Source organism: Pseudochaenichthys georgianus, chromosome 9, assembly GCF_902827115.2.
Source record: "Pseudochaenichthys georgianus chromosome 9, fPseGeo1.2, whole genome shotgun sequence".
Classification (NCBI taxonomy): domain Eukaryota; kingdom Metazoa; phylum Chordata; class Actinopteri; order Perciformes; family Channichthyidae; genus Pseudochaenichthys; species Pseudochaenichthys georgianus.
Window position 1 is genome coordinate 45,076,642 of NC_047511.1, and position 118,123 is coordinate 45,194,764.

The following is a 118,123-nucleotide window of genomic DNA, read 5'->3' on the forward strand; positions in this document are numbered from 1 at the left end:
GTACGGAAACATGTTGTTGTTGTTCCACTGACTGAATGATGAGGTACTGAAACATGTTGTTGTTCCACTGACTGAATGATGAGGGACTGAAACATGTTGTTGTTGTTCCACTGACTGAATGATGAGGTACTGAAACATGTTGTTGTTCCACTGACTGAATGATGAGGTACTGAAACATGTTGTTGTTCCACTGACTGAATGATGAGGTACTGAAACATGTTGTTGTTCCACTGACTGAATGATGAGGTACTGAAACATGTTGTTGTTCCACTGAAACATATTGTTGTTGTTCCACTGACGGAATGATGAGGTACTGAAACATGTTGTTGTTCCACTGACTGAATGATGAGGTACTGAAACATGTTGTTGTTCCACTGACTGAATGATGAGGTACTGAAACATGTTGTTGTTCCACTGACTGAATGATGAGGTACTGAAACATGTTGTTGTTCCACTGACTGAATGATGAGGGACTGAAACATGTTGTTGTTCCACTGACTGAATGATGAGGTACTGAAACATGTTGTTGTTCTACTGACTGAATGATGAGGTATGGAAACATGTTGTTAATCCACTGACTGAATGATGAGGGACTGAAACATGTTTTTGTTCCACTGACTGAATGATGAGGTACTGAAACATGTTGTTGTTCCACTGACTGAATGATCAGGTACTGAAACATGTTGTTGTTCCACTGACTGAATGATGAGGGACTGAAACATGTTGTTGTTCCACTGACTGAATGATGAGGCACTGAAACATGTTGTTGTTGTTGTTGTTGTTCCACTGACTGAATGATGAAGGACTGAAACATGTTGTTGTTCCACTGACTGAATGATGAGGTACTGAAACATGTTGTTGTTCCACTGACTGAATGATGAAGTACGGAAACATGTTGTTGTTCCACTGACTGAATGATGAGGTACGGAAACATGTTGTTGTTCCACTGACTGAATAATGAGGTACGGAAACATGTTGTTGTTCCACTGACTGAATAATGAGGTACGGAAACATGTTGTTGTTCCATCGACTGAATGATGGGGTACTGAAACATGTTGTTGTTCCACTGACTGAATGATGAGGTACGGAAACATGTTGTTGTTCCACTGACTGAATGATGAGGTACGGACACATGTTGTTGTTGTTCCACTGACTGAAGGATGAGGTACGGAAACATGTTGTTGTTGTTCCACTGACTGAATAATGACGTACGGAAACATGTTGTTGTTCCATCGACTGAATGATGGGGTACTGAAACATGTTGTTGTTCCACTGACTGAATGATGAGGTACGGAAACATGTTGTTGTTCCACTGACTGAATGATGAGGTACGGACACATGTTGTTGTTGTTCCACTGACTGAAGGATGAGGTACGGAAACATGTTGTTGTTGTTCCACTGACTGAATGATGAGGTACTGAAACATGTTGTTGTTCCACTGACCGAATGATGAGGGACTGAAACATGTTGTTGTTGTTCCACTGACTGAATGATGAGGTACTGAAACATGTTGTTGTTCCACTGACTGAATGATGAGGTACTGAAACATGTTGTTGTTCCACTGACTGAATGATGAGGTACTGAAACATGTTGTTGTTCCACTGACTGAATGATGAGGTACTGAAACATGTTGTTGTTCCACTGAAACATATTGTTGTTGTTCCACTGACGGAATGATGAGGTACTGAAACATGTTGTTGTTCCACTGACTGAATGATGAGGTACTGAAACATGTTGTTGTTCCACTGACTGAATGATGAGGTACTGAAACATGTTGTTGTTCCACTGACTGAATGATGAGGTACTGAAACATGTTGTTGTTCCACTGACTGAATGATGAGGGACTGAAACATGTTGTTGTTCCACTGACTGAATGATGAGGTACTGAAACATGTTGTTGTTCTACTGACTGAATGATGAGGTATGGAAACATGTTGTTAATCCACTGACTGAATGATGAGGGACTGAAACATGTTTTTGTTCCACTGACTGAATGATGAGGTACTGAAACATGTTGTTGTTCCACTGACTGAATGATCAGGTACTGAAACATGTTGTTGTTCCACTGACTGAATGATGAGGGACTGAAACATGTTGTTGTTCCACTGACTGAATGATGAGGCACTGAAACATGTTGTTGTTGTTGTTGTTGTTCCACTGACTGAATGATGAAGGACTGAAACATGTTGTTGTTCCACTGACTGAATGATGAGGTACTGAAACATGTTGTTGTTCCACTGACTGAATGATGAAGTACGGAAACATGTTGTTGTTCCACTGACTGAATGATGAGGTACGGAAACATGTTGTTGTTCCACTGACTGAATAATGAGGTACGGAAACATGTTGTTGTTCCACTGACTGAATAATGAGGTACGGAAACATGTTGTTGTTCCATCGACTGAATGATGGGGTACTGAAACATGTTGTTGTTCCACTGACTGAATGATGAGGTACGGAAACATGTTGTTGTTCCACTGACTGAATGATGAGGTACGGACACATGTTGTTGTTGTTCCACTGACTGAAGGATGAGGTACGGAAACATGTTGTTGTTGTTCCACTGACTGAATAATGACGTACGGAAACATGTTGTTGTTCCACTGACTGAATGATGAGGGACTGAAACATGTTGTTGTTGTTCCACTGACTGAATGATGAGGTACTGAAACATGTTGTTGTTCCACTGACCGAATGATGAGGTACTGAAACATATTGTTGTTGTTCCACTGACTGAATGATGAGGTACTGAAACATGTTGTTGTTCCACTGACTGAATGATGAGGTACTGAAACATGTTGTTGTTCCACTGACTGAATGATGAGGTACTGAAACATGTTGTTGTTCCACTGACTGAATGATGAGGTACTGAAACATGTTGTTGTTCCACTGACTGAATGATGAGGTACTGAAACATGTTGTTGTTCCACTGAAACATATTGTTGTTGTTCCACTGACGGAATGATGAGGTACTGAAACATGTTGTTGTTCCACTGACTGAATGATGAGGTACTGAAACATGTTGTTGTTCCACTGACTGAATTATGAGGTACTGAAACATGTTGTTGTTCCACTGACTGAATGATGAGGTACTGAAACATGTTGTTGTTCCACTGACTGAATGATGAGGGACTGAAACATGTTGTTGTTCCACTGACTGAATGATGAGGTACTGAAACATGTTGTTGTTCCACTGACTGAATGATGAGGTATGGAAACATGTTGTTAATCCACTGACTGAATGATGAGGGACTGAAACATGTTTTTGTTCCACTGACTGAATGATGAGGTACTGAAACATGTTGTTGTTCCACTGACTGAATGATCAGGTACTGAAACATGTTGTTGTTCCACTGACTGAATGATGAGGGACTGAAACATGTTGTTGTTCCACTGACTGAATGATGAGGCACTGAAACATGTTGTTGTTGTTGTTCCACTGACTGAATGATGAAGGACTGAAACATGTTGTTGTTCCACTGACTGAATGATGAGGTACTGAAACATGTTGTTGTTCCACTGACTGAATGATGAGGGACTGAAACATGTTGTTGTTCCACTGACTGAATGATGAGGTACTGAAACATGTTGTTGTTCCACTGACTGAATGATGAGGCACTGAAACATGTTGTTGTTGTTGTTGTTCCACTGACTGAATGATGAGGTACTGAAACATGTTGTTGTTGTTGTTGTTGTTCCACTGACTGAATGATGAGGTACTGAAACAATTGTTGTTCCACTGACTGAATGATGAGGTACTGAAACATGTTGTTGTTCCACTGACTGAATGATGAGGCACTGAAGCATGTTGTTGTTGTTGTTGTTGTTGTTGTTCCACTGACTGAATGATGAGGCACTGAAACATGTTGTTGTTCCACTGACTGAATGATGAGGTACTGAAACATGTTGTTGTTCCACTGACTGAATGATGAGGTACTGAAACATGTTGTTGTTCCACTGACTGAATGATGAGGGACTGAAACATGTTGTTGTTCCACTGACTGAATGATGAGGCACTGAAACATGTTGTTGTTGTTGTTCCACTGACTGAATGATGAAGGACTGAAACATGTTGTTGTTCCACTGACTGAATGATGAGGTACTGAAACATGTTGTTGTTCCACTGACTGAATGATGAGGTACGGAAACATGTTGTTGTTCCACTGACTGAATGATGAGGTACGGAAACATGTTGTTGTTCCACTGACTGAATAATGAGGTACGGAAACATGTTGTTGTTCCACCGACTGAATGATGGGGTACTGAAACATGTTGTTGTTCCACTGACTGAATGATGAGGTACGGAAACATGTTGTTGTTCCACTGACTGAATGATGAGGTACGGAAACATGTTGTTGTTGTTCCACTGACTGAAGGATGAGGTACGGAAACATGTTGTTGTTGTTCCACTGACTGAATAATGACGTACGGAAACATGTTGTTGTTCCACTGACTGAATGATGAGGGACTGAAACATGTTGTTGTTGTTCCACTGACTGAATGATGAGGTACTGAAACATGTTGTTGTTCCACTGACCGAATGATGAGGTACTGAAACATATTGTTGTTGTTCCACTGACCGAATGATGAGGGACTGAAACATATTGTTGTTGTTCCACTGACTGAATGATGAGGTACTGAAACAATTGTTGTTCCACTGACTGAATGATGAGGTACTTAAACATGTTGTTGTTCCACTGACTGAATGATGAGGTACTGAAACATGTTGTTGTTCCACTGACTGAATGATGAGGCACTGAAACATGTTGTTGTTCCACTGACTGAATGATGAGGTACTGAAACATGTTGTTGTTCCACTGACTGAATGATCAGGTACTGAAACATGTTGTTGTTCCACTGACTGAATGATGAGGGACTGAAACATGTTGTTGTTCCACTGACTGAATGATGAGGCACTGAAACATGTTGTTGTTGTTGTTGTTGTTCCACTGACTGAATGATGAAGGACTGAAACATGTTGTTGTTCCACTGACTGAATGATGAGGTACTGAAACATGTTGTTGTTCCACTGACTGAATGATGAGGTACGGAAACATGTTGTTGTTCCACTGACTGAATGATGAGGTACGGAAACATGTTTTTGTTCCACTGACTGAATGATGAGGTACTGAAACATGTTGTTGTTCCACTGACTGAATGATCAGGTACTGAAACATGTTGTTGTTCCACTGACTGAATGATGAGGGACTGAAACATGTTGTTGTTCCACTGACTGAATGATGAGGCACTGAAACATGTTGTTAATGTTGTTGTTGTTGTTGTTGTTCCACTGACTGAATGATGAAGGACTGAAACATGTTGTTGTTCCACTGACTGAATGATGAGGTACTGAAACATGTTGTTGTTCCACTGACTGAATGATGAGGTACGGAAACATGTTGTTGTTGTTCCACTGACTGAAGGATGAGGTACGGAAACATGTTGTTGTTGTTCCACTGACTGAATGATGACGTACGGAAACATGTTGTTGTTCCACTGACTGAATGATGAGGGACTGAAACATGTTGTTGTTGTTCCACTGACTGAATGATGAGGTACTGAAACATGTTGTTGTTCCACTGACCGAATGATGAGGTACTGAAACATATTGTTGTTGTTCCACTGACCGAATGATGAGGTACTGAAACATATTGTTGTTGTTCCACTGACTGAATGATGAGGTACTGAAACAATTGTTGTTCCACTGACTGAATGATGAGGTACTTAAACATGTTGTTGTTCCACTGACTGAATGATGAGGCACTGAAACATGTTGTTGTTCCACTGACTGAATGATGAGGCACTGAAACATGTTGTTGTTCCACTGACTGAATGATGAGGTACTGAAACATGTTGTTGTTCCACTGACTGAATGATCAGGTACTGAAACATGTTGTTGTTCCACTGACTGAATGATGAGGGACTGAAACATGTTGTTGTTCCACTGACTGAATGATGAGGCACTGAAACATGTTGTTGTTGTTGTTGTTGTTCCACTGACTGAATGATGAAGGACTGAAACATGTTGTTGTTCCACTGACTGAATGATGAGGTACTGAAACATGTTGTTTTTCCACTGACTGAATGATGAGGTACGGAAACATGTTGTTGTTCCACTGACTGAATGATGAGGTACGGAAACATGTTGTTGTTCCACTGACTGAATAATGAGGTACGGAAACATGTTGTTGTTCCACCGACTGAATGATGGGGTACTGAAACATGTTGTTGTTCCACTGACTGAATGATGAGGTACGGAAACATGTTGTTGTTGTTCCACTGACTGAATGATGAGGTACGGAAACATGTTGTTGTTGTTCCACTGACTGAATGATGAGGGACTGAAACATGTTGTTGTTGTTGTTCCACTGACTGAATGATCAGGTACTGAAACATGTTTTTGTTCCACTGACCGAATGATGAGGTACTGAAACATATTGTTGTTGTTCCACTGACCGAATGATGAGGTACTGAAACATATTGTTGTTGTTCCACTGACCGAATGATGAGGTACTGAAACATATTGTTGTTGTTCCACTGACTGAATGATGAGGTACTGAAACATGTTGTTGTTCCACTGACTGAATGATGAGGTACTGAAACATGTTGTTGTTCCACTGACTGAATGATGAGGTACTGAAACATGTTGTTGTTCCACTGACTGAATGATGAGGTACTGAATCATGTTGTTGTTCCACTGACTGAATGATGAGGTACTGAAACATATTGTTGTTGTTCCACTGACTGAATGATGAGGTACTGAAACATGTTGTTGTTGTTCCACTGACTGAATGATGAGGTACTGAAACATGTTGTTGTTACACTGACTGAATGATGAGGTACTGAAACATGTTGTTGTTGTTCCACTGACTGAATGATGAGGTACTGAAACATGTTGTTGTTGTTCCACTGACTGAATGATGAGGTACTGAAACATGTTGTTGTTACACTGACTGAATGATGAGGTACTAAAACATGTTGTTGTTGTTGTTGTTCCACTGACTGAATGATGAGGTACTGAAACATGTTGTTGTTCCACTGACTGAATGAAGAGGTACTGAAACATGTTGTTGTTCCACTGACTGAATGATGAGGGACTGAAACATGTTGTTGTTCCACTGACTGAATGATGAGGGACTGAAACATGTTGTTGTTCCACTGACTGAATGATGAGGGACTGAAACATGTTGTTGTTCCACTGACTGAATGATGAGGTACTGAAACATGTTGTTGTTCCACTGACTGAATGAAACAGTGTCTGTTATTGAACAGGAGTGATGCAGGAAGTCTCACTGTGTGCTGTCATGTCTCTCCAGGCCACCAGGGGGCGGAGGCCGAGCCGACAGGAGGACATTGAGCTGGATTATGATGACCTGGGTGTTCCTGCTGAAGAGGAAGGAGCTCAGGGAGCAGAGTAGCAGCTCCAAGGAGCTCCTCTCACACACAGGGGTTTATCAGCTCTTATAGCTATTAACCAACGTTAGAAAATATAGCTTTTACTCTGAACGTCACCAGCAATGTGTTAATGCCTCATGTTTCCTGACTTCCTGTCAGCTCCAAGCCCATTGGTTCCCACTGAAGATGAAGATCTTTAAAAACATCACAAGTTAGTTTTATTTAGAAAAGTCAATGCAGTCGGTGCAGTTTGAAACCAGACACACCAACCCAGGCCGCTCAGGAACAAAGTTGGCCAATTAATGCCATATATTAATGTTCAAATATCCTCTAGAAACAGTGTTACAAAACCCAGTGTTGAATCTAATGTAGTGATTCCTGAGATAACAGGAGGAACGCGTTACAGCGCCACCTAGTGTTGCATTTGTAGACCTCGAGCACAACAAGGTTTTTTTTTATATTCAATCAACAAATGAGACAAAGTACAGTTTTTAAAATGTTACGTTTTTCACAACAATTCATCTGATCAGCGAGATAGGATATTTGATCCCCTTGTGGGTCACATGGGTCATTTCAGCAGCAGGACCAGATTTAGCTGAACAATATCCAGATAGGAATTGAACAAAAGTAAATAGTCCACACACTTCTTATTTCACAACAATGCTGATGTTTTTTATTGACAGAAGAATGTTGCTTGATTTGGTCTGAAGAGATTGTTTGTATAAAAATAGCTTTTTTAGAGAAATCCGATTATATTTGTATTTTGCCAACATGTACAAGATTTTAACTTTTCTTTAATGTTCTTATTTCACATGTTCTGAGCTCAGTTTGTAATCATTTTCAATCATTCAGGATTTTTCTTACGCTATATCATGTTTTATTGTATTTTCTGTATTTTGTAGTAATTGAGCTGTTTTTAAGAACTCCACCTATTGGAGAGCATTCCCAAATTCATAAGATATTAAATACGAACATGTCGTAATTAAAAATGTACATCATTTTGTAGAAGTTTCCTTTTTAAAAGGTAATGTGCTTTGTTATGTGATCAAGATGTGCTTGTTTTTGTATTATTGAGGATTGAACTCATTTCACAAGATGATCAATAATATGTAATCATTACTTTTTGGACTTTTATGAAACATTTTAATTTCTTTTGAATTTCACTTTTTTCAAAGAATTCTGATTATTTTTGTGATTTAGGATTTTCCCAAATTCAGGAGACTAATTATTTCGCACTTAAAATGTTAACATTGTCCGTAAACAAGTGTTGTGATTTTGGAACCGAGAAATGTTTTTGCTTCATAAGAATTTTGATTGATTTTGTTGTTTTTTGCATTTCTGAAGAATTTAGCTTTGGCCTATTAAGGTTTTTTGATGTTGCTTTTTTTAACAAATGTTGTATTCGAAGATTTTTCATGATTTTGCTTAAATCTTGCATCACGAATTCTACTTGATTTTATAATGAAGAGTTTTGACCAATTTGGTTTCCATGAGATTACGATGAAGCAAATCGTCTTAAATTCTGAAAACAGCAGAATCCTCCAGAAATCATGACGATGTTCAACATCACTGTAATAAATGCTGTCATTTGCTATGTACCAAAAAAATAATAAAACTTCTTTAATAATCCATGAAACTCTGAGAGTGAGCTGATTTCAAAAGTGTTTCTCCTGATTGAAGCTCCATAGAGAGTGTGCTGGCATATTGCCTTACCACGTGGTGTGCCAGCTGCTCAGAAAAGGACAGGAAAGCCCTTCGGAGGGTCATCAACACAGCCCAGAAGGTCATCGGCCAACGTTGCCTCAACAGAGCAGGCAAAATATTTGCAGACTCTTCGCACCCTGGACACTTCCTGTTTGCTCTTCTGCCCTCCGGTAGACGCTACAGGTCAATTCAATCAAGGACAATCCGACTGAAAAACAGTTTCTGCCCCAGAGCCATACTAGAACTGAACACCGTCAAACGCTGAACTAGCACACACATAGTAACAATTTGCAACTGCACTACTTTTTAATAGTTTTATTAATTTATGAATTGATCGACATCAGAGACGCCACATATCATCCCTGTGTGTTTTATATTGTAAACTGTATTTCAATTATGTGCGGAGTGGCGGCGCTAGGGGGTGGCTACTTGGGCTCAAGCCCCGGATGTTTTCTGAAAAGCCCCGGATGTTTCACTAAAAAAAAAAAAAATGTAATGTCTCGGGAGTAATGTGCAGTACCGGAGTCCACCAGAGAGGCAGCCGCTGTGGGACAGTAGCCTGCGTACTGCGTAGCCTTCCCTGCCCTGAAGAAGAAGTGATCCTTCCTAGTGCCTGACGAGTTTTAAGCTAATAGCCTATAAAGTTATGGATATTAGAAAGTTATTGTCATCGAAGCAGGCGCCACAAGCTGCAGTAGCAGCAGCAGTATCAGCAGCTGACAACAATGTCATCACCAGCAGTGAAGAAATGATGTTTCAGGTTTGTGAATCTAATGGTGATATCTGCACTCTGGCTGACTGAGTAAGAAGTGAAAAAGAGTGATGTAACGTTATAGCTAGTAAACATGGAGTAACCACACTAAGTATACCCTTATATGTTAGTATGTATACAGAACATGACTAAAAATTATCCTAAGATGTAACGTTAACCCTTCATACCTCAGTCTACTTTTAAGACACTAAAATAACGTATTCCAATTTTTATTTTGTTTTCGCACGTGGAATTATACCAGCTCTCGTTTCAGTACCATAGGTTCAGTACACATAACAACGGAACCATAGCAACGAAACTGACAGGCAACGGAACAGAGAACCGCAGTGACGCGTCCTAAAACCCGGAAGTAAGTTAGCATTTTTACCACGTCCGGTTCCTTCGACAAAAAGCAATGCAATTTCTCCATAGGATTTTGGAAAATAGCTCCAAATAAGGTCTGTGTTTGACACAGATTGAAGAGACAGATCACGTTTTGTTCTACGACATTAAATACATCAGCAGTGACCCCGCTGGTGATTTTTGAAGAGTTTACGTGTCTGAGAAACGATGGTTGTTACCAAGTGGCTGAATAGGACTACAGAAGTTGTCCAGGCCGTTTTACGTCATTACACCGAACACGTAAACACTCCCGCTAAGTTTGCCCTGTTCTGCTTGAAAGCAATACCTGCCTCCTGCAGACTGTTCAAACAAACACTTCAACTTGTACAATTTAGAATCTGTATGTTTGAATATGGATCTTAAGTTGGGGTGACGTTGAAGCAGCGACCCTGCTGTAGTTCCTTTATAGCATAACGTTAGCATTTTGCTTCTTGCGACTAGATTTATGCTTCGAAAATTATAAAAGGATATTATCCGGCTGAACAAAACGTGATCCGTCTCTTAAATGTGTGTCAACCACAGACCTTATTTCGAGCTATTTTCCAAAATCCTATGGAGAAATTGCATTGGTTTTTGACGAAGGAACCGGAAGGAGTTTACATCCGGATTTTAGGACGCGTCACTGCGGTTCTCTATTGACAGGCAACCCTCTGAATCCGATTGGCTGTGACTGCATCCACTCAGAGTGTCCGATTCAGAAACGAGACTCTTAGGCCCATTCCCAAACCGCCCCTGACACCCTACCCCTCCGTTTGCGCGTTCACGCGGAGGGTCCGCCATATTGAGGGCTGTTCCAAAGCAACAAGTGTGGAGCGGTGTGGAGGGGAAGTGGGCTATCAAGCCCTCAAACAGCGAGTCTGCAGCGGTGCTGACTTGAGACCATAGCTTGAGACCGGTCTCTACCTGACCTGACTCAACGCTGTGTGTGTCCGTCAGGAAACACGCTGTTTACCAGTACAGTTGCAAGAAAAAGTATGTGAACCCTTTGGAATTACCTGGATTTCTGCATAAGTTGGTCATAAAATGTGTTCTGATCTTCGTCTAAGTCACAACAATAGACAAACACAGTCTACTTAAACTAATACCACACAAACAATTATATGTTTTCATGTTTTTATTGAACACACCATGGAAACATTCACAGTGCAGGGTGGAACAAGTATGTGAACCCCGAGGCTAAAGACTTCTTCAAGAGCTAATTGGAATCAGGAGTCAGCCAACCTGGAGTCCAATCAATGAGACGAGATTGGAGGTGTGGTTAAAGCTGCCCTGCCCTATAAAAAATACACACCAGTTTGAATTTGCTATTCTTAAGAAGCATTGGCAGATGTGAACCATGCCTCGCACAAAAGAGCTCTCAGAAGACCTACCATTAAGAATTGTTGACTTGCATAAAGCTGGAAAGGGTTCCAAAGTATCTCTGAAAGCCTTGATGTTAATCAGTCCACGGTAAGACAAATTGTCTATATATGGAGAAAGTTCAGCACTGTTGCTACTCTCCCTAGGAGTGGCCGTCCTGTAAAGATGACTGCAAGAGCACAGCGCAGAATGCTCAATGAGGTGAAGAAGAATCCTAGAGTGTCAGCGAGAGACTTAAAGAAATCTCTGGCACATGCTAACATCTCTGTTGACGAATCTACGATACGTAAAACACTGAACAAGAATGGAGTTCATGGCAGGACACCACGGAGGAAGCCACTGCTGTGCAGAAAAAACATTGCTGCACGTTTGAAGTTTGCAAAAGAGCAACATAGGATCATACCTGTGTTTAGTCTAGAAAAAGGTAAATGTGTGCATTTTATTATAAAGTTGTGTATATTTACCGACCGTTGCAAAAGCTAAGAAGCTTATAAACATCAGGTTTAAAACTAAAAGAGCTTTGAAACACAATGAAAAATGTTTGGAGTTTTATTGAGTTATTCATTTAAACTTTTTGTCTAAGAGATGCTGATTTGAAACCGTTGTTACATACAGTTACGGCACTTCCTGTTTCTGCCGGAGAGAGGGGAGGCCGTCCCGAAGCTTGCTGCTGTATTTACTCCCTCCATCTGACAGGAGGGAGCCTCGTTGAGCTGCGAGTGTGGCTACAGACGGAGTTCACTCCGTCACGGAGGGGTAGGGTCGAGGGAGTGGTTTGGGATTGGGCATTACACTCTTTACGTCACAAACAAAGATGGTGGATGAGAATAGATCTATAAAAGGATAAGCAATGCGCCAGAATCAAGGTGAGACTATCCTTTAAAACTCTACGCACATTCGTTTCACCGAAATAAGTAAACAACTGTATTTGAGTGAGTTAAGCAGTGGCAAACCGTCAGGGCCTTCAAGGTATTCAGAGAATACCCTGGAACACTCGATTTAATTATATAAATAAAATGTATTTTTTTTTGGGGTTTTTGTGTGTGTCTACAGAAGGTCCAGTTGTGATTAACTGGAGTTAATGTTTTAAAATATTATTTTTTAGAATATCTTAGGCCCTCACAGGGCCCTGACGGCTCGCCACTGTACTGTATATATAAATGGACGTAGGGTCCGTGACGTCACCCATAGGATTCTGCAGAGTTGCAGAGAAGCCCTTAGTAGGCGGAGTCGGCCACTAACGGCTCGACAGTGACGTCAGAGTTCAACTCCCGCCTGTTCCAGCCTGCTCCAAATAAGCATAGATATATGCAAATAAGGCCAAAGAGGCGGAGCCGAGGCGGGACCTGCTGGCACCGAGCTGGAAGTTCCAGAGCTAGCTGAAGCTACCAAGCTAAGCTAACATGCTCCCCATCTGCACGCTGCCGTGGCATTTTACGTTTCTAAGGTAAGCGGACATGAAACTATTCAGCAAAACTATAAATAATAATCTACGTTATTGAGTTTTTAGCATAATACTTCAGAATCTTAAAATCCCTTAACGTTTGTATGCAATTGTGCTAAATTCAACACTGGAATCAAGCAAATATTAATATGTTTGCATGACATTAGTTATTTATATTTGGATATCACTTAACTATACGTTTAATACATTTAAGTCAAGCTAAGGGGTAGCTAGTTAGTGCTCTTACCTGTGAGGCCTCCTCCAAACAGCATAATAACCAGACTGTATCATTAAAACTAAGTACCAGTTCTAGATCCTTGACTTTAGACAAACAATTCAAAAGACAACATGTATTTAAAGACCGATCTTTATTTGAATGTGCCTCTTAACCTGAGATATTAGTTATACAGTAATAGTATGGACAATCTAAAAAAACTGAGCAACTCAACTTTATGTTTCTTATTGTCTAAAGCATTTATTATTTTCATTTTCCCCCTCTCATATTCAGTGTGGACGGATTGAGACAGCCTGGTGTCCAGAGGGCTGCAGAGACTTCAGGGAGAAACCTCTGTGTGATGGACGTCCTGTCTGTTGGTTTGGAGAGGACTGAGGGTCTTTCCTCTGCGAGGAGGACCAGGTCTGATGGAGGAGGACCAGGCCTGATGGAGGAGCCCATGCTGGGCATAGCTGATACCAACTGCACAGGCCTAGTCTGTCACTTTATTTGACTAAATGTGTTTACTTATACATTTAATAGGTTTAAACCTTCTGTCCATTTGTGCTTTTTATTCAAAACATGTTTGATTAACTTTTGGTTCACATTTCAATAAATTGTATTTGTATCCTTTCGTCCATTATTCTTACTGAAAATGTTAGATTACACATTCACATCTGACTGACGATTGGCCCCATTTATTTGTGACTTTGCAAACTCTGCGGCACATGGCACAGGCAATGTGAAGCTCATAAAGTGAGGCGAATAGAAATAATCAGCTGATGGAGTGTAGATGTGGAAATAGCTGCATTCGATCAGCTGACTATGTTTTTACAATAAAAGTAGTTTCTTAGTGAATGTCCTGTACTGGTCTTAAAATCTCATAACATCAGCTTTTAATGTTCCTCTTGGATGTTCTTCTTGACCCTCAGAGAAGGAGAACATGTCGTGTCTTTCCGGCATGTCCTTTCCTAACAAAAATGACAGGAAACATAAAATTGCAGAACAAGTGTGTTATTTATGAAAGCGGTGTGTTTGTGTGTTTAGCGGCTGTAGATATCATTATTTTGTAATTGTAATGTTTTTTTTTATTTCAACAGAGCTACAAAGACAATCAGATTATGAATGAACAGTATGAAGTTCATCAACATTGAAATATATGTTATTATCGAAATAATATTTAACTGTTATCAAAACGTAGTGCAACTGTAGAAGCTGTTGTCTCACTGAAAGAATAACTTTTACCACGTTTTTACAGACAATATTGAGAGATAAATAGTAGCAGTTCTCACTATGTGTTAAATATCTTTGCCTTCAATACATTAAATTAGAAAGCTGACAAAATGATATTGCTTGTTAACATCTAAAAGTAACTTTTTGCATGGAAAGAACCCTCAACTTAACTGATGTGTAGGTGATCTAGTATTTAGTATTGTTTAATGCAGTGTTTCTCAAACTTTTTCATACCAAGGACCACTTAACCATTAAAAAAACACTCGCGGACCACCTAACTCCACAAATATCTCAAAACACATCGTTTTCCTAGAACAGATCATAAATCGCCTGGAAATGGTACGAACAGGTGGCAACATGTGTGACGAAGGTGTTTCCCTGGGCTATATCATGCAATAGAAAGTGAAACTTAAGCTCACTCCATTGCGGAGATATTCCCGCGAGAGTGCGGAAAACTTAAATGTATTTATTTATTTCAAATGTGAAATGTTACCAATATACTCACGGACCACTAGGGGGCGCTCATGGACCACCAGTGGTCCGCGGACCACACTTTGAGAAGCACTGGTTTAATTGAATGTATATCAGTGTATTCAAGTCAATACTTCATTCATTTAAACCAATATCTTTCTTGATTCTTTGTACAGTATGATAAAAGAGTATTTATACCAAGTTCACTGCTGTGAGGAGTCCAGTTCTGTCTCTCACTCTCTGGTCCAGCCTGTCTGCATCACCTGGACACCTTAAAGAGCCTGTGACAGCATCCCAACAACTGTTGTGCAATGAAATATTGGGCTACTAGTAATCTAGAACCGTCAGTTTAAAAAAGAAAAAGCGATACCGTTCCGTTAAATATCAATAATTTCGAACATCGCGGGGAAATTCCTTCGACTCATTTTGAAGTTTTGGGGGAAGCCGGAAGTGACGTCAATGCGGGAACGCTTCGAGAGCCAAACACGGACAAAGTGTGTTGTCATGCGTAGAAATTGTGAATTACTGAGATTAGGCACGTTAATAACGTTTTAATGAAGTTGACTACAGTATATTCATATTTGTCAGTGCTTTCATGTCAATTCGGCGACATAAACATAAATGATCGTGGTGAAGATGATGATTACATTAGGATTAAAAATCGGGAGTGAGAGCTGCTGAATTTCCTCCCGTCGGATGTGATATAAAAACAAATCGATTATTTTTGTGGTTGTAAACTCAAGTGGATGAAACTACATTTATTAGTGCTTTCATGTCAATTCGGCAAACATATGATGGTAAATGATCGTGAGGATGATGAATAAAAATCGTTTGTTTGAGCCGGTCTGCATTTCCTGATGAGAAAACAAACCGATGCTTTTTGTAGTTGTAGTACACCAACAACATGGATTAAACGTGTGGTTTTTTTACCACAATGTTGGGGAAATTAATGGATAAAATGCACGGATTATTATTATTATTATTCCCACTCCGATCGGGACACTAGGTCCACCGTTTCCCCGCAGCGAGGCTCTCCCCGTTGACAATTTATATGGGCTGGGTGCAGTGGCGGACTGGCCATCGGGACGAATCCCGATGGGCCGGTACCGAAGTGGGCCGGTCGGATAAGTCACTAGCACATCCCCCATAGGCGGCGCGTGAGGCTCAGGTTTGAGAAGGCTAAATAACTTATTTTACCTGACGCTGCCCGCCTCCGGCGTCTATAGAAAAGAGATCAACTCAGTGTGCGGAGTTTAAATCTCTCAAGTCATATTACAGGATAAAGGAAATACAGTTTAAACTGCCGTATGCAGAGAAGACGCCGACGTGTCGCACTTATCATTCATATTACATCATCAATCAGATCATCGATCATATAATATCATAATATATCATATATTTCCTTATCTGAGTCAGCTTCTCCAGCCTCATCTGGCCGTGCAACACTCACAGTGTCACAGACTGTATGCAGAAGTATTATTTAACACATTATGTTGACGAAACACTCGAGACAAATGTAATTAAAGTCAGATCCACTCGTGTCTTAAACGTGAACGCGCTCTCAGCTGGAGAGAGAAACCCATTGATTTACCGAGTTGATAACCAGCGTCGTAGGACCGCTTAGCGAGATCTCGTTTGTTAGTTTGTTGTTGTTAGTTTGTTTGTTACTCAAACATATCCAGGGTCTGTTGAACTGGCTTCGTAGTACAGGGCACAGGTGGCTAGCAGCGCTAATGTCAAAGACACAGACATTATACATTATATTTGTATTTTACCAGGATGCAGTGACACAAATATTTACATATTTACATTTACTATCTACAGCACCCGCCGCCCCTGACATCCCCCACCCCCCCGTTGACAATTTACTAGCGGTACCGAAGTGGGCCGGTCGAGAGTCCCGGGATGATTTGTAGTCCCATTCCACCACTGGCTACATGACCGTATGATCGCCCATATTGACGCACCTCATTCCTAAACTTCTAACAGATACAACATAAACCGATCCTTCAGCCTCATATGAGCTCTCAGACACGTTCAACATTAACCTGTCATCGCTGTCTGAGCTTGCTGCTGTGTGCGCCGTCGTGCGTTTACATCTGACTGTATATATATAAAGGTTTACATGCAGATGCTGGGATCCTGGACGGTGCAGCTGGAGCGCTGTGCCCGCAATGACGTCACCCATCATTTGGCGGGACTTGAAGAATCCGCGAGAAGATCCAGAAAATGGTCAACATTGAAGGCAGATTAATGGTTATCAAAGTACAAATATCCAAAATCAGTTCAGTAACGGTTTTCAAGGGGACAATATGTACTCAAATTGATGGGTTTGGATGATGGGGGAAAACCGTGTCACAGGCTCTTTAAACAAACAGATATATGTAAAGTACCATGTGTACAAACAATATAACTGATTCTCTTCTGTTGAACATGTTGGATTGTGTATTGTCCGAGTCAGGGTCCTTTTTATTTTACTGTAACTTTGGAAATTGTGTTACCAATGCTTACTGTTTATTTGATACCCATTTGGTAATGCAATTAATAAAAACAACAAGGTTTGGGTTCGTTCTTCAGATGACTGTGATGTTAACGTGTAAGCTCGATAATGAACTCCAGCTCAACCAACCATATTGTAATATCCAAGTAATCATCTTGAAATATGACATTAATAATTGTAATATACACATCATATTGTGAGGTTGATTTCACATACACTACTTTGACGTTAGCTTGTCTACATACTTGAGCATAGCCAATTTAAATTAACCTTAGTGATGCATACAGTTCCTAACTACATAATAGAATATCTCTAAGTTACAAGGATGACCTTATTTTATCAACCTCAAACAGAAGCCGTTTGTTCAACAGTATTATCCCACTTAACACTTGTCTATTTCGTTTTAACCTTTATATATACAGTCTATGATTTTAACTTGGAGGCTACGATTAGCATCGTTAGCACCGATGTAGCTACCACTAGCTTACATGCTAACCCAAGCCTTACCATTCATTAAGTAGCCGATTAAAATCATTAACACATAAATAAAGCACTCGAATTTCACTTACCGCAAAACCGCATTCATGCACCGTCTGTTTTAACCACAGAGCGGGGGACGGGTGGCGCAGTGGTCTGTGCGTTTGATCATCAGATCAAGGGGGCGTTGGGGAACTCCAGTTCTAAACCCTGCTCCCGCCCCACTGCGTCAGGCCGTTGTGTCCTTGGGCAAGACACTTCACCCGAATTTGCTCCTGTGGGTATTGTCCACAGTATATTACAATTACATGTATGATCTGTATATGTAATGTGTATTTGTAAAGCTCTTTGATAAAGCGCTATAATAAATATAAGGATTATTATTATTATTAGAGCGAGTCACAATAGTCCAATATATAAGCATGAAGAACAAACAGCCACGGCCGGCTTCAAGTTGTGTTCCCTGGATGAACTGAGCAGGCAAGTCCCTGTAGCTAGCTTCACGGAGCAGCTAGCAGAGAGACAAGAAGCTAGCAGCAGCAGTCACTTGACAGAGCTGTCACTCAATGTGACCACGCCCTAATGTATGCACACACTTTAAGACCTAATATAAATAAAAGGGTTGCGTTAGAAAACAATTCACTCTCAGATCCATAATCATGAATGTGGAATCTAACTATATCGATAATAAAATGTATGGAGCCAGGGGTAGAAACATGTTTTTTTCTGCTGTAAAATTGGGCATTTTAACATGGGGGTCTATGGAAATTGCTCCTTTCTGCAGCCATCGCCTATCGGCCAATATATGAACTGCAGTGTGTGGCACTTCCGTATTGGCGTCCCGGCTCTACCCCAGTTTGCCGCTTGGTCTAACCCTATCGTCTATTCCTTGACCTCTGAGTGAAATGTCATGGGGTTAAGGGATAGTGGATATGAGATTTCCAAAGGACTTAGGAGAAGAGACTGCGGTGCTTTGAGAATCCGACTGCACTTTCAATAGACGTGTTTATGATGCGCCAGCAGACGTCATTTGTGCGTCTGCTGCTGTGGGGAAACTATGGAAACTACAGTTTTCTATACAGCGGAGTCCACCCCCACTCACCTTCCCGCGCCTCTGCATGCCTAGAACAGCTGAATGCGCCGATTACCATCTATTTCAGCAAAACGCCTCACAAACTTATTAAGTTCCAAAGCTTTAGTGCATTTCGATTCAATGCTGAGTACAGACACACTGGACAGTCTCTTCTCTGTCATTGTAGACCGCAAATATCTCATTCCTTCCGTCTACTTGGATCCGAATGCTTCTCGTTTTGCGCCGTCCCGTTCAAATGAAATCGCCACCTATCATATTTCCAAGCTCGCGCCAGGCCCTTCGGAGGGGTTACAAGGCTCGCGTCTTGTGCTGCATTCACTTGCACTCGGACATTAGAGATTTTCTCTCATAAATGTCCGATGAGCCACAACTTTTCTTTCAAAACAAAGATGCCAACTGGGGTGGCAACTGGGGCAAGGCCACCCCATGCCACCCCGGTAGATCTGCCCCTGGTTAGGTGGTTGAGTGTTTTTTTATTGGTTAAGAGGTCCTTGGTATGAAAAAGTTTGAGAAACACTGCGCTAGTGGATTGTCAAAGAAGCCTCGCTGCGGGGGATTATACAGGTGGCTAGTCCGCCCCTGAAAAAGGTCTGTGCACACGTTATTAATAATAATAAATAAAAAAATTGGTAACGAATATTAATAAAAATGTTTTAATTTTCAATTTGTATTTAGTAATCATCTTGCGACCCCCACTTTGGGAACCCATGGTGTAGATGACCTCGAGACATAAGTGACAACAAATGTGATTCAGTGTCCTCAGCTGTTTAGTCTATTGAAGAATGTTGATTATTACACTCTGAACGAGTTAAAACCTGGAGCTACAGGAGGGGTCTTCAGGATTGATGGTGGCATCTCTACCGTGTGGTCAGACCGTGGCCCGTGACATGTCTTGTGAATTCTCCGGCCGAAGCTCCAAATAAACCGTCAGTGTTTGCCATCAAAGCTCCAGCTCTCCTCGTGTCTCTCCGAGTCCTGACTCCAATTGCTTCAGAAGTTTCCCCCACAGTTACATCATTATATTTAAGCTTATATTGAATTATATCCTTAGTTAATTAGTGCATTTATACCTTTAGTGGCATCATCCAGATCAAATTCATTTGAATGAATGTGCAAAAGCTTTGCCCATGACTTGGAGAATTGCAACCAAGAAGCATTTAAATCGGTAAATAGACCTAAAATACATTTTCCACAGCGTCAGATTGATGTCACAGTAGTACAATATATAATAGTCCTCCTAAGTGGATATAAATGCATTTTCTATGTTCCTCTAATAAAAGAAAATGGTTTCCCTGCGTTGGATAAACGTTGGTGAATCCAAGAATCAATGGGGTTTTAAACAATAAGAGGTATTTGTGGATTAAAACAGAAATAAGGACTTTCTTTTTGTTCATATATTGCTTTCCGCATGAGAAACTGGATCACTCTGTTCGTGTCAAGTGAGAGTGTTTAATTATTTTATTATACACTTTAAAAATATGTACAAAATACTATAAACATTTTAAGTAACACTTGAGTCAATTGTAGGGTTATTTTCACACACAAAGGCCGACTCAGAAAAAGACACAGAATAATAATAAACATGTACATTTTAACACAAATTAGGATATTCGTTAAAGAGCTTAAAGATACAGTCTCTTTTTCACTGACGCCGTTTCAATGTCAGAGTTGTGGCTCAAATAAAACACTCATTTCATTCCTCCTGTGACTCGTGACGGAAACGCATACTTGGCCTCAAAGACATCTCCCATCACACCGTCGCCGAACAACTCGACCCCAGAGAAACATCCAAAGAAGCTCTTTTTAAGTATATTTGAACAAACTGACACTTAGCTTTGAGTGAATGTAACTTTAAGATGCACGACCTGGCACGCTATTCCAATTAGAGCTGCAGGACACAGAAGAATAACTGGAAAATGTTTTGATAACGCACACATCTTCACGGGGGAAAAAACACAGAAATTGTCATTTTCTGCATTTAATACGTGAAAGAAATCCAGTTATTTATCAAGTCAATATGTTTGGGGTTCACGCTCTCAAAACATAGCGCTAATCGTGTGTGGCATGATTTTTATATTCCACACGCATCTACAAGTCATGAGGTGGTAAAAATAAGTTGAGTTAATCATTACAACATGCTGGTTCTTCAACATGTAGTCAGTAGTGGATTGACCTAAAGAGAGAAAAATAGAGAGAAGCTGCCTCTGGAAGGGAACAAGGATTTGAGCCTCTGCAGACCATTGACATACAGCATAGGACCTCTTTAATATGTAAATCAAATTAAAGTGGGAAAATGTCCGAAATGCTGTTTCTTTCAGCCTCTCAAATGTGTAGATTTCCTGCTGCTTTAATTGGTTTGTATCGGATTAAAGCGACAATAGTTTGGTTTTCAACGGACAAAATAAGACGCTAACTGACTGAAGGTATTGCGGAGCCTTATGAGCATGATCGCTTGTATTAAAAACACATTAGGTTCCCGATGACTTGCACAGAAAAGTCACTTGTTGGTTAAAAAAAGCATAAAATAAATCAACATTTAGTCTAAAAAAATGCTGTTTTTCAGTCCGTCAAATGTGGACGTTTTACCGCTTCCCTCCGTTACATATCAAGTTGTGAATAAATTGCTTTTTGAAACCGACAAATTAAGACGTCTAGAAACTAAAATAGACATTTTCTGGATCAAACGGTGAAGTAATGTAGCTGCAGCTCTAATGCACGTAGAGGTCCAGAAATAAAGTCAAATATTTATCTTACTTTTCACAATTACTGACCATTTCATTCATTCCCCGGTCGCTGAAATGTGGAGATGTAATGCTTTGCTCCGTCACATATCAAGTTGTGAATTAATGGTTTCTTGAACTGACAAATAAAGACTTCTAGAAACTAAAATCGACATTTTCTGGACCAGTGAACCGATAATGAAGATAATTTAGTTGCAGCTCTAATCACGTAGAATCCCATTAGATGTATCTTCACAATTACTGACCACTGACTTCCCCTGGGGCTGAGCGTGTACTGCAAGGACTTTCCGCTCCTCACCGATGTGTTTATCTGGATTTTGGGAAACGAATGAGGCCTGTAGTCCTGTCTCCCCCCTGGAGGATGAGAGGGGGCTGTTTCTCCCTCAGTTTGGGGGGGTCACTGCATCCCGAACCACTGCTCCTGGTCGGCCCACTGCGCCGCCTCGCTGTCGCTGCCCTCCAGGTCTCCGTCCTCTCCGCTGCCCTCCATGTCGTCTCCGTCCAGCTCCACCGTGGCGTCCGTGGGGCTCTCCTCCTTCTCCATCTTCTGCATCCCCTCCAGGGACTTCTGGTCGTTAGGGTCCAGGCTGAGGACAGAGGATATTTATTTATATAATTATGCATTCACATTATCATTGGTGTTATTTAAATGTGTCTGTGCTGTAATTGTGGTCCTAGAACTCGAATTGAAAACATTTTTTATAAATTCTTCTATAAAAAGGAAACGTTGACATTTGAAGAAAGACTAAGGGTGCGTTCACACCGGCCGCGATGTTTGGGGGCGGCGCGATTACAGTAAAGTCAAAGCAGAGACGGGGACAGGCGCGAATTCATGCTCTCCGACGGCGAGCATGAAGCGGTTCATGCAAATGCCGCGGCGCGATTGAGGCGATTGGAGGGGGCCGCGACAAACGCTCGAGTTACATTTTTTCAACTCGACCGTCAAATTCCCGTGACGCGATCTCGCGGTAGCCAATCAGCTGTGAGGATCTCAGCCTGCCGTTAGCCGTTAGCCCTCAGAGCTCACAGCTCCTCATATCTGTTCAGTACAAACCACAGACTGCCTGTGTCATGGAGAATACAGTCGCTGCTTTATTTATGTCTGTAGGCCGTTGTTGTGAGTGTGGACGGCTGGAGCATATACTGCGTTAGCTTAACCGATCTCCATTCAGAAAACACGCATTTTAAAAAGGTTGTTCGCCTGCCGTCTGTCTGCAGACTTGTCAAAGCGTTAATTCATGGTTTTTACTAACCGGTATCAGTATGTTGTTACATCGGCATTCATGCGAATATTTGCATCGCGTCCGGTGTGAACGCAGCATAAGACTAAATCAAAAAGTGACAAAATAAGTAGTGACTTAAAGATGGGGGATAACAATTATTTAAAATGTGACTAAATGGTGGGGATACTTCTCGTTAGCATCCTTTTTAAATGCTAAATTGTTTCTTCAAAATGCTTATATTTTATTATCCGTATAAGCGTCTTTGAGCATTAGGAAAAGCGCTTTAAATATCACATGTATTATTATTATAATTACTTTGTAATTCATTTGTTTAGATTGTTTATGTTCGCAGCACCAGATACCAAAGCTAGTTCCTTGTATGTGTAAACGCACCTGGCACTAAGCTTGATTCTGAAAACTGACAATCGTTTTAAAGACTGAAAGACACTACTGTGACGACCCCTGCTTTACTCTCTCCTGATGTGTGTGCATGGCCCTTTAACGATCTCCCTTCCTCCCCATCAGCGCTGATTGAGGGCACCTGGCCGCCGGTACCGGAGGAGTGAAAGGCCCGAGCCAGAGGGTGTTTCTCAATGTCGAGGAAGGCTGCTCCAGAGCCACTATTTCAAGGATGCTACGTCATCGAGTACCGTCAAAGGACTGGCATTCAACACCACGTTCACGCACCCACACTACTGATCTTACTGATTAACACATCCCATCGCTCTTTTGTTGAGTGGTTATAAACAATATCTTTCCTTATATCGTGTCCTTACCACGTTGTTGTTGGTTAAGAGCCATGACACCACACAAAATGATTATAACCAAATCCTTCTCATTCTGCTCAGGAGTGTTCCTCCCTGGTCACCTGAGTGCTATGCTGTATTGATCCATGGCTTCCTGGTAATCGTTGACGGCCACCAGGAAATCTCCCAGCATCCTGTGCAGCACGCAGTCGCTCTGATTGGCCAGAGCGTTCCTGAGGAGAGCGATGCCTTCGTCGTATTTCTGCTCCCGACCTAAGGACGTCACAATATACACACCTTTAGCACAAGATCATTTTTAACTTCCTAAATTAATCTGTAAGTGATAATAAAGGAGTGTTTTTACTTTTCACGTGGTATGATATTGGTCCAATTTTCAATCTCACTGGTATACCACTAGAAAATGCTCCGATCCCACATCCATTTCATGATGTAACCGGACAAATTGTAATTTCTGTGAATTCTTGTGCTATGGTAATAATAATAATAATGCATTTTATTTATATAGCGCTTTTCACAACTCAAATGCGCTTTACAGTATGAGGGAGGGTAGACAAACAAGGACAGGAAAACAAGTAAGTATGGTCTAGTAGTGGCCTTGTGACATTTTAGAGAACATAACATAACTAAAAACGCAATAAAATAATATTTATATAAACCAAAAAAGTTAATAATATACAATACACAACGTGGAGTATAACTTTCAATACAAATAGTAAATCTAAGAAATATTTGTTACTATTTTCTGACATGTTATAGACCAAACACATAATACAACATTTAAATAGATTGCATTCGTTGCTCTAATTCATGTAGGACGCTCTGAGGAGATCAAGTCTTTGAGCTGCCTTAAAAATACAAATGAAACCCTGTGTTGTACGTACTCTGTTTCATATCAAACTAAAGTTCATATCTTTGGGTTTTCTACTGATAAAACAAGATATTTAAAGACTTTTTTACTACATGTTATAGACCAAACACATAATAAAAAGTGAAAATAAATGGTCTTAGTGAGGAAATGAAGTCTTTGAGCCCGCCTTAATCATTAGTAAAAAGCAGAATGAAACCCTGAATGGTACGTACTGAGCAGCTCCGCCTTCTTCACCACGGCCTTGGTGTAGTCTGGCCTCTGAGCGAGGGCTTTGTCCAGCAGAGTTTTAGCTTTCTCCTGCGTCACGGGGTCCTCCAGGCACACGGTGGCCAGGATGGTGAGCGTCTGAGCGTTAGCGCCCAGAGTCTTATAGATGTTGTTCGCCATGCCCATCGCCTCTCGAATCCCATTGGACGCCAGGTAACAGTCGATCAGACCTGAGAGGGGACAGTTAGAGTCAGAATCAATTTCATCTACAAGCGACAACAACAAAAATATAATAAAGTAAACAACAGAATAAAAACAGTGACGTTTAGGCTGGCATGGCAACAAGTGGGGGTTTCACAGATCTCGTAAAAGGCTATTCTAAAAAGATGCGTTTTCAGGCCTTTTTAGTTAGTAATAATTAAAGGGATGGTTTGGGTGTTTTGAAGCTGGGTTGTAGGATGGATGGTAGTAGGTAGCATATTTTAGCCACCTTGATTGTAAAAGTTTACGCTTATACTTATATATTATTTGGTATTTAACAACAAGGGGTGTTAGAGCATAGTCTGTGTTGTTGGGTGTGTGTGTGTGTGTGTGTGTGTGTGTGTGTGTGTGTGTGTGTGTGTGTGTGTGTGTGTGTGTGTGTGTGTGTGTGTGTGTGTGTGTGTGTGTGTGTGTGTGGGTGGGTGGGGGGGGGTAATTATTATCTATGCTCTTTTAGATCCAGTTATTTCTCCACATGACTCGCTGGTCTACCGCTGCAACAACCGGTACGTTTTTGGGGCGTAATTGTGTGACTTTGGTTTTAAGTAACTTCCACATCGAATGCAAAAAAAATACTGAGTGTCCTCTTCCAACATGAGAGCAACATGATAACAAAGGTCTCCCAACTGTAGCTGTGAACATGACAGGATGTGTGATGACCTGGAAGAGCATCAGGACTGTTTGAGGCAGATGATAGCTATGTGATTAACATGATGATTCAGCCTCTATGGAGACAGACATCAAGCATGCTCATTTCTGACGTGGAGCTAATCTGAAGTAAAACATTGAATACTGCTTTCTATTCCTCCATCTTGTGACTGTGTGACTCCCTCTCTTGGATATCAGCCAGTGAAGGACACTGCTCAGGAACTAGTCTCTGTATGTGATGACTGCTTCCATTCTGGAGAGGATCAGACACATGGATCCTGAGGTTGAAGCTCAAGCCGGTGACGAGGGATTATTAACATTTTAAAGTGGACCTATCAGGCTATATTTGAATAATATAGTGTAGGACCATACCTATATAAACGGCATATTTATACTTTTTATTTTTCAAACAGATCATGCATTTTAGCCATTCCTCATTTCGCTCAATTTAACACTGTCTTTGCACGGGCTGATTCTGTGAGAACAGCACCACCTACAGGCCTGGCATATGTACTACAGCGTCTCCAGCGCTTTCGAACGGCAATGTCCGTGGCCGTCTCCTCCTAATTGGTGGTTGGCCCAATAGCCGTAGCGCCACTTCTGTGACGTCACAGAAGTGTTCAAATCTGGATCAGTCTGTATCAGATCCGTTGCAGCCCCTTTTTAAGAGATTTGGGTATGGAGGAAAATAGAGAGGGTTGTGTTTCCTGACACTTTGTGAGTTTCCTGGAACACCGGGGACACATATTCATGTATAAAAGATGTACAAAAGTGCATTTTGAATGATAGGTCCCCTTTAAAGTATTCAGAAAAAGTAATAATTTTGAGTTTTTAAGGAAAAAGTAATCATTTTGAGAAATTCAGGAGAGGACCACAGACACATGGATCCTGAGGTTGAAGCTCAAGCCGGGGAACAGGGAGAACACTAACGTACCCTCGTAGCAGTCCAGCCTGCAGGGGGCCAGGCGCATGGCCTCTCTGAAGTGGATGATGGCCTCCTGAACTCTCCCCATGTTCCTGAGCGCGGCTCCTTTGAGCAGCAGCGCCTGCACGCTGTTGCTGTTCAGCTGGATGGCCTTCGCCCCTAGGTACAGAGCTCTGGAGTAACGCTTACTGTAGAAGCTGTGACAACTGGAGCACAGGGAACACATGGAAAAGGGTTACAGGAACTATAATAATAAGATAAGTGTAGTGACTTTTTAACCTATACTCAAGCCACTGAGGGATGTGAACGGGAGAACGTTGTGTGTTCCAGACTATAAAACAATGAGTCGTATATCCTTTATTTTGTGTTCCGTATATTCATCATATTGATTGTATCCACGTTGCTTCTTCCGTTACCATTCAGTGATTACCTATATGCCCTCACAAGTTGAATGCTCCATCCTGTGTTCACTGTTGGAACTGCATGATACATTCAACTTGCGCAGACAAAATAAAAACAAAATACATTATGGCGCCAACAATAAGATACGATGGATCGTTATTAATCCTGTGGGGAAATTCAGATGTTCAACCGGCAACAGGGCGAGATGGAAAAACAGGCCAGCACAGATTCACACCAGATTAATACAATTAAAGATCACATTGAAATGATACAGTTAGTAACTTTTAAAATAAGAAATTAATTAAATGAACATATATACATATTAAAGTGCACCTATTATGCTATTTTAAGGCGTATATTATAGGTGTCAGATAAATACAAATATATAAAAACATGTCTGTGAAGTGTTTTGCTCAAAATACAAACAATATCCCTCTATTCCAGCCCTGTTAGAGAAACGCGGATTTTGGGTCCTTAGCTTGAAAAAAGGAGGAGGCGGAGCTAATGCCTGATCAGAATTCTACCGGAGATAAAGTAAAATTCTGCTGTGATAAAACGCCATCCTGTTCTAAACCACGTCAAGGATTATTTCTGAAACAGTGTGGAGCTGAAATGCTTTTTCTCTCGCGGGTTTATCACAAGGTGAGTTCCTTTTTTCATTTCCTGCTTTTTAAACACGTGTACAGGTTAGCTCTGAGTGTTAGCGATGCTAGCTAATGTAAACAAAGACGAGATTACGTCCAAAACACGTCAGGCATTGTTTCTGATAGCAACTTTCTTTCGGTCCACCAACCGAAATTACGTCATATCGGCAGCAAATCTGTATCCGCTCGTTGTACCCCCGTTTTTAAAAGATTTGGGTACGGAGGAAAAGAGAGAGGGTTTTATTTTCTGACGCTGAGTTCCCCGACGCACCGGGGACACATGTTTATGTATAAAAGACATCACAAAGTGCATTTTGCATGATAGCTGTCCTTTAAATGAATTGAACTATTCATATCTTAGACTGCACGGTAACTTTTATCCATGTATTTTTTCTTTTAATGTTTTTTTCCTTAGCTTTTCTTTTTAATTACTGATTTTAAATGCCTTTGTCTGAATGTCTTTCATTTTTTGTAAAGCACTTTGAATTGCCTTGTGTTGAAAAGTGCTATATAAATAAACTTGCCTTGCCTAGAAATATGTATGCGTGCCGGTAAAAAGTTATTTTGTAAACAGGGTATATTTGATGTACAGTACTTTATGGGTTACATTGTTGACCCTTGTTGTGCAGCCTGATAGCAGATATTGTAAAAATAAATATATAAACTCACCCAGAGATGACCCAGGGTTCTGCGTGCTGGTCTGAGATATTAAATAATCTTCCTCCCAGGACTTCGACATCCTCCAGGTGTCCCTCTCTGGCCATCAGGTAGCCGTACACATCCATTCCTGCACGAGCAAAACACATAACTGACATGCTTCTAGGACTGTACCTAAATGTCTTTTGTTTTTTTACATTCAATGCGTCTCCTGAGGTTTTAAAATGAAGCTTTAAATGTCCTATTTTACAACATAATCACCCTTTAAAAGTCAATTATATCCTCGAGTATAGTCCAGAATTTTAATAAAGCGATTCCTCCAGTAAATTGTCTTTTTTTGTATCAATTCCACTTTCTAAAATCTAACTTATTCACAACATTAACAAGCTGTAAAAAAGATGTATATATAGTATACTAGTTGCAGACTAAGGACAGAGGACTGCCCTTTAAGTTATTAATAATTTGCAAAAACCCTCAGGGGAATATCATGAAACAAAAAGTATAATTACTGTAGCCTAATCTTTAAATGCAGCAGTGGCTATAGCAAGTGTTCATTTAGACTCAATATGTCAACATTAAAGCTATCAAGAATTCGGTACAGCCCTAAATACGTTAACATGGAGGGTGAATCTGGTGCTAAAGTATTGAGCGCGTAGCATGTGTTAGTATTTTAAAGATGAAACATTTGAACAGTTTGGGCCAGATGCTTGGTGAATGAATAAATACCAGCTGACCTTTGATGAGGTACGGGTCGAGCATCTGAGCTTGTTCAAACTTGAGGATGGCGTTCTTGGTGTCTCCGGCTCTGAAGTAAACGTCGGCCAGACTCACCAGCAGGTCCACGTTGTCCCGCAGCAGAGACTTCTTCTCCAGAGAGCTGAGGCCCGGCAGAGAAACAAGGATGTTCAGTCATATTCAGTCACGTTTAGCCATCACTAGGCATTGGGGTAAGGAAGCACCGCCAACGAAAAACCAATGGGTAACAACAGAAAGTGGGAAGAATGGAGACTCAAAACAAAGACATTCGACTGGAACAATAGCTAATAGAATCATGTGTCTTTAGAATATAATAACACGAAGACATATCCCTAGCCTTTTATTTTGTAATGCCTTGCTGGCCTTTTGTTACAGGATTGTAAGGCTGTTGTAACCAGCATGTTATCGCCATGTGACAATAAAGATTTCAATTACAAAGAAAAATGCAGTCACTTTTAGGACAGTTTGTCTACATTCAAAGCTTGTTTCGAGGTTTACAAATATCAGTTTGTAACTTTTTGTGATGTATTTACACTTAAAGGAATGGTATGCTCATGACACTCATTTTTTAATAATTATCATCCGATAAAACAGACCAGTCTCTGCCAGTCTTTCTTTTTTTTTTTTTAATCCGATGACATTATCAGTGATTTTAAACTGATTATATACCGAAATAACATCAACACTGTGGGCGCCGCCATTTTCCGGACGTGACGTAAACCAGTGTTGTAGTCAAGTCACCAATTCACGAGTCCAAGTCACCCTCGAGTCACCACTCTTCGAGTCCGAGTCCAAGTCTGAGTCACCAAGGGAGAGTCGTAGTCGAGTCCGAGTCCGAGTCACCTAAGGAGTGTCCAAGTCGAGTCCGAGTCCGAGTCATCATTACCTGTGTTCGAGTCAGAGTCCAATTCCGAGTCACTTAAGAAGAGTCCAAGTCAAGTCCGAGTCACAAGTCTTCATGTATTAATCTTCGTGGATATATGTGTTGAAATGTAGCTGCTCCTCTACATTGCTGTTATCCTGTCTATTGAACTGCTGTGAAGCGAGTTTGGCTACAATTCTTGTAATAGGTGCTATACAAATATAAAGCTTATTTCTAATATTCATATTATTATTATTATATATAAATAAACTATATTTAAAATGAGTTACCTTTTAGAGAAGTGATTATATTTGTATGCCAATATTTTCCTATGGTAAAGTTTTCGTTTTGCACTTTTATTTTGATAGTAATAAGATCGGGACTCTTATTTTGAAGGAACTTTTACGGGTTAAATCAGTTTACTGATAAAGATTTAGCCCCAGAAAGCACATGGCTACTTAGCATGCAAAATGATGTCATTATGCATGTTAAGTAGCCATGTGCTTTCGTGTTATCGGCTGAATCTTTATTTATTGATTAGATCACGTTACTCTGATGATAGTGTTCAAGACAGCCTATATGTCTGAACTCGATCCTTAGAGTAATGTGTTACGGAGCCTTCTCTTCTATATTGTTTCCACATAACGAGCATTTTGCTCTTTTCCAATGTGGAAGCAGAATGTGTGAAAGCATACAGCACGATGCGGGGTGTGTCTGTAGACATCTCGAGACTGGAACAGCGGGGCCCAGTACGTGAACTCGCCATACAGGATAGAGGACATCAGACTCCAGAGAAAATGTGCTCGAGTCCGAGTCCAAGTCGGAGCGTCAATGTACGAGTCGAGTCCGAGTCATCGTGGGGGGGGGGAACACGAGTCCGAGTCCGAGTCCAAGTCATCCTGTGCGAGAATTCACCAGTCCAAGTCGCGTCAATCAGTGCGCGAGTCCGAGTCGAGTCACGAAAATCGGCACTCAAGTCCGACTCGAGTCCGAGTCCAGGACTCGAGTACTCCATCTCTGACGTAAACCATGCGTTTGGTTTTCAAATACACGTTGATCTCCATGTTATTTACTGTAGTTTCTCTATTCAAATATGCCTCACTGTATCGCGAAATATTGCCACAATTCTGATAGGAACAATCCACGGAATGCTCGGTTCCATCTGTTGCCAAAAGGTAAGCGTAAGAAGTACATTCGGAGGCAGTGGCTAGCGAAATGTGGCCGGCCCGAACCGAGAGATTCACAGGCTCGTGTATGCAGCGAACATTTCAAATTTCCGGACGACTACTCTGAGAGTAACTTCTCGGTTCAGCTCGAGTTCATTCAAGGTTAGTTTATTTGTAAAGCACATTTTAAGAAACAGAGGCAATTCAAAGTGCTTCACTGAACACGTAATAATTCAAAACAAACACATTTGTATATAACATGATATAACCTACCTACCTTTATATTGATTGATTTATTTTATAGGTCTTAATCTTTTTATTTGTATTTCTGTTGTTCCTATATGTTCACTTTGTTTTATAGGGTTATATATATTATTTGATATTGTTGAATTAGCTCCGTTGTCTTGTTTCTTATCCGTCAGAGAGAAACCATTATTTATTTTATTTGTATTATCATACATCTGACCTCCTTGTGTCTCTTAACCTGATCATGTTATCTGTTGCTGCGCCTTTTAAAGTTCTTAACAAATAATCTGAGGGGAAATTCTTGTTGTTTATTTTTAACTTGTGATGTGTCCTTTTGTAAAGCACTTTGAGCGGCATGAGTTGTATGAAAAGTGCTATATATATATATATATATAAAGCTTTATGATTACTATAATGTGATAGGTTTGATATGCTGTGCTCACCATATGGTGTTGATGGCTCTCTGGTTGTCTCCAGCGTGGATGAATGCGTACGCTTTGATCCAAACGGACAGCCACTCCAGGTTGGGGATGCTCTGAATCACATCCATCGTCATGGAGGCCACCTCGGCTCCTTTCACCGAGAGAGAGAGGAGGCCTGCAGGAGGAGAGAGAAAGGTCTTTAATGAGGCTCTAACAAGTACATTAGAGCAAGGCCTAAAATCCTTTCTTTAAAGAAAAGCCTTTGATTAAACTTGTGTTTCTTTCCATTACGCCTCCTGTAGTACTTTGGGATGACTTTTAGCAATGAAAGATGCTTTACAAATACATTTTATTAGTATTATTTAGGGATGCACGATAATTATCGGGCCGATAATTATCGGATAGTTCGCTTGCTATTTGTAACAAATGCAATGCAGAAGTTCCACGAGGAGGGAAAAAGGCAACGAGCTATAATACTTCCAACCTGATTAGTCGCCTGAAACATCGCCATCACTACGATGGTGTGTTAACAGCGTACGAAGACGCCTGCGCTGCTAAACTAGCGGCAAATCCAAAGCCAGCTGCAAAGGCACCGGGCTTTTACCTATCGACGAGGCTTTTGAAAAAGGAAAGAAGTTTGCCAGTTTTGCAACTCAAGGCATATGCTCGAACGGGAGCTGCCTGGACGCTGCGATCATGTTGCACTATCCGTGCTGAGTGTGCTGACTTCTCCTACAATGTCCCGCTGTCTGCTTCCTGCATAAAGTCAAGTGCTCGGCGCAGTTGTGGCGAAATGTCGCTCCTCTGTTTTCATTTAAACAGCTCCTTATATCCGTTAGCGCAGCTAGCTAGCACCAGATGCTAACAACAACAATGCACGTAAGGTCTCTCTCTCGCTCGCTCGGGCCACACACACACACACCCTCCCGGTCCTCCAGATGGCCAGTCGGTGCCTGCCGGTGAGCGTGGAAGTGTGGTCTGCCACAAGCGGGCTGCATCAGCTTGTAGATAGTATTTTAAACTAGATGCGCTCTGAAACTACGGGGCGGCCAAGGACAACAAATACACATGCGTTAATCGCGTTAAAATAATTAGTGGCGTAAACATTTTTTTATTATCGGTATCGGTCTTGAGAAGCAGGAAGTTATCGGTATCGGTTTCAAAAAACCAATATCGTGCATCCCTAGTATTATTACATTAGAGCAAGGGATTCACTGTCCGAGCAGATAGTGAACGTGTGTCTCGTATAACAAAAGCTTTCACATGTGAAGAGCGAAGGTGGCCACAGTAGCCATTTCTCCAACGGTACGATAACTATTCAAAATATCACGGTTTCACACAATTATCCTTAATATCAGATACAATGGCTGTTAAAGGAATGAGAACATAATTACAGTAAATCGTTCACACACACCCACACACACACACTGAGAGTTCATACCGATGATGGCGTCCAGCGCGAGGGGGCACTGTCTGAGCACCTCTTTGTAGCTCGTCACCGCAGAACGCTCCTGACCTGCTTTCCTGTACAGGTTAGCTAGCATCATGTTGATCTGAGGGAAGAACGAACAACAACATCCATTAAACACAAGTCTATAGATACGATAAACGTCTCTAATGCAAAATGATAAGTCGTAGACGTTTCCCCTTGTGATCGCGACAGTATTTCAGATCAGTTCAGAAAATGAAACATTAAAAACAGTATTTCTGAAGTAAAACCATCTGCAGTCATTTTACCTTTACAGTTAAACCCCAGCTGGGTATTTACTTGTGAGATAAGTTAAGATGTACTTTATTGATCCTAAAAAGGGGATTTTGTTTCCGTTGCAGCAGCATTAAAAACAAGGCATTGCACATAACTAGAAATTAAAAGAGTAGAAATAAACAATTCTAAAATAGACGCATCTCAAAATAGAAATATACCGGCATTATAGAGTAGGAAATATGAAAAAAAATGTGCAAACTATCTGGCAAATAAAACACTATTTAAGAGCCAATTTTCCATAACAGTAACACAATATAAAGCCGGATATCATTACATTAAGTGAGGAATGGAATATTAAAATAAATATACAGTGTGAATTGGACATTCCAATAGATCCGTCACAATATCAGATTTCCACCTCCCAAGGCTAAATCCTGATAACGATACTATCTCAATAATAATAATAACAGTTAAATTCTAAAATTAATATTGCTATGAGTTAGATCAATCTTAAACTCTGATATTATATGCAGGGAGGAGGAATGAGTCTGTGACCAGATATGGTGGCTGTATTATAACAGAAAGCATGAACAATATGTTTAGCTTATATGTGTTCTGTATTCCAACCCAGTCTCACGGCATTTCGGGTTATAGTCACGAAAATAATCTATTGATTAATGTCACCCACACGATTTCCCCATTTTTAAAAGCAATATAAATAATAACAAATTATATTTAAAAAATACAGATTTCAGTATCCTGAGGCTCTGAGACATTTATTTTCCTCGCGGACGGCAAAAAAAGTCCGACATTATACGATTTTAAATTAAAATAATAATCGTGGCTTGATATTGAGTAAAACATGTTTTTATGAACCCCACAGCTTCCGGTGTTCCGAGACCCGACCGGACAAAAAGACGCGGGCACGAAACACACTACTAATAGAAATACATTGCTTTTAAAATCGTTCTGTGTGACACGGAAAAAAGGGGGAAATCGTGTTGGTGAACACGAATCAAGAGATTACATTTATTTCGTGACTATAACCCGAAATGCCGTGAGACTGGGTTGTGTATTCTGCATTTTGTATATTTTGTCTAATTTGTCTTTTTCTTAAGTACTTTTACTTTTTTTTTTTTAAAGAAAGATTGTTGTGCTTTTGGTTGTACATGTTGTGTATTAATCTAAAAAAAAATGTGATCACAAAAAAGAAAGCATGAAAAATATCGGTTTATCACAATAGCTATGGGAGGGTAACCTGCCTTTGGGGTCCTCTGTCTGGATGCGATCCCATCGAGAACTGCAATAGCATCTTTATCCAGTTTCAATATGGTGTAGCACTCGGCGATCTTATACTTTACTTCAATCTCTGAGGGCAAACTCTGAAAGACAACATAATGAGTAACTTTAATAATCCTTCATGCAAACTGAACTAGTCGATGGTATGGGTATTTGTCTTTCAAGGTACAAAACATTGAGCGATATGAACATGCCATTGATGTGTGGGAATTCTGGTTAAAACCACATTGAATGATGTTATGGCTTCATTCAAAACATTGAACAGTGCTATCCGACATACCTGTGCCTGTAAATTAGAAGCAGCTCCACCAGTAGAAGTACGAACTTTAGACGTTTTGCTGATCACCTTCTTCTGCTGTAGAGCCATACTGTATTTGCAGGCAGCATTACGATACTCCTTATCATGGAAGATGCTGTCAGCGTGGTAAACCAACAACTGGTACTTCTGGGCCGGTGAGAGCAGCTCTCTTTGATAAAAAGACACAAATGGTAAAGTAATTAGAATCAGAACCACTTTTGATTGCATGGGTGAAGTGGGTTATGTTAGCTGCTCCATCTTAGAGTCAAATATACGGAAAACAGAGAAGTTAGTTATAAGACGATTTAAATAATGTCATCGATTTAAAGCAACAAATAAATGGGTGCATTTACTACAATGAAGCAGCAATCAATCACAACAATACATATGGAACAAATGAATGTTTGATACTGTGTATACTAAGATATAACAATAGTGTAAATAATATAAATGTATGTACGTTTAAAATGTAGGAAAAGCATCACAATATTTCTTAAGAATCAGAGAATTAACATTAAAACATGTGTTCGTAGAAATGCTTAGAGAAAAAGACTGTCATTGAGTGAGATAAATATAGAAGAGACCGTAACAAAAAGTGGACAGTGAGATGATACATTAGTCTAAAGCACAGGAGTGTAGAAAGTAAACAAACAATAGTGTTAGTTTGTGTTTTTATAGAAGCATCCTTCATCAGCTGTTGGGCTTCATCACAACAAAAACATGGCTCTGTGACTTTGATAGCCCCTGATTTTAAATCAACCCCACTGCATTGTTAACATTGTGAAAGGGGGGAAGGCTATTTAACAACAATATATATGTAAAAAGTCATACAATACTCGTTAAACAGCTGACTGTCAACTCCTTCCAGCTAACTGTTAATAGCACGTACCTTCATATGACTACTTCCTGGATATACAAACGTACACTATATTACACCCAATAATACACATTTCACTGTTAAATATGTGGGTACTTGAGAAGCATTTCTAGCAGGGGTCGGAGTGCATTATTCAAAAACCCTGATCTGATCAACTACTAAAGAAATAAATGATATCAATAGTTGTCAGTTAGCTTTTCGCTATCACTGTCTCCAGGAACTAGACGGATCCTCACGCTGGCTTTTACTTACGGGTTGTTATTACTCATCGTCAACAGCAAACTGCTCAATATCCGGACGTTAGAGTGAAGGCCAGCTGCGGCCATTTCCCGGATATTATCTATAACATTCATCTTTAATGTAGTTTAAGGCTTGCTTTGTGTTTCCGTCTCTCAGGTGAAAGTTTGTAAACAGCTAATGCTAACAGCTAGCGTCTGGTGTATCAAATATGGCGCCGTGACAACGTTCCTTCCGCATAATGCTGCCTTTAAGTGCTCTTTGCAAGCTTGTGATTTCAACCACTATAGTATTAAATGTGATACACCTCATGACATATCTTGGTAAACACATTACGTTTTAAATGACCTTGTTTTAAATTTAGAAAGAAAAAGCGACAAATGTATGCAACTTTTTTATTCGCCTCCTAAATCTATAAAGGGACGCTTGTGTTTTTACGCCATCATGTATCCGATAGTTTTGAACGCCTCTTGTGAAAGCGCCAGCTAAATGTAATGATTTAGTAAATGACTATATAATTAGTTGTTGTTTACCCTTTCTGAGTTTTTGAATATTATTTATGAATATAGAAATTCCCTCCTAGCAACACTCTCCATCGTTTCATAATGAAATAAATATCCTTTGGCCGATTCATAATGTAATAAAAATGCATTGCAGTCGCTTTTCTTGATTATAATTGTATTTTATAATTTTAATAATTTTTTCATTTAATTGTAATATTTTGACTTATGTTATTTTAGTATTTAAGTATAATTAAAAAAAATTATTATACTATTTTAATTATTTTTTTAGTAATACTTTATTCTGCATGCAATGTATAATGTGTGTGGTTATGTTAATGTAAGTGATTGAATGCTTGTCCTTTTTTTTTTTCAAATAGGAAAACACATTTAAAAAAGTATATTTAAAGAAATCAGTTGGCCTATGCATTCCTAAGAACCACCATTTTCCCACAATGCATTGTACAAAGGAAATTAAGGCTTCTCGGAGCTGGTGGGAAACACAGATAATTGTTTGAGAGCTAACTTGTATTAAAGTTGAGAGCTAACTTGAGAGCTAACTTGAGAGCTAACTTGTATTAAAGTTGACATAGTTGAGTATTGATTCGATTAGTATGACTTGATTATAAAAATGCAGAAGTAAAAAATAAATCCACAGAGTGTACAAATACTATTTCCATTTTATTTGAAATAAAAAATGTCACACAAGATAAAAGTAGATAATTCAATCTGCCTTAACATTGTTTGTATATAACCCAAATAAAGGCATTAAAATCCATCCTTGATATATGATGCACCGACATGACAAGATCTTAACAGATTACAAAAGAAAAACGGGTGTTTTTAAAAGGGCATGAACACAAACTGTGAAGATTTGACTAAACAGGAGCTACAACGAACAGGTTTGTAATCTACACATGGAAATGCTTTTTAACTGTAGAAAGAACAACCACCGTAAAAGATACCTTCTGAAATACACATACTGACTTGGAAAAGGCCATCTATGATACGTCAAACTATAGTCCAATTGATATTTCCGTGATAATAACCGTGGATAAAGGGGACTTTCACTTAGACTCTAAGTTTCCTCTAAGTCTTAGAGGAATTGTAAACTTGATCAACACTGATCAACCCTTCTTAACTGCAGCAGTTCCCACTATGACCATTGTCCAAAAACTCATCTCTTTCGACTCCACTTCGAGCGATAGAACTATTAACAAAGCACTTATATACTAATAAAGGACTGGCTTACCTAAAGCCAGTTGAGTAGCACTTGAAATGTTTTGCTCTATGAAACCTGATGTACTTTATGATTCTGTTTTCTTCAAGTTTGTATGTTGTTGGTCGAACACACTTATTGTAAGTCGCTTTGGATAAAAGCGTCAGCTAAATGCAATGTAATGTAATGTCCACCTTTAGGTTCTAATTTGTGAGCCAAAGAGCTACCAACATAAAAATCATTCATCACAACATTCGTGTTTGTGCTGAATGCTCTAAAGCTCAGCAGACAGAGGAGTAACGCTAATCTATTTTGAGATTTCATTTCAGTTTAATGATGCTTCACAACTTAAAGGTGGGGTAGGTAAGTTTCAGAAACCGGCTCGAGATACACTTGTTGTTATATTCCATGGAATGCTCTTAACATCCCGATAGCAATGAATATCTGTGAAGTGAAGTGAAGTGCTTTGACAACAAATCCATAAAAAAAAGTCATCTGTAGAAGCCGTGGTGCTGTAAAAAGTACAACCAATGGCCTACCTGCCTGTCAGCCTTCCATCGGGGCACAAACTTACCTCGTGCCCTCATTGGTCATGTGCACGTGTGTGTGTGTTGGAGGAGGGGCTCTGTAAGGAAGTGGCAGATTTTCTACGGTTGTGTATTTTCAAATTCTAGCGATCTCGAGCCGGTTTCTCAAACTTACCTACCCCACCTTTAAAAAAAGAGTTTTATGAGGTATGAAAGGGGAAATCATAATAACGTTTAAAGAATCAATCATACATTGGGCATTTCATAATGTGTGTCAGCATTGGACAACAGAAAAAGAAGAAAATCAATCTACCAACTCTAAAAACCAATGAAATGGGTGGCCACCCAAACACCTGCATGCAAACACCTCACATATCAGCAGTATCCGGAAAAGTTTCACCAGTTTTCCTGTTTGTCTGGGATACTCTGTAGGACAGAGAGACAGCATTCTGATAAGAAGAGACATCTGGTCAGTATCAAGGTATACATCAGAGAGACGCTGAGGGGGGGGGACTCGTAGGACTGGGTGTGAGTCTAGGTGGGCACAGTGATGCTGCGGGCTAGTAGCTCCAGCAGAGCGAACTCCACGATCCACTGGGCTGCGCCTCTGCGGCCGCCCGGGCAGAACACCCTGCTGCCTGGATCCTCTGGATGTGTTCAGATGGAAATTGTTCTCTTAAAAGGATGTGGAGACAGGGACAGGAGGGGCCGGAGATGTCAGCTGCGGGGCAAGAGGCCTCTCTCCTCAACTGCCTGGCGGAGCACCTGTGGCATCAGGACTGTGCATCAGCCAGACGCATCCACAGCAGGAGACAGGGACTGTACTTTAATCCTGACTTAGATGTTTTAGTAGGCAGTAGGTGACCTGCACTCGAGGTGAGGTCACTGTGTACTATTGACAGCTGATCTGGGAGAGCTTCAGATCCCCTGGGATGAGATGAAGGAAACTTATTTGGGGCCGATTTAATTATTTTATATAATTCTATTATCACTGCAATACATTTTATTTGTACTCACCCTTATGTCAGCAGGGAGTTGTATGAATATCGTGAGACCAGATTAGGTTTATCTAATTTCTCTATTATGTGCCTCGTTGTCTCGTCTGTTCAGGAGTTCAACACTTTTAATGTCAATCAGATCCGATCCCATTTTTTGTGATCCAGGATCAGACAAGTCCGCCAAATGTTGTCCCTGGAGTTCAAAGAAATTCAGGATAGCATCACCCTGATCCAGATTACGACTTTTCAAGATAACTAGATCCTGAATATCAGTGCTTTAATCCTACCGAGCGCTATCTAGTGGACATGACAAATAATACAAGGAAGACAAGAGACCACATTGCAGACATCTATTGTTTCAAATTACTTTTGAAAGGTGATGACAGATGGACTTTTTTTTTGTTGAAGATATTTTTTCTTTAATCTAAATTACATTTGTGATTGACAATCTTTGTTGTGATACTTTCATGAGCATAAACATGTATGTCATCAACATTTGCTTGAAAACAATAGGCCACCACAAATGTGAGCAAAAAATGGAAAAATAAAATTGATTTCCCATGAAGGCTAAAAATTGTGTATTATTTCAGTTAAACTTTGCCATTTTATTTATATTGAAACATTTTTAAATAAATGGTACAGTACATTTTGCTCTGGAAATCCACCCCTCTGGTGGGATCAGGATAATCCAGTTTTTTGGGATCAAACTGATCCCAATCCCGTGTTGTAGGTTTGAACCCGTTTTGAAGATTTGATCCAGATTAAAGCTTGGATTGGATTTCCTGATCTGAAATCAAAGTGATCCTAATCCTGTTTGGTTTTGAACTCCCCAAAATCCAAATCTGATCCGATCCGATCGGGATTAAAAGTGTTGAACTCCTGGGCCCTGGACATTGCACGCCATGTTAAAGGATGATTACATTCCTAAAATGCTCAGTGGAGGAGCGAGGATGCACAGGCATGCCAATGTACGGATACAGCGTTTCAATTTGTTTTAATATGACAACGGCCTCTCTGAAGAACCAGCACCTTACCGTGGTAGAGAGGTTTGTGTGCCCTGATGAACCTGGGGGCTGTGTTGTCTGGAACCTTGTGTTCCTGGTAGGGTCTCCCATGGCAAATTGGTCTCAGGCAAGGGGCCAGACTAAGATTGGTTCAAAAGACCTCATGAAAGGAAAAACAAGAAGTGAGGATACCCGGCCCGGAGGAAGCCCGGGGTCCTCTTCTGGAGCCAGGCCCAGAAGGAGGACTCGTCGGCGAGCGTCTGGTGGCCGGGCTTGCCACGGAGCCCGGCCGGGCCCAGCCCGAAAAGGCAACGTGGGCAACACCTCCGCTTCTCTGTCCCGCGGGCCCACCACCTACGGGAAACATCGATGGGGTCGGGTGCGCTGCCAGACGGGTGGCAGTGAAAGCGGAGGGTCTCGACGGACCAGACCCGGGCGGCAGAAGCTGGCTTTGGGGACGTGGAACGTCACCTCTCTGGGGGGGAAGGAGCCGGAGCTTGTGCGGGAGGTGGAGCGGTACCAGTTGGATCTGGTTGGGCTCACCTCTACGCACAGCGTCGGCTCTGGAACCTTACTTCTGGATAGGGGTTGGACTCTATTCTTCTCCGGAGTTGCTCAAGGTGTGAGGCGCCGGGCGGGTGTGGGGATACTCACAAGTCCCCGGTTAGGTGCTTCGTTGTTGGAGTTTACCCCAGTGGACGAGAGGGTCGCCTCCCTACGCCTGCGGGTTATGGGGGGGAAAACTCTGACTGTTGTGTGTGCTTATGCACCCAACAGCAGTTCAGAGTATTCGGCCTTCTTGGAGACCCTGGAAAGAGTCCTGTATGGGGCTCCTGAAGGGGACTCCTTAGTCTTGCTGGGAGACTTCAACGCACATGTGGGCAATGATGGAGACACTTGGAGGGGCGTGATTGGGAGGAACGGCCCCCCTGATCTGAACCGGAGTGGTGGTTTGTTACTGGACTTCTGTGCTAGTCATGGATTGGCCATAACAAACACCATGTTCGAACATAAGGATGCTCATAAGTGTACGTGGTACCAGAGCACCCTAGGCAGAAGGTCCATGATCGATTTCGTTATCGTATCATCGGACCTGAGGCCGTATGTTTTGGACACTCGGGTAAAGAGAGGGGCGGAGTTGTCAACTGATCACCATCTGGTGGTGAGTTGGGTCGAGTGGCGGGGGAAGCCTCTGGATAGACCTGGTAAGCCCAAACGTGTAGTTCGGGTGAACTGGGAACGTCTGGAGGAGGCCCAAGTTCAGGAGGCCTTCAACTCACACCTCCGGCGGAGCTTTTCGGGCATTCCTGTGGAGGTTGGGGACATTGAACCAGAGTGGTCGGTGTTCAAAGCCTCTATTGCCGAAGCCGCGGTGGGGAGCTGTGGTCTCAAGGTCTTAGGTGCCTCAAGGGGCGGTAACCCTCGATCCTCCTGGTGGACACCGGTGGTCAGGGAAGCCGTCCGACTGAAGAAGGAGGCCTTCAGGGATTTGTTATCCCGGGGGACTCCCGAGGCAGTTGCAAGGTACCGACAGGCCCGAAGGGCAGCAGCCTCATCCGTGGCCGAGGCAAAGCAGCGGGTGTGGGAGAAGTTTGGAGAAGACATGGAGAAGGACTTTCGGGCGGCACCAAAGTTGTTCTGGAAAACTGTCCGACACCTCAGGAGGGGGAAGCAGGGAACCATCCAAGCTGTGTACAGTAAGGATGGGACGTTGTTGACCTCAACTGATGGAGTGTTGGGACGTTGGAAGGAACACTTTGAGGAACTCCTGAACCCGACAACTCCACCCTCTATGTTAGAGGCAGAGCTGGAGTATGACGGGGGATCAACGCCAATCTCCCGGGGGGAGGTCACTGAGGTCGTCAAACAACTCCACAGTGGCAAAGCCCCGGGGGTGGATGAGATCCGCCCGGAAATGCTGAAGGCTCTGGGTGTTGAGGGACTGTCATGGTTGACACGTCTCAACGTTGCGTGGAAGTCGGAAACGGTACCGAAGGAGTGGCAGACCGGGGTGGTGGTCCCCCTTTTCAAAAAGGGGGATCAGAGGGTGTGTGCCAATTACAGAGGCATCACACTACTCAGCCTCCCCGGGAAAGTTTACTCCAAGGTACTCGAAAGGAGGGTCAGGCCGATTGTCGAACCTCAGATTGAGGAGGAACAATGCGGATTCCGTCCTGGTCGTGGAACGACGGATCAGCTTTTTACTCTCGCAAGGATCCTGGAGGGGGCCTGGGAGTACGCTTATCCGGTCTACATGTGTTTTGTAGACTTGGAGAAGGCGTATGACCGGGTTCCCAGGGAGTTACTGTGGGAGGTGCTGCGGGAGTATGGGGTGAGGGGGTCTCTACTCAGGGCCATCCAATCTCTGTACTCCCAAAGCGAGAGCTGTAAGTCGGACCCATTTCCGGTGAGGGTTGGCCTCCGCCAGGGCTGCGCTTTGTCACCAATCCTGTTTGTAATATACATGGATCGGATTTCGAGGCGTAGTCGTGGGGGGGGTGGACTAAGGATTGCACCACTGCTTTTTGCAGATGATGTGGTTCTGATGGCTTCAGCACTCACTGGATCGGTTCGCAACCGAGTGTGAAGCGGCTGGGATGAGGATCAGCACCTCCAAATCTGAGGCCATGGTTCTCAGCAGGAAACCGATGGACTGTCCACTCCAAGTAGGGAATGAGTCCTTACCCCAAGTGAAGGAGTTCAAGTATCTCGGGGTCTTGTTCTCGAGTGAGGGATCAATGGAGCGTGAGATGGGCCGGAGAGTCGGAGCAGCGGGAGCGGTATTGCAGTCGCTTTACCGCACCGTTGTGACGAAAAGGGAGCTGAGCCGGAAGGCAAAGCTCTCTGTCTACCGGGCCATTTTCATTCCTACCCTCACCTACGGTCATGAAGGATGGGTCATGACCGAAAGAACGAGATCGCGGATACAAGCGGCCGAGATGGGTTTCCTCCGCCGGGTGGCTGGTGTCTCCCTTAGAGATAAGGTGAGAAGTTCGGTCATCAGGGAGGGACTCGGAGTTGAGCCGCTCCTCCTTCGCGTCGAAAGAAGCCAGTTGAGGTGGTTCGGGCACCTAGTTAGGATGCCACCTGGGCGCCTCCCTAGGGAGGTGTTCCAGGCACGTCCAGCTGGGAAGAGACCAAGGGGTAGACCTAGGACCAGGTGGAGGGATTATATCTCTTCGCTGGCCTGGGAGCGCCTTGGGATCCCCCAGTCAGAGCTGGTTGATGTCGCCAGGGAAAAGAAAGTTTGGGGCTCTCTGCTGGAACTGCTACCCCCGCGACCCGACCACGGATAAGCGGGAGAAGATGGATGGATGGAACTTGAATCACGTCTCATTATGTTTTATGCCCGTTGCCTCTACTCCTCGCACCTTCCACCTCCACCGCTCACGTTTCAGGTCGGAGGAACAGAAGGAGGTTTAAACTGAGAATAGATTGTCTGATATGGTTATATTAACCCGCAGACGGGTCCATTATGTTGTGTTCTTCGTGTCACTGGATGCCTGTTTGAGCACAGTTCTCAATTTTAAGTATTACAGCTCGTTTTTCTTTGCTACTGATGATATTACAGATTTCCTCTATACATGTACTAAAACACCGAGTCAAAATAATGTCTGCTTGGTATTGGGTTAAATGTTTTATCAATATTTCACAGTGAGAACATCAGCGGCCATTCTTACCTTCTTTATTCATTTGAAGTGTTTCAGAATATGGATAAACTTGTTTATAATGAAGTGAAAGACAGATTGATTAAAAGTTTCCAGCATTTTAATACACGTGAATAAATACATTCTCAAGAAGTAATTCAACAAGTTTCCTTTACTGCCTCGTGTCAAATTGTAAAAAACAAGTGCATGTTTAAATCCTTGTGCCATATGGTGCCCTTAAGATTATAAAAAGGTGCAGTTAAGTGGAAGATGCATCTAAACAGTCATACAGTAATTGTTATTATCAAATGTTTATATATTAGAAATGTGCAATTTTAAAAACAACCACAAATCGAAGTTTAAAATGAGTCCGCAGAGTCATGAATCCTCTACCGTTTACACTGCAGCAACTTCATCCACACCTCGGTATCCGACCTGCAATACAATCAGAAAAAGCCAATAAATTAAACCGGATATTTATTAGTATTAAAAGACATATACAAAATGTCCACGTGGACCTTGTTTCTGCAGCAAGTTTCATGGTGGTGGGTGGTCCGGAGTGACTTTTATAGAGATGCAACAGGAAGGAGTCTGGGGGCGGACCCAGGAGCTCAGTCTGAGCATGCTTCACTTTCACATGGCTGGGGAACTCCGCATGATCCACAACGGTGAACCCCGCGGGTTGGAACCAATACTTCTTTGACGAGATGACCAAAAGGTCATTGAAGAGGTGGAGGTATACACTTGAGAAGCAGCTGTGTCTCATGGGACCCTGGTGCAGCAGCACACGGCCGCTTACAACCAGAGGGACCGACTGCAACGAGGAAGAGACATTCAGATTTGATAAAAGACGTGAACCTGTTTTTTGTAACCTGTGTTAAGAAACTCGACACCTTCATTTTGCCAAAATCCAGCAGCCTGTCCAGACAAACCAGCTCCTCAATGCGTTCCATTTTGCGGACCCCCTTATCACACCTTGTTACAATCTGTGGGTCAGAGAAGATGCATAACATGTTTGGAGTCCATTTGCTAATCGCACCTCCGGGGGCGCACAGACCCTGCCCAACTCTTACCTCGTGGAAAGGCTGCCATTGCTTTTTCCAGATTGGATTTAGAGTCAGCGTCTGGTTTGGTCTGTTTCAGGATGCTCTGAAATGAAAGACAACCCAACACAAACCTTAGAAGAGGTCTGAAACACATTGTGCTGGTTAAATATATGCATGCAAACAATTAAAATATCACGAGGCTAACCTGAAGGAGGAGTTTAATACGTGTAATTCTTTGGAAAGGAAGTGCAAGGAATGACCTCAGGTTCTGCCTTTGACAGTCTGTGTGACTCGATGTTCTCGATTAAATGCAGAACATCTCCGTTTTGCTGCCTTGGAAATGGAAGAGATTGAATGTGAAGTTATTGGCGTTGTGGAGCGCCAGCAGTAATGTCACGTGCAGAGACTTACAGCAGCTGGTTGACCATGGTCTCCTGGTACCTCATGTTGATCACATACGGCACGTAGACCCTGTGAAACTCAGGGCAGTGCTGCAGCACAATGTCCCCCACCTGAGAAATCAACACACTCCTCCAGTTGGCCTTCCAGATCCATTAGGAACCTATAAGGGACAAACTCAAATTTAGCAGACGTAAACACTTAAAGGTGGGGTAGGTAAGTTTGAGAAACCGGCTCGAGATCGCGAGAATTTGAAAATACACAACCGGAGAAAATCTACCACTTCCTTACAGAGCCCCTCCTCCAACACACACGAACGCGCACATGACCAATGAGGGCACGAGATCAGTGTGTGCCCCGATGGCAGGCTGACAGGCAGGTAGGCCGCTGGTTGTACTTTTTACAGTATTCCGGCTTCTACAGATGAATTTTTTTATGGATTTTTGTCAAAGCACTTCAGATATTAATTGCTATCGGGATGTTAAGAGCATTCCATGGAATATAACAAAAAGTGTATCTCGAGCCGGTTTCTGAAACTTACCTACCCCACCTTTAAGAAATAAGATGTAGTGATATGTGGAGTTCTCACGTTTTACTGGCTGCCATTATTTGACAAATGTTGGAAAACAAATGGTGATGCTCCATTGGAGTCAGGAACTGTTTCAGTTCCTTCGAAGCATAGAAGTGTTTGACAGCAACAGTAAGGCTGTTTAGGTAAGACACTTCAGAGCCGATCAACTCAAACATCGACTTCAGAGGGAGAAAAATAATTCATTATGTATACATTTCTGTGACAATTCATTTCTCTGCGAAAGTAGGATGATATTTTGGTTTCTTATTGTCAGCAAAACTAATAAACCGCACATAGTGCATAGTTTCACAGCTAAAATAATTCCCTGGAAAATAGTATATTTAATCCCGTTTTGGGAACATTTCCAATAAACTAAAGTGTCCAGCTTTTAATGAAGTTACTGAGCATTTAACAATAATCTGTGAGCTGCTTCTGAGGAGGATTGGATGCAGAAGGTTCCACTCACCTCCTGAAGTTTGAGCTCTTCTTCTGGCAACCTTGTGAGCAGGCCAGACGCCTTCACCTCCTCTAGATCTTGCCAAAGGGTCGAAAGCCTGACTGGGAGAGCCTCAGCCAAGCATTTATCCCCAGCATTGGATAGTTGTTGAAAGCTTGTATAATTAACGCTGCTGCTGTAGACAATAATAGGAGTCTCTAGCTCCTGGGGGATCGTCAGTGTGCTCAAAAAACCTGTGTTCCGTTGGTTCAAATCATCGCTCTCCGCCTGCACACAGTATTCCTGGTAGTCCTGGTACAGAGGGTCTTCAGAGCAAACAAGGAGATGAAGGAAAGTCACATGACATGGCTGTAGGTTACACTATTCAACCACTCAATAGCGCAGAGAAATATACACTTACATAAATTGAAGTACTTGGACTGGAAGGACACGCACAGCTCTTCCACCTCAGCTGTATCTGCTGCCCTGCGTTTAAAAAGCAGTTCACAGTTAGTTAAAAGTGGACGTTTAAAATGTTATTAATACAGACAATTCTGGATTGTCCTCCTCTAGCTAGTTTGCTGAGTAAAAGGTTGGGCTACTAGGTTTCAAATCCCAAGTTAAAGATACGTCTATGGGAGGGATCTAAAAGGACAAAGATATTTCATCGTCACAATCCTACAAATAAAGTTAACTTAGTTTTCGAAGTGCACCATGCGGTCCTTACCTTGAATCCTGAAGGTCTTCCAGGGAGTCACTGCTCCCATCATGACCTCCAATGTCTTCATTTGTGCAGTCACATGGATCCATAGCGCCTCAGTCTCTCACACAGACTCTTTATTTTTAAAACTCTGACAACGGTGCAAATGTGGATGTGTTTGTCTACTGAGGGATCCTTTATTTGACCCAGAGACACTCAGGTTGAGTGAGCGCAGGCTGATGCAGTCTGAACTGAGCAGCAATCACAATAACTGGAACCAGCTGTGTGTTTCTTTTCAAGCCTCTGGTGATCAACAGTGAACTGCCGCCGCGCATGCGCAGGGCTACATCCAGCAGCTTGTGTCAAAACACAGAGAAACCAGCAGCGCTAAATCCACAGCTTTACCTCTATTATTTGGAAAGTATTTGTCAACACAAAGTCATTTACATCTAAGTCAGCGTACCATGACCGAACAATCAGCATTACTTCTCCGAAAACAACTGGCAGGTATGTGAATATGAGTTAAATATTGTAAGGAAATACAGCCGTTATAAAGGCTAACCATCTAGTAGCTAACGTTAGCTTCTGTTTTTAGCTGTGTTTACGCCATAGGAGTTGGCTCAGGAAGCTACTATAACGGGTCTCTTTATCACCGCAGATCAATACGTGGCTAGGCTGCTTTTATTAGCTAACATTATAAGACAGATTCACTAGTTAATGTGGCTTAATTAAACCCATATCTGAAAAGATGCCGGCCATGCTAGCTGGTTAGCAAGTTGGACATTAGTTAGCGGACGGAACAAAGGAATAATCAATCCCAAGACTCATCTGCTCTGATGACGTCAGAACTGCTAATGATGGATGTTTATATTCTGAGATTTACATAAAACTACAAGCTACTGTATTAGTAGAGGTGGAGAAGTACTCAGACCTGGTACTTGAGTAGAAGTACCAGTGTAGGAATACTCTGTTACAAGTACAAGTCCTGCAATCAAGTACACAACTATTATCATCAAAATATAGTAGCGACAGTAAAAGTAGTCGTTGTGCAGATTGGTCCATTTCAGAATAATATATATGATATGTTTTATAATGATTGATCATGAAAGTGTTCTCAAAGCTGGTGGAGGTGCAGCTAGTCTGAAGTACTTTGTAGACTGCAGGGTAGCTTGTGGATTTACTCCAGGTGGAACTACAGTCTGATTTAACACTTGATTATATTTCACATCATTCATCCAGATCTGTGAAGTAACTAAAGGTATTAAACACATGTAGTGGAGTAGAAGTACGAAGTAGCATACAATGGAAATACTCAAGTAAAGTACAAGTATCTCAAGTAAATGTACTTTACACCACTGTTATTAGTAATGGTTGAAGAAGTACTCAGATCCTTTACTAAAGTAAAATACACATGTTTATGCTCTTAAAATACTCTGCTACAAGTAAACGTCCTGAAAAAGCAAGATGTTACATGAGTAAAAGTAGAAAAGTATTGGCATCAAAATATACTTGTAGTACATAAAGTAAAGGTACTTATTCTGCACAAAAGCACATTTCAGAAATATATAAAGTTCGGAAGAAGTATTATTCATTCCAGTTCATTTTCATCCCAAAATCCTGTTTTTAGATTCTCAAATATAGAGATTTCATGCTTTTATCTTTCTTTTAATAAAAAAACAATACATGATGAATCTAGAACATAATCAGCAGATTTGTAATGTATAATAAGTGTAATCTGTAGTTGAGCTGCATTCCTAATTATCAACATCCCAGACGTTGTATCAAGACTTATCATTATTTCCCTTTATACACTGAAGTCAAAGCGACCTACAGATGAAGTTACACTGACAACAGGAGTCCAGTCCAAAGGTGTGACTCTGGATGACGACAGAACATCTTCCTTTTCTCTGACGGAGTTATTTTGGGTTCTGTGTGGGTTTGTGAATCACTGGCTGTAGTGTTTGACTCAATTCAGTTTTTCAAGTTGATGAGTCGCTGTTGATTATGATTGGAAACCACGATTTGATTCAGTCAGCCTTAGTCAAACTTTATTGAACTTTCAATAATGTGAGACAGCGTTTCCGCCAGGAGGCGTCCAAAAAAAGTAATAATTCGAGAGAAGATTGAGAGTGTTTATTGCTTGAAATTACGAAAAGGACAAGGACAGGCGATGAGCGGGGGGCGGGGGGGGGGCATATCTCCTGGACAGGCTACTTTGTGCAGACAAAGTTAATAATAATTGTAATATTCCAGTTATAAACGACATGAATCAAAGATGTGTTGCTGTATTTTAGTTAGTGGTGCACGATAATTATCGGTCCGATATTAGGAATTATGACGTCATCCCGATAAACCCGATAAAAGTATTAATAGCCCCGATAATATACAATATATTTTTTGGGTACAAAAAAATACTGCGGTGTGGGTGGATTGGGATGAGGGGCGCTTGTTTTTCTCTCGGCTCCTCCCGTTTTGCCAGTACTGTGGTGTTAGTGGTTTAGGAAGAGGGGAGTTCTTCACAAATCCAGCGCTCCCTAACTCACGCCTGGCTGTGACGTAAATGGTGAGCGGCCGTGAAGCCAGGACAGTAAACAAACATGTCGTCAGTAGTATGGGACTCAGAGGTCGCGTTAACCGAATATTTTCCGCCTATGACGAATTTTTTTTAACAATGACGGACAAATCTGAAAGCAGTCCATCATTTTGACAGATTAGAACGAACTCGGAACAGCGCCAAAGTGTCCCCGCAGCGAGGCTCCGGTGTTATGCATGCCCTCCAAAAAGGAAATCATACCGTTTCCAAACCTAACTGTGTGCCGTACAAATCATTGAAATGTCTGAGTTTTGGCTTTACGCTGTGCACGCTCCCGCGAGGTGCAGCAGCCATGCATAACACCCCCCCCCCCCCTGTTGACAGTTCACGAGCATGCTTCCCCCCCCCCCCCCTCAGAGTTGTGTGAAGGCCGACGGGTAATTCTGGATTTTGACAGAAGTTTTACGATCCTGTCCGTCAAAATGACGGACAGCGAAAAAGTCTAGCGCAACCTCTGATGGGACTATTTCAAAGTTTCAGAGTTAGATAGTTCGCTTGCTATTTGTATTAACAAATGCAGAAGTTCCACGAGGAGGGAAGAAGGCAACAAGCTATAATACTTCCAACCTGATCAGTCACCTGAAACATCGCCATGACTACGATGGTGTGTTAACAGCGTACGAAGACGCCTGCGCTGCTAAACTAGCGGCGAATCCAAAGCCAGCTGCAAAGGCACCGGGGCTTTGACCTATCGACGAGGCTTTTGAAAAAGGAAAGAAGTTTATTTGGGAAAATAAATATGGTCACTTTGAAGTCGAAACTGTTCTTGGCTTTGTTTTGTTCATAGTAGTAAATGTTGCTCATGTCATTTGCTCACTACTAGTCTCTTTTTTACCACCAGGTGTGCAAAAACTACAGGTACATTTAATATATATATTATATTATTATCGGTTATCGGTATCGGTCTTGAGAAGCAGGAAGTTATCGGTTTCAAAAAACCAATATCGTGCATCCCTAATTTTAGTGGTAAAAAAAAAATGCATTCATCATCATAATTATTCTATATATATAATGTACACAGTGCCTGTAAACCGGAGGGGAACGCTGGCATTTCTCCTCCTACTTGAAAGACTACGGAGGGATAGGGTCTGCACAATTAGTTTATTGTGGGGATGGGCCGAATGCTCTGACCGGTCCACTTCCCGCCCGGCGCCTCTGCAACGCCTCGCGTTGAAAAATAGACTTGAATCCTATTTTGAGCGGAGCCCAGCGCCGAGACGCTTCTGGGACACTTCTGAGCCGTAATGCGACGCAGACAGACCCGGTGGAATCTAGGGGTGAGGCTCCGTGGTAAACTGTGGTAACATGAAGAGCCGTTTGGGAGGCGAAACAGCCGGCACTTTAAGAGAGCCAAGTCAAATGATCCGGCTCACTAACGTAAAGAGATGGTATCTATAAGGGACGGCTCAATTCAACATTCAAAGCAGAAAGTCTACATGTTTGAGAGGCTGAAACGGGCATTTTTAAAAAACCTTTTTGAATACAAAATGACACCAGAACCTTTAGCGTACTGGGCTAAATCAATGCAGCTCTACTTTGTTAGAAACGTAAGGCTCTAACCAGGAGCCTATGTCTGGGACAAATCATGGAAACAAGGGCTCAGAGGGCAAATCAACTCCATTGGATCTTTGCTTTTTCAAAATACTTGTCAATTCAAACTCAACATGTCCTGCAGCTGCTTCACAGTAGAACTTGTATGAAAACACATGTGACCCACCTTCAACGTCAGTGTTATTGTCGCAGATTTATCGTTTAAACGTTTATTTAAACATTTTTACTTTTGTCTTCTAGCAGCTGGGTTTTTACCTCTTGTGTTGTTGCTTTTTACACATTTTTAAAATCATTGTTTTGTTTGTTAGTGTTGGGGAATAATTTGCCCTGCATGTCCTCCTCCGCCCTCTGACGCAGATGACCAGCCTTGAGCAGCCGTTATCTCGGAGGGCTGCCCTAGCAAGTTGTTGTTGTTACCAGTTTGTGACCGGGCAACTCTCGGTCAGAGATACTCATTGTTGTGGGACACCTGGAAGACATCCTTCTCGGGGTGTAGATGACCCCGAGCCATAAGCGACAACAAATGTGATTCAGTGTCCTCAGCTGTTTAGTCTAACTAATGAAGAATGTTAATCATTACACTCTGACTTAGTTAAAACCTCGAGCGACAGGAGGGTTCTTCAGAATTGATGGTGGCATCTCAACCGTGTGGTCAGACCGTGGCCCATGTCTTGTGAATTCTCCGGCCGAAGCTCCAAATAAACCGTCGGTGTTTGCCATCAAAGCTCCAGCTCTCCTCGTCCTTGCTTCAGAAGTTTCCCCCAGTTAGAAATATTATTTATTGCTTGAAGGTGTTCTGTCGAGGTCTGGTTTCAAAGCATTGGTCTAATAACATTCACCAAATCCTGGATAACTTTTAAATCGTTTTTAACACCGTATTTAAACCTAATGGAATATAGTGTGTGCTTCTTTGTCAAATCAAACCAATCGGCTACATGATATGTTTATTATCATTCTCCGCACAATTGCCTTTTTATTTCTGTCTTTTGCAAGAGATTTGTCAAACATCTTCAAAATATACCCTTTAATATTTACCCATTACCCGCTCATGAATGTTATAGACCTGTCCCTTTTGTTAAAGTTGCTTTTTATCTCCAGTTTATTTTTGTTAAATGATGTCTTTTCTTTTCAGAGCTCAACAAGAACCCGGTGGAGGGCTTTTCAGCTGGTCTGATAGACGACGATGACATTTATAAATGGGAAGTCGTGATCATCGGTCCACAAGATACCCTTTTGTAAGAGAGAACATATTGTCAAACAAGATACAATGAACAGAAATATATATAAATGACTATTTGAAGTCATAATTTGTCCTTTCTCTGTTTTTTTTTATTGCAGTGAAGGCGGGTTTTTCAAAGCATACCTCACCTTTCCCTATGATTATCCTCTACGGCCTCCAAAGATGAAGTTCATCACTGAGATCTGGCACCCAAACGGTAAAGATGCCATCACTTGTGAATTAAGTTAATTTCTGCTTCTTTATTTGATGATTTTAAAGGGTTTTGTGATAAAGCATGCTCTGAGTTTGCTCGTGAAATAAAGTCTGTCGTCACGTTGTTTTGTCTGCAGTTAAATTCCCTCACTTCAGTGCAGTACTTGAGTAAATGTACTTAATTACTTTACACCACTGTTATTAGTAACGGTTGAATAAGTACTCAGATCCTTTACTAAAGTAAAATACAAATTGTTATGGTCTTAAAATACTCTGCTACAAGTAAAAGTCCTGAGAGCAAGATGTTACTTAAAGTGGACCTATTATGCTATATTGGAAAAATATATTGTAGGGCCATACCTATACCAAATATCTATAAGTTTTTTGCTTAAAATACCAAACAGATCACCCATTGTAGCCATGCCTCAGACTGCTCATACCCCTCTATTCCAGCCCTGTTGCAAACAGGCTGATTCTGTGACCGTAGCTTTAAATTGAATGTCTGCTGCTAGCCACGCCCCTTTGTAGTGTCACGCAGCTTTCCCCTGCTAGAGAGATTTCTACGGGGTGAAGCTCAGCTAAACGCTGCGGTGCGGTGATTAAATGCCATGTTATGCTCCTAACTACGTGTCACGTGTGCTGGAGAATATAGGCTGGGACGTGTCACGTGTGCTGGAGAATATTGGTTGGGACGTGTTACGTGTGCTGGAGAATATAGGCTGGGACGTGTCACGTGTGCTGGAGAATATTGGTTGGGACGTGTTACGTGTGCTGGAGAATATAGGCTGGGACGTGTCACGTGTGCTGGAGAATATAGGTTGGGACATGTCACGTGTGCTGGAGAATATAGGCTGGGACGTGTCACGTGTGCTGGAGAATATAGGCTGGGACGTGTCACGTGTGCTGGAGAATATAGGCTGGGACGTGTCACGTGTGCTGGAGAATATAGGCTGGGACGTGTCACGTGTGCTGGAGAATATAGGTTGGGATGTGTCACGTGTGCTGGAGACAATAGGCTGGGACGTGTCACGTGTGCTGGAGAATATAGGCTGGGACGTGTCACGTGTGCTGGAGAATATTGGCTGGGACGTGTCACGTGTGCTGGAGAATATAGGTTGGGACATGTCACGTGTGCTGGTGAATATAGGTTGGGACATGTCACGTGTGCTGGAGAATATAGGTTGGGACGTGTCACGTGTGCTGGAGAATATAGGTTGGGACGTGTCACGTGTGCTGGAGAATATAGGTTGGGACGTGTCACGTGTGCTGGAGAATATAGGTTGGGACGTGTCACGTGTGCTGGAGAATATTGGTTGGGACGTGTCACGTGTGCTGGAGAATATTGGTTGGGACGTGTCACGTGTGCTGGAGAATATAGGTTGGGACGTGTCACGTGTGCTGGAGAATATAGGTTGGGACGTGTCACGTGTGCTGGAGAATATAGGTTGGGATGTGTCACGTGTGCTGGATGTCGCCAATGACGTTATAGGAGCGAAAATTCTGGATCTTTTTCTTACAATAATTGTAAGTGATTATCTTTAGGCTTTGGACTGACACAACAATACATGATGAATCTAGAAAACAATCAGCAGATATATATGATATAACAAATGTAATCTGCAGTTGAGTTGCACGTCTAATTATCAACATCCCAGACCATGAACATCTTATCTAGAAATATTATTATATCATTATTTTCCTTTATTAAATGTAGACAACGTTCCTTCCCTTTTCCTCCCCAGTTGCAAAGAACGGGGATGTTTGCATCTCGATTCTTCACGAGCCCGGCGAGGATAAGTTTGGGTACGAGAAGCCGGAGGAGCGCTGGTTACCGATCCATACCGTCGAGACAATCATGATCAGTGTGATCTCCATGCTGGCAGACCCCAACAGCGACTCGCCGGCCAACGTGGACGCAGCGGTGAGTTACACCTCTTATACCCTATACCCACCCTATGGAACTCACTACCTCAACCCAATCACTCAAAACCCACCTGTTCAACACGGCATTCAATCCCTGACCCCTCCCCTCTTTTCTGTTTTTGTAGTATTTTTCTTCGTTTTTTGTTTTATTCTCTGTCAAAACGTCTTTCAGTTTTTAGAAAAGCGCTATATAAGTCATTTATTATTATTATTATTATTATTACCCTGCACATGACACTAGAAATCTAAATCTAAAAATCAATTTTTTAATAACGTTTTTTCCTAAAAGCATTTATTGATGACGATAGAAATTAGGGGTGGGAAACATTTGATTAATGTAATGATGGATTAAAAAAAAAATCCCAAATTGAGATCAATAAAGCGCGCGTCACACTGTCCCGAAATTGACACCAGATGGACACACGATAAAGGAAATGTTCAAATTCGGCTCTGTTCGTTACAACATCGGGCCATTCGTGAGGGCATCTTAAGCCATCGTATGACCGCCGGTGGAGTTTCTCAGGCTCCGGCAGCAACTTCGTGAGCGGTGGCAAAATCTTTGGCATGCCAAAGGACCTTGCGAAGGTTCATTTTCATGTTGAATTTGTGTGTCCATTTTGCCCTTTATGAGGCCATCGTGAGGGCATCGTGTCATCTTGCATTTTTCGCCTCACGAAGACAATACGAAGGAAACAAGAAGCTGCCCGATTGTCTTAGGAAGGCAACACGACTACGTGAAGCCCTCGCAATGCCGTCGTGTAGCCATCGTATTATAGTACGATGACATCGAGATTACATTTATTTCACAACTAAATCATGTAAACATATTATGTAAATAACCCAATTTGTGTTCTGTGAAACTGAAAAGGATATTTAATTGTTTTTGTTACTTTCGTTGCAGTTGTATGTCTTAAATGTAATTTAGGTTAACTTCCTGTTTTATTTAGATGCTTTTATTTTGAAGGCGAGTTTACGCTGTTGACAGGAAGTTGTTGTTGCTATGGAAACAACACGATGGAGTGTGTGGTTCGGGTGCCATCGTGTGGCCTTCTGTAGGCATCGTACTTGCTTCGGCTGTTGACCAACTTCGGGGCCATCTTCGTGCAAAATTCACAATTCCATATTCGTGTGTCAATTTCGGGACAGTGTGACGCGGGCTTTAAGAACATCTAATCTTAATCAATATTTTCTTATCTTCTCAAATTCTGAATCTACTCAAAATATCTACAAATCTTTTAAAAAATATGTTTTTCTTTACTATAACATAAGCTTGTTTTTTAACACCAAGAAAGATTGGAGTCGAGCATTATTGTTCTTCTCTTGGGGGAAAAATCCCACCCCAAAAAACAGTTTACCTAGATCTGAAAAGGCCACCAAATAAGCCTTTAGATTGTGTTCATGTACTCACACATACGTTCCCACCCCTGGTAGAAATCCTGTTTATTCCTGTTATCATAGCGGTTAAAGTGAATTGAGGACGAGTCTCTGAAAGAACAGTGTGTTGTTGTTCCCGTAGAAAGAGTGGAGGGAGGACCCTAACGGAGAATTCAAGAGGAAGGTGGCTCGCTGCGTAAGAAAAAGTCAAGAGATGGCTTTTGATTAGGAATCCATTTAAATTCCAGGGTAAGTGAAGAGTTACACATCCGACAGTCTGACACAATCACCACATTCAAATCCCAACTAAGAAACAACCTGTTCAGATCACCTGACCCTATCGTTTGTGATTGTCTCCTCCATGACTGCCTGTTGTGCTTTTACCTCTTATAGTATTTACTCAATTGTACGTTGTACTTGGGTGTCGTGAAAGGCGCCCTTAAACAGCATTTTTTATTATTATTACAGTCGTGAAATACAGATTAATTATTTATTCATGCTCCGTTCGAATGAAAAAATATAAAAACTCATATTTCTCATTCAGTATAATTAAAACAAGACAAAAAACTTGCTTTATCTTACGCCTAAAGTCACAGAGACGTTTTTGTTTAGTTTTTACGTGCAGGACAAAGTTAGATATTAACTTAATTCCCAATATAATAATAACAATGTTTTCTTTGTCTGTTCTCCAGGTAAAGGGAATGCCTTCAGAGGGAAGATTCAGCAGGCTTTTGCACCCATGTTTTGCCAGAGGAAGGAACCGGTTGGCTTCAAACACGTTTCTGTGAACGGTTTCATTTTCCGCCAGACGAGCCAATTTGAGAAACCCTACCAGCGAAATTAACCCGTTTCCGGAATTGTATATTTAATTTTATTTATTTTGAACAAATTAATGATGTAAGATATGTCACTACTGTAAATTAACTTGCTTTTTTATCTGCTGCTGAACAGTTTCTACTTTGTACCAGGTTTCTTATGCAATTCAGTGGTCAAGATTGTGTCAAAACTATAAAACCCCGTCACCAGATTAACGTCGCCCAACGAATCCCTGTCAATATTTCTGATTATTTTCCACACCGTCTTTGAATCACTGTTGCCTTTTGTGGGCTTCACTTCCTCTTATCTTTAAGAGAGACAGTTTAAGAGGGGTTTCACAGTTTAATTTCCTAAAAAACAGCGTCCTGTGTGTTAGCGTTTCACTTATAAAACCTTGACTCTCAAACAGCTCCGTTGTGTTTAATCTGCTAGATGGGAAATGAATGGCTTACTCAGTGATTTGAGGGTTATTGTTTTATAATATAAAGCCTCGCACACAAGCAACCTCTCTACTCCTGATCCTTAAAGGAATACTTCACCCACAACATATCACACAATTTAAGTCAAATCACCCTAAAAGAAAATTGTGTTTTTATGCCTTCAAAGTGAATACAAAAATGAAAAAACTGACACTTATACGGTATAATCCAAGTTTAATTAACTTGTTTATGCACACTACTCCACAAACGCATGACTTTTACTTTAAAATGCTCTATTTAAAACACTTTTGTGCAAGAAAATTGTAGTAAACGGTGCATTTGTTTGTAAATAGTAATCTTCATACGACTGGATAAATGTTGTGCGAGTTTGTAAATGGATGATTTAATATATTTTTGCTTCCCATATTTAATTAAAAGTACCTCTTCAGAATTTCTCCATTTTCTGACAGACTTCAAACTAAAACAGGATGAATATTTGCTAAAGGAATTATTATTTTGTGGGTTAAGAACTCCTTTTACACCTGTGTCTCATGGTCCATTAGGAAATCTATTCATTATCACTCGTTATCATGAATCGCGGAAAACCAAATACAGTGGGGAAATAGCCAAAACTGCGAAGAAATCCACGCTAACTCAATTTAAAGGTGAATTAAATCCGTTTTTTTAATCTAGCACTGAATTTTCGGGGCTCCGTTGTAGAAATATGCTAGTTTTCTTATTTTGGTGTGGCATGTTATCAACATCTGGGTAAAGGAGAATACTAGTCACTTTCACTCGAGGGTTTATCGTTGGGTAATCCTCTTTAAATCACCATCTTGGACAATATTTATCACCATCACTGAATTGGGGTTTTGCACTTCGTAAACGTGTTCTGAGGAGAAATGAACACACCTTTTATTTTTTTAAGGATACACACAGTTTGGGGGGTATCTGGAAACCATGATACATGACTGACTGACATTAAAAAGAACAAAATATCTCACCGTGTTTTTTGTTTTTCGCGCATGCAATCAGGTTTGAAGGAGTGAATGTGACGTGTTTAGTTAGTAGATATTCTGTAGACTTCATGATCACATGACTGCTGTCCACATTACACCTTTCTTTGGATGTTCTAACCTACCATGACCTCCTCTGACCGGTGTTCACTGTATTTGCACAGATTCGGTGCGGTTGAAATGTCATTAAGCAATACGCTCTGAGAAAAAATGGCGTGTCCAGGTAAATCCACCCTAACGCCATTATTGTTATTATTTGATTTCCATTTTGTGTCGATGCAATGTATATTGGACTTGATGCTCAATAAAGTGTGTACACAGAGACAGCCTGTTTAGTGTTTTTACATTTTAGATGAGAACACACTCTGGGTTCAAGTGTGTTAGACCTCGGTAACTGGAACCCGGGGGAAGTGTCACGTTTCAGGCTTGGCTGCAACTCAGCGACCTCCACGACACACGCAGGAAATATCAGGACTGTGAGAAATGATGAGGAAGAGGGTAACGTTTGTGGAGCAGCTGAAAAAAGAGACCCGGTTAAAGAATGGGCACGTGTTAACGAGGTGAGCGCACAATGTGAGTTTTAAATGACTAGGAATGATGCATTTATGTCTTTTTAAAAGTAGGATTTATGTTTCTTTCTTATTGCAGGTCTGCAGAATATAGCCAGAGAGGCACAGGTGAGTCAAATTGTCCTAATTCAACATGAGAAAAGCTTGTTATTATTCATTTTCCAATATATTCTTTGAATGCAATTGATAGGATATCTAAGATACAATTGAAGCGGTTTGCTTTCTACTCAACGAAACATTGTCTGCTTTTGTCATTTGTATTCAGACCTTTTCCTTTTGGAGTTATAACGAAAACAACTCTTATATTTAGATGAATCTGCAAGTCCACGACTAATTGGTGTAACATTGCCATGCATTTTCTACAAGTAGTCTTTCAATCAGAAATAACTTTGCAGAAGTACAATAGGAAGATTATAAGTCAAAACTATTTTTTTTACAGAAGCACCTTTTACAGTATTTTACATATTACATTTGTGTATCGTAATTTGAGATGCATTAGTGGGGTATTTTAAAGGCGACCCATCATGTAAAATGCACTTTTTAATGTCTTTTATACATAAAGATGTGTCCCCGGTGTGTCGGGGAACTCACGCAGCGTCAGAAAATAAAACCCTCTCTCTTTTCCTCCGTACCCAAATCTCTAAAAACGGGGGAACAACGGAGCTGATCCAGATTTGCGTCCGATATGACGTAATATCTGAAACGTGGACCCACGGGCCAATCAGAAACGTTGCTATCAGAAACCATGCCCGACTGTTTTGGACGTAATATGGTCGATGTTTACATTAGCATCGCTAACACTCAGAGCTAACCTGTACTGGAGAGCATGTGTGTGAAGAAGCAGGAAGTAAAAAGGAACTCACCTTGTGGTGTAACCGGCAAGAGAGAAAGCCTTTGAGCTCCAGACTGTTTCAGATCCTTGATAATCCATGATATGGCGTTTCTTCACGGCAGCATTTAGTTTAGACAGTAGCTGCCGGGTCCCGCATGAGCTCAGACCCCTCCTTTTTATTTGTAAAGCTTTATACCCAGAATCAGCACTTTTGAAACAGGAAGTGAAATAGAGGGATATGAGGCATGGCTAGAATTGGTGATCTGTTTGGTATTTTGAGCAAAACACTTCATAGACATGTTTTTTATATATTTTTATATATCTGAAACCTATGATATTGCCTAAAGATAGCATGCTAGGTGACCTTTACATTACTTTAAATGGTGATTTTATAATAAATCCTATTTTTTAAGACACTTTCAGATTTTTTTCTTCAGTTTCTGCTGCATGTTTCTTTTGCAGGTGTTGAATATCTACCCAGTGAGCCGGCGAGGGAGGCGTTCAGAGGAAAACACGGTAACGTTTCTTCAGGAGGACAACCCATGAAGACGATCCACGTTCCCAAATCCATGATGGCTGCTCCCTTCTTACAGGTAAACACATGACACCAGAACACAAGGTAGCTATTTGTTGATATGTTTGAATAGGATCATTTGAATGGTGGTAGTCCATCTAAGCAGTCAAATTAATGCCATTTTTAGGTAATGCCTGCAATCATTAGACCAAATATTATTTTTTTATTATATATCGTAACAGAGCTAACCTGAGAGAAGCCCATTACACTTTCATTGTTTACTTGTTCATTTTTTATGTCTCAGAAAGAAAGTTTAGTGTTTAGATAACCTGTGATTATTTTTATAGTTATATATTTTGCATTTCTTTCTATGCGTGCAGATACATGTAGTCAAATGAACAGTGCAGACAAAAAACAACAAATTAAACTATTATTTGTATTATTTGTATTATTATTAAATTGTTAGATATCTTAAAGTTTTAACAATATATCTGACAATTTAAATCAAATTAATCTGCTATATCAAAATGCTAAAAGATGGTCTATAGCGTAATCCCTGTTTGCATTGGAATATATATATATATTTTTTATTGTATGGCCATTGTATATTAGCTATATCTAAATTCATACAGATGCAGATATTTTTAAGCAGAAGAGACAATTTGTACAATTAAAGTGAAATGAATGTTGATTTAAATTCAGCAAATTAGTTATTTTTATTATTAAACTGTCATATTTTATCAAATGCAATAACAAATCAAACCTTCCCAGCTCTTTCGGCCATTAAAATCCCATAAAGCACCACCATTAAATTGCACTATTCCTCATATGTAAAAGGATTACTGTCATTCTGCTCTATTATATAATCTCATGAATTCTGTTTGTGCCGCAGCATCCCACCCTCACAGCCGGACAGAGACGCTACCTGTGCAGCATAGCAAGCGTCTACAGCACGGAGCACATGAGGCAGCAGATGAAGCAGCACTACCTGCACCTTCTGCACACATGCCTTCAGTCAGGTGTGTGTTTAAACATCCCTCACACACCTCGGTTGACCAGAGGTGGGAAGTAGTGGAGTACAAATACTTTGTTACTGTACTTAAGTACATTTTTCTGGTATCAGTACTTTACTCCACTACTTGTTTTTCTGACGACTTTTTACTTTTACTTCTTACATGTTGAACTCAAATACCTGTACTTTCTACTTCTCACATGTTGAACTCAAATACCTGTACTTTCTACTTCTTACATGTTGAACTCAAATACCTGTACTTTCTACTTCTCACATGTTGAACTCAAATACCTGTACTTTCTACTTCTTACATGTTGAACTCAAATACCTGTACTTTCTACTTCTCACATGTTGAACTCAAATACCTGTACTTTCTACTTCTTACATGTTGAACTCAAATACCTGTACTTTCTACTTCTTACATGTTGAACTCAAATACCTGTACTTTCTACTTCTCACATGTTGAACCCAAATACCTGTACTTTCTACTTCTTACATGTTGAACTCAAATACCTGTACTTTCTACTTCTTACATGTTGAACTCAAATACCTGTACTTTCTACTTCTTACATGTTGAACCCAAATACCTGTACTTTCTACTTCTCACATGTTGAACCCAAATACCTGTACTTTCTACTTCTTACATTTTGAACACAAATACCTGTACTTTCTACTTCTCTCATGTTGAACTCAATTACCTGTACTTTCTACTTCTTACATGTTGAACTCAAATACCTGTACTTTCTACTTCTCACATGTTGAACACAAATACCTGTACTTTCTACTTCTTACATGTTGAACCCAAATACCTGTACTTTCTACTTCTTACATGTTGAACACAAATACCTGTACTTTCTACTTCTTACATGTTGAACACAAATACCTGTACTTTCTACTTCTTACATGTTGAACCCAAATACCTGTACTTTCTACTTCTTACATGTTGAACTCAAATACCTGTACTTTTCTACTTCTTACATGTTGAACACAAATACCTGAACTTTCTACTTCTCTCATTTCCCAAACAGCTGGTTCCTTTAGTCTGAATGTGTGTTTTGTGCGTGATCATTATTATTTAGAGTCATTGCGTGCCTATTGATTTGAACACGATCCGTGTATCCATCACTTCCTGGTCTTCTCTAAAGAAGAGGGACCAATGGAAACGTTGTCATGTTGCCGTTGGTCACCATGGAAACATTCATTAGCTAACAATGACATTATTGTTCTATTAATATAAAGGGAGGTCAGGTACTCTTTAAAACAGCTGCTAGTTCTGGTATATATATATATATATATATATATATATATATATATATATATAGCTGGTATACTTCTTTACTTTGACTTAAGTAAATAAGTTTAGTCAGTACTTCTACTTTTACCAGAGTATTTTTAAACACGAGTATCTGTACTTCTACTTGAGTAAAGGATGTGTGTACTTTTGCCATCTCTGCTGTTGACCAGTAAGATCCATCTCATGTTGTGTTTTTTTTATCTATCAGTTCAGAATCCCCCCTGCAGTAGGAGGCTTGGGACTCATCAACGAGGAGAAAACAAAACAAAGGATGCAGTGAAGGATGTAAGAATGAAGCCTCAAGGACCGAGGAAGAGCAGCAATAATTCTGATGTCATACTTCCAAAAATAATCAACAGATGACCCCTTTGATGGCATATTATTTTCAAGGTGTTATTACCTTATATTGAGTCTTAATGTTAATCTCTTTGCATCAACACTTCTTATGTTATTGTAGATCATTTAGGTGTAAAGGCCTCTAACAAAGGATGTGTGCAGTCCTTTATACAGTCTATGGTGCATTCATGTCTTTTTTAAATATACCTATAAACACATATAACAACACTGCATTTGCTAAGGTACTCAACGTGTTTACTAGTTACATTTTGCTCAGTTATTTACTGTAGTTGTGGAATATAACTTTTATGTCATTGTCAAAAGATAAAGATGAATGAAATCTCATGTTGTCATAAAGGGTACTTGCATTCTTAACGCTTTTATACAAAACAGAGCATTAAATATTGTATAAAATATTCTGTTCACCTTGAGTTCTAGGAAATCAGACTTTATATATTTATATAAAAATATGATGGTTGAATGAATGTTAAAAAATGAACAGTACAACACAGATTATATCATGTATATTAAATAGTGCATACAATCCTAAACAGGAGAATGATATCAATTACAAAAGAAATAGTTCTGAATTAAAATTAAAATGACAGTACAATTTTAGCTCTGCATTTAAGATAACCAGATACAATTTAAGAAACTAAACAATTGTGAGATTTTTATAAATTTGTCTCTGTTTTTTATTTAAAATACCGCGCAGATTTTCTTGTTAGTCTTTTTAAGTCCATTAGCTTCACTAGCTAGCATAACCGTTAGCTAGTTAGCTATCAGACTTCCTGTTAGCATCTTCCCCGCCCTCAGAGAAAATATGAACTGTGTCTGGAAGGAAATGCTGTAAAAGGTAATATAAACAAGACTTGTGACATATGTAATGATTTGTAAAGAATAATAATATAATCCGAGGGTTAAAAAACCCGTAACTTAATTTGTTTAGGCTTATAAAACATTATTATCATAAGACGCTAACTGGTTAGCTTAGTTTAGCTTCTAACCACTAGCTAACACAGGCATTTTATAAAAGCTAGGTTATTGTTATGATCGATATTGTTAATTTAAACAATAGTGTTCATATTTTAATTAATTCTACACGTTACTTACATCATTATTGTATTTGATATTGTTTTAGTATTCCTCAAACTTGTTAATGATGTTTAATACTTGTGTTATTGCTTTGTTTCCCTTGTAAAGTAGTATTAGTTTTATTGTAGTTATCTGTATTTTGTTGTCTTTTAGCATTTGGAAAGGCCATTCACTCCCTGTCAAGGATTGGAGATGAGCTTTGTTTGGATCCCATGAGTAAAGGGGTGAGCACACCTACTCAAACGGGAATTATCCCATTTTCCTGACATTAATCAGAGGAGTAGCCAGGAATTCTGACTTGCCTAGAGGAGAGGTTTTGAAGTGGGAAGCTTAGACAAAACTTGGAAAAGTACCCGCTTTGTTTTCTTGCTTTAAGAAATCAAGCCAAAAATTGCTGTGTGAATTAATTTCACACACATCACACATATATTAATTATATGCATCAACACCTGTTGTCTTCCTACAAAATGTCCCTCTTTATGATTTATTTTGATAACTTATGTAATAACTAACACGTTTACTTTTGAATTTCCATTCACTGAGACTTCCCCAAAGTTGTTTAAAGTCTGCCTCCCTCTCTTTCATAGTGGATTAACGCTTGTGTTATTGCTTGCCCAATCATCTCTTTGTTTTTTAAATTAAATTACGTTTTTTTACATTAGGCCTCCATATTGGTCTCAAAGTATTTAGCCTCCTTTCTTCCTAAAGGCAATGCAGTGGCATCATCTTTACTGAACACCTCTCTTGTCCCAAAGCTGCGCTGAGATCTGTGAATTCGGCTCATTCTGCGTACGCCTGCTTCCTCTTCTCGCCGATGTTCTTCCAGAAACAACCTGGGTCCAGAGCAGGGCAGTGAGACAGTCCAATGCAAACTGCTCATGAAGGTACCAGCCATTTTGACTTATTGTGGTTACAAGTGACATGTTCCATCTTAAGGGGACCTTATGCCATGTTTTGAGTAATAAAGTGTGTATAAATGAGTGTGTGAATGGTGTTTGAACGCTCTGTAAAAAGATTTCTGCTGAGACGAGGAGAGAAAACGGCCTTTAAAGATATGGATTGTAAAACTCACACATGTCACACACACTACAGGTGCATAGGGTAAAACATGTAACTAACAGATATCACCATGAGACGTTCCCCCATCATTACTGACAATAGTAATTCTTTTTTATATTACAAGTTTTCTGTAATGTTATGTTTAAATATGCTAATAAGGCATTATCTGATCTCTGACGCTAACTTTTGGTGAATTTAGGAGAAAACGACTCGCCTGAATCAAACAAAGTTAATAAATTAAACACCGAAATGTGGATTTTGTATCTCAAAATTGACCAGTGCACTTCTTCTTCAGTCTATTCTACCTCTCTTCCGGTGTTTGGCTACCGTGGAGCGATGTCAGATACAAATCAACACTCCCAATGACCGAGTGAAGATCCAGTTTTTCTGCAGACACGGTAGGAAACATTGCATTTGTTTTATAAACCAGGAACTATTCAGGATTTGAAGTACATATCCTATAAGATTGTAGGGACATTATATTTCAATCAATTTGTATTGACTTGATAGAACCCTGAGCCTTTGTCCTTCACTTGGTCTGTTTGCTTTCCCCCTGCTGCAGACTCTGTAGTACCATGTTATGAGCACCTGGTGGCAGTGTAATCACTTGTGTTTTCTGACAGGCATCACTAAGACACACGACTTGTCTTTCGAGGAGAGTGAAGCTCTGCAGGCGGCGTTTGCTTCACATCTCTGTCCCAACGTGCTGAAAGCCCCCGCCAGGTCTGCAGCTCACTATTGATCCTTTATTTCATATCCCCCATGAGTGATCACTGCACTAACACCTTTTCCTTCATGAAGAGGGTGCCATACTCATATTCTGTACACACTGTAGAGCCCCCTGAGACAAATGTAAATGTGTGATATTGGGCTATATGAATAAACTTTGATTAATTAATTCATTGGATCCACATTAAAGACATTATATATATTTAAAAAAACAACTAAACACAGTGAAAGTATGACACAAGCGCTTTCTGTGCAAAGATAAAAGCTTGATATATATTTATTCGATTTAGATTTAGAGAAATCTAAGGTCTTAACATTTACTTGGAAGGTATTTACAGATTGGGGCAAGTGAGGATACTGTAAAATTAGTTTATGAGATTTATGGCTGCTGCTGTCAGGATTCAGTCTCTTTAATAGAAACATGATTGGTGTTCACAATGTTTTGTACTCACAGTTGAGTAAATACATTCACACAGCTTCAGTTCAATTCAGTCTAATCAACCAGATTGACAAGGACATAAAGATTTAATACCCAAGGTATCATGTGTCAGCAGTGTTTACATGAGGCTCTCCGCTCGATGCTCAGGTTGATTGACATATTGTTTCTGCTCTTCCTCTGCAGGGTTCTTGGTGAAATGGTGATGCACTTCCCCGTCTCCCAGGAGGAAATCACTCTGTCCATCACTCCTCTCAGAGTCAGTCTGAGAAATTACTTTGAGGGGGGAAACGGTGAGCTAACGATACACTATGATTGTGCTGTAGTTCCTTCATAGCCCAACATTAGCCACCTTTAGCTTAGTGTTGGAGACGTGAAGTCATGTGACCGTGCTGTAGTTCCTTTATAGCCCAACATTAGCCGCCTTTAGCTTAGCGGTGGTGACGTGAAGTCATGTGACCGTGCTGTAGTTCCTTTATAGCCCAACGTTAGCCACCTCTAGCTTAGCGGTGGTGACGTGAAGTCATGTGACCGTGCTGTAGTTCCTTTATAGCCCAACATTAGCCACCTTTAGCTTAGTGTTGGTGACGTGAAGTCATGTGACCGTGCTGTAGTTCCTTTATAGCCCAACATTAGCCTCCTTTAGCTTAGCGGTGGTGACGTGAAGTCATGTGACCGTGCTGTAGTTCCTTTATAGCCCAACATTAGCCACCTTTAGCTTAGTGTTGGTGACGTGAAGTCATGTGACCGTGCTGTAGTTCCTTTATAGCCCAACATTAGCCACCTTTAGCTTAGCGGTGGTGACGTGAAGTCATGTGACCGTGCTGTAGTTCCTTTATAGCCCAACATTAGCCACGGTGACGTGAAGTCATGTGACCGTGCTGTAGTTCCTTTATAGCCCAACATTAGCCGCCTTTAGCTTAGTGTTGGTGACGTGAAGTCATGTGACCGTGCTGTAGTTCCTTTATAGCCCAACATTAGCCGCCTTTAGCTTAGCGGTGGTGACGTGAAGTCATGTGACCGTGCTGTAGTTCCTTTATAGCCCAACATTAGCCGCCTTTAGCTTAGCGGTGGTGACGTGAAGTCATGTGACCGTGCTGTAGTTCCTTTATAGCCCAACGTTAGCCACCTCTAGCTTAGCGGTGGTGACGTGAAGTCATGTGACCGTGCTGTAGTTCCTTTATAGCCCAACATTAGCCACCTTTAGCTTAGTGTTGGTGACGTGAAGTCATGTGACCGTGCTGTAGTTCCTTTATAGCCCAACATTAGCCTCCTTTAGCTTAGCGGTGGTGACGTGAAGTCATGTGACCGTGCTGTAGTTCCTTTATAGCCCAACATTAGCCACCTTTAGCTTAGTGTTGGTGACGTGAAGTCATGTGACCGTGCTGTAGTTCCTTTATAGCCCAACATTAGCCACCTTTAGCTTAGCGGTGGTGACGTGAAGTCATGTGACCGTGCTGTAGTTCCTTTATAGCCCAACATTAGCCACGGTGACGTGAAGTCATGTGACCGTGCTGTAGTTCCTTTATAGCCCAACATTAGCCGCCTTTAGCTTAGTGTTGGTGACGTGAAGTCATGTGACCGTGCTGTAGTTCCTTTATAGCCCAACATTAGCCGCCTTTAGCTTAGCGGTGGTGATGTTAAGTCATGTGACCGTGCTGTAGTTCCTTTATAGCCCAACATTAGCCACCTTTAGCTTAGCGGTGGTGACGTGAAGTCATGTGACCGTGCTGTAGTTCCTTTATAGCCCAACATTAGCCACGGTGACGTGAAGTCATGTGACCGTGCTGTAGTTCCTTTATAGCCCAACATTAGCCGCCTTTAGCTTAGTGTTGGTGACGTGAAGTCATGTGACCGTGCTGTAGTTCCTTTATAGCCCAACATTAGCCGCCTTTAGCTTAGCGGTGGTGACGTGAAGTCATGTGACCGTGCTGTAGTTCCTTTATAGCCCAACGTTAGCTTTTTACTTCAGAAATCATAAAGTCGTGTTAATATGTGGAGATTACCCTGCTGAACTAAACCTGTAATTATCATAAACGTTTGTTTGCCACAGAGATTATTTTTCAGCAATAATCCAAATTACAAGTCCCTTCCCTTTGGCCTAGAAAAATGTGTCATGACTGCACCACTCGAGTGACAAAAGTTTACTAGATTTAAGAGAATACATCACCCACAAAATGATCATTTGTATATCACCCTGATGACCCTGTTTTACCTCAAATTCTTGAAAAACACTCTTGTTTTTCTTGCATGACTCCAGATTGAATTAAAGAATAAAAATACTGAGAAAAATATACAATCAAAGTCTAATTTATCAAGCTTCACTAACACATTACTTTTTTTCGGAAGCGTGCAAAAGAGTGAGACTTCTTCAGAAGTGTTTTGAATATAGGTTTTATTGAAAATCACGTGTTTGTAAAGTAGTGAGCATACAACTGGATATATGAGACGTTGGTGAAACTCTAGACATGTTGTGTGTGAGAGTTTGTAAAGTCATTAATGTGGAACATGCAAGAAAAACAACATTTTGTCCAAGAATTCACAGGCTAAGTTTTTTGTGGTTGTTTTTCTTGACAACTTAACCTGAATATGGAAATGGCGGCGTATGAAATCCTTCTACAAACACTAAAGAACATCGTGCAGATATTATTTGACTCCAGGATGTTTTCACAGATCACATGAAGATTATGTACACGGAGATGTCCCTACACCCAGACGAGTTTGACTACTTTCAGATCGGAGTGGAGTCGAATATAACCTTCTGTCTCAAGGAGCTCAGGGTAACAGGAGGCTCTGTGTGTGTGTGTGTGTGTGTGTGTGTGTGTGTGTGTGGTGTGTGTGTGTGTGTGTGTGTGTGTGTGTGTGTGTGTGTGTGTGTGTGTGTGTGTGTGTGTGTGTGTGTGTGTGTGTGTGTGTGTGTGTGTGTGTGTGGTGTGTGTGTGTGTGTGTGTGTGTGTGTGTGTGGGGGGCAGAGAATGCATATATCTGTGTTTGACTGGTTTACGTAACTATTACTACTAAACTGTAAAAATTAGGCTGGATTAAGTCGTGTAGTTTTATTTTTTAAGAGTTTAGTAAGAGTAAGAGACTACTACTGTAATATTTATGTGCTAATATGTTGGCTTACAGCAACAAATTGGGCCGAACAAATATATTTAAAATCTTTTTTATCACAGATTAATTCGCTGACTAGCTTCTCGATTCACAGTTTGTTCTATTAAAAGTCCAAAAATGGTAAAAAGTCCATGGCTTTAAATGTCTTGTTTTTTAAATCCAAACCAAATATTCACTTTAATAACATCGAACAGAGAGAAGCTGAACATCTCCACATTTTTCGAGGCTAAAAACAGCATTTCTTGCATAAACTTGTCTTTTAAAACAATTACTCCATTAACAAAATAGCGGTCGATATTTTTACCGCCCATCGAGCAATCAGCTCTAACACATACATGTTTTTATTAAAGTTACGAGTTGTAGAAGTTTGACTACCTTTAAAGCCAAGTAGGCATGTGTTTGTATTAAAGGGCCGCCTCAAGTCAATCCTAAACTGATTTTGAGAAACAGCAAAACATTGAAACCTAATAAAAAAGAATCTAATAATCGAGTTTTGTGCTCAACACACCGAATGGATTTGTTACAGAGTTTAAATGGCTTTCTTCTGTATTGACTTAAAGGAACAAAAGGAGCTGCTTGGCTGTTGAAGGTCCTTACACACGAGACGATTTTCGGCGTCGATAGATGTCGGGCCGTCGATGAGCGTCGTGTCGCCCTACTCAGATTGATGTGTACCGCACCGTCGTGTCTTTTCGGCCGACACCTTCCGCCGCCGATTCGACTTGTTGCCGTCGGCCAAAGAAATCACTCCGATTGGCTGTTCAGCTTAGCGAATCAGTGCATGAGAAGCGAAACGGAAGTGATGGACGTAAACAAACGATTAAGAAGGCAAATGTGAGATTTCATTTACCTCCAGCTCTCGACGCAGGTTCGGGAAAGCCCCGTGAGCTTCTCGCTGTAGAGTGACAATGGAACGCACTATTTGTTGTTTGTATATATCACGCAGTCTGTTCTTCTTCTCTCGGTTATCACGCAGTCTGTTCTTCTTCTCTCGGTTATCACGCAGTCTGTTCTTCTTCTCTCGGTTATCACGCAGTCTGTTCTTCTTCTCTCGGTTATCACGCAGTCTGTTCTTCTTCTCTCGGTTATCACGCAGTCTGTTCTTCTTCTCTCGGTTATCACGCAGTCTGTCTTCCGGTTGTTGCCTCTTTTGAATGACGAATACACACTACCGCCGCCTGCTGGTACGGAGAGGTATTGCCACTCCCGCATGTGCAGTTCGTACGTGCTTCTTGGCCGTGGGCTGAAGTCTTTGCGGTGTGTTCCAGTGCGACACATGGCCAAGACGCAGAGACGTGAGGCGACGTCTGCGTCAGTTCTTTGGTGTCAGCATGGTGTGTAAGAAGCTTAAGTGCAGGTAATCAGACTCGACCTGAATTAGCTCTCGTCCCTGATCAGTGAGACTCCCTGCTGTGAGTCGTCTTGCTCATTTCCGTTTTTGGAAAATTGGGTTTGGATGGATTAGAGACGGGACTTAAAAGTCAAATCGACCTCAATTCACTGGAGAATTTAGATGTTTCTTTCGCCTAGTCACTGTAAACATGCTAAGCTTTCAAAGTTTAAAAACATCCCACAACCAAACAAGTCTCCGTTTTCTGACGTGAATTGTTGCTGTTATTTTTTCTACAGGGTTTACTGTCCTTTGCAGAGTCGCACTGCCTTTCGGTGTCCGTCCACTTCGGTGCTGCAGGAAAGTGAGTGTGTGTAAAGTTTAAAGAGGCCCTATTATGCTTTCAGCCCTTCCCTGTGGTTATATAGGTTTCAGTGCATGTAAACGGCCTGCAAGGGCTAAAATCCCAGAACATCCTTTCCAGAACATAGAAATTAAATCACTGTGTAACACTCGCGCTTCTATTGGCTAGCGCTCCAACACATTGTACGTGATAGAATAAGGGGCGGGACATCTCTAAGCTGGTTGACCAATCACAACAGGGTCGGCCAGAAATCAGAGCAGACTGAGAGGACTCTTTAAAGTAGAGACACTACATACTGATATACACCTGAACATCAGCAGGAGAGGACTCTTTAAAGTAGAGACACTACACTCTGATATACACCTGAACATCAGCAGGAGAGGACTCTTTAAAGTAGAGACACTACATACTGATATACACCTGAACATCAGCAGGAGAGGACTCTTTAAAGTAGAGACACTACATACTGATATACACCTGAACATCAGCAGGAGAGGACTCTTTAAAGTAGAGACACTACACGCTGATATACACCTGAACATCAGCAGGAGAGGACTCTTTAAAGTAGAGACACTACATACTGATATACACCTGAACATCAGCAGGAGAGGACTCTTTAAAGTAGAGACGCTACATACTGATATACACCTGAACATCAGCAGGAGAGGACTCTTTAAAGTAGAGACACTACATACTGATATACACCTGAACATCAGCAGGAGAGGACTCTTTAAAGTAGAGACACTACATACTGATATACACCTGAACATCAGCAGGAGAGGACTCTTTAAAGTAGAGACACTACATACTGATATACACCTGAACATCAGCAGGAGAGGACTCTTTAAAGTAGAGACGCTACATACTGATATACACCTGAACATCAGCAGGAGAGGACTCTTTAAAGTAGAGACACTACATACTGATATACACCTGAACATCAGCAGGAGAGGACTCTTTAAAGTAGAGACACTACATACTGATATACACCTGAACATCAGCAGGAGAGGACTCTTTAAAGTAGAGACACTACATACTGATATACACCTGAACATCAGCAGGAGAGGACTCTTTAAAGTAGAGACACTACATACTGATATACACCTGAACATCAGCAGGAGAGGACTCTTTAAAGTAGAGACACTACATACTGATATACACCTGAACATCAGCAGGAGAGGACTCTTTAAAGTAGAGACACTACACACTGATATAAACCTGAACATCAGCAGGAGAGGACTCTTTAAAGTAGAGACACTACACACTGATATAAACCTGAACATCAGCAGGAGAGGACTCTTTAAAGTAGAGACACTACATACTGATATACACCTGAACATCAGCAGGAGAGGACTCTTTAAAGTAGAGACACTACACACTGATATAAACCTGAACATCAGCAGGAGAGGACTCTTTAAAGTAGAGACACTACATACTGATATACACCTGAACATCAGCAGGAGAGGACTCTTTAAAGTAGAGACACTACACACTGATATAAACCTGAACATCAGCAGGAGAGGACTCTTTAAAGTAGAGACACTGCATACTGATATACACCTGAACATCAGCAGGAGAGGACTCTTTAAAGTAGAGACACTACATACTGATATACACCTGAACATCAGCAGGAGAGGACTCTTTAAAGTAGAGACACTGCATACTGATATACACCTGAACATCAGCAGGAGAGGACTCTTTAAAGTAGAGACACTGCATACTGATATACACCTGAACATCAGCAGGAGAGGACTCTTTAAAGTAGAGACACTACATACTGATATACACCTGAACATCAGCAGGAGAGGACTCTTTAAAGTAGAGACACTACATACTGATATACACCTGAACATCAGCAGGAGAGGACTCTTTAAAGTAGAGACACTGCATACTGATATACACCTGAACATCAGCAGGAGAGGACTCTTTAAAGTAGAGACACTACATACTGATATACACCTGAACATCAGCAGGAGAGGACTCTTTAAAGTAGAGACACTACACACTGATATAAACCTGAACATCAGCAGGAGAGGACTCTTTAAAGTAGAGACACTACACACTGATATACACCTGAACATCAGCAGGAGAGGACTCTTTAAAGTAGAGACACTACACACTGATATAAACCTGAACATCAGCAGGAGAGGACTCTTTAAAGTAGAGACACTACATACTGATATACACCTGAACATCAGCAGGAGGGGACTCTTTAAAGTAGAGACACTACACACTGATATAAACCTGAACATCAGCAGGAGAGGACTCTTTAAATACCAAAGTCAGTCTTAAAGACTTTCCAAACTGAGTGTTTTTTAAATATATAAAATATAACTGTACTTCTGTCCCCGGTGGATATCCCTCAGCGTGTGTTTGATGTCTGCAGGCCTGTGTGTTTCTCAGTGGAGGATATGATCCTGGAGGCCACCGTAGTTCTGTCCACTCTGATCGACTCTGAGAGCCCCTCTCAGCCTGCAGAGACCCTCGCTGTGGCCCCCAGGACCCCCACCAGGTAACACTGAGCAGCCATCATCAATACAACTATATCACAATAACAAAGCTAAAACTCTGATCAGCTGAATGTACATATAAACAGATATGAGATAGTTAAAATATACTGTATATATATGTGTATGTGTGCAGGTCAAACTGAAAGTGAAATGCAGCAGCTAAATGTCTTTAAACTATATTTAAATGTCTTCAAAAAGCCCTTTTTCGACTCGCAATTTAAGCTGTTTTTCTGCACATCCTTAAAAAGTCTAATGTCTTAAGTGTCATAAATCTAAATGAAGGTCTTAATTGATTTTATGCAGGTGTGCAGATGTTGTACCTGAGTCTCCAGGTGAGGCAGCTACTGTCCCTGCTGGGATGGAGCTGGTGGCCTCCAGCCAGGGCAGCCCCATCGAAGACCCTGCTCTGCTGCTGCTGCTCCACCATCTCTCTGAACCTCACCATCAGGAGAGGGCCAACTCCACTCCTGCCTCCTCGGTAACAAGAGCTTCCTGTTGCCAGAGAGGGCAAAAGTGCACACACCCTTAACTCAAGTAGAAGTACTGAGTAATGTTTAAAAGTACTCTGGTGAAAGTAGAAGTACTCACTAAACTTCTTTACTCAAGTCAAAGTAAAGAGGCTTTGAAGTGTACTTCAGTAAAAAGTACCCATAGCTAGCAGCTGCTTTAAAGAGTACCTGACCTCCCTTTATATTAATAGAACAATAATGTCATTGTTAGCTAATGAATGTTTCCATGGTGAACAACGGCAACATGACAACGTTTCCATTGGTCCCTCTTCTTTAGAGAAGACCAGGAAGTGATGGATACACGGATCGTGTTCCAACCAATAGGCACGCAGTGACTCTAAAGAATAATGATCACGCACCAACACACATTCAGACTAAAGGAACCAGCTGTTTGGAAAATGAGAGAAGTAGAAAGTACAGGTATTTGAGTTCAACATGTGAGAAGTAGAAAGTACAGGTATTTGAGTTCAACATGTGAGAAGTAGAAAGTACAGGTATTTGAGTTCAACATGTAAGAAGTAGAAAGTACAGGTATTTGAGTTCAACATGTAAGAAGTAGAAAGTACAGGTATTTGGGTTCAACATGTGAGAAGTAGAAAGTACAGGTATTTGAGTTCAACATGTAAGAAGTAGAAAGTACAGGTATTTGAGTTCAACATGTAAGAAGTAGAAAGTACAGGTATTTGAGTTCAACATGTGAGAAGTAGAAAGTACAGGTATTTGTGTTCAACATGTAAGAAGTAGAAAGTACAGGTATTTGTGTTCAACATGTAAGAAGTAGAAAGTACAGGTATTTGTGTTCAACATGTAAGAAGTAGAAAGTACAGGTATTTGGGTTCAACATGTAAGAAGTAGAAAGTACAGGTATTTGAGTTCAACATGTAAGAAGTCAAAGTAAAAAGCCGTCAGAAAAGTAAGTCGTGGAGTAAAGTACTGATACCAGAAACATGTACTTAAGTACAGTAACAAAGTATTTGTACTCCACTACTTCCCACCTCTGCTCACATCGACCAATGGATTCTTGTTCTCCGTCCTTTAAGACGGAGAACCCCTTCTTGACCCCTTAGTGATGAAGTCTGAGTTTCAGCTCCTGTACTTTATCCCAAGCTGAAGGTCTTCCTGGTTGAACGTACTGAGCTTCATTATGTTGAAACATTTCGCTGACATGTCATTTTATTTCTTTTCAGATTTGCTCGCTGCTGTTCAGGGAGAAGTCCCCAGAATCAGGGGAGGGACTTCCTGTGCTGGCGTGTTGCAGCGATGAAGAGGAGGCTGAGGAGGAAGATGTGATGATGACGAGGAGCCCGACACTCTGACGACAGTAGGACATCCAACCTGATTTATTTATAGATTTGTAAGCATGTTAGCTGAAGTGTTCAAACCGGTTTTAAACAGAAGAGTTTCCCGAAAAATGTTCCATCGGAAATGTAGAATAATTATTTATAAAAGAATGAATAAATGTATTTATTATTCACAATTTCAGTCTGTGAAATGTAGGGGATGAAAACGGTTCTATAAACGTACTTATAAAAAAACTCACCTCTTCAATCCGGCTTTTAATGTGTGATCGTTTTTGTATTATTTGACTTTAACTATATATTTATTTGTTGTTCTTTTCGCTATATCTGTAAAGCGTCTTTGAGCACCTGTAAAAGCGCTAACAAATTAAATCTATTATTATTATAATGCATTAAAATCTGCTTATTGAACAGTCTGATTATAGTTATAAGGCTTTAATACAATCACCATAAAGCAGTAAATAAGGTAAATGTAGTGGCCAAAATCCCGAAAGGTTTGTCTTGTAACCTTCACCTCAACAGTTAATGTTCTTGGCCACATGTAGAGCTTGGGGCTCGGACGCAGTGTCAGACTCGCAGTGCACAACCCACCGGACGTTTCTGTTGCTTTTCAAGGTTTATTTCCAGCAAAACAAAATACGAAAACAATATTTAACATAAACTTAAACAGCAGATCCTAATAATCTGTCCTCTACTCAGCATAAGGTCGCGTCTGCGTGTCAATGACGGTATTGCTGCTGCCCTGCACACACACCGCACCTCCAACTTAAAGCCCCGCCCCCTTCACCTGAGCCCTGCTGCCCTCTCACTGAAACAGAAAAGTGCATTAATAACGGTTTCAAATAAATCAAAATTAACTTAAATGCGGCTCCTACAGTAAATATCATAATTCTTTATAATTGCTGGTCACCCACTGACATTGTTTTAGCCTCACTTTATAATATCATCTTGATTGTTGGGACAGCGCATAATGCATTTAATACGGTTATTACGTGGTTATTTTATACGTTTTTGCAACAAATTCTGCATTGATTTAGTTATTTTTCGTACTTTTAAGCACGTTTTTTTACAAATATTGCATGGATTTAATTTAGTAAAACACGGTGACTAAAGCAAACACTTAAGAGTATCTTATTATCATGCAATTTAAAAAGATAATATTGCAACTATGGGAATTATAAAACACTGATTACCAGAGAAGTTATTTAGTGTTATGATAACTGATGTTATATATATATATTTCTGTTCCTCAAATTATTCCAGAAATATGAAAATGGTGTCAAACTGAGCGTTTTGTTTTTACGGAGCTTCGACTTGTCGTTTAAGAATTTATATATCTTATAAACAAGTTCAGATTTCTAGAAAAACCCCAGAGTAATTGTTTTAAAGCAGAATCAATATTAACAAGTGCCTATCCCAATAATTATACAGTGCCATTATCTCTCCTAACGATACAATCAGCTGATCTTAATTATAGACATGGGCGTTGTAGAGAATGCTAGAATAACTATTTCTACATTTGGGTTCGTCTGAGAAAACATTACCTCAGCCTGAAGATGCCACACCTGATGGGAGTGCGTCATGTCTGAGGAATTTGGGCACGCACACAAACGGAGACACACACACACACACACACACACACACACACACACACACACACACACACACACACACACACACACACACACAGAGATACATAAGGAGATACACACACGGACACGGGACACACACACACACACACACACACGGAGATACATAAGGAGATACACACACACACACACACACACACACACACACACACAGACACACATGGAGATACATAAGGAGACGCACACACAGAGACACATACACACAGAGAAACACACACAGACGGAGACACACACACAGAGACACACACACACACGGAGATAAACACACAGACACGGAGATACACACACATACGGAGACACACACACACACACACACACGGAGACACATACACACGGAGATACACACACACACGGAGACACACACACGGAGACACACACACAGAGATACACACAGACCCACCCAGAGACACACACACACAGAGACACACACACACACTTCTTAAGCATTTAACCACGGAGATCAGCGAGTTAAACCCTGGTAGCGTGTGACTATCCATCATGGAGAAAGAAGCATCCCTCGAGCATCAAGGAAAGAAGACAAACACCGGCTTAATAAATACTATACTCTTTATTTAAATATTGTACAGATCAGAGAAAGGTTCTTTGCATTGACCTGCGCTCGCAGACACATGTTCAGACACGGCTCCGCTTGTAACAAAGGGTAGCGGCGGCAGGCAGGGAGAGACGCCGATTGTCCTCAAATATATTTAAAGAAAAGGGAAATACTTTTTCAACCTGGACGTTATTTCATTTGGACATGTCTGTAACTGGCGAGGCGTTAAAGAATGCATCGTAATCCTTTGCTCGAAGTGGAAGAAGTTCTCAGATCCTTGACTTTAGTAAAATAGAAATACTTTTGTACGAAAATACTCATCATTTCAAATGAGCCACGATCGAGCTGAAAGAAGGTACTTGGTGTGCAGAACGGCTCCTTCAAAGCTTTACATACATTACATCGTCCTGTTTATATCACTTACCTGCGATAAGGTATCTTAATGTTTCATTTCCCAGAAGGTTTGGTTTGCGTTCACACGGCAAAACTCAAACGGACTGTAAACTTTAAACACAAGTCATGTGCTCGGAAATGCTGTTCACCCATTGGTCAGACATCAAGGGGGTAAAAACGCAAATCCAGGCCATTTCTCCCGGAGCCTCCGCCATGGAGCATCGGCAGGTTATTCTCATGCAGCTGTTAGTCTGGAGATCAACAGACGCTAGCGGCCCGCGCATATGATTATAATCAGACAACGTCCATTAAAAACATTATAACACATGAGAGACGTTCTGCAGTCAGGAGGGCGTTTCCCTGACGACAGGTGTTCTTACTGTTATGTAGCTGACGGAGAATTGCTACTTCACACGACACTGTTCAACACTTCATTCTGCTTCACTCTTTAAACAGCCGCGGATGTCGTGAAAGACTCTTTCGCTAAAGATTTTTGAAGATATCCACGTTCTTGTGACTCGTAAATATACGCTTCCTATGTTTCGGTGCGGACTGCGTTCACACCAGCGATGAACCGCTCCAGAGTCCGCAAGCAGCGCTCCGAGACCACCTCTTTCAGCGGACCAGAGTCCGGTTGTTTAGTTCTCTTCAGAGGTCTGCGTTCACACCGACCCGATTGAGTGGGAGTGTTAAATGGAAATACTCAGGTAAAGTATATAAACATTACTTGAGAATGGTATTTGAATAAATGTACTGCTCAGATTATTACAAGTGTCTGACAACATTATATAAAGGACACTACGGAGAAATTAAACTGTTTCCTTTACCTCTGTTACAGAAAGTGAGATATTTAGATTTGACATATCATTGCCAAATATCACGTTTATTTTGACGCAAACTTACAGAACGAGACATTTCCGAGTGAGACTAACACGGAAGTAAAGAGAACATGTATATTTCTCTGTAGGGTCGTGTTTACCATGTTGTCAGACACTAATAATATCAATTTATGTAGAAGAAAAACAACTTTTACCGGACGTTCATCGAAGAAAAATGATTAAATCGCAGCCCTTACCCAATTAGAAGTCACTTTGACATTGGCTCACAAGGTCCAGGTTGAAACGTATTTAAAATACCTTTTAAAAAAACAACTTTTTTTAACGTTCACTGCTCTTCCGTGCCCATCAGCCTCATCACAAAATGACCCTTCAGTGGGAGTTAGTCACATACAGTAGGAAACAGATTGTAACAGATCCACAGGGAGGACTCCAAATGGCTTCATCACTATTCCTAAGCGCCTCCCGACTCTTAGCGAGGAAGCAGAATTCAGGATGTGGTCTTATATGTGTTGTTAAGACAGCAGTGCATGATGGGTAATCTGTCTATGGCTACTTATAACAGTTTTAGGTTTCCTGCGCCTGGCACAAAGTCGGGCTTTTAGGATTTATGAGCGTGTGACGTGTCGACACACCTGACACAAGGCACGTCTTTATAACGTTACACAACATATGGGTTTCAATAAGAAGTATTTAAACGGTGGCAGAGTTAGACGGAGAGCCCACATCTACCGGAGAGGATACGGGCCACATGTAAACATTTCATTTGAATTCAGGAAATGAAGTTTAAAGTGTGAATTCTGAGTTTTAAGTCTGAATTTTAAAGAACAAAGTCTGGATTTTGAGTTTCAAGTCAAATTATGATTTTTAAGTCCGAGTTAAACGTCTGAAGTCAGCATTTTGAGTTAAGGGTCCACATTTAAGAGATTCAGGATTCTGAGTTTTAAGTTTAAAGACCAGATTCTGAATTTAAACCCAGAAATTTGAGTTTCAAATCCAACTTCTAAGAATAAAGTGGCAATTTTTGAGTTGAGTCGAGTCATAATTTAAGTTGAAAGTCAAAATTGTGAGTATAAAGTCTTAAGTTGAGAGTTTAAAGTCTTAAGTTGTGAGTTTAAAGTCTATAGTTGTGAGTTTAAAGTCTTAAGTTGTGAGTTTAAAGTCTATAGTTGTGAGTTTAAAGTCTTAAGTTGTGAGTTTAAAGTCTATAGTTGTGAGTTTAAAGTCTATAGTTGTGAGTTTAAAGTCTATAGTTGTGAGTTTAAAGTCTTAAGTTGTGAGTTTAAAGTCTATAGTTGTGAGTTTAAAGTCTATAGTTGTGAGTTTAAAGTCTATAGTTGTGAGTTTAAAGTCTATAGTTGTGAGTTTAAAGTCTATAGTTGAGAGTTTAAAGTCTTAAGTTATGAAAAGAAAGTTCAATGTCTGAATGTCTGTAAAAAGTCAGAATTCTGAACTTCAAAAGTCTAAATTAAGAAACACATTTTCACATGTGGCTCTAAGGCTCCTCTGTATACATCTATGAAACACACAGCCCAATCCTCACATGAAACCTTCCCAACGTGCCGTCAGCTCTACAGAAGGAGGGAGAGAACAAGAACGTTTCTAAATCTGAATTAAATCCCACTGAACAGAGAATACAAAAATAAACGAGATTTTCCGATATGCTTCTCAAGCTTTGTGCGTTTCTACGGCCAAATCCAGCCCAGTGGAAACATCCTCAGAAACCCAGACTCCAGCAGCAGCCGCGGCTTCAAAGGGTGGGCGTCAGACTTCCTGAATATAAAATCCTTGTTTTAAACATGAAGTAACAAAATGTGTGCAATCCCAGCTCGTCTTGTTGGAAACCCACCACAGACGCAGAGATGTCTTTTTTGTATATCTTACAAAACATCCCAGAACAGCACACGTCCTACTTTTAAACATTCGCCTACCCCTCGGTCTCTTCCCAGCTGGACGTGCCTGGAACACCTCCCTAGGGAGGCGCCCAGGTGGCATCCTAACTAGGTGCCCGAACCACCTCAACTGGCTCCTTTCGACGCGAAGGAGGAGCGGCTCAACTCCGAGTCCCTCCCTGATGACCGAACTTCTCACCTTATCCCTAAGGGAGACACCAGCCACCCGGCGGAGGAAACCCATCTCGGCCGCTTGTATCCGCGATCTCGTTCTTTCGGTCATGATCCATCCTTCATGACCGTAGGTGAGGGTAGGAATGAAAATGGCCCGGTAGACAGAGAGCTTTGCCTTCCGGCTCAGCTCCCTTTTCGTCACAACGGTGCGGTAAAGCGACTGCAGTACCGCTCCCGCTGCTCCGACTCTCCGGCCCATCTCACGCTCCATTGTTCCCTCACTCGAGAACAAGACCCGAGATACTTGAACTCCTTCACTTGGGGTAAGGACTCATTCCCTACTTGGAGTGGACAGTCCATCGGTTTCCTGCTGAGAACCATGGCCTCAGATTTGGAGGTGCTGATCCTCATCCCAGCCGCTTCACACTCGGTTGCGAACCGAATCGGTTTATCCGTTGTGTTGCATTCATTTTGTCATGTTTTTATTCTAGGTACTAGGGCTGTGCAATTAATCGTATTTTAATCTCGATGTTGGCTTGCAACGATTACGAAAACAACGTAATCGAAATAAAACGATTATTATTTTTATAAAAATTAAATAAAAATGTACTTATTTCTTTGTCAAATTATTTTTTTTATTGGTTTTTCAGTTGAATTATACGTAAAGTTCCGGGTAATCAACTGTTAAAAACTGTTCATATTTTTCAATAAATGTATGTAAGTGGAAGTAGATGGATAATCGTGTTTTTATAATCGTGATATCAATTATTGACCAAAGATAATCGTGATTATGGTTTTTGCCATAATCGCACAGCCCTACTAGGTACACGTCCTTTTGACAAATAAAAATGGGGGAACATGACGGCTGAGCGTGAATTACACCGTCTTGAGACATGCAGTTTGTAAGATGTGTTTCTTTTGTGAAATGCAACGTGAATATTAGAGATACCATGTCCTCTGTTATCCAGTGCTATGCAGCAGAGAGGGTAAGATTATGTTTGTTACATTTATAGTAATGTTTTACCAGATAAAATGGCTTAAAATGAGAAGAGGGAAATAATATCTTTCCAGTAGATGAAGACTGTTGGTTTAAGTTGTTGGCAGTGAAAGATTATGAAGGGCTGTTTCATGACCAAGGTGTTGTTGTTTCCCTGGCACAAAAACATTGATTTAGCGCAGACTTTCCCAATCGGTGCATCCCTTCCCGACGCTGCCGCCTCCTGTGCAGATCTCCACTGACATGGAGCACCTTTAACAGTCGAACGCCGTCCGTCTGACCCTCCTCCCAACAAACCCCCATCAGACACCGTTTATCCTCGTCTGCTGATCCTCGGGAAAAGGATTACACTCAGCAGCCGGTCCCAGTGTCTGTCCTCTGCCCCCCCCTCTGTTATCCAGCCTCTCTCCGGAGAAGAGTCTTTCTGGGGGGTCAGCTGGAGAGCCAGTGCATGCTGGGAAGAATCTGTCCTTCATCCTGGCCAGCAGGATTCAAAGCAGTCCATCAGCTGCAGACTCTAGTCGGTGTATTCAGCCACTATAGAGAGCAGCACTGTGATGTCATCAGGCTTTCCCCCTGCACACAAACACATCTGTTAGGGTGTTTGGAGAAAACATGCATGTACAATAGAGTGGTGGAGGGATGTCTTATTTCTGTAGCGGACCCTGAAGGCAGCATCTGACTGGTGCCCTCTACAAAAAGCTAATTTGATTTCTCTATTTGATTTTGGTTTATTTCAGATAATAATCTCGACGTTTATGATACTTATATGTTTTCATCAGCAGGATAATCTCCACATTTTAACACAACTTAGAATTTTTTAAGTTAAAAGCTAATGTTGGGCTATAAAGGAACTACAGCACGGTCACATGACTTCACGTCACCACCGCTAAGCTAAAGGTGGCTAATGTTGGGCTATGAAGGAACTACAGCACGGTCACATGACTTCACGTCACCACCGCTAAGCTAAAGGTGGCTAATGTTGGGCTATGAAGGAACTACAGCACGATCACTTCACGTCACCACCGCTAAGCTAAAGGTGGCTAATGTTGGGCTATGAAGGAACTACAGCACGGTCACATGACTTCACGTCACCACCGCTAAGCTAAAGGTGGCTAATGTTGGGCTATGAAGGAACTACAGCACGATCACTTCACGTCACCACCGCTAAGCTAAAGGTGGCTAATGTTGGGCTATAAAGGAACTACAGCACGGTCACATGACTTCACGTCACCACCGCTAAGCTAAAGGAGGCTAATGTTGGGCTATAAAGGAACTACAGCAAGGTCACATGACTTCACGTCACCACCGCTAAGCTAAAGGCAGCTAATGTTGGGCTATAAAGGAACTACAGCACGGTCACATGACTTCACGTCACCACCGCTAAGCTAAAGGCGGCTAATGTTGGGCTATGAAGGAACTACAGCACGGTCACATGACTTCACATCACCACCGCTAAGCTAAAGGTGGCTAATGTTGGGCTATGAAGGAACTACAGCACGGTCACATGACTTCACATCACCACCGCTAAGCTAAAGGTGGCTAATGTTGGGCTATGAAGGAACTACAGCACGGTCACATGACTTCACGTCACCACCGCTAAGCTAAAGGTGGCTAATGTTGGGCTATGAAGGAACTACAGCACGGTCACATGACTTCACGTCACCACCGCTAAGCTAAAGGAGGCTAATGTTGGGCTATAAAGGAACTACAGCACGGTCACATGACTTCACGTCACCACCGCTAAGCTAAAGGAGGCTAATGTTGGGCTATAAAAGGAACTACAGCACGGTCACATGACTTCACGTCACCACCGCTAAGCTAAAGGTGGCTAATGTTGGGCTATGAAGGAACTACAGCACGGTCACATGACTTCACGTCACCACCGCTAAGCTAAAGGTGGCTAATGTTGGGCTATGAAGGAACTACAGCACGGTCACATGACTTCACGTCACCACCGCTAAGCTAAAGGTGGCTAATGTTGGGCTATAAAGGAACTACAGCACGGTCACATGACTTCACGTCACCACTGCTAAGCTAAAGGTGGCTAATGTTGGGCTATGAAGGAACTACAGCACGGTCACATGACTTCACGTCACCACCGCTAAGCTAAAGGTGGCTAATGTTGGGCTATGAAGGAACTACAGCACGGTCACATGACTTCACGTCACCACCGCTAAGCTAAAGGAGGCTAATGTTGGGCTATAAAGGAACTACAGCACGGTCACATGACTTCACGTCACCACCGCTAAGCTAAAGGAGGCTAATGTTGGGCTATAAAAGGAACTACAGCACGGTCACATGACTTCACGTCATACGAGTGTTGTTTATATTACAGCTGTCGCACGTACCTCTCACGTTGAGGCCGTTGTCGCAGGCGAACTGAGCGAAAGGCGACATGTAGTTTGGATCGTACGCCAGGACGTGGGCCTGCTCGGCGATGCTGCGCGCCGTCTGCTGAACGCTCTCGATGTTCGTGTTCTGAGGAGCAGAAACACACAGGCATGAAGATCCATCATTCAATTCAAGATTCAAAGCTTTATTGTCATGTGCACAGTCCCAGGCTCCTCCAGCAGAGCAACATGAATATATGTAATTCCTACAATGTTTATATATTATAGTGTAAAATATGAGTAATACCAATGTAGATGTGTGGCTCTCGTAACTGTGACACAACCTAAAAAAGTTAAAGTAGGTACGAATTTTCCTCGTAAAAGTAAATATACTTAGTGACTGTACTCTACTACTAAACAATATTTATATATACCTACACGAGTAACATGACTTTTGTCAAACATTTCTGGTTCAACAACAACCTTAAAACCTGCGTATACATGTATATAAATAAACCCACATGCTTAAACCCATCTGTAAATGACTACACGCGTCATATTGCTGATTCCACATCCACCTTTCATCCCGTTGTCCTCACCTTGAGTTTCTTGAGCTCCTGCAGGATCATGTAGTCGGGCATGTTGTCGAAGAGGCCGTCGCTCGCCGTGAGGATGATGTCTCCGAGCTGCACGTCGAACGAAGAGCTGTCCGCCGCCTCCGGACTACACACAGAACACACCATGTATACTTCACTTCAGGGGACATTACATTGACTTGCATGCATTTCCTGGAGACTTATCCTAACCTTAACACACCTAACCCTAAAATTAATGATTCCTCCATTATGTCCCCATAAGGGAGGCGAGTCCCCACACGTGACTCTGTAAACAGATGTTGGTCCCCACAAGGATGGTAATGCTAGGACACACACACACACACACACACACACACACACACACACACCACACACACACACACACACACACACACACACACACACACACACACACACACACACACACACACACACACACACACACACACACACACACACACACACACACACACACACACACACACACACACACACACACACACACACACACACACACGGGAGTCCCAGCAGCTTATACTGAAGCCATGATACATATTAAAAAAAAAAAAAAAAAACGAATCACCGAATACACTCGAGGTAATTCCACCCATCCAGCTCACAGGCTGTGAAACTAAGTGCGTCAAAGCGAGGTTGTGACCGCATTAATTCCTCCCGTCTAAGCTTCTCTCTCCTGTTAAACCTGACCCGTCTGACCCGATGCATCCATCTGAACCTCTGACCGGCTTCTCCTCCAGGAATAATCACACATTACTCTGGGAACATCTAAAGAACGCCAAAACGGCTCCTGATATTTCACCCTCAGGGTTCATACACTGACTTCTCCAGGACCTTTACCACATTTTCCATGACCAAAAAAATTACTCTTTCTCAGCGTACCACTGAAAATGGTTTATTTTAACACGGAAAAATAAGGTCTGAAACATGTGCCTCTAAAACAAATCAAATAGTCGGCTGACTAGCTTCTACAGGCCGAAGCAACTCAAATCTCTCACCGGCAAAAGACCTCGTCAGTTAAATGCCATTTTACGTTTCATTACTATCCAGTATTTATTATCGTTATTACTATTTCGGCGATTAGATCAAATATAAATTATATCTGATGCAACTTTAGTTACATTTCCATGACTTTTCCAAACCCTTCCCATGACTTTGTAATGACCGTAAGAACCCTGCACCCTAATTACAGAGAACGAGTGCGGGACAAATGAAAGGAATCACCACATGGAGTTGATTTGGTCGCAGAGTCAGTGTCAATATCAGTTCCACGAAGATGTTCTAACCCCCCCCCCCCCCCCTGGCCGTCTGCATCAGGATATATATCTGATCCCTCAGGAACAGCCTGTCCTGGGACGACTGTCTCATTCCTGTAGCTACATGCATTGCAGATGCATTATGGGTATATTTACAAGTGGAACTATCAGATAACCCTTCTCCGATGTGCTGCATCACGTGGTTTAAAGAGGTTTGACGGGGGTTTTCTCTCCCCTGTAGTGTTCGATAGGCTCTAGTGCATGTCAATGGTCTGCAGAGGCTAAAATCCCTGTGTTCACTCACACACATAATGAAAAATGTCTGTCCCAATTCCTCAAAGTAACCTGTTTCTCTGGTCTAATACCCAAAGATATGTATTTAAATGTGACTGCTCACTTAGTCCTTCAGGATTGAAAGATTAATCTGCTGTTAATCTCTGAGGGGGTAAGCCCTTCAACTGAAGTGCTCAAATGATAATAACACTCATTCTGCGCATGCACTTCAGGTTCCTCTTGTGCTGCTTTTAAGAGGCTCATCATAATCTTGTCTGAGCAGTCAGTCTGAGTGAAGGCGTCTGAGCGGCTGCCTGTGAACTCAGCGGTTTGTCGCTCTCAGACTTTGACCGGGTTTAGAGACGAGAAGCTTGGCAGACGTCCATCGCTCAGCCTGGAAGCGTCCTGACGTCTGCAGAGCTGCACCACAACACTGCAGACATGCACAGAGACACGCCAGGGACAAGGTGTCCTGCCGCTGGCGTGTCTCTTGCGCTGTTAGTATGTTGCATTGTTGGGGCTTTCATGGCCAAACCCTACAGTGTAGCGGTTTTGAATACATCACAATAAAGCCTTTAAATCTTGATACCAGAATGAAGAAGTTAGTACCAACGACTCTCGATACCAGTTAATGGTCCATGGAAATTGCAATAAAGACTTGTGCAATTTTCAGTGAGCACAATATTTGCCAAAAAGCTAGAAATGTGTTAAAATAATCAGGTATAGTATAGCTGCAGATAAATGTTGGCCTACAAACAAACGTGACTGCTTCACAGAAGAAAGTTCAAATGTAAAAATCCATCCTATTGATTTATCCTTCCATCAAATGAAGTAATCTGATCCTCACGAGGTGTATTCAGGTGTGTGTGTGTGTGTGTGTGTGTGTGTGTGTGTGTGTGTGTGTCTCACCTGTCGCTCAGCACGGCCCCCTCGGCTCCCGGGGGGGCGATGGACAGCTGGAAGGGCGTGTTGAAGTAGTGCTGCTGCTCGTCGGAGCGATGCACCACCTCCCCCCCCCGCACCACCAGGAACCCAGAGTCCCCGAGGTTAGCCGTGTGCAGACGGTGGCTCCGCCGGTCCAGAACCACGAGGCAGGCCGTGCTGCTGCCTGCACACACACACACACACACGTTTATTTTATATTTAAATGCAAATATTCTGAAAATGAAATGCAAATCGTCAGCTGGCTCTCGACGAATACAAAAGCTAAACCACAGAACATTTGCTAATGTGGTGTTGGAGAACTTTTTGTGTGTTATATTTTCATGTTGGCTTCAACCATGTCGAGTTGCAAGTATTGACATTTAGGTGTGGGAGATACGACACTATTAGAGGAGAGCAACCGGAAGTACACACCTAGACAACATCTATGACTCAATGTGGTCATTTCTGTAAATGTTACTGCAGAAGTGTTATACTTTGAATAAGTTTCTCTTCAGTGCCTGATGGAAACAAAGCTGCAACCATCCTTTAAACTTGATATGTTACGAGTCTCCCCATTCGCATATCAGAGTTTAACACTTTAAACCTCGTTTCAGTTAGAATGTTGCATAGAGAAAACCCTTTCTTATAATTCCTTTCCCGAGTGTGTCACGTGTCAGACGAGTCTTTCCCTCCAAGCTTTCTACAGCTACATATCTGAGCCGCTTTCTCTCCGTTTATGGAAACAAACCCTAAAAGTCTGGAGCCTGAATACACACACTTGACATTCCACAATCAGCGTGGAGTTGTGCTCCCGAGCAGAACCAGCAGCGGGGCAGGGAGCAGCCACGCCCTGCCGGTGACTCATCCTCTGAACCAAAACACGCTCTGGGATCAACCTTGAAGCCCCTCGCGCTCGGTGACTCACTCCCCCTCTCTCCTGTTTTCTCTGCAGCAGCACAATAACTCTGCGGTGCTCCAGCTGCACAATACAGAGCTGTTCCCCCGCTGCACATGTGACGACGGGCTGGAAAAGTACTGACACTCGCAGAGGAAGACACGTTGATCCAGCGAGTGTTGGTGCTTTGTTGTGAGGGAGGTTAGGGCTCCCAGGGGCAGGTCGGGACTCGGGACATTCCCGGGACTTCTTAATAGGATCGGGCTGTTCTGACTCACCATGTAAGAATCCGTGTCCAGCCGACACTGAACTTAGACAGGCGGGACAAACACGCTAACCCTGAACGGAGAGCTCTGACTGCATGGATGTTTCAGAGCTTTGGTTTTACAGCGGGGTTGCGTGAGGATACTTCTGCCTGCAGGAGATTACACTTAGAAGATACTGCATGGATGCAAAAGCTTTTATTTGTTCCGTCTGTGTCTCCAAACTAGGCGGCGTATTAATAAGTCACCTCACATGACCCCACTTCTGAACACACTAAAGACTAGGGATGTAACGATACCAAAAACTCACGGTGCGATAATATCGCGATAACAAGTCCACGGTACGGTATTTATCGCGATATTGAATAATAATCAATCACATTTATTTTTCAATAACCTTTTTTTTTAACTCGGAAAATGTTTCTTTATTAAATAATAAATCTGATTTGAACAGCACTTTAGTCGGATAGCAGTATTTTAAAGTATCAAAAACAAAGTCACAGAAACAAGAAAACCAGTGTGTTTGTAGTACCTACTAGTACTACCAAACAAAGCAGGCATTTTCTTTGTGCCACTGCATCTCACAAATAAACATTTAATAATCAGACCCAGCAATAAAATAAATCAAGTGTCACTTTAGTTTTTCAAGTAGCTCAACTCAAACTCACTCACTCAGCATCATCAGACAGGTTTTAGGAATATGAGAATGTCCACATCTCCAGGTATTTATAAGCTGGGATGCTCTGGAAAGAACTCTCTCGCTTGGTACTGAGGTTGCCGGGACAGCAGTGGTCGCGTTAACCGAATATTTTATTTAACAATGACAGAAAAATCTGAAAGCAGTCATTTTGACAGATTAGAACAAACTCGGAACAGCGGCAACGTTTCCCCGCAGCGAGGCTCTCGTGTTATGCTGCCCTCCAAAAGGAAATGATATAGTTTCCAAACCGTACAGATCAACACATGTCTGGGAGGTTTTGCTTTACGCTGTGCGCGCTCCCGCGAGGTGCATGCACACACGGCATAACACCCTTGAAAAAGAGATCGATTATCTCAATGGGACCACCTGGTTCAATAAAGGTTTGATACAAAAAAAAGTGTTTCAAATAAAAAATAAAAAAAATATTATATATTAATATTATAATATATTCGGTATATCGTTACATCCCTACTAAATACCCCTGAGAGGTGAGAGGAGTGCCAGATCCTGCTGACTGAAGTACTTTAATACAAATAGAAAGGAAGGAGACCTTGTTTATAAAACCATAGACGTCTATTCAAATCAGCAATAATGTCTCTGCTGTATTCGTATCCTAACTACATCATTTTGAGTGTCCTGCCTTCTTTAGTGTGTGTTCTGAACGGGTGGAGGAGACTCTCGTTGCTCACCCAGCAGCGGCACTTTGTTCTGCAGCAGCTCGTAGTAGCTTCTGGTGAGGACCCCCACCGGGTTACTGGGGACGAAGCGGCCCTCCTTCACCAGCCGCTCACACGTCTTCATCAGCGTCCCCGAGAACTGAGACGGGTCCACTCCATAGTCCCGCCAGCCGCCCACTCCATCTGCCACGCCTGCAGGGATACAACACAAGCGTTTTGAATGATTAAAGACGCTTACCAACACGGGGATGCACGACGAAAGGACAGGCGTACACGGACAGGGAAGATTCTGCGAGCAGGACGAACCATTTGAAATGCAAGTACATACAAAAGTAACGAGGTTTAATTGTCCAAGTTGAAACAGATACGTTTTCAGTCTGCACGTTTTATTTTTGTTTAATCCGTTGCTTGGTTTCTTGATGTATCTCCGAGTTGTGTGATGGTCTATACTAATGTCAGAAATCGTATAAAAGCCCAAGATGGCTTTCTGAAAATGTCCTATTTTCTAGAAAGCCTAAAAGAACAATTCAAATTGTCAGAGGAGTAAGGAAACTAGAACATATTGACATTTGAGAAGCTGGAATGACAACAGGTTGACCTTTGTCCTTTAAAAGAAAATACGCAAACCAATGATTGATGCTTTTAACATGACGGAAGATAACTAGTTTGTCAACAGGTCGCGTGACGCCAAGACAAATAACAATCATCCTTCACATATCTCAAGACTTGTTCTACGAGTAAGATATCTTGGGAGGAACAGTGACATGCAGCTGCAGACGGAGAACAACAATGGCCACTTTCACCAAGACACAGAAAGGACATCAAGTACAGGACAAAGACGCATGTTAGGGAGCTGAAGGAAATGTCCCAGAACAAAGCGTGTGACCAATTCAACTAACAAGTAGCAAGAGTCCTTTCAAATAATTGAACATAATACATGTTCCATCTCCTGTAGTTCAGTGCACTCTAGCCCGCTGATAACACAGAACGTCTTTCGATAGAAGCGTGGTCTGTTTTGCGGGATAATGTGAGCACTAGTCTCGTCCCCTGGGAGCACATGGTCTGCTGGAAGGTTTCCCGAGAGAGGAAGCGTCAGTGTCCTTCCTCCCAGGACTGAGTGACCATACAAGGCTGGATCTCTGGGTCTCAGCCGGAGCCAGAACTCAGACACACAACTCTGCCACTGATGGACCGACACGAAATGCACTGGGCTGCCCAAAGGATGTCTCGATTTCTACTTGTGCATCTCCTTGATTGACGCAGGATGCATAAACACAGATATGACGGTTTTTAAATTGGTGCTAAAGAGTCGTTTCATCAACCCTGAACTGAGCAGATTTTTAAAGCCAGCATTTATTTAGTTTACATTACACGTCACTTGTAAGTCGCTTTTATCCAAAGCGACTTACATACTCAACACTGTGGGCAATCCCCACAGGAGCACTTTGGGGTGAAGTGTCTCAGGGACACAACCACATGCTGACTGCAGTGGGGTTTGAACCCCTGATCCCACCACCAACGCACAACCCACTGCGCCACACGCCTCCTGCAGGCATCGACCATGTGAGGAATGGACGGACCAGGGCATGGTTAGGTAATACTGAGCTGCATGTAAATAAACTACTAGATGCAGGATATTGTGCAGCAGTAGCTTGTTGGTGGTTCGACTGCATCGGGGTTCAAGGAGAAACACATTGTCGGTAGGGATGCCAGCGATTATTCGATTATTCGCTACAGTCTCCATAATCGAATATTATTTTTAAAAATCGATTTTATATATATATATATTTTTTTTATGTTTTTTTTTTTTATGGCTTAGTTTCAACCAAAATATATATATATATATATATATATATATATATATATGCTAATAGTAGTAATAGTATTAATAATTGTAAATGGCCATTGGTCACACCACCAGTTTGTTTTACTGTAAACTTGGAGGAAGCCTGCGTGCAGAGCAGACTGCTGCTGCAGCAGCTACACACCGACCCCACCCCCCTCACACGTGCGACTCACGGAGCGTCCACACTACAGCTTCAAAAAAAGCTTGGAGCTGGGCGTGTCTGGAGCTTGGGGATTTTATTCAAGCAACACGACCAACAACCAATCACATGAATCTCCCGCCCCCGACATACAAAGCAAAAAACCCCCGGGGATTTTATGGGAGCAATATATATATAAACTCCCCAAACAGGCGAAAACCTACCAGTTTCCCCCACTGTCTCTGCCACCTCCCTCCATGCTGGTTCCTCCGGTTTGTATCCCGGTAGGTGAAGAGGGCCTGGTCATACAAAACCAGGTGATCGCTACGGTGATAGTTAAGTTGAAATATAGAAATGAACGGCGGAATATCTCTCCCAGCTTAGACGCGGTTTGATTGGCTACGGCTACAGCTGTCAGATTTTCAGAAACGGGATTTGATTGGCTGGCGCTGGCTACGCCGGAAACGGCGGAGACGGACCGCTCTGCTACCCACAATTCAGTTCGGCGAAAAAGCGAGGCAACGTGACGTCACCCCATTCAAAGTGAATGGGCAGATTGGAGTTTTCGACGCTGTCGACGCTGTAGTGTGGACGGGCCGTAAAGATGAACATGGGTTGTCGGTCGAATAATCGATTATTATTCGCCAGGGCTGCCGAAATAATCGATTTGATCATGGTCAGTTTCTGGCAACCCTAATTGTCGGTGGATCGACTGCATCGGGATTCAAGCAGAAACACATGGTGGATCGACTGCATCGGGATTCAAGCAGAAACACATGGTGGATCGACTGCATCGGGATTCAAGCAGAAACACATGGTGGATCGACTGCATCGGGATTCAAGCAGAAACACATGGTGGATCGACTGCATCGGGATTCAAGCAGAAACACATGGTGGATCGACTGCATCGGGATTCAAGCAGAAACACATGGTGGATCGACTGCATCGGGATTCAAGCAGAAACACATGGTGGATCGACTGCATCGGGATTCAAGCAGAAACACATGGTGGATCGACTGCATCGGGATTCAAGCAGAAACACATGGTGGATCGACTGCATCGGGATTCAAGCAGAAACACATGGTTGGTGGAGTTGGGTGCTGAAGCCATACAAGGATAGGAATGTTTGTTTGCCAGCTAAAATGGAGTTTGACACAACAGCTATAAAAGGCAGTGCTGGAAAGTACACTCAAGTACTGACCTGAGTATTCACATGTTATGCAAGACGAAAAAATATAGACCCATCTTCACTAGCGGCAACAAGAAGCAATGTCAACATAAACGCATCAATATGTCCAACAGTATAAACATATCTGATTCGGCTTTTTGAGTTCTTCTTTCTGCCCTGAAGGCATATCTTGATGCAAATACGTCTATGGAGTGTTACTTAGATTAAATTATGAATGCATTGATTTTTCCAGCCTGTCAAATATTCAGATGTCCTGCTTTCCTGTTTTCTATCAAATTGAAGTGAATATTTGTGGGTGTTGGACTGACAAACACGACTTTTAGAGACATCACCGTGGACTTTGGAAACTGGGATGGATTTTTATTTTTTTTTTATTTAAAACATTTTAAGGCCAAACCATGAATCGAGAAATAGTCCATAGATGAATCACTAAGGAAACCAAACAGAGTTCTTTCACATACTCAAACAGTGCATGTTCGGCACCCTGATGAAATACTATGGCTTCAAAGCATCTGGGATTACCTCTGCAAAACGATGTACTGCATGATTTACAAATACTTGTCATTGAGTATTATTACCCTGGTGGTATATGAATACTTTTGGCATCTGCTTTGAAAAAGTATTATTGTGTTCCGACAGCATTTATACAGTTCTCCGTTTAAAAGACTGTTTCTACATTTGTTTTGATCATTTTCTGACCAAGCGTATTTGAAGCTAATGTATTCAGGATTCTTGCCGTTCTGAATGTGTGTCCTTACTTACTCTACTAATCATTTCGCATGAGATAGATAGACAGATACTTTCATTCATCCCACATTGGAGAACTCTTCAGCTAAATGTAATTCTGAGAAAGAGACTGTTTACCTTTAACCCCCCATTCACCGTCACAGCCAGTGTTATTAGTGGTATAAAGTAACTAAGTAGATTTACTCAAGTACTGTCCTCGAGTACAATTTTGAGGGACTTTACTTGATTATTTCCATTTTTGTATAATTTGTGCTTCAACTCCACATAATTTCAGAGGTAAACACAACAGTGTACTTCTACTCCACTACATGTGTTTAATCCCTTTAGTTACTTCACAGATGTGGATGAATGATGTGAAATATAACCAAGTGTTAAATCAGACTTTAGTTCCACCTGGAGTAAATCCACCAGCTACCCTGCAGTCTACAAAGTACTTCAGACTAGCTGCACCTCCACCAGCTTTGAGAACACTTTCATGATCAATCATTATAAAACATATCATATATATTATTCTGAAATGGACCAATCTGCACAACGACTACTTTTACTGTCGCTACTATCACTATATTTTGATGATAATACTTTTACTTGAACATTTTTGAATGCCGGACTTTTACTTGTTCCAACACTCTGGTACTTCTACTCAAGAACCAGATCGGAGTACTTCCTCCTCTGAGTGTTATTCAGCCATCCCATTGTTTTGGTGATTGTCTCCTCTCACTCACCCAGAACATCGGCGGACCTGTGTCGGGCGATGAAGCACGCGTCGTCCCCATAACACATCCCTTTCTTCAGGATGCCTTTCCGAAAGTCCTTCCCGAAGCCGCAGCTCGCCGTCACCAGGCTGTAGTCGCGGCCGTCAGTCTGAGATAGTCCGCCGATGACAGCTCTGGCTAACAGTCTACCGTAGGACAGCACGGACAACATCACCCACCAACCCGGGCTCCCACCGTCCAAACCCGGCCAGATGAGCAGAGGGAACCTGCTTGGCTTAGCGGCTAACGATGCTAACCAACCGCCGACAACAGGCTCAGCAGAGGGAACCTGCTTAGCTTAGCGGTTAAGGTGCTAACAATGCTAACCAACCGCCGACAACAACAGGCTTAGCAGAGGGAACCTGCTTAGCTTATCGGCTAACAATGCTAACCAACCGCCGACAACAAAAACAACCGCTGTCAAGTAATGTCAACGGTTCTTTGAGCTTTTGTTCTGTTGCGTGATATCTAAGGGGAGACAAATCACATTAAACAGTCGCCTCTTCCGCTCCAGAAGACCCGTAAGTGTTGCTTCTTCGCAGCCATAGTGCCAATTAAGCCGTCCAGACACACTAGATAACTCCAAAGTGATGTGTGTGTCTGCTTCACACACACTCCGAGCTGCTCGCGAGGTCTTGTGACTGCTCTGACGTCAGACACCATTACACAATCTGCGTTTCCTTATAAGGAAGTGCGAAAACCTCCTACTTTAATAAATAAATGCTATCTTTTCTTTTGAAACAAATGGATCCAAATTCCAAGCGTGTGACGTCAAACAGCCAATAAAAAAAATACATGAAATAAAATATACAAAAAATACATTCATAATAAAATATAAAAAAATATGTAGTTATTAAAACTTTTTTTGGGGTAATGTAATTTTTTATTATGCAATTGTATTTGTTTACACGCACTTCACACTCCTATTAACACATGTCATCTTTTATTTATATTGTAAAACTTTCTTTGATATGTTATGAAACCATGTCTTGTTCCTAAAATGTTTTTAAATGTTAGAAAAATCCTACTTTTTATGTTTGTTGTATTTTTTTTTTATAATCTTTTTTCATCAATACATTATATAATTTAAAACACAGTTCACCCTACATGTATCTGAGAGCTTTAGATACTTAAAGAAAATTAATCCGTGAAAAGCAGTAAATTCCTAAAAAATATTACATTCCTGCAGCACTTTTTATGCATTATAGTGAGACTGGCAGAGTAATGTCTGTCTCCCCCTTGTGGGTGTTGCCTGAGGGGCTCTTATGCAATGAATAGCCGTAGCTGAGCGTTTGCATTGTGAATATGATAAAACAACCAGTATATATTGGAACAAATGACAGACACCAGTTTCCCCCTAAAATACACTCAAAGTTTATTAGAAAGATTTAGACATTACATGAGTGCTTCTTTATTAATTTTTATTTTAGCACAAGACTTGTTTAAAAATGTGGTGAAGCAGTGTAACTCAATATCATACGACACTGACCGCCAACAAACTGTAAATAAAGTAGAACATAAGTAAACGGGTGTTTGTGACTCGTCCCCCCTCCTCCTAGGTCTTACAGCCATTGATACCCTTTACCGACAGTGAGAGAAAAGAGATGCCAAATCAACGAGACAGGAACGAAACTGGAGAAATTGTGCACAGCTTCAAAACAAGGCATTCCTGTGCATAAGTAGCCGTATTGTTAACGTTATATTCCTGATCCAACAGTCATATGTGGCAAAGACTAGCTGCAAAATGGAGTGCAAAACACCTGAGGTTCTTCATGGTGACATATCAATTTACCCCCGTGGACAAAACAACAGAACACTTTGCTTTCATCGGGCAGGAGTGAACATCTTTTCAGTATTGGCGGCCTGAAGGATAGCCACTCCTTCAGAAGCAGAGGACGAAAGCAGGACAGAGGAGTGAAGCTCAGGACATTTTAAATTCCTCACTTCCCCCCCGAAAACACTCATTTCTTGGCGGTCTTGGTGACCATGTTGCGGGGGGGAGTCACGGGGCGGCTGCCGTTGGGCTTCTTCTTCTCAGCTGGTTTCAAAATCTATAGAGAATGGAGATGAAAACACCGTTAGAGAGTAGGTCTGAACGATTAATCCGTTCTTCTTGTGTGTCAGTCGTCCACACCAATCAGAAGTGCTGTGCTCCACATGCACCAGCCATTGTTAACCAATCAGAAGTGGCCCATGATTTTTGAAAGTGCCTGCCCTTTCCAAATGGCTTCCTATGGAGCTTTCCTAGATGCTTTCTGAGTCAGGTTAGTAATGCTCCATCACATGTTTCTATTACAGGGTGAATCTGAAACTGAAGCTCGACTTTAAAGCAACCCAACGGAAGTTTCATGTAAGTTTAGTTCTTTCACTCGTAGCTCGGGCTGCGGGGGGCTAGAGACGGGAGCACGTTGATGCGACCTTCCTAGCCGGAGATATGGCCGCATTTTACAATAAACTTCCGTTGGGTCGCTTCAAACAAATATCGCAAATCGAATCACAGTCGCAATATCGTTTTTCTCATACTGATATTCTGAACAATCTGTGCTGTTGTATTTGCTGTAAAGCGTCTCTACTGTAGGCTATTTTTATTTTATGTACAGCACTTTGGCTCCACCAAAAATCGTTTATAAATGTGCTATATAAATAAAACTTGATTTGATATCCGTCAGAAAAATCGCAATTAGATTATTTCCCTAAATCGTGCAGCCCTATTCGAGAGGAAGCCTTTCTTCTGCAGGTGACCCAGTTTTTACCCTGCAGTTTGAGGTTCATAAAGCGCTTTCCCCCGAACTAGGCCGATAGGGGGGAGATTTGGTTTCACACCAAAAAGGACCTGGAACTAGTCCCTAGTTCGCGCAAACCTTTTCACCCCAGATCGTCCCTGGGGAGGAAATGGTTCGTGGGTGTGTCGGCCACGCTAACAATTTCTGATTGGCTGGGCGAATGGCAAACCACGGCCCGTAAAACTCCGAAAAGTTTTTGTGAAGCCGCCATTTTATTTGCTCGCATTAGCATTATTAGCATTAGCCCAGCGCACCAACGGAGAGAGACTAACTTATGGCAACACAAAAAAACATGGGAGCAGTGGAAACCCGAGCTGTATAACATGAGCACAAAAACCACAACTTCAGTCAACTCCATCATGTCTGAGGAAGATGAACCGACGCCTCATGTACAGCGGGCGGCAGTATACGCCGTGAAGTTGTTTGCGGCCTGCCAGTAAACCCAAAGCAGAAGAAGAAGTGACGTCAGCGACTTCATTTGCCTAATCCTCCCTCAGGGACTTATTCCGGTGAGAACGCGATCTACTAGGACAGTTCGAGGGACTTAAGAGTTCAGGGGGAACAAGTACCGACTAAGTACTTGGTGTGAAAGTGGCTATAGAGAACATTTTTCATTATTTTCTTTAATGGTAAATAGATAAAAATGAGACGACAATGAGGTAGCTTTTTATTAAAGTTCTAACTGCAGTCACGGATGAACTGACGTCTCTTAATCTTCGTCTAAAATTTGGCCTTATTTCTAAATTTTTTGATGGTTTTATATCCTTTAATACCCAAAAAGACAAATCAATAAGAAATGAAATTAAGAGATTCAAAGAAAACATTTCGGTTTCTCACTATTTTCAATTCATAAAAACTAAATGTTAAATTGTTAAAACAAGACATTGAAGTATTTTGCGTCTTTATTTAATTTCCTTGATCAATTCGGACATTTCTTCTAATAAATCACGTACCCGGTTTAGACAAAACTCTGCAGTATTACTAATGTGTGATTCTCATTTTTATATTTAATAAGTTGGCTTGCTCTTAATTATTTCTTCCTTGGGACTCAAAGGATTTCTGATCGAGCAGAATTCTGAAAGATGCATTCTGGTTGAAGCGAATACACTTTGCTATCCCTTTATTTTAACACGCTTAGCGTATAACCTTCCAATGTGTTGCATCGCTAGCCGAGCGGAGCAGGGATGACGTATTTAAGTAAGCGTCCGGTTCCCTCGACAAAAAGCAACGGGATCTCTCCATAGGATTTTGGAAAATAGCTCGAAATAAGGTCTGTGGAAAACGAACCCGTTTGATAGATGCGCGTTTTGTTCAGCCGGATAATCTCCACACGTCTACCCTACTTTTATTATTTTAGAATCATAAATCAAATTGCCAGAAGCAAAATGCTAACGTCATGCTATAGAGGAGCTACAGCCGAGTACAGCAGCACGACGTCAACTTCAGATCCATATTCAAACGCACAGATTGTAAATGGAACGAGTTGAAGCGTTTGTTTGAACACTTTGCAGCTACTTGCTTTCAAGCAGAACAGGGCAGTGTTTACGTGTTCGGCGTAATGACGTAAACGACCTCCACGACTTCTGTAGTCCTATTCAGCCACTTGGTAACAACCATCGTTTTTCAGACACGTCAACTCTTCAGAAATCACCAGCTTTCATTACATCACATTTAGCTGACGCTTTTATCCAAAGCGACTTAAAATAAGTGCGTTCGACCAACAAAATACAAACTTGAAGAAAACAGAATCATAAAGTACATCAGGCTTCATAGAGCAAAACATTTCAAGTGCTACTCAACTAGCTTTAGGTAAGCCAGTCCTTTATTAGTATATAAGTGCTTTGTTAGTATTTCTATCGCTCGAAGTGGAGTCGAAAGATTTCCTAAATCCTATGGAGCGATCCCATTGGCTCAGAGACGAGGGAACAGGAAGTGGAGAAACGCTGACTCACTCCCGGGTGTTGGGACTCGTCGCTGCACCGCTCTATTCAAGCTTCTTTATTTGTCAATCGAACATCGCTACCGTGAAGTTATGTCGAGGAAAATCTTGCGTCACAGGCTTCTCCAACAGTGCAACACAAAACACAGATAAACAGAAAGATATAGTGCGGTGAAAACTCTATTGGAGCGCGAGTGTCACATAGTGATGTCACCGTGTTCAGGAGGTAAACAAAGCTCACCTGAAAGGAGCACATGAGCGTCTCGTCCACACTCATCATGGCTCCGGCGTTATCGAACTCTCCGCAGTAGTTTGGCGCCGAGAACAAAGTGACCAGCTGACGCTTCGCAAAGAACTCGTAGCCGTCCTCCACGACCTGCGGAAGACAGGAGGTCAGACATTTTGTTATTGAGCGCCAGGAGAAGCCTCGAGGGCTGGGTCACAAGATCGACACAATTAGAACATTTTACTTCACGTGTACTTTCCAGATGTTCCTCCGGCCGTCTTCAGGCGTACTAAATACTTCTGTTGAACTGAAGGCAGCTGCTCGACTCATGCAAGAAGTCACAAGGTTTATTGATTTACTATATTTAATAAATATATTGTCCTTCGTGTTTGTATTTTCAGTATTTGTTCTAATAAATAAATCCACTGGTTGAATTCGTTTTTTAATTCCTCTGTCGTTGCATTTTATTTCTTATTTTATTAAATGCTTCTCATCTTATAAATAAACACTTAATATAACCACTGTTTTTCAGTGTAATTATTATTCTTAAATATATCTTTTAATTCTTATGTTATGTAATTTACTTTTCTATTTAAGTTTAACTTTCATTAAGCTTATTGGACCATTTCCTTTTAATCTAACATGCTTTATTTTTACTAAATGCATGTTATTATATATATATACTATTTTGAACTGGTTTTAATATTACTTTATACACTATTTTATTTATCTTTTATTGTATTTATTAACTTAATTCTCTTTTATATTTTAATCATTTATCTTATTATATAACTGTATATAATAATTTGTTTTTCTACTTATTTTATAAAATCAGTACTTATCTTTTATAAGTTATAGTTAACACTTTTATTATTCTATTATACTTGACTAAATACATAAAAAACGCTTTTTTATTGTTGCACTGGTGTTAGCATTACTTTTTAAACAGTCATAATATATATATTTTTTAATTCTAAATCCGTTGACTAAAAGTATTTCACTTGTATTGCTGATGCAGCATTTGGCGCTGGTGGTAGCACTACTTCTTATCTGTCTACCTCTGCTGCTCGTAGCTTCTGAGCCGCCTCCGTCACGGGGTTTTCCTGCCACGGTAATAAAGATATTTCTTGTCTCTGTGAGGTCGGAGAGGGTCACGTGACCTCCTCTCAGAGCCGTGCCAGTTCTCTGCTCTGTTTGATGTTCAGAGGCCGACCACGTCATGTTTGTTTGAGATTTTTTGTTTTGTGTTTACACACGGCCACACACACGGAGACAGAGACACACACACTTTGGTGTTATTGTGAGAGGCCCATATTAAGACCAACACTCATGTGCAACAACTTCCTTATTTACAATAAATAAGGAAAGTCTTTTAACTAGTACGTGCAGAATACGGTCGTGTAGAATAAGGCATTAATACGTGTTTTATAATGACTAACAATATACTGCTAATATGCATGTTAATTAACAACTAGTTGATGGTGAATATGTGTACCGTACCACATATTAGTATATCTATATTTGTATTTGGGATTGTGTGAAACGGTATTTGGGTCTCTCGGTGTGTACACGAACTGAAAGATACACGATAAAGTTGACTTTACCTGATGCGCGCGGCAGATGAGATCCAGGTCGTGCTTGTGCAGGAACTTGGCGACCACCTCCGACCCGAAGGTGAAGGACACGCCCCGGTCGTTCTCCCCCCAGCCCAGAACGTCTTTGTCGGGGTCGGACCACAGCAGGTCGCACAGCAGACCCTGGTCCGGCACGTCCGTCGGGCGCATGATGCGTCGGATCTGCTCCATGGACTGCAGGTCAGGTGACAGGCCTACGCGGAGGAGGAGGAGGAGGGGGGGGGGGGGGGGGGGGGGGGAGGAGGAGGAGGAGGAGGAGGGGACAGACGCACACAGCGGTCAATAACCATCACACGGGAGAAGCCTACGGCGCGGAGACACTGAGGGAGTGATCGTGTTACTACGAGTGTTTTTCAGATGTGCTGGGCTTTAAAGGTCACCTAGCATGTGTCCCCTCTTCTTCATCAGCATGTGTCCCCTGTTCTTCATGTCTCTTCAACATGTGTCCCCTCTTCTTCATCAGCATGTGTCCCCTGTTCTTCATGTCTCTTCAACATGTGTCCCCTCTTCTTCATCAGCATGTGTCCCCTCTTCTTCATGTCTCTTCTACATCAACATGTGTCCCCTCTTCTCCATGTCTCTTCTACATCAACATGTGTCCCCTCTTCTTCATGTCTCTTCTACATCAACACGTGTCCCCTCTTCTTCATGTCTCTTCTACATCAACATGTGTCCCCTCTTCTTCATGTCTCTTCTACATCAACATGTGTCCCCTCTTCTTCATGTCTCTTCTACATCAACATGTGTCCCCTCTTCTTCATGTCTCTTCTACATCAACACGTGTCCCCTCTTCTTCATGTCTCTTCTACATCAACACGTGTCCCCTCTTCTTCATGTCTCTTCTACATCAACACGTGTCCCCTCTTCTTCATGTCTCTTCTACATCAACATGTGTCCCCTCTTCTTCATGTCTCTTCTACATCAACATGTGTCCCCTCTTCTTCATGTCTCTTCTACATCAACATGTGTCCCCTCTGTGGAAAGAGACTCTGAAAGTTTCAGGAACAAAGATTCTCTCTCTTTTTGTCCTGATCCATTAGGCGCGTTCACACCGGAGTACTTTTCCCGTTTAGTTCCGTTAGTGCCTGGAATTTTGCGTTCACACCAAAAAGAGAACTTAGTTCCGAGAACTTTTACCCCCATGTTCAGTGCCTGCTAGAGAGGTGGGACTTTCCTGGGGAGGAAAAAGTACCAATTTCTGATTGGCTGGGCGAATTGCAAACCACGCCCCGTAAAACTCTGAAACGTTTTTTTAAGCCGCCATTGTATTTGCTGGCATTCCCTTTCTTTCACCTGCAAACTGAATCTAACTACAGGCACAAATAAATAACCTGAACCTGAAGACACAGTATCCCGAGGACAAACACGAGGGGCGAAGGGGCTTCGGAGTCCTAAAACCTGGAAATGAGTTTTCCTTGACTTGAAGTTAATGAGTTTTTGATTGTAAGCCTGAAATAAAGTCTGGGGTTAAAACAAGCTGAAGATATTAAAATTCTATTTATATATATGTCAGTAAATAGGCCACAGGTGAACAGCGGTTGCCTAATGGGACGACTAAACATAACCACTCCCACCTTTAGCTTAGTGGTGGAGACGTGAAGTCATGTGACCGTGCTGTAGTTCCTTTATAGCCCAACATTAGCCTCCTTTAGCTTAGCGGTGGTGACGTGAAGTCATGTGACCGTGCTATAGTTCCTTCATAGCCCAACATTAGCCACCTTTAGCTTAGCGGTGGTGACGTGAAGTCATGTGACCGTGCTGTAGTTCCTTCATAGCCCAACATTAGCCTCCTTTAGCTTAGCGGTGGTGACCTGAAGTCATGTGACCGTGCTGTAGTTCCTTATAGCCCAACATTAGCCTCCTTTAGCTTAGCGGTGGTGACGTGAAGTCATGTGACCGTGCTGTAGTTCCTTATAGCCCAACATTAGCCTTCTTTAGCTTAGCGGTGGGGACGTGAAGTCATGTGACCGTGCTGTAGTTCCTTATAGCCCAACATTAGCCTTCTTTAGCTTAGCGGCGGTGACCTGAAGTCATGTGACCGTGCTGTAGTTCCTTGTGTAAAAGCAATATCCATTAAATATTGCTGGAACTTAAATATTGATTTTACTTCCAATAAAAACTCAAACGCACCTCCGTGGCAGCAGAAGATCTTCTCATCAACAATGGCGGAAATGGGGAGGCAGTTAAAACAATCTGTGAAGGTCTTCCAGAGCTTGATGTTGTACCTTCTTTTACCTAAAGAGCAAGAAGAAAACATAAATGAATACAACATTATATAAAAACACATTTCCAAGTGTAAACCTTAGAGATCTTCTTAGAAGCCTAGCGATAACATTTAAAACGTCAACATGATACATTTCACTTTATCATGAAGGTTTTTTACATTTTTTTGTGTATTCAATAGTTCTGTTCTGTGTATTTTTTCCTTTCTTTTCACGAGCTGCGATAGCCTAGCGAACAATCACCTCTGCATCTTATTTCTGTTCATGGTTGTGTACTTATGTGTTTGCCTCTCCAATATGTTACTCTACTCATCATGCTGTTCATCACTGTCACTTTGCCGTCACAGTGTCAGTGTCCCTGCCGTGGGATGAATAAGGGACTTCTGATTCGAAGCAGATTTCAAAGTGTACTTTAGCCACACAGTATGAAACACAGAAATTATATAAAATTAGAACTACTACAATCCGCTTCAGCAATGAAAGGGGGAGAAAGGGCAACAATTACCCAAGAAACCCCCAAAATGCCTTTAAAACATTGATAGAAAAGGCACAAAAAGGCAAGTATCTTGATCCTACATCAGGCCATTTCACGCTACAAAATAAAGCATTTATCCTAAAGAAAATGTTTAAATGCAACTATTTTAAACAGTATAAATATGTTGACAACAAGATACAATGCCAGCGTCCTCCGAGGAGACTCACACTCGTCATAGAAGCCGTATATTCTGTTGATTGAAGCACACTCGTGGTTCCCCCTCAGCAGGAAGAAGTTCTCGGGGTATTTGATTTTGTAGGCCAGCAGCAGGCAGATGGTCTCCAGAGACTGCTTCCCCCGGTCCACGTAGTCCCCCAGGAACAGGTAGTTGCTCTCGGGGGGGAAGCCGCCGTACTCAAACAGCCGCAGCAGGTCGTAGTACTGCCCGTGGATATCGCCTGAGGGATAAAAGGGAATTAAGGCCCCATTTAGAATCACTGGGTGTTTCTCAATGTCGAGGAAGGATCCTCCTGAGCCACTATTTCAAGGATGCTATGTCATCGAGTCCCGCCGAAGGACTGTTCCAATGTCCAGGATGCTTGGAATTCTACCGAGGACTGAATCCTTTGTTGCGGGAAATTTCGAGGATGCACCGGTGTATCCTCCGCGGTCTTAAAATCCCCACAATGCTTTGCGCACGGACCTATTGGCGGAAGCGGGGCTTCTCATATGACGCACACCTGCACACTTGCTAGCCTGTTCCCTTCTTCGTTCTCCGAATTAAATTAAGTAGGGATGCACGATATTGGTTTTTTGAAACCGATACCTTCCTGCTTCTCAAGACCGATAATGATATATATATATATATATATATATATATTAAATGTACCTGTAGTTTTTGCACACCTGGTGGTAAAAAAGAGACTAGTAGTGAGCAAAGGACATGAGCGTTACTACTATGAACAAAACAAAGCCAAGAACAGTTCTGACTTCAAAGTGACCATATTTATTTTCTCAAATAAAGTTCTTTCCTTTTTCAAAAGCCTCGTCGATAGGTAAAAGCCCCGGTGCCTTTGCAGCTGGCTTTGGATTCGCCGCTAGTTTAGCAGCGCAGGCGTCTTCGTACGCTTTGAACACACCATCGTAGCCATGGCGATGTTTCAGGTGACTAATCAGGTTGGAAGTATTATAGCTCGTTGCCTTTTTCCTCCTCGTGGAACTTCTGCATCTGTTAATACAAATAGCAAGCGAACTATCCAACTCTGAAACTTTGAAATAGTCCCATACTACCGACGACATGTTTGTTTACTGTCCTGGCTTCACGGCCGCACGCCGTTTACGTCACAGCCAGGCGTGAGATAGGGAGCGCTGGATTTGTGAAGAACTCCCCTCTTCCTAAACCACTATACCACAGTACTGGCAGAACGGGAGGAGTCGAGTGAAAAACAAGCGCCCCTCATCCCAATCCACCCACACCGCAGGATCTTTTTCTTTTACCCAAAAAATATATTGTATATTATCGGGGCTATTAATACTGTTATCGGGTTTATCGGGATGACGTCATAATTCCTAACATCGGACCGATAATTATCGTGTACCACTAAAATTAAGGATTCTTGCCTAGCCTCTGAAAGACCTGACTCGGAGGGACGAAGGGGGGTGTCCGGTGCCTTGCTCAAGGGCACCACGGCAGGGCAGGTTGTGAACTGGGACCTCTCCAAGTAGCAGTCCACACTCCATATTTAGGTCTGTTCGGGGACTTGAACCGGCGACCCTAAAGCTCACAGTCAAGCCCCTACTGACTGAGCCACTGCCGGACTGAATGGCAGTGTAAACTACACAAGATAACTATTTACTGGCAATTTAATTTACCTTAATTTAACATCCTTTGATATGCAATTTAAATGTTGATTGTTAAAGCAACATAATGATTTTTGTAATCTACATATAAGCCTATGTTTGGCTTAGTAACAGTAACTGATTAGCTTCAAAGATAACACACAATATAACGAAAAAAACAAACTTAAAAATATTAAGTTATAAAGCTGAAAAAACAAACGGTTTACAAAATATCTTATATCAAATGTAACAATAAGTTAGTTGCATGATGTAAAAAGAGAGGAAGATGTTATGCAAATAGTGCACAATACAATGACAGTTAACACTTTATATTATAAGGAATTCATTTGTAATTTAGTTGCAGAGAGAGATTTGCATTACTATTATTTCGTGATAAAAGCGGCATGTCTCACCACAGATCTTGAGCGGGGCCTCCAGCTCCAGCAGGATTGGCTGACTGAGGAAAATCTCCCGGGATTTCAGGCACAATCCACGGATCTCGTTCTCCTGCAGCTGCACATTCTTCCCCGGCTTCGCTCCTCTGACTGCACCAGCAACAAAACACACCCAAACACATCAGGTAAAGTGAGCACAAGATGCATAAAGACCGTATGCAAAGGACGTTCAACACAAGTGCACAGCAGCACAACGGTAGTGTATAGACTTTTTATTTTATTATATACGTTGCATTGTTGGAGGAGCTCAGGTCCTTGCCATTTCTCCACTGCATATGACAATAAAACCTTTGAATCGTGAATCTGTGTTTATATACCTGGCTGCTAAATCTCAGAACTGTTACAGGATGTGTATTTTGTAAAGTGTGTAATGTTTCTTTTTCAAATGTTGTATCTTTAATATTTTTTAATGCATGCTTCCAAGTAGGGGTGGGCGATATTGAAAAATATGTTATCACGATATTTTCAGGCAGTATCACGATAGACGATATATATCACGATATTTTTTCATGTCGGTTATTATGGTTATTTTTCAAGTTACTTAACAGAACAAGCACCGACAAGGTAACAGAAACTAAAAGGAGTAACAGACCAACATAGCATTTCAAGCTGGTTTTATTTCAGAAATGAAACCCTGAATGAACAAGTGAGCAGTGAACATCAATAAACATGAAAAGGAGGGTAAAACATAACTAAGTAAAGCATAAAACATCAATGAGGAAAAGTCAGTGCCAAACAATTAAAATGTAAACTTTAGAGTAGACTTGAAGTGTAATAAAAGACTTTAGCATAACTGAAGGGAAAAACATAAAACGCCACCGCGTCAGTTATGTCTTTCCACAGTTTGCTAGTCTTTCCATAAGGAGCCTCTTGATGAAATGCCTGCCCTATGGTTGCTCGCTGCAAAGAAAGGGGGCGCGGACTTTGGGAGCGTGTCAAACAACTCGGACTGAACGAGCTGACATTGTGAAATCGATCGGGCTTGATATATGGTGAAATTAAAATCAGTAGGTGAGGCTGGGGGAGCGGGAGGGGAAGAGGCTCTCCGTCCGCTGTCATAGCCCCCTGCGCCGCGCACGGAGAACCTCTTCCCCTCCCGCTATTTTTTTTCCCCAATTTTTTTTTAATCAGGATAGGACGATATCTCTGAAAAAGCATATCGTGGAGACCTAATATCGTCACGACGATATATATCGTCATATCGCCCACCCCTACTTCCAAGGTAATATTAAGCTGTCTTTGACTTTTTTTTTGCTGTAACAAATGCAAAAAGGTATTCTGATATGTGTGTGTGATAAATACAGTGTGTGTTGGATGTTTTGTGCCCTTTCTGTACATTAAAGTCTTCAATCTGGATCCAAAAAAGGCTTGAAATGACAACAAACCGAAAAGAAAAAGGTGACTGTAGGTCATTCACAAGATGTTAAAAACAAGAAGTGCGCCGTTGGCTGAAGCAAATGTCCGTAGTGGCCAAACGGTGGTACTACAGCTGCAGTGACGTCATTTTGGCCCAAAAAGACTTTCCCGACTTATATTGGGAATAAAACGTCTGTAAATCCGCGGTTTTTTATTTTTTAGCTAAACAAAATACCCCTCACGAACACTTTTATATCCTTTATTTTAATCATTAGGGTTTAAAAATTGTGAAATGAAGCTAAAAAGCTGAATCTAGAGATATTTTCTCTCTCCATCTCTCCTCTTCATTTGACAGAGAGAGCGGGAGATTGGAGGCGGGATTTAAGGGAAAACTCTAGTGCGCATGCTCTGTAAACAAAAGGACCCGGATGAGCCGAAATATAGGAATTTGCCTACATATACACAGTTAAAAAATATCACCAAAACAATAATGAAAAAATTATTATAAGATTTTAAATATATTTCTATTTATTGTTTTGTTTATCTTCGAGTGCTCATTATGTATATATTAATAATCTTTATTTGTATTTAATTACTTCTCACTCATGTGCAATGCCTTATGCTATTGTGCATGGGATGAATAAAGTATATCTTATCTTCAAACATTAAGATGAAACTTGCATGAAATATAGATATGCTAAAAAAAACGACGTAGAGACAGTATACTATTACAATAAAAAGAAGAATATTTAAATATAATTATGTGCAGTATTGTTATGAAATAATGATCCGGGTACTATCGGAGTATACTGTCTCTATATAGAGTAATACTAATATACTCTATTTTGGGCTTCATGCGCCACTGATTAACTCCCATAGGAATGAACGGTGTTTCTATTCATACATCAGTGATTATTGAGAGTGTAATTTAAGCAATACAAAGGAAATACAGTTAAATAGTGCGAACAACTTAAAGCCGAATTACAGATACTTATAAAACACGTTTAAAAACCCGAAATTGTTAAAGTGTTTCTTGGGTTTTTTGACACAAAATACAATAAAATTAAACTGGCCCATTTCTCAGTGGAGTTAGGTTAAAATCCTACGGCTATATCAACCAACACACGTTAACAAATTAAATGTCAATATGTTCTTACCTTCTAAAAGTCGCTGGATGATACTGTCGATGTTGAGTTTGTCCACATCAGCCATGGTAGCTTTGGTGTTAAAATAAACCTGTGAAATCTAGGTTAGCACGTTTTGATGGATGTTAGCCTAGCATTAGCTACCTAGCTTCTCCGGCTAAAAGGTACAGATGCTCTTCAGTGACCCTGTTTTTAAATTTAGCTGCTTAAAGATAATTCCCACAATCTAATAAACTACTTATACACCGCGATGAATTACAAAATATGCATCCAATGGAGGGTTTTGATAAGAAAACAGAGATAAAAAAAAAGAAGCCGCACTAGCTGTTAGCTAGCGATGGTGTCAGTGTTTTTCTCTGCCGCACCTCGCACTGCTCGCCAAGCCGCTTCAAGGAGGCTGAATCCGGGGAAACGACACGCTGCTGCCCCCTGATGGACCGGTGGAGAAGGGGACTTTAACCTACTTAGACATAGGCGGAGGAGATTAAATAGCAAAACATCAAGTTGACAGAGAAAGGGAAGGATGCAGAAACTCCTGTATTTCAAATTGTGCGAGTTCATTTTAATATACAGAATAAAATCGTGTTTACGTACTTTGAGATGATTGGATAAAGTGTCCAAAGCCAACAAATAGCAACACATCAAGCTGACAGAGAAATAAAAATAAAGCAGAATGTCCTGTACTAGAAATGGTGTTAGTTAATTTGAATAAAATCGTTTTTTAGGTACTTTAAACTAATTCGATAAATTGTCCAAAGTCAAAAAATAGTAACACATCAAGCTGACGGAGGAAGAAAATTATGCATTTAACGTATATTTTAAATACAGAATGAAATCGTGTTTTTCTTGAGAATTTAGATTGAGAAAGGTACATTAAACTTCTCAGAGAATAAGTGTACAAAGCCGAAACATAGCAGCACGTCAAGCTGACAGAGAAATTAAAATAAAACAGAACTTCCTGTATTACCAATTATGTGAGTGAATTTGTCTAAAATCGTATTTTTATGAATAAAACAACGGACTGGATGGAGAACATGGCTTTAAGCTACTTAAATAAAGTGTGAACATACAAGAAGAATAGCAACACTTCAAGCTGACAGAGAAAGAAGTTGAATGTGAGTATGTGTGTAAGTGTGTGTTCAGGTGTATATGTATGTATAACAAGTAACAATGTATATGTGTATGTTTGTATTATTTGGGACGGTGAGAAACAGTACTTTGACTTGTCTATAGATGCACATCAAGTGGACAGAGGAAAATTATACTTGTGCATTACCACTTCATTTTTAAATACAGAATGAAATGGTGTCTTTTTTTGAGAATTAGGATTGAGAAAGGTACTTTTAACCTCTTGGATAAAGTGTAGGACCAGTTGTGGACAAAGTATTAATATATTTAAATAAAACAGTTCCTTTCTGTGGTGTCAAACTTTTAATTTCACAAAATACACATCAAGAGATCGCAGTATTTATAGACACATACACCGACTGTTATGACTACATTAAAATGTATTGATACCATAATGCAAAACACAATGTGAGGCAGTTTATTTGTATTTCTGCACGTTTGTTTTTAAATCAGAGGATCATTTATTCCTGGTCTTTCTCCTCTCCGTGCGTGATGATGTGCACGAGGTTCTTGTAGTCCAGGCTTCCTGCCACATCTGGAGGGAACGCTGTGAACATCTCTCCCAGCTGGGGACAAGGAGTTAACAAATATATGTCAATATTCAAAGAGAATAATGTCTTTAGTTAAAAGTCATAGTCTGAGGTGGAGCTCTGACCTCTTCAGGGGAGAATCTGTCCGCCTGCGTGGTCAGCATCTGACTCACACTGTGAACACAAGCAGCAGCAGTGAGGGAAACATCTTATATTTACTATGTATAACACTGCATTGGCGTGTCTAATGTTTAAAGTATCCTATCCTTTAATTTCAGTTTAGTTTAAAGGGGTCCTATTCTCCTAATTCTCAGCTTAATATCAGTATTTAGTTCCTCTACTTTAAAGAGTCCTCTCCTGCTGATGTTCAGGTGTATATCAGTATGTAGTGTCTCTACTTTAAAGAGTCCTCTCCTGCTGATGTCAAGGTGTATATCAGTATGTAGTGTCTCTACTTTAAAGAGTCCTCTCCTGCTGATGTTCAGGTGTATATCAGTATGTAGCGTCTCTACTTTAAAGAGTCCTCTCCTGCTGGTGTTCAGGTGTATATCAGTATGTAGTGTCTCGACTTTAAAGAGTCCTCTCCTGCTGATGTTCAGGTGTATATCAGTATGTAGTGCCTCTACTTTAAAGAGTCCTCTCCTGCTGATGTTCAGGTGTATATCAGTATGTAGTGTCTCTACTTTAAAGAGTCCTCTCCTGCTGATGTTCAGGTGTATATCAGTATGTAGTGTCTCTACTTTAAAGAGTCCTCTCCTGCTGATGTTCAGGTGTATATCAGTATGTAGTGTCTCTACTTTAAAGAGTCCTCTCCTGCTGATGTTCAGGTGTATATCAGTATGTAGTGTCTCTACTTTAAAGAGTCCTCTTCTGCTGATGTTCAGGTGTATATCAGTATGTAGTGACTCTACTTTAAAGAGTCCCTCTCCTGCTGATGTTCAGGTGTATATCAGTATGTAGTGTCTCTACTTTAAAGAGTCCTCTCCTGCTGATGTTCAGGTGTATATCAGTATGTAGTGTCTCTACTTTAAAGAGTCCTCTCCTGCTGATGTTCAGGTGTATATCAGTATGTAGTGTCTCTACTTTAAAGAGTCCTCTCCTGCTGATGTTCAGGTGTATATCAGTATGTAGTGTCTCGACTTTAAAGAGTCCTCTCCTGCTGATGTTCAGGTGTATATCAGTATGTAGTGTCTCTACTTTAAAGAGTCCTCTCCTGCTGATGTTCAGGTGTATATCAGGATGTAGTGTCTCTACTTTAAAGAGTCCTCTCTGCTGATGTGCAGGTGTATATCAGTATGTAGTGTCTCGACTTTAAAGAGTCCTCTCCTGCTGATGTTCAGGTGTATATCAGTATGTAGTGTCTCTACTTTAAAGAGTCCTCTCCTGCTGATGTTCAGGTGTATCAGGATGTAGTGTCTCTACTTTAAAGAGTCCTCTCCTGCTGATGTTCAGGTGTATATCAGTATGTAGTGTCTCTACTTGAAAAGAGTCCTCTCCTGCTGATGTTCAGGTGTATATCAGTATGTAGTGTCTCTACTTTAAAGAGTCCTCTCCTGCTGATGTTCAGGTGTATATCAGTATGTAGTGTCTCTACTTTAAAGAGTCCTCTCCTGCTGATGTTCAGGTGTATATCAGTATGTAGTGTCTCTACTTTAAGAGTCCTCTCCTGCTGATGTTCAGGTGTATATCAGTATGGTAGTGTCTCTACTTTAAAGAGTCCTCTCCTGCTGAGTTCAGGTGTATATCAGTATGTAGTGTACTCTACTTTAAAGAGTCCTCTCCTGCTGATGTTCAGGTGTATATCAGTATGTAGTGTCTCTACTTTAAAGAGTCCTCTCCTGCTGATGTTCAGGTGTATATCAGTATGTAGTGTCTCTACTTTAAAGAGTCCTCTCTGCTGATGTTCAGGTGTATATCAGTATGTAGTGTCTCTACTTTAAAGAGTCCTCTCCTGCTGATGTTCAGGTGTATATCAGTATGTAGTGTCTCTACTTTAAAGAGTCCTCTCCTGCTGATGTTCAGGTGTATATCAGTATGTAGTGTCTCTACTTTAAAGAGTCCTCTCCTGCTGATGTTCAGGTGTATATCAGTATGTAGTGTCTCTACTTTAAAGAGTCCTCTCCTGCTGATGTTCAGGTGTATATCAGTATGTAGTGACTCTACTTTAAAGAGTCCTCTCCTGCTGATGTTCAGGTCTATATCAGTATGTAGTGTCTCTACTTTAAAGAGTCCTCTCCTGCTGATGTTCAGGTGTATATCAGTATGTAGTGTCTCTACTTTAAAGAGTCCTCTCCTGCTGATGTTCAGGTGTATATCAGTATGTAGTGTCTCTACTTTAAAGAGTCCTCTCCTGCTGATGTTCAGGTGTATATCAGTACGATAGTGTCTCTACTTTAAAGAGTCCTCTCCTGCTGATGTTCAGGTGTATATCAGTACGTAGTGTCTCTACTTTAAAGAGTCCTCTCCTGCTGATGTCCAGGTGTATATCAGTATGTAGTGTCTCTACATGTCTCCATGGCTTTAATGTTCACAAGCTTTTTATTTCTCTCATACTGCGCTGTGCTGCAGCACCTCTTTTCCACCCTCTGTCTGAAACCAGAGCTGCTCTGATTGGTTTCGCTGGCTGGCCCTGTTTGTGATTGGTCAAACCGCTTAGATAGGTCCCGCCCCTTAGCCTGTCACGTACAATGTGTGGGAGCGCTAGCCAATAGAATCACGAGTTACTAGTGATGTCACTATATTCCCGGAAGTAAACAAAGGAGTCCAATGAAGGCATTTGAGGTGGGAGGGGAGTGTGTGAGAGAAACACAAAAGCCCATATGACACACCACAGGGAATGGAAAGCCAAAAGCATGGGGCCCTCTTTAAGTGAAAGCATTATAATATATTTCAACAACAACAGAACTGGACTGTTATGTGTTGCTATACTCACTAGTCCTTTCTTCAGCGTCCCCTTCCCCTCAGGATCAAACACTTTGAAAGCGTTGAGGATCGTCTCCTCTGCGTCGGCACCTGAGGACAAACATTTTTCATATCGAGATTTGAATCTATTTGCGGTAATGTTGGGCCTCTTTGTAGTCTTTGTTCAATCAATCAATCAATCAATCAATCAATCAATCAATCAATCAATCACATCAATCAATCAATCACTCAATGTTTATTCATACAGCCCAATATCACAACGTTACCTTTGTCTCAGTGGTCTTCACAGTGTGTACAGACCCTCTGTCCTAGACCCTCTGTCCTTAGACCCTCTGTCCTTACACCCTCTGTTCCTTTGACCCTCTGTCCTTAGACCTTGTCCTTAGACCCTCTGTCCTTACACCCTCTGTCCTTTGACCCTCTGTCCTTAGACCCTCTGTCCTGACAACCCTCTGTCCTTAGACCCTCTGTCCTTACACCCTCTGTCCTTACAGGCCTCTGTCCTAGACCCCTCTGTCCTCCAGACCCTCTGTCCCTTAGACCCTCTGTCCTCAGACCCTCTGTCCTTAGACCCTCTGTCCTTAGACCCTCTGTCCTCAGACCCTCTGTCCTTAGACCCTCTGTCCTTAGACCTCACATCGTACAAGGAAACAACTTCCAGAGAAACCCTCAGTTTAAAGGGAACATGGGAGAAACCTCAGGGAAGAGAGAGAGGAGGGATCCCTCTCCCAGGACGGACAGACGTGCAATAGATGCCGTGTGTAAATTGAAAAAGATAATACATTAGCAACATAGGTAGTCCAAATGTTTGGAAATGCATTGTGTGTATAATAGGAAGATGAATCCACGAGGATATCCATCCAGGACCGATGATCCAGGACCACAGCCACGACTCGCGATGCAGGACTCAGGACCGCAGGATCCTCCCCTTAGTGTCTCTTGTTACTAACTATGCCTGCTTCCGTTTAGACATTGTTAAAAAAAGAAATGTCTTCTTCCAGTTAATTGCCCTGGTGTTGAAATATACAGCTGTCCTCACCTTTGAGTTTCTCTCCGAACATGGTGAGGAAGACGGTGAAGTTAATGGGCCCCGGGGGCCATCCCTCAGCATCTCGTCTATCTCCTCCTGCTTGACATTTAAAAACGGCCTGCACACAAAGCGCAGAGAAAACATTTAGAAGCCGCGGCTAAAGATTACTTTCATTATTGATCAATCTGACGGCTGGTTCTCCTCCTCCGATGAATCGTCGGCTCAATGAGATGCTACGGAGAAAACGAAGAATGCTTTAAAATATTATAACAGTCCAGAAAATATCCAGATTATTTTACATAAGACGAATAGGAGAGACTCTTAAGAACCCACATCACGAATTAGCATGTTTACTTTAAGGATAAGACATTCTAATTGTTTTTCTCCCCGATGTGTTAACTCAGACTTTTTCTGACTCTGGAGGAATGTAAGGAGAGTTGTCAGGGAACCTTAGCCCACAACTCCCAGAGGTTCCAGGCCGAATTTGGGAGCTCATAGGCGGCCTGCATGCGCCCCCAGCCGTGGAAAGAAGAAAAAAGTAAAGAAAATGGTCGATTATATCTTAAAATAATCAAAAATGATGTTTAAAAAAATTCTCGAAAAAACGACCTAATTGCCAACAGAGAAAGGGGCCAACCCCTCGGCGCTTCGGGCCGAAGCCCCGGACACTTTTGCACTCCCCCGTTTGCAACTTACAACGGAGAGGGGAACCCAAGCCTCCCCTACTCCGTTCAACAAAATGCATTAATCATTTTTCAAGCTACCCATCTGCACGAAATCGGAAACCCGGTTTTTAAGAACACTTAGAAATAAAAACGGCTGTGTCAGTTCATGGAGGAATGCATCCGCTCCATGTGTGCTCTGGCTCGGATACAATTGTTGCATGGGAGACCCCCCAGCATGGTTCTTACCAAACCTTAAGTTTTTGAACTGGTCTCTGGAGGAATGCAGCTAACTTCCCAACTGAGCACTCTCTCCTAAATGTGGTCATTGATATTTCTTTTTTTTAACACGATAAAGACTTTAAGAAGTGCACTTCCAAGCGATACATAGTTTGTTAGTGTTGAGTGGGAGAGGTCGAAGCTGATTTAAGAAAGTCACTTCCACAAGGGGTCATACACGAACAATACACACTATACACAAAGTGATGGACTGTCAGTTAGGAATACATGCACGGTGGTACTTTCCCACTTCATCCGCACACAGACGGACTGATATACTCATGAACACACTGCACCTAAAGCGGCGAACGTGTCTCTCAGGTCGCTCTTGTCGATGAAGCCGTCTCTGTTCTGGTCCATGATGGTGAACGCCTGCAGGAGTTGAAGATGTTACCGGGGTGCAGAGAAACTCAACGTGAAATAGAAACCTTTCTTCAGAGCACCGACCTCTTTGAACTCCTGGATCTGCGGCTGCTCGAACATGGAGAACACGTTGGAGCCGCCCTCTGTCCGCTTCTTCGCTTTCTTCGGAGCCTGCAGGGGTTCAACAATCAAGACGCTTTAATGGATCCAGAGTACTATCGACACAAGTCACAGTAAACATACTGCCAGCATGAAACATCAGCTGGAGAGGACTCTTTAAAGTAGAGACACTACACACTGATATACACCTGAACATCAGCAGGAGAGGACTCTTTAAAGTAGAGACACTACACACTGATATACCCTGAACATCAGCAGGAGAGGACTCTTTAAAGTAGAGACACTACATCTGATATACACCTGAATCATCGGGAGAGGACTCTTTAAAGTAGAGACACTACATACTGATATACACCTGAACATCAGCGGAAGAGGACTCTTTAAAGTAGAGACACTACATACTGATATACACCTGAACATCAGCAGGAGAGGACTCTTTAAAGTAGAGACACTACATACTGATATACACCTGAACATCAGCGGAGAGGACTCTTTAAAGTAGAGACACTACATACTGATATACACCTGAACATCAGCGGAGAGGACTCTTTAAAGTAGAGACACTACATACTGATATACACCTGAATATCAGCAGGAGAGGACTCTTTAAAGTAGAGACACTACATACTGATATACACCTGAACATCAGCAGGAAGGACTCTTTAAAGTAGAGCACTACATACTGATATACACCTGAACATCAGCAGGAGAGGACTCTTTAAAGTAGAGGCACTACATACTGATATACACCTGAACATCAGCAGGAGAGGACTCTTTAAAGTAGAGACACTACATACTGATATACACCTGAACATCAGCAGGAGAGGACTCTTTAAAGTAGAGACACTACATACTGATATACACCTGACATCAGCAGGAGAGGACTCTTTAAAGTAGAGGCACTACATACTGATATACACCTGAACATCAGCAGGAGAGGACTCTTTAAAGTAGAGACACTACATACTGATATACACCTGAACATCAGCAGGAGAGGACTCTTTAAAGTAGAGACACTACATACTGATATACACCTGAACATCAGCAGAGGACTCTTTAAAGTAGAGACACTACATACTGATATACACCTGAACATCAGCAGGAGAGGACTCTTTAAAGTAGAGACACTACATACTGATATACACCTGAACATCAGCAGGAGAGGACTCTTTAAAGTAGAGACACTACATACTGATATACACCTGAACATCAGCAGGAGAGGACTCTTTAAAGTAGAGACACTACATACTGATATACACCTGAACATCAGCGGAGAGGACTCTTTAAAGTAGAGACACTACATACTGATATACACCTGAACATCAGCAGGAGAGGACTCTTTAAAGTAGAGACACTACATACTGATATACACCTGAACATCAGCAGGAGAGGACTCTTTAAAGTAGAGACACTACATACTGATATACACCTGAACATCAGCAGGAGAGGACTCTTTAAAGTAGAGACACTACATACTGATATACACCTGAACATCAGCAAGAGAGGACTCTTTAAAGTAGAGACACTACATACTGATATACACCTGAAAATCAGCAGGAGAGACTCTTTAAAGTAGAGACACTACATACTGATATACACCTGAACATCAGCAGGAGAGGACTCTTTAAAGTAGAGACACTACATACTGAGTATTATTTTTACTATACTACATTATGATTTTAACAAATCAAATACATATTAAGGCATTTTAATGTTGTGTTATATAGAGCCAACTTTAGATAGGAAAAAAATACAAGAAGAGCTGAACGTAAGATGATTAAGAATATATATATATATATATATATATATATTAGATTTGTTGTTGTTGTTTTGCTTACATTTGTCTCCACTGAATTGCATCTTAGGTTTTAAAATAATATATATTTAGAGTGTTTTAATGACTTTAGGTACAACATGTTTACTTCAGTCATGTTTCTTTTCACAGTGGTTCCTTGTTCAGCTCTCCATCCAAGTGCACATCGTGTACTGTTGTTTTGTATAACGCACCTCAAAGTGTTAAATAATGTAGTCGAGCTAGAAGTACAATAGTTGCTCCTGATAGGACAGTAGAAGTATAGAGCAGCATGATATAAATAAAATGTAAAATAGTACAACATTACTGCAGCAGTCATTCTTCGCATAAAGTTTCCACACGTCATGAGGAGGGATTACTCTGTCAGCTTGTTGTGGACATATTTACTCCGCCTCCATACTTTATTTGTTATTTATGAGTATGCACCCTAAGCCTCGGGGGGGGGGGGGCTGACAGGAAGCCGAGCTCGGTTTGATCAGAAGTCCCTGCGAGCAGCACGGATTACAGTTATTCACATGTCTGCCAAGGAAATTGTGGAATAAACACGGAGCTGGACAGCTGCCGCCTGACGGAGGATTAACTCCGAGGGGTTTGGGAACCTCGCGGACTTTTACTTCTTTATTTTTTTTTGGTGTCTGACGAGATCCTGCTGTGATGAGGCCGAGGTTATTTCT

The 118,123-nt window shown here is 41.5% G+C and overlaps 8 protein-coding genes and 1 long non-coding RNA gene across 12 annotated transcripts; 3 read left to right on the forward strand and 6 right to left on the reverse strand.

Annotated features, from left to right (window-relative positions):
* Positions 1-20,478: 20,478 nt before the first annotated feature.
* anapc7 (anaphase promoting complex subunit 7) lies at positions 20,479-36,482 on the reverse strand. Its single transcript, XM_034090895.1, has 11 exons — positions 36,270-36,482; positions 35,123-35,309; positions 34,806-34,925; positions 33,280-33,391; positions 31,860-32,013; positions 29,121-29,263; positions 28,399-28,516; positions 26,693-26,889; positions 24,855-25,079; positions 23,876-24,026; positions 20,479-22,371 (listed from the first exon to the last, which is right to left on the reverse strand). Exons 1-11 carry the CDS (start codon positions 36,368-36,370, stop codon positions 22,182-22,184), a joined length of 1,698 nt encoding a protein of 565 aa, XP_033946786.1. The 5' UTR covers positions 36,371-36,482; the 3' UTR covers positions 20,479-22,181.
* Positions 36,483-44,252: 7,770 nt separating this feature from the next.
* LOC117452460 (rho guanine nucleotide exchange factor 16-like) lies at positions 44,253-45,298 on the reverse strand. Its single transcript, XM_071204446.1, has 4 exons — positions 45,226-45,298; positions 45,043-45,135; positions 44,668-44,963; positions 44,253-44,584 (listed from the first exon to the last, which is right to left on the reverse strand). Exons 2-4 carry the CDS (start codon positions 45,100-45,102, stop codon positions 44,539-44,541), a joined length of 402 nt encoding a protein of 133 aa, XP_071060547.1. The 5' UTR covers positions 45,103-45,135; positions 45,226-45,298; the 3' UTR covers positions 44,253-44,538.
* Positions 45,219-47,697, reverse strand: LOC117452457 (rho guanine nucleotide exchange factor 26-like). 4 transcript variants are annotated; one of them, XM_034091110.2, is made up of 7 exons: positions 47,329-47,697; positions 47,023-47,087; positions 46,632-46,927; positions 46,184-46,263; positions 45,607-45,757; positions 45,401-45,528; positions 45,219-45,298 (listed from the first exon to the last, which is right to left on the reverse strand). In XM_034091110.2, exons 1-5 carry the CDS (start codon positions 47,409-47,411, stop codon positions 45,676-45,678), a joined length of 606 nt encoding a protein of 201 aa, XP_033947001.1. In that variant the 5' UTR covers positions 47,412-47,697; the 3' UTR covers positions 45,219-45,298; positions 45,401-45,528; positions 45,607-45,675. The 4 variants fall into 4 exon arrangements, with proteins under 4 accessions (XP_033947001.1, XP_033947000.1, XP_033946999.1 ...); XM_034091109.2 differs by having other exon boundaries at positions 45,401-45,524; positions 46,184-46,344; positions 47,329-47,696; XM_034091108.2 differs by having other exon boundaries at positions 46,184-46,344; positions 47,329-47,696.
* LOC117452459 (ubiquitin-conjugating enzyme E2 G1-like) lies at positions 47,636-58,749 on the forward strand. Its single transcript, XM_034091113.2, has 6 exons — positions 47,636-47,808; positions 52,578-52,680; positions 52,784-52,881; positions 54,620-54,798; positions 56,317-56,423; positions 56,867-58,749. Exons 1-5 carry the CDS (start codon positions 47,766-47,768, stop codon positions 56,401-56,403), a joined length of 510 nt encoding a protein of 169 aa, XP_033947004.1. The 5' UTR covers positions 47,636-47,765; the 3' UTR covers positions 56,404-56,423; positions 56,867-58,749.
* Positions 58,750-58,826: 77 nt separating this feature from the next.
* On the forward strand, positions 58,827-63,273 carry LOC117452458 (protein FAM216A). Its single transcript, XM_034091112.1, has 5 exons — positions 58,827-58,985; positions 59,074-59,102; positions 60,289-60,419; positions 61,233-61,359; positions 62,855-63,273. Exons 1-5 carry the CDS (start codon positions 58,909-58,911, stop codon positions 63,007-63,009), a joined length of 519 nt encoding a protein of 172 aa, XP_033947003.1. The 5' UTR covers positions 58,827-58,908; the 3' UTR covers positions 63,010-63,273.
* Positions 63,274-64,544: 1,271 nt separating this feature from the next.
* Positions 64,545-75,676, forward strand: LOC117452641 (cell cycle checkpoint control protein RAD9B-like). Its single transcript, XM_071204305.1, is given in 11 exon segments — positions 64,545-64,578; positions 64,833-64,905; positions 64,907-64,961; positions 65,432-65,534; positions 65,760-65,859; positions 66,488-66,594; positions 68,975-69,081; positions 71,045-71,109; positions 73,496-73,621; positions 73,923-74,097; positions 75,316-75,676. Coding segments are annotated over 11 exon segments (1,074 nt in total). The 3' UTR covers positions 75,445-75,676.
* A 1,948-nt stretch (positions 75,677-77,624) lies between these two features.
* LOC117451836 (protein phosphatase PTC7 homolog) lies at positions 77,625-95,178 on the reverse strand. The gene is made up of 6 exons (XM_034090167.2): positions 94,499-95,178; positions 89,865-90,044; positions 87,303-87,501; positions 84,853-84,976; positions 84,272-84,401; positions 77,625-82,496 (listed from the first exon to the last, which is right to left on the reverse strand). Exons 1-6 carry the CDS (start codon positions 94,698-94,700, stop codon positions 82,438-82,440), a joined length of 894 nt encoding a protein of 297 aa, XP_033946058.1. The 5' UTR covers positions 94,701-95,178; the 3' UTR covers positions 77,625-82,437.
* Positions 95,179-95,886: 708 nt separating this feature from the next.
* On the reverse strand, positions 95,887-109,020 carry ppp1cc (protein phosphatase 1, catalytic subunit, gamma isozyme). The gene is made up of 7 exons (XM_034090984.2): positions 108,615-109,020; positions 106,060-106,191; positions 104,035-104,265; positions 103,241-103,345; positions 101,081-101,304; positions 99,492-99,626; positions 95,887-96,579 (listed from the first exon to the last, which is right to left on the reverse strand). The coding sequence occupies exons 1-7, from the start codon at positions 108,667-108,669 to the stop codon at positions 96,490-96,492; spliced, it is 972 nt and encodes a 323-aa protein (XP_033946875.1). The 5' UTR covers positions 108,670-109,020; the 3' UTR covers positions 95,887-96,489.
* Positions 109,021-110,014: 994 nt separating this feature from the next.
* LOC117452673 (uncharacterized) lies at positions 110,015-110,813 on the reverse strand. The gene is made up of 2 exons (XR_011643807.1): positions 110,386-110,813; positions 110,015-110,296 (listed from the first exon to the last, which is right to left on the reverse strand). It is a non-coding gene; the product is annotated as an uncharacterized lncRNA (long non-coding RNA).
* Positions 110,814-118,123: the final 7,310 nt, after the last annotated feature.

Bases quoted from the DNA above. Each gene is read 5' to 3' on its own strand.
- anapc7 (XM_034090895.1), bottom strand. From the start codon at position 36,370: ATGAATGTTATAGATAATATCCGGGAAATGGCCGCAGCTGGCCTTCAC. The intron at 28,517-29,120 runs GTCAGCTGGTAT...TTGCTCGTGCAG, and splicing joins CGACCCGTACCTCATCAAAG to GAATGGATGTGTACGGCTAC. The intron at 25,080-26,692 runs GTACGTTAGTGT...GTCCCCTCTCAG, and splicing joins CAGGCTGGACTGCTACGAGG to GTCTGATCGACTGTTACCTG.
- LOC117452460 (XM_071204446.1), bottom strand. From the start codon at position 45,102: ATGGAACGCATTGAGGAGCTGGTTTGTCTGGACAGGCTGCTGGATTTT. The intron at 44,964-45,042 runs GTGTCGAGTTTC...TCCTCGTTGCAG, and splicing joins TGGATTTTGGCAAAATGAAG to TCGGTCCCTCTGGTTGTAAG. The intron at 44,585-44,667 runs GTCCACGTGGAC...ATTGTATTGCAG, and splicing joins AAACTTGCTGCAGAAACAAG to GTCGGATACCGAGGTGTGGA.
- LOC117452457 (XM_034091109.2), bottom strand. From the start codon at position 47,411: ATGGATCCATGTGACTGCACAAATGAAGACATTGGAGGTCATGATGGG. The intron at 46,928-47,022 runs GTAAGTGTATAT...TTTGCTCTGAAG, and splicing joins GTCCAAGTACTTCAATTTAT to ACCCTCTGTACCAGGACTAC. The intron at 45,758-46,183 runs GTGAGAACTCCA...TGTCCCTTATAG, and splicing joins ATAATGGCAGCCAGTAAAAC to GTTCCTAATGGATCTGGAAG.
- LOC117452459 (XM_034091113.2), top strand. From the start codon at position 47,766: ATGACCGAACAATCAGCATTACTTCTCCGAAAACAACTGGCAG. The intron at 52,681-52,783 runs GTAAGAGAGAAC...TTTTTATTGCAG, and splicing joins GGTCCACAAGATACCCTTTT to TGAAGGCGGGTTTTTCAAAG. The intron at 52,882-54,619 runs GTAAAGATGCCA...TTTCCTCCCCAG, and splicing joins TGAGATCTGGCACCCAAACG to TTGCAAAGAACGGGGATGTT.
- LOC117452458 (XM_034091112.1), top strand. From the start codon at position 58,909: ATGATGAGGAAGAGGGTAACGTTTGTGGAGCAGCTGAAAAAAGAGACC. The intron at 60,420-61,232 runs GTAAACACATGA...TTTGTGCCGCAG, and splicing joins TGGCTGCTCCCTTCTTACAG to CATCCCACCCTCACAGCCGG. The intron at 61,360-62,854 runs GTGTGTGTTTAA...TTTATCTATCAG, and splicing joins GCACACATGCCTTCAGTCAG to TTCAGAATCCCCCCTGCAGT.
- LOC117451836 (XM_034090167.2), bottom strand. From the start codon at position 94,700: ATGTTGTCCGTGCTGTCCTACGGTAGACTGTTAGCCAGAGCTGTCATC. The intron at 90,045-94,498 runs GTGAGTGAGAGG...GTATCCCTGCAG, and splicing joins CAGGTCCGCCGATGTTCTGG to GCGTGGCAGATGGAGTGGGC. The intron at 87,502-89,864 runs GTGAGCAACGAG...GTGTGTGTGCAG, and splicing joins GAACAAAGTGCCGCTGCTGG to GCAGCAGCACGGCCTGCCTC.
- ppp1cc (XM_034090984.2), bottom strand. From the start codon at position 108,669: ATGGCTGATGTGGACAAACTCAACATCGACAGTATCATCCAGCGACTT. The intron at 103,346-104,034 runs GTGAGTCTCCTC...CTTGCTCTTTAG, and splicing joins ATACGGCTTCTATGACGAGT to GTAAAAGAAGGTACAACATC. The intron at 96,580-99,491 runs GTGAGCTTTGTT...CATTCTCTATAG, and splicing joins CGCTCATGTGCTCCTTTCAG to ATTTTGAAACCAGCTGAGAA.